Raw genomic sequence first — 118042 nt, 5'->3', positions numbered from 1 at the left:
ATGTGGTTAGGTTAAAAAAACCCACAGGTGTTCCTGTTCTCTGGAAGTACATTTAATGTTTGATCAAATGTATGTCTCTCTGCTAATACAGTGTTTGTACAATACTGTGCGAAAGTGAAAAAACTTCAAATACTTTTCAATTGCATTTTTTCCCCGGGTTTTTGTTTTGCTCAGAATTGTTTGTTTTTGTGGTAGCCACTTGACTTGTGACTCATTCAAGCATAAAAAGACTCCTGTCCTCAAAAAGATGATGTCAACATGTAACAGAAAACCAGTTTTAAACTGGATCTTTTTACCTTTTCTTTCCATTTCTCCCATTGAATCTTTGAAAAATATCATAACCTGGACTGAAAAGTAATATTTTGCAGCAAAAGTTTAATTCCCATGGATTTATTAGCTGAAAAATCTGCTCTTCAGCATTGTGAAACGTGTTTGCTTCTTTCTTCTATTGTTTGTTTAACGGATTCAGAAAAGAAGGTGCAGACATATGGCAGACGACATAAAGTAAGAGATCGGGTAAAGGACAGGAACTTATTACTTGATTAAAAAAATTCAAGAGCAGCTTTGAAACAAATTATTCACATCTATATATATGGAAGGGGATATAAACCTGTTGTTTAGACACTGGGTTCTAGTGATTCACAGTGAGAACCAATAACTAAAAATTGACAAATCATGAAACACTATTGAATCTTCCCAGGGGAGACTAGCCTAACAAAATCCCTTTGAGAGTTCAAAACAACATATAAAGCACTGCAGGCCCCGTTTAGCTCTCTTAAGATTAGTATTTGTTCTAGGCTTTGCAAAAATTGCATCTATGGGAATTTTCCAAGTTGAAAACTGCTGCTGAACAAGAAGAGCAGAAACACAAACACTCATTTCAAAACTGCCTAAAAACATCAGTATGACCCATGACTTTTCAGAGATTATTCTGCAGACTGATGAGAAAATGTAAACACATCTCCTGTTCGTGTAAAATTAACAAAGCATGATAGAGAAAAAAAAACATTAAAGTCAATCATGGTGTTATGGTGTGGAGATGCTTTGCTGTTTTACGACATGCTGAATTATTGAATTTTGATGTCTTTCACAATATACTGAAGGAGAATGTTGGGCCATCAGTTTATGTCCTCATACTAAAGCACACCTGAGTTTTGTAGCAGGTAACTAATGAGAAACACCAACTGGTCTAACCTGTGAGTGGCTCAAAAACGATGAACGAGAACAATATTTAAGTTTGGATGTTACACTATATCATTTTACTAGCATATTGTAGACTGTAAAAATTTAAGCAATCATAAATGAGGTGTTTGCTTGAAACATGTTGAAGCAAAAATGCAGTTAAGCCTGAAATGAATTACTCTTCTGGCAGATTTAGATTTTAAGTGATTTTCATTCAACCTAACATTTTGTTTCTGATGGAATATGAAACAGACTTTTCATCTGATAAAACAAAGGAGACTCAACTTTGATTAAAAAAAAAGTTTTTATTTGCAGCTTAGTTAAAAAATACATTTAAAAAACTGCTTTCTTTCTTACAGCAATTAATTCAACTTTTCCTTTAAATGTGGAAGACATGTGTCAATGTGAGCATTGGAAAGTTTTTTTTTTTTTTTGTTGTTGTTCAGAACCATTACTCTTAATGTTGTAATTGGAAGAATATTGTCTTAAAAACAAAAATAAAAGAAAACAAAACTCATCTGTCCCAGATGTGTGCTGTTTTTTTCTTTTATTTTGTCTTACTTTTTCCTCTGCATTGAAATAATCATGGAAACATTCCGCTGAGATTAACATCCCACTGTGCCAGATTTGTCATCACTCTAATGAAAGAACCTTTTATTATTTCTTTATTGGTAAGTGTTTGGTGCACAACATGGACTTTATGACACTTTCATAAAGTCCAGTTTACAAGTATGGCCGACAAGTGGGCATTTTCTAAGAAACAGAATAGCTGGTGTTTTGATACAGGCCTCAACCTGACATGTGATTCTGACATATTCCTGAACACTGAACATATCACCTGCTGACTCACAAGAAGAGATTTCACTGTGGGCTTGAAGGCAACATCTCCAATTTTAAATGTTAATTTTTGGCATGACTTCAAGTCAGAATTGCATTCAACAGCCCAAGTGTTTAGTCTGTTGACACAATTACAGATTAAAAGTGCTGCAGAGTGGCTCTAGATAGAGTCTACGGACTCCAGTTGAGCAAGTAGACAAAAGTAGAGCAGATAGACAGCTTCTGTGTGTAAGAAGTTAACAGAAAACACAATTTGGGACCTTTTAAAAACAAAAGTTTTTATTTGTGTGAAGATATATCTGTGTTTTTGTTAGACTTTTTACACCTCTGACAGAGTGATAGGTTTCAAGGCTAGCACATTAACTCCATAAAATGTCACAATCCTTTGACTTTTTAGTGGTGTTACTTGGTCTAGGGCTTCTCTCTGAGACCCTCTACTGTACAGAAGTCACATTTTTTGTTCACTGAAAATAAAATGTCACTCAAGCTCAAATCAGCATGTAGTTTAAAAAGAGCACTTAGGTCACGAAGGCAAAAGACTCACAAACCAATTCAAGACTCAGCATAGAGGAGGATTGCTATCCAAACAGACTTAAAGGGTCCACTCGTGAAAATATGTGCATGCCCTACAATAGCCTGTGTCCAAAGCCTGTGTCCAAAGCTACTGTGGACCCCTGGTAATTGCAGGGGTTTGGGGACCACAGCTGCTTGTGAAGAGCTAATTTCAACAAATACTTCAAAAACACTTCTGTCTTTTTTTAAGTATTCAAACTCCACATATATGCAATAAAACACACAGTGGAAACCATGGCACTATCAATGAAGCCAACTCTTCTTTATCTCAGCCAATTAGAGTCAAGGAGAATGAATGGCACTTATGTATTGTACTATTTCAAACTGAGGTTTCGTTGGACTCGGGGGGGAAACAGGAGGCAGGCACAGGCATAATGGAACTGAGATTTTTCACTGAAATAGCAAAACTTAGACACTTGCAAGTCACGAGGAGATCAACAGGGTCAAGATGGGACAAAACAGGAATCGCCGATGACCAGAGGAGTAATGATGACTGGAGGGAGTTGAAATGGCTGAGGGAAAATAACTTATAGACATATAAACACTAGATTAAGAGAAACCGAATAAACACAGGAAAAACATCAACAAAAACTGTAGACTATAAAAATTGATTACCCTAACCAGGCAAGAAACCAACATTTTCAAACTCTAAAACATTTAACTTTTTTTTGATAAAGAACCAGAAATGTAATCAAAGACTGAGGTTTCTGTCATAAATCTAGTCATGTTAATTTGGAGCTAATTTGAATTCATAAAACATTCAAAAAAAATTCTATTTTATTAAAATCCATAATTATTAATGGTGTACCACATGTCCCATTACGGTACAATACAGTGTATCATAGTTCTTTTCTTCATATGTGGAAAGCCAAATGTTGTACACCGGCAAAATGCTGGAAGGCACCTTCACCATAATATGATCATATTCATTGTATTTTTTATTGTTCATTAGACAAAACATATTTTTTATGTACATTTAAGATGTGCCAATATGTTCAATTTAGGTTTGCAGGATATTTCAGCACTTCTGAGGGCTGCCATACTCAAGGAGAAAATAGAAAACTGCTGTGTCCTTTCATTGCTTTTTTTTTTTTTATTTCGTCTGGCGTGTTATATTCAATTTTCCTATCAAGAGCAGATGGTCTCAAGAAACATGACACTTGGATGATAAAAAGGCAGAAAATTTGATTAAATTCACTGTTATTTATAGTGTATCTTTTGTTTCATCTCTGTTTCCATGTGATTTCATTTTATTCCTTTATAAAAAAATGTTTTTGTTTTTTTTTAACTCCTTTTAAATAACAAATTAAGACAGATACATCTCTGTCATTCCTCCTCATACAAAAAAAGGGCGATCATTGCTGGACCAGAGGGATGAATGTTGAGGTGATCTCCTGTGTGTTTGAGCCACAGTGAGTCACACCGGGCAGTGTGACCACTAAATCAAAGAGCTGTTTGAACAGCTGCATTCCTTCACACCTCTTCATCCTTTTCCCTGTCTGTTCTGTAAAGCTAACTCTAGCTATCGTTGCAATAAAACTCCTCTAGTCTCAGTAATTGTGGGTGAAGCTTAATAAAAAATAAATTAAAGAAAAGACATGAAAAAGTGAGTTCATTTGTTCTTTATCCTTGACCAAATGAGTGCAAAAATTGAACTCAGAAATTTGAAAGTCGCTTCATAGGAGCAACTACTGCTGATTAATGGGCCCATGACTGCTTGAATGAGTAATTATGTAGCATCTATTTCTTTTCATATTTCCCATTCAACCACCTGAGTCATACATTACTTAGCCGTCAGTCTTCCAGTGACGAGCATGGAAATTCCAGCTGTATGAACAAAGAAAACAGCAGTGAAAGACTGCCCATTAGTTTACTGAACATGCAGTGACGATAATATAAAATTGTAAATATTCCACAAAATGAATGATCTTTTTCTGTTTTTATAGAAATCTAACAAAAATCCATAGTATGTTGTCGGTATGCATGACGGGTTGCTGGTTTCTTTATAATACTTAGTCAGTTTACAATAAATATTTGCAGATTTTGAGCACAAGTGTGAATCTTCGTCAAAATCAATTATTTGAAAAACCCATTATGTTTAAAGTTTAGCAGAAATAAACTTGAAACTGCCATAAGCATTTAATCAGTATTTGTATGCCACCTATCTTCACGCTCCACTAGCTGGTTTTCTGTACAGGGATGTTTCTGCAGAACAACTTTTAGTTTCCATGCATATATTTGACTCCTCACAGTTTGTGAGGAGTCAAATAAACAATAAACTCATCTTGACCATTCTGATGTTTCTATGCAGAGCTATCTGATAAAGTGTTTGTTTAGGTTAACACAAGTATTGCTTACTCTGTGTTTCCTGACTCATTGATGATTTGGTTTAACAAATTTTAATACAATTTCAGTTAATAATATACATTCAAACTTCTGTGACTTTATACATTTTTGATAAAACTTTGGTTGAGCTGCTTTATACTTAGCTGTCCTAGGACGTCTGGTCTCATGTAAATAAGAGACCAAAGTAAATGAGCGTCTTTGTCATTTACTGTAAATGACAGTAAATGAGCGTCTTTGTTACTGATTTGTGAACAGAACCTGGTATTTTTAAATCTACAAAATTATGCATATGGTGTTTAATTCAGTTTTGAACTACCAAAAAAAGTACATATGTTTTTTTCTTAAACAGTACAAATTGTTCATTGGCATTGATTAAATTGCACTACATTGATGCATACACACAAGGAACGAGTCGGCCATTTTTCTGATGGCCATTTTTAGCTTCAGTGAACCTGAAGCTAAAAGTGTTACTTTTGGCAAGAACCTTAAGATTGATGGCTGGAAGAATTGAAGCTTGATAATCTCCCCATTAAAATGTTGTCTTGTAACTCATTTTTAAAGTGGGAATAATTATTCTTGTACAAGCGACATACAACAGAAAAAAAAGTGGCAGGGGAGTGCAATTTTCCTTACAAAGAAATATGAGTTTTAAATGATTCAGCACATTTCCATGGCTTTCAAACTGAGCCAAGAAAAGTTCTGCAAATCTCCGCGTTTGACATTCCTCTATTCTGACAGCGTCCTTTATGAATATCTGCTGCTGCAATCCCCTGAGAAGCTGTTGGAGTTCATATGTAGCTTTTCATCAAGTTGTTACTGAAGAAAGATCTTACACCTGAGGGAAAACACTCTGGCAGAAGTGTCCATTGCTGCACTAATGCTAAACAGATGAGGTCCATCAACTACCATCCTGGACTTTACTCCAGTTTCACATATGCAATTACATTATTATACTGGAGCTGTGCAGTGATCCAAAAATAATGGGACAAATAATAGTAATTTAGTCTTGGGAATACATGCAGCAGTAAATTTGGGAATCAAAATTATTGAAACAGTTGAAATAGTTTCCGACAGTTTGATTTGCTTTAACTTGGTCAAATGAAAACAAATGTTGGTTTTAAGAAGGTCCAATCATTAAGCAGCAGCAGGCAGCATTTTATGCATCTTCACTGAAGCGACTTATGTGAAGACAAGTATGCTAAGCATCTTGAACTCTGTTAGTAACTGAGGGTGGAGCTGGGATTATGATTTGTGGGGAAGTAATTATCTTTTTGTATTGTCAACTTTTGACCTCATTTACACATTTATATCTGTGTGAGTTGCATATTTTCCCCACTTTTATACAAAAAAATATATAAATAAATAAAAATAAAAAGACAAGTTAACATTTTTTGAAGTCTTTGAAGCAAAGGGTTGGAAATCAGAAGAAATTTGTAACTATGAAGACTTGATTGATGGCTGTCAACAGACATAGCTCCAGTGGTATGTCCCCACTCTGCAGTGGTCAAACCAAACATGGTCCTGCAGTACTCATGACCTACTAGTATTTCATTGCAGGCGCAATAAAAGGGAAGCTTGTTTTGACACACAGATGCTGGTGGAATGCAACCACTTTAATAGACTCTTCTTTTGCATCATCAAGTATTTTTCAACAAAACAAGAAGTTGTCTGAAAAAAAAACTAGTGCATTTTAAACTGTTAAAAATGTAATACTTTCATCGTTCTTTCTCAATAATATATGCAGGCCAGCAGGTTCATATTTTTGATATGTTGGTGAGTTGAAAATGGCTGCCTATTGTATGACATTACAAATGGGTACCCCGAGTCACTCTCACCCCCAAAACTTTAACATGCATCTATATTTGCATAAATGTTGCTCCAGTCACACCTTGAAATGTTTGGGACAAGCTTTCTATCAGGTTTGCACATCCAGTGATTGAAGGATTTACCATTACTTATTCCACAATAGCTTAGGCTTGATCATACTAGATGGAGAGTACTGTGAACAACTAATGCCATATTTTGCTACAGATTGTTAGTTGGATTCTGGTTTGGACTTTGATTTAGTCATTCTACACTTTGCTCTAAGTCATTACAGCTCCGGCTTTATGTTTAGGGTTGCTGTCCTGCAAGTATTCAAACTCAAAGATAAAGGTAAATATTTTCTTCCAGCATTGCACTATGATGAGCTCAATTCATCCTAACTTGATTCCTTGTCGTTCCTGAAGAAGAACATCCAAACAGTGTGATGCTACCACCATGTTTTACTGCAGTGATGAGGTTTCAGTGTGATGTGTTTGGTTTGAACTTACTGGAGCAGCTTCTTCCACATCTGCTATGTCCTTTACATTGTTTGTGGAAAAGTTTAGATGGGACTTCTAATGGATTTTTTTCCTGCTTCTCTTCCATAAAAGCAATATACAGAAAGTGCACAAAAGATTGTGACACCATATTCTTTCGTAGCCTAACCTCTTTATTCTTGTCTCCTTGGGTCTTTACAATGCTGTTTTGTTACTTATATTCTCTAATAAAAATCGGAGACCTTCACTGAAGAGCTATTCTTTTAGATACCTAGATTAAAGGATTTGTTAATGAACCTTTAAGTCAGATATCACAGCAACTCTCCAGCCAAGCCACTTCATCCAGTCCAGTCACCATTCTTTGTCAGGCAATAGAATTATTAGAATTTTAAGTTATAAGAAAAATTATAATTACCACATTTTCTTACTTCTTTATTGCAAATGGCTTTGAATTCAACTTATAAATTGTTCAAATATATTCCTGGAGTCAGACAAGAATGGGAGGAAGGTAGTGATGAACTGATTGAGGCCATAAACTCGGGATCAGAGCTTCAGATCATGGAATGCACGCTTGGCCACAGAGCCGCCAGGACACTCCGGATTCCAGTAAATGTTTTTCCCCTTGAACACCATTTCTGCTTTGATGCTGTGACTAATGCCTCTGTCACACAACCACTTCCATCATAACTATTCATACAGGCACGCATTTTTCTGCTCTGTGTGCCACTTCTTATTTATGTCATGTTTGGTTTGGAAATTCAAAACGGTGGATGTTTACAAAAACCAGATAATTCAATGTGTCGTGAATATCAGCAACAACAATCATGCGGTTTCTCTTCCTGCTAAAACTGGAAAGTCAGTACACAAATGATACTGGACCTGAGCCATATGGACAGTTTCTTGCTCTTGTTGGGTAGGCACAAATTACAAAAGGTGGCAGTTACAGTAAGCAACATAAAAACAATTAAGTTATCTTTTCACACAAGGAAAATATCTACGGTTGCCTCAAAATTATGAAATCACAGAACAACAATGAAGAGGCTTGTTTCCTGGATTAAAGTAAACCAGCCACACATTTCTAAATGTTCTAATCAGATCAACATTTTATAGCAATAAGGAGTCTTCACTCCCAATTTAATTTAAAAACATTTAGGGAAATCAGCATTTCCTGAAATTGCATAGATTGAGATTTGTACAGTGAATCCAATCAAGGAAGTTCTGTGGAGTTTCTGTGACCAGAATTACATCCGAATCGCTGTTTTGATGGTGAGAGCTTACTAAAGTTTCCTTCAGCAGGAAGCAACGTGATAAAAACTTCTGTATCCTGGAAGTAATGGAGGTAATTTAAAAAAAATAAAAATTATTTCTACTTGGCTTGAATCTGGAGTCAAACAAAAGTTTTTGAATGCTAATGATTATATTCAGTACTTTGGTAGTGTATACTAAAAAACATATTTTGACATGTAATTTTTTCTATTTTTAAGTACAAAACTTGTTTGGTATTTAAGTGTTCTGAACAAATAGTGATATTTTAAACCTGAAAACATCCAGAATATGTCGAAATAAAGTATGCAACTATATGACACAACAAAAAGCTCGTATAAATATAAATGCATCTTGAAATATTGTAGATGAGCGTATCTCCATCCATGAACACTATCTTCTACTGCTGGTCAGAGTTTGAGGAGAGGGTTTCTGACCAAACATGATCTGAAGAGACCCACTCAGAAGCCATCAGCAGGCATAAGAGCACGTGACACGCAGAGCACAGCGTATCACGTTTTGCCGCTTAAATATAAATTATTAGGGTAAGTTTGACATATTCTGCACAGCAAGAGAAATATCAACATGGGAAATAGCAGTACTTTGTGAGTTGACTGCCTGAATTAGATCAGACATTCCTTTATTTCTACCCACAGGCTGGATTTGTTTTGTCACCACAGAGTGTGGGCAGGATTGTAAGTGAGGTTAAAAAAATTAGTGGGACATTGGGCTCACTAAGTCTGTATGACAAACAGATACTATTTATATACCAACTGATGGTTGTGGTGGTGATGCTGGGAGCCTTTCTGTTCTACCATCAAAACTGTTCACTTTACAAAAACTTTAAGTAGAACTGTGCTGTGGTTAGATTGAGCTATTGGGCTAAACCCTCCCCCCCAAAAAAAACTAAAACAAAACAATGCTGGAGAGTTTTTCACAAAACAAAACAAAACAGAATTAACAATGAATAAATGGGAAAGTGTCTCATGCTCATTGTTGATGGTGGACGTTCTGTGATGCTGTGGGCCTGTTCCTGTTAAAGGACAAGGCAATAAATCAGAACTTGATTCTAAATAGAGGAGAGTTTGATTCTAAATAGAGGAGAGTTTGAGTGTGAGCCGATTTAGGCAAATAAACTAAATAGGCATTAGATGGGATAATTGCACCATTTATGTTGCACAAAGACCAGAAGTGATTTGAGATAAAAGACTTTTTTGCATTTTTACCCATCTTTCCTAGCGGTTTCATTAAGTATGGCCAACTCTGTATAACTAAGGCACATATGTAGCCAGCTGGAATTAGAGAGACCAATGTTCTCTTACTGAGCCAGTAAGGAGATGAAGAAGTATTCTATTACTATATGATTTCTGAAAATCAAATGCCTTTTAGAGAGCCTTTTAATGTTTATATCTTGGTGAAAACTGCTGGATCCATGTAATCATAATCAGACCTTTGTCTGAGCACCAAAACCACATTATGCTGTTCTGGTATTTAGCATGATATAAAACTGATCCGTTTGCTTTTGAAGCAGTTGTTTGTATGCTTCAAGCCTGAATGCAACCTTGTTACAGTTTTTTGTTCTGGTTTAGCTGTAATAAACCGGCTGTTCGAAAGCTGGACCTCTTGTATGATTTAAGCAAGGGGGAAACAAATCTTTTTGACAGTGAATTGATTAGTGAAACTTAGTCTATTAAAATACCTCTACATTTCTTGTCAATTTCAAGAAATTTTAAGCAGAATTGTTAAATTTTTACAACTTCTGGCTGTAGTTTCTAAAAACTACAGGTAATCTGACCAAAAAGGAGCAAGATGCCAATAGAGGAGTTATGTTGATTTTAAGGAAGTACTGTTCAACTGTCCTTTGATTTCTACTGTCCTCAGTCTGAAAGGTCAACTGTTTAGCGTGACAGAGGATATTGCTTGGTGTCAGGAGGAGCCAGACGATAACTCAGGAAGACTGAAAAGACGTAATAAGAAGCATATGGAGTATGCTCAGGAAAAAGTCTGAACTATTGGCAGCTCATAGATGCATGTCAAATATGGCTAAACGTACTCCAAGTGCTTCCAGTAGTTTTACTGTCTGAATGGCTACTTTGGCTGTGTGCCTTGATGGAAGTAGTGTCGTTATATCAGACACACAACATTGCAATGTTCAAAGCAGAATTTGATATTATTCCCCAAATTTGATATTATTTTTAATGTTCTTTTAAGAGATTATTTATCAAAGTGTAAACAAAAAAAGTTTTCAGTATGTTTCAACTGAGATAATCAAATTTCTATATATTATTTGTTTACTTTATTGAGCAGAAAACACAGCAAATTTACATTTTATGACAATATGTAAATGTGAATAAGCAGCCAGTATGGGACTGATTGGAGACTTTTCTCAATCAGTCCCATTTCACCAAGCAAAGTTTTCACCTCCTGCTTGGTGAAAACTTTGTTGTTTTAATCCTGAACAGCAAAGTCCAAACCAAAGATGGACTTTGGTTTGGTCCATCTTTCTTTCTTTTCTTTCCTTCCCCATCTTCAGTGTGAAAGTTAATGCTTCCAAATAACCCATTCCCGTTACTTAGAGCCACACGGCAGAACAATTTACACAGTAGGGAATCCAATTTCCCATAACCTAATTTATTCTTCAATAATGTCCCCACAAAAGATTTTTAAAGAATAAATGCTGGTTATACTTAAATTGATTTATTTTAAATGTATTATTTGGAATAACTGTTAGAAACATACACAACCATTCCCCTCTCACTCTGTAAACGGCTATACATATTCTTATCCATATTGCAGAATCCTTTTGAATATTTTTTCTACTGAGGCAGAATCAGATATTTACTAGAGAGCATTTGGAGAAACTTCCTCCTGCTTGGTGAAAACTGCTGGATCCATGTAATCACTCCAATGTGAAAATATATAGCTATATGGAAAGCAGTTTTGACATAGGAAACAGCTGCAAAGGCTTAATTTAAAATATTTTATTTTAAAGGTACTACAAGAATTAAATAAATAAATGCGATTTTGCTGCCTTTTTCTCAGAAATACAAAGTAGAATTTTGGTTTACTTGTCTTAAGTAAGCCTAAATTTGATCACTAACAAGCATAAGTATACAACCATCCCAGAAAAATATAAGATTATTGTTATTTTTTTTTATTCATTAGCCTTTCAATAATCTCAATTTAATTTAAGATATAAAGATAATCCAATGGGTTAAACCAATTTTTCTTCATAGATTTTTTTTTGTCAAGGAATTATGAGCCACAAACCAAACCCTGAGTGAAAAGTAAAGCATAAGGTTTTACTTCTCTGTAGTCCAGAATCATACATGATATTTGTGAATAAAACATCAATCAGCAGGTCTTCCATCAGACCGTACTGCCCATGATTCTTAACAGAGCATGAGGAGGATGACAGAGGAGATGAAGACCAGGTGCGTGTTTGTAGCAGCAGATGCACAGATGGCCATCTTTTAATCCTGAACAGCATAGGAAAAAAAAAAAAGACCATCATCAACACACTCATACATTTTTGTAGTTCTGTTTTTTTGTGTGAACTTCTAACAGCTGCTATGAATTAACTTGGCATGCAGTGTCTTCAAAAACTATAGACTCCAATTTTGTTTAATGTCTCTCCACTTCTAATGTTCCAACATATTGCAGATGTAGAAGTCAACAGGCATCTCGGCTGTGATAGCAGTCACTGTACACTTGTTGGAAATATTTGCAAAATGCCTTAAATAAATGTATCATATATTTCTGTAGCATTTGCTGCCACTCTCCCGCAAATCTTCATTACCTCTCCTACTATCCACCTTACTGTGTGTGTTGATGAGATAAACTTGGATTCTTGTCCAGCCTTGTTAGATTAGATGAAAAGTCTCTTTTGTGATGTCATTTCCTGACACACATCTGTTTTTCTAAACCCTCTTATTTTTTATTTTTTTCCATTTTGAAGAATAGTTGGCAGACAGGCCTCTAAAGTTGCTTCAGATAAATATATTCAGGTTATGGCTTATTTTATTTAGCACCAATTATTTCATAAAAAAATAAAAAATAAAGAAATAATAATAATCATTGTTGGACTTATTTTTATTTGCCTTGCTCACTCAATGACAGCAGTTAAAAGTTGCATTTTGAGCTTTTAAAAAAAAAAAAAAAAGAGAATATGTTGCTACACAATAAGTAGATAAACGATTGTCACATATCTTTACAAGGGCCGCCTATAAATCTGGAGAGGGTTGCAATGCTGAGAGTGAAAGACCAATTTCTTAATCAATAAAATAATTATATTTTCTATGTCTAAAAACCCTTTTATTTTTAAATTGTATTTTTTATCCATAAAGAAGTCAAGTGTCCAGAGACCTTCTCTGGACAAACTGTTTAGATTTTTAATCCACAAACTGATGTTCGATAACAATACTGCAGTAAAAGACTAACAAGTTTTAGGACTTTTTATTAAACAATTTATTAGAGGACCAACATTCATTTGAAAAGAATAGCAATGGATCTTAGTGACATTTTGTGTGATAAGGAAACACGTAATTGTGTTTCCCATTTTGAAGAGGTGCCACAAGAATAAGTAGTTATAATCCAAGGCGAAGAACTGCTAACACAAACACTTCACATGCTGCTTGGGGAGTGGACCATATAGCACAAAACAGTTAGTAAACACAACTTTCCTTTTTTTCCCCTCACCATATATATTTTATGTTTATTTTTTTCAGTCACATGTTGATTTAAATTTATGCTAGAAAAAACAGTTCACCCCAGAGCATTTGGACACTAGGTGGCACTTTACCTGGTGAGATTAGTGTTCAAACACGTTTATGTAATCAGGCATGCTCATTATGACTATTGTTTTTAATCTAATTATAGGGATAAATAAAAATAAATTAAAACATACAATATAAGGTAGTCATCCAGAGTATGCAAAAATTGAGAATAGACTAACATTGCTGGTAAGTTGATAGCATTTTAAAAGTCACATTTTTTCCATAATTGGTCAAATTAAACTGGGTGTCCTGAACAGTTTCACGTTAGCAAATCGCTGTGTGTTCATTCATACGTCTGACGTCACTGCCCCTCAATGATCTAAGGCCATTTTTTCAAATAAGAAACATACTGCTCATCTGGTTCTAATCCTATGCCATGAAATCCAAAATATTAATCAGTGCTATACTATTGCTTTTAATACACATTCTTAAATATATATATAAAAAAAATTCCCTTCTCACCCCCCGCGGGTGGTTCTTATCCTCTGAGCTCGGGTCCTCTACCAGAGGCCTGGGAGCTTGAGGGTTCTGCGCAGTATCTTGGCTGTGCCAAGGACTGCATTTCTGGACTGTTCAGGTATATATATATATATATATATATATATATATATATATATATATATATATATATATATATATATATATATATATATATCTATATTTTTTTTTTTTTTTTTTTTTTTTTTTTCTTTTATTGTTTAAACATCTCATTATTGTGTGCACTTGACTGGGTTTCAGCCATTGGAGATGTTGATAATAGTGATGATACATCTTTATTTTTAAGCAACAACAAAAAAAAGTCCAACATGATGAAGGAGCATCGTCTTGAAAAGGTGGATCTTTGTCCTCAGAAACCCAGAATAAAACATTGTCACTGCAGGTTTTCTCATGCTAATAATGCCTGTAGTTTGTAAGTAATCCCCGGGATTTTCTGTCGCCCATGATTGTCTTGGCCCTCCTGGGGTCACAACAAGAGATCAGTCTGACTTGGAATAATTTACCAACATTGATGTTGATTAAACCAAGGGTAAAAATATGTGGACAATGCGCTTGTGGTGTGTTGACATGATTTATATGAATGATGCGCACAAGGTGATGTTTAATCGGATTATTGCTTCTGAGAGTGTGCGTGTGTGTGAGACAGGGTGGAATGGGGGTCGTGATGGAGGGATTATGCGGGTAAACTAAGGGGGTAGTGGAGCTGCGTGCTCTCACACTGACACAGAGACGCCAAACGTAGAGTAGCGAGCCTGCAGCGCAAACTGCAAAGAAGTTTGGCTTAAGAACTTCCCTCGCTTACTTTGGGCTTGCGACCGAATAGTTGCGACACAGACTTTTACTTTGTGCATTTTTAACTTTGAATCGCGGACCTGTTGGATCAAACTCCCTTGCAACTTCTGCCTGTGATCAAATCATCTTTCAAAAGGAACATTGCAGAGCTTTTAAGAAGTGAAGGAGTCTGCTTACAGCGGCGCGGTGGAAGGATGATCTGACCCTGCGTAAAGCCCCGGAGGATATCTCTCTTCCCTCAACCCAGGACAACACGTGAAACGGGCAACAGGAGCAGCGGCGTCCAGGAGGCTTCAGTCAACATGACCATGTCCGGTGGTTTTGTCGGATACTTGTCAGCTCATTTTACGTGACCGCATGGTGCCGGGGCTGCGGAAATAAAGGACCGCTCTCCATGCATGCTGGAGAAATAAACAGAGTTGTTGCAAACACGTTGTTGGAGCTGTCTTGGGCAAGTTTGCAGAGAGCTGTACAATGCAGGGCACTTTGGGCGCATTCATCCAGTCCTGTCTCATCCTGCTGGTACGTGCAGACCAGTGGAGGTTGAAGGATTCCTCCAGCTGCGAGCTAAATAGGAAGGTAAGAGTTTTATAACGTGAATTGGTCTGTTTTGATTAAAATGTGTAATTTAATAAATCTGAAAGCGCCACCTGAATTCCTCTTTGACTATAATTATTTATTATTTTTTTATTCCGAATGTTGTTTTCATTGTATGGACTTTTAATATCTTGTTTACTCATCACATTAGACGTGCAACAAAATTGTAATAAAGACCACTAAAGTACAAATTCGGTGGCTTGCAAAAATTTAGCACATTTTGTCACTTTTTGCACTGTTTAAGTCACATAAATCAATGCAATTTTATGGGGATTTGATGTGATTGTCCAAGCAAAATAGTTCATCCAGTGCAAAGACTATTATAAAACAAAATAAAAATCGTGTGACATACGTATGTATGTGTTTAGCACCCATTACTCTCTATAGCAGCACAGCTAAACACTGTGTGGTTAAAAAGTTGCCCTGCACATCATCCTAAGCATGCTATCTCCATAGTGAAACATGGTGTTTTTGCACATTTTCCTTGACCTTTCAGGGATTTTTATTCAGTGGCAACAAGAAGGCATAACATTCTGGGCAACAGTCAGACAATTACCCACATGTGTATTGTTTCTTTGGCACCCAGCTTCTAAGTGGCCTGTTAAAAAGTCATTATCAGTCTGTTAGCAGTCTAACAGGCAGACAAAGAGGTTCTAGGTGTCAGACAAGTTCGGTGTTGGTAGTAAAGTAATTGCAAATTCAAACCTTGCCACTCTTATAGAATTTATGCGTTCCGAACTTGCATTTGAGCACCTCATAAATTAATTGGCCAATGCGAAATGCCATCAAGTTTAATGACCAGGAGCTATTGAATCCAGTTTACATATATTTGGGGGGTTTATTTCCACACTGAATATTCTGAGTTTATTCCTGTGAATAGTTTCACCTTAATTCGGTGGAAAGGCATAGCATAAATGGTTTGTCGGATTGTGTTCAAATTGAAAACATCAACATAGCGTTATTTATTTATTTATTTTTTTCATTTTTCCCTCAGCAAGCCGACCTGAATTCCTTTCTGTGGACTATCAAACGGGATCCCCCTTCCTATTTTTATGGTACAATCCATGTTCCCTACACCCGTGTTTGGGACTTCATCCCTGAAAATTCCAAGCAAGCCTTCCAGGAAAGCAACATTATTTACTTTGAGCTGGACCTGACTGACCCGTACACCATCTCAGCCCTGACCAGCTGTCAGCTGCTCCCCCATGGGGAAAACCTGCAGGATGTCCTACCAAGAGACATCTACAAGAGACTTAAAAGACACCTTGAGTACGTAAAACTGATGATGCCCTCTTGGATGACCCCTGATCAAAGAGGGAAGGGACTCTACGCTGACTACCTCTTTAATGCCATAGCTGGGAATTGGGAACGGAAGCGTCCTGTGTGGGTGATGCTGATGGTGAACTCGTTAACTGAGGCCGACATCAAGACGCGAGGGGTGCCTGTCCTGGATCTGTACTTGGCCCAGGAGGCAGAGAGGATGAGGAAAAGAACAGGCGCAGTGGAGAAGGTGGAGGAGCAATGCCATCCGCTCAACGGTCTCAATTTCTCTCAGGTGAGTTTGATACTTTCTGAGCATCGACTTTAAAGCAACTTCTCCTGAACATGCATGTCTTTAGCAGAGTGAATATTTAGGACTGTGTTGTTCAACTTACAAAGGGTTGATCTCTTTAAGACAAGCTTGCATTTATTTTTTATATAATGCACACAGACCTTTAAGAAATATATATTTATAAAAAACCCTTAAAAGTGTAACTGAGGTGAATGTGTTTTGCTAATAAAACCACCAGGATAGAGGGAGATCTCTTTAATTAGCTTCTTGAGCAGATGAGAAAAAAGGTGAAATTGACAGGGGAGAATAAAACCACAGTCAGAATTGAAAGCTCACAACAATTAAACTGTGTAACTTTGCTTTTGCCTTCCTATTATCTGCTGAGAGTTGATCTCTCAACCTAAATCAATCTGACACATAGTAAAAAATATATTTTTTTAAATTTGCGCTTTTCATCCACATGTTCCATCTAGGTTCATTTTTAAACAGTTCACTGATAAAGAAAGCAGATAAGCTTAAGATTTTCTCCCTCAGTAACAACTTTCTCTCAAGAGCATTTTTGTTATAGCCAATAAATAAATAAATGAACAAAATATATATTTTTTTCCTTTCTCTTGAGCTTCTTATCCAAAAAGCCATCAAGACAAATAATTGACTGATTCTGTTCACCAGACGATTTGCCAGTGCATCACTATTTATTCACTCAAATGTGTTGTCAAGCATGCTGAGATATAGTATTGACAATTAAGTATAAAGCACTGAACACATCAGCTTCATTAGTTTTACCTTAATTCAGTTGATGTATTTTTTATTCGTAATTAATAAGCGTACAGTGTGTTATATTCTTATTCATAAAAACACATATGTAATTACAAATTCTTTCTCATTTCATTTGATCGTAGAGATTACATATTGTGCCTGTTCAAATGTAACTATTAAATCAATCTATTGCCCATACTGAAAAAAAACAACAAAAAAAAACAATTAAGTCTGAAAAGATCAGATAAGAGTATAGACAGACAGATCCAACAGAGGCTGTTTTTCATATTATTAAAGTGGTAGAAGGTGTGCTGTTCATAATCAATTGTACAAACATTCAGCAACTTGCTCCCTTATGTTCTTTAGTATTAAGAAAAAATTGATCCTAACAACTCCAGTCAGAACCACAGAAAAGCAGCCTTGTTCCTCAGGTGGCTACGCTTAAGTACCCCGACTACCTGTCTGTCTGTTACTCTGTGGCCTTGTGACCTCCTCAGGCTTTACAAACATATTTTAGTGGTAGCCATCACTACGAAATCATGTTCCATATTACTGAGGAGTTTCTGCTGTGATGGTCATGGGTTACGGAGTTACTGCTGGCCTTTTAGCGCAACACCTAAAAGCTTCAAATAGCATTATTTTTTAGTGGCTCTTATTGGACCCTCTACAGGTAGCTCAACAGAGCAGAGTCAATAATTAGGAAATATCTGCAGTATAATCCTTCGGAGGTAAAATCAGAAATAGAGATCTTGTTGTAATTTTGCACAGCGTTTTGAATGGATATAATTTCTTCCACAGGGAAAAAGTTTATGATCCAAATAGTCTTCGATGAAACGTTAGAAACATCCTCACTGACCTTTATCTAACAAGCTTTTTTAGATTAGTAATGTACAAAAAATTCAAATGTCATTTATTGATTTGTTTTTTTACCTATTTTCTTCAAAGGGTTTTTGTGTTTTGTTGCGTTGACACATGAGCCTGGCTATTAGAAGTATAACTTGGGTTAATAGAAGTTGCCTGCAGAAAAAACAACAAAACATACCTTGCTTCATCATTGCTTTGCTCCAATAAGGCATACAGAACTCCCCAGCCGCAACAATAAATTTCACTACCACATAACGAGTCTCTGTCCTAAAGTTGCAAAAAAACACGGCACAGCTTGAAACTTCACAATATTCACACTCAGTTTCCATCTTATTACCAGCACCTTAGCAGACACCTTCACCCTGCTGTCTCTATGTTCCAGTCAAACCTCTATCTCCCAGTTTCATATTATAGTTGAAAGGGCCAGTTCCATTGAAAGCCTTTTGGTTGAACTCAACTGTAAAACGTTGATGCAGAGAGTGATGAGTGACAGACATGCTTGGTGAAAAGGTACTGCCCCATCGTCATTCTTGACTGAAAAAAAAATGTTTTATCAGGCTGCAGAGAAAGAGAGGGAACCCCATTTGTACAGTTTCATAGCATCTGATATGTTTTTACTGGCTAAGAATGAAAATATTTGACATTCTTAAAACACATGGGTGCGTTGAGAATATATCTAGAATTAAATCATGCTTGATTACATATCTGGGTTATTATGTGCAATTAAAAAAAATTGGGGCCACTACTGAACCATAAATTGTTATTTTTTGTAAAACATCAACAAAAATCTGCATAGTTGGTTAGAAAATCACTTCATTAGCCGAGTTAGATTTCCGCACTGGAAAGTTGTGGTAATTCCTTTCCATTTTCCTTTTGGGTACTGAAATAAAGTTCTGACAAAGTTTTAGACATGCTGGCCATGTAGTTATGTTTTATTTTTGTATTTTCATGCACAGTATCCACTAAAATTGAGCTTAAGATATGGAGAGTAAAAGGCATATATCACAATTTTTGCAGTGGTCTTCAGGCTTATTTGAAAAAGCATGACAGAAAGGCAGCTGTGAACACAGCTTTTGTACTCACATTACGTCTGGGACAAGGGTTTTCAAAGTGTGGGAGAGCTCTCCTTCCCTTCAGAAAGCAAATAAACAACTGAAAATCTTAACCATAAATAATTATGGTCATACTTCCTTCTTTTTTATTTTTCTTGGCCCAGACTCTGTCTCCTTAAGTACCATACCTTTAGGTAGTTAAAATCTATCCATTTTGTTTTTGGCAATGCTGTGGTGAAGTTGGCTAAATGTTCACATTTACTTTTGGTGCTTGATTTTTTTCCCTCATGTCGCGCTCCTCCTGAAGTGCTCTGGCACCCCTTAGGGGGTTAGGGGCTAACGCCCCACACTTTGAAAAACCTTAGTTTAGGACAATTTTGCACTATCATATAAAATTGCAGATTCACTACTAAAGACAAAGTAGTGAAAGCAATGTAAGCGACTAAGGCGACTATTTCTATGGCAGTGCATTTGTTGAAGAACAGAAAGTGAGGAGAAATGTTATGAGATCAGTAGCTTGGAGAAATCAGCACCTCATTAGGGATTTAAAATTTCTCAGTTGTGAGCCCAGTGTGCCTGTATTTCATCATTGTGATTAAAGGACTTCTGTGACAAAAACTCAGCTTTCAGATTAGATGTTGCAATTTCTGCTCCTGTTCTGACCATCGTTACTCTGATATGCCTATGTGTCAGCACTCCAATTACTCTAAACAATTACACCACAAAAAAAAAAAAAAAAAAAAAAAAAAAAAAGCTATTTTATTTTCTCAAACTACAGTGTTTGTCAGAGTGTCACTTTTCTACACCAAGCCCATTCCTTGTTTAGGTAAAGCTTCACTACAGTAGTCAAATGTTATTCTGAACAGACCATCTGTCACCACACTTGCACTCTGTAATTTTTTCTACAGTTATTCTCCCAATAGTAAAACGTCATTTGCATCTAATTCTGTCCAGAGATGGATGGAAGAGAAGGAAAAATACTAAGATAGTATGCTTACATCAAATGTAAAAGAATAAAAACATATTTTTGCTTAAGTTAATTGTTGTTAGGTAAACACACATGAGGATTTTTTGGAGTGAGAGGTAATTTATTTGTTCAATCATGCAATCTCCATACATCAACATACCTTTTGCAACAGCATAAAAATAAAAACCGTGGACAAAGCAATATTTTCTGGCATGAGAAACCTTTTCCACACAAACAATACTCATAGTAGCCTCCGTTGTCCGGCTGCTAATTCCCTGCTCCAGTTATCTTCGCCTGTTGCAGAATTAACTGTCAGGGTTTTGAGTTGGTCCTCTTCTTCCTTGTTCACGAGTTTGTTGTTTTATAATCTTGAATCCTAGAAGCTATTTTTTGTGGGCTTGTGACCTCCATGAAGCTCACCAATGTTTCCTATGTAAATAATCTTAGCTTCAAAACCACCCACTACATGTTGAGTAACGATTGAGTAACGATTGGGACTTTCCTTCAATATATTCAAGTATGAAAGTGCAGGTATGGCTCTATGAGCCCGAGTCAAAATGTTCAATTTCAACAACTGAGCTTTATAAATGACTTGCATTCATTTAAATCCTATGATTTCTTTCTGCTAATTTCAAGATTTTTCAGGCAGGTGTACATGGTGCAAAACAATTCTCTTCCTTCATCAGTTGGCAACATAATATTTTTTCAGGTTTTATTAGTTTTAATGTTTATGGTTTTGAGACAGTTAAAATATTGTATATTGCATTCTATTAAAGGGACATGCAGGACTGAGTTTAGAAACTACATTTATTTTTTCTGTCATAAATACTGACTTAACTCATCACGGGTCTTAGATAAACATTTCATTGTTTTGGATCATCACTGTCCTGACTTAGAGTAAAAATGGCGCAATATATTTTGATTTAGAGGTGAATTTTTAATCATGTCTTCAACTAAATAATTTCATTGGTTTAAAAGTGAGCGGTTTTGCCTTCCAAGTGATTTGTTAATTTAAGCGTTTGCTTGTCAATACAAATTAAGCCCATTTATCTCATCATTACCAAAGCACAAAGATTTTTACTTTCTTTAGTCAGTTCTCTAATCTGGCTAAGCATGACTGCTCTTATTATTGGTTGGTGCCCTCTGTCTTTTGAAGAGTGGGCTCAGCCTCACCCATTACACTAAGTGAGCTTTTCCAGGACAACAATGGCTGCATGAAGGCCTGCTTTCTCTGTCACTGTTGTTGGAAACCCACGGGACATTCCACACCTCAGTGACGCAGACCTGCTAATAAAAGTGTTGTTTCTTTCCTCCCATCACTGGGTGTAATGGTGCATGGAAATGTGATGAATGCAAGTCTCAGTGCACGTTTGTGAGAGCAGAGAAGGAATGTTTGAAGCCCATTTAGTTCATTCATTACTGGGAGAACAAGGAGAGCCGAGATACCGACTGAGATCAGTAGATGAGGCATTAAAGGAAGAAGGCTTTTCTCCCCCTCCATTAAAGATATGATGATGTTACCTCTGTTTGACAACCTTGAACCCCCTGTACTTTTTATTTTACTTCAAGTGACAGAGAACAGGGCTTTTAATCTGCTTGGTCAAACAATGCAAGGTCTGATGAAACTCAAACAAAGCCACATTTACACCATGCTGAATGGAAAGTATCTGATTTTGATTAAACAGCTACAGGAAATTAGAATATTATGGAAAAAGCTCAGTATTTTTTATTGCTCATTTCAGAAAGAGAGATGTTTCACATGGATTATGGGCATCCAACTGTCCTCAAGTTTTAGATTCATCTCTGCTCTAGTTACTCAAATGGCCCAGTTACCTCCTCAGCATGTCAACGTTTTGCAAAGATCTGCTAATGAAAAATATTTAGATACAGGTGTGTTGAACCAGTGACTACCGCCTTCATGGATACATTATAAAGAGTGAAATATTTCAAGCCTTTATTTCTTGAGATTTTGATAAATGTAGCTTGTATAATGCAAACCCAAACTTTAGTCTCTGTTCAAATGGTCAATTTCCATGATCTATCAACCATGTTCATCAAGATTACATGAAATAAACGTTTGAAATATTTCACTCCCTGTGTAACAAATTTATATACATGCTTCATTTTGTGAAATTAGTGACGAAAATGCTGAACTTCTACGATTATTATTTTTTTAGATGTGCCTGGTGTGTGCTGGTGAATGCAGCAGGCTGAAACATTGAGTTGATGTTAAAGTTTTAATAAGGAATGAAAAAACAAAAACTTAAAAAAAATAAAAAAAAAACATTAAAAAGGCAGGGAGACTGAGCAGAACAAGAAGAGGAACCAGGGACAACAGAGAAGAAACATGACTTGACATGATTAAACAGGAGGAAGCAGCAGTGAGAAACTGAACATGAGTTGTATATTTTCTGGGGAGGTTGATTACTGAACAAAGAACAGAAGGGTGATTAGAAATGAGTTGCAGGTGTGATTGGACAGAACAGATGGCGAGACAGAGAGGGAGATACCAAAGGAACATGTTAACATGGGCCATTTTGATAACTAGTGGCTTGTTTAAAAGATGAGAATAGTGACTTTCATATGCTACTTGTTACGTGGAATATTACTTCTATAGGACAGCTGCTGCAAAAAGTATTATTTCAAGAGTTAGATGCAAACCCTAAATTCAAATATTTAAATTTCCAAAACACTATCAATCATAACAGCCTTTCAAAAATAAAGATTGTGCTTCTGTTATTCAAGCTTTTGCTGCATATTAGTGCAAGCAGGCTGTTTGCTACTGCTACATATTTACACAATGTGATTTTTTCCATCCTGTTCTCCAGAAAATAGTGAACCATTCCTCAAAAATGCACTCCAACTTTGAACATTACTTTTGTTTGTGTACATGACTGAATGGGTAATTGAGTTTGTGCAGGAAAGAACAGTATTACACTGTAATAAACAGACTGACTCAGGAGAGAACTGTTGCCATCCAGACCTTTCATTCAGCAAGAATCAGAGCAAAATGCCTGCAGGGATGAAATATACAGCATACTTTAATGACCGTGTGACCAAAGAATTGACTAAGGTAGCTATACATTATGACCTGTGCTTGAATTTATTATTCTTCAGGCAAAACTAAATACACTGCCACGTAATTGCTTTGATATAAAAAATACACATTCCTTATTAGGACAAATTATGAATCATGTGGACATTTAAATAGGTAATGCCAAGAAAATGTCATCATGTAAGATATTACGAGAATATCTGTATTTTTCAATGCCCCAGAAACAGATGTTTAGTGGATTAGCAGTAATTTGAAAACAAAAATTGTACCATACACACCGAGGTTATGTTGATGACTCCTCGTACAGCTGTGTCGTCATTCTCACTGATGTGGTAGGGAATTGTTAATCTTAGGTCTAGATTTACTTCTCTTTTGTCTTAACTTTGGTTATGAGATAATTCATTTTGCATCACACTGCTTTTGATCAGCAGGAATAAACTTTCCATGTGTAATTACAGCATGGAGCATATTTGTCCAGTGTGTACTGGCTCATGTAATTGCTGTTTAATATTGTTTGCATGTGTGTATGAATGTTTCCATGCATATGTGCATTTCTGTGCTTCTTTCCAAGAGGTCATGCCTGGGTATGAATGGGTTCTTTTTTTTGGTTATGCGTATTTTAATGAGTATATACAGCTCTCTCATTGAATTTCCAACATGTTTTTACAACTGCCTTTCTTTGTTCTCATGTCACACCAAAGTGCTTTATTTCCTCTCCACTGTTGACCAAACAGTTGCGTATTCTATGTCTGGCATTTCCTTTGAGATTATCTGTCCATCTGTCTGGATATGTGACACCGGAGAAAAAGATATGGAGTTCCTCCTGGTTTCACTTTGTACTTTTCCAAAAGACTTCATATAAACAGAAATAAAATCATTCCACGTGTATTGAATTTCTCTTTTGTGAGCCAAATATGTACCTGCTACTTTTAAAATCAGTGATTGCTTTGTCAAAATATGATTGCCATCTATCCATTCATCCACTTTTATCTTCAGAACTTTAACTTTTATGGCATTTATTCATAGAAGTTAGAGATTTTGGTACGTGGTATCCCACTGGCAACAGCAGCTGCACACCCATTATGCAAATATTCTGTTCCCCACTGACAATGGACATCATTAACAATATTTATGTGGACTGTGGCATAATGGGGTTAAGGTATTATGTAGACTCACCCTTATATTGACTATCAACCAAGAAGATAGTCAATATAAATTGTAATAATTCAAGCTTTAAGGTTGACCGATAAACCAACCTCTGCAATCTCATGTGTGATACATTTATAAGTCTGTTAGTCTTCCATTTCTTTAAATATTTAGCTTCAGTTTTTGTTCAAAATGTTGGGTATATTTAACCACAATACTCTCTTCTTTCCCACTGTCAATCTCACAATGATATATTGATGTCACAAATTAGATTTTCCATTGCTATGCAGGGCGCAGTTTGCGTTCCTTTGTTTTTCCAAGATATTTGATTGAAGGTAGAATTTAATACTACTGGATGGTGCCAATTGTGCGCCAAGAAAAAGGTTTTAGATCCCCAAAAGTACACATAGTAAATGTCTCCCTTGGAGTAGAGAGTGCCTCAGGCTTTTCCTGGTTGTGTAATGCAAGCTCCTGCAGCTCGAAAGGGGATTGAATAGCTTGTTTCTCCGACTTAACACCAGGTCATGAAAATGTGTGCAAGCTTAGAGAAGCAACATTGTGCTCATACAAATGTTTCATAGTTTGAGAGACCTACCGAGCAATTAGGCTTTGTAAAACCTAGAAAGGCAAAAATAAAAACAAACCAAAATATTGATGATATACAATTGTCTTGTCACAAACAGGCTTTGACATTTAAGCAAGAGAAAAAAAGTCTATTGTTATATACTTCTCCTAATACAATGTTTCTAAGCACAATCCAAACTTGAATCAAGACTTGCATAAAAATATAATAATAATAATAATAATCTCAATGGACAATTCTATAAAAATGCAATTTTTCAAAAATATTCAAAATGTCACTTTTTCATTTGCATCACTTCTTAAAATGTAATATTCAGTCCAGAATTATGGATTCAGAAAGGTTGAAAGATTTTCATGTTTTAATGTAATCTGCAATTTTAGCATGACAGTCAGTGACTAAATTATTGTGTTTTCACTTTACATATGTCTTTGAAGTCTGCACTGTTGGCATGTCTGCTTAGTGTTAGTCTATAAAGAGATCAAAATTCAGTTGCATTCCAGTTCTTAGTTCTTATACTACAATGCAGTTAAATTATGTTTGCAATACTGACTGTAAAAAAAAAAAAAAAAAAACAAAACAAGCCCTGTCAATGGGATTGAATCATTTACTATGCATTAAATCCTTTTCAATACATTCTTGTGGCAGCAGTCACTGAATTTCAACTGGCAGCAGACAAATTTGATTAGCTATAAACTGATTAGAAAAATGAATACAAAGTGGTAAACAGCTATGGTGAGAATAAAGTACACCGCCTTTAAATTATGGGATTTTATGTATTTGATGACATACTTAAAATGTTTCCATTTTGACTTACAGGTAATCTTTGCTGTGAATTTTCTTTAGCACTATGGTAATATTATTCTGATCCTTATTTTCTGTCATGAAGCAGAAAAAGAAATGTTTAACTATCCATACATTTTACTTGCTCATGTCTTTTCAAATTACATTTAGCTCTCTTTGGATATTTGAATTAAAAGCCGAACATGCATATCATAAATAACAAATTTGCTTGAAAAGCGTAAACAGATTGAGATGCCTTCACTTCTTGAGGCTATATAGCACTGATTAGATGGATACTACACAATATGTTACATAGGTTGCAGACATATGAGTATAGAATATCTGTTTCACTAAGTCTAATTTTAAATAAATATTCATCTTCAGCTGTAAATATAAAACTTGGATTCTTAAACATGAACATTTTTGTTGCATGCACACTCTTTCCACGATTATTTCTAATCTTCCATTCATCACCAAAATTATTGAAAAGCAACGTTTGAACAGTTAAATAGCTTTCTAACGATAACCAACCGCTTTGATGTCTTTCAGTCTTGTTTCTGTGCTCACCACAATACTTAGACTGGCCTCGTCAAAGTGTTTAATGACATCCACATAAATACAGACTGTGGAAGAACCACATTGCTGGTTTTGTTGGACCTCAGTGCAGGATTTGACACTTTTGACCATGACATATTACTGAAATGACAGGGGAGTAGAGTAGGGATATCTGGTTCAACATTCAGTTGGTTAAAATTTTACCTAAAGAACAATAATTTCTTTGTTTTCATAGGTTATTTCGCATGAAAGCAGACAGCAGTCACATGTGGGGCTAAATCCTCTGATTTGCTATCTATATGATCCTACTTGCTCAGGTTATAGCAGAAAATAAGATTAGCTATTATAATGCAGATGATGCACAGCTCTGCATTACCATGTCACCAGGTGACTTAACCCATCCAAGCACTGAACAAATGCTTCAGATGTCTCAGCAAGAGCTTGGGAAAGTCATGCATGCATTTGTCATTTGTCGCATTGATTACTGCAACTGTGTCCTCAGAGGTCTCCTGAAAAACATCAACCTTACAGACCACTCAGGTTTTCTGGTTGTACACTGCTCTGCATCCCCAGAACCAGAACCGAAGATGGAGAAGCAGCATTCAGCTTCTATTCCTATTCTGCATTTTCTACCATTGTACCGAGGATGTAGAAGTATTTTAGAATTAGTACTTGGTCTTTATGACTCAATTTCTGGTTTATCAGTTTTTTTTTTTTTCTACAAGGAAGAAAACAACTCAAGTGAAACCAACCCTGAATGTACTTGCAGATGAAATAGCAGATATCTTTGCCACTGCTTATTTTAGCAGGCAGTTTCCATCCACTGATCCAGCATCTGATTAGGAAACCTTGCTACGGATAAACAGCTCATGGAAAATCACTGAAAACACATTCTGCTGTCTCTCTGTGTTCAACCATTGTAACTTAAGTAAAAAAGATCAGCATCTACAGCATACTAATTTATCTTGTCCTTTATAAAAATTTAAATCAGTTTTAAATTTAAGCACAGCTTTTTGCTCTATTAATCCATCCAATTTTTTATATTTTGCTTTTCAGGCTCTTGAACAAAGTGTTTGTCTTTAGGTTTTGCTTGCTTTAAATAAAAGATAATTAGCCACATTTTACTTAATATGAATGACTACAGCTTTGTGCATGTTTTTTTCAAGAATTTGGCTTTTCAGTCAGGGCAGTGGTTTGAACAAACTGCAGATTTTCAGAAGCACCACTGCAGATTTTAGTTTCCTGTTGCATCTTTCTGATTTCAGCAGAGTCAAAAGTTGGATACTTTTTTTGGAATTGGTTTCTGACAAAAACTTGCGGGATCCTTGGATTCTGGACTCCAAATAAAAAAATTACTTTTGTTACTCTAAGCCAAAATATATTTGTCTTTTGAATGTATTAAAAAAAATTAATGAATAAAAAATAAATATTTTCAGCAGTACTTCAACTCTTGATGTCACTGCATGCAGTCAATGAAGGTGCCTTTGGGATGCAATTTTTTCTGATTGCAACTCATCAAAACCACAACCTTGAAATTCCCTATTGCTGAGTGTCACTACAAATTAGATGATGGGAGCAATATGCCTAAGCACTATGCTCCCATCATCATGCATGCATCATGCATTCCTGCCCATATTAGCATCCTGCAATGGAGATGCATCCAACTTGGCTAGAACAGAAACAGACTAGCTAAAGTGACAATTGACAATGGAGAAAGGGCTCTTGTTACCAAAGGTCAGTCTAAGCCTTACACAGTAAGGCTTTTCTTATTTTCGTACAACAGGGGTGTCAAACTCAAGGGCCACTCTCCTGCAGTTTTTAGATGAGCCACAGGTACAAAATACTGGAATAAATTGGTTTAATTATCTCCTTCTTGTGTAGATCAGTTCTCCAGAGTCCTGCTAATGATCTAATTATATTATTCAGGTGTGCTGCAGCAGAGGCACATCTAAAAGTTACAGGACAGTGGCCCTCCAGGACTGGAGTTTGACACCTGTGGCCTCCAGTTTTGTCAAAGCTAAATGAATTAGAGAACACAACAGCGAACATTCGCCGTGATGGAATATTATTAAAATTAAATTGATTTTTTTTAATATATAAAAACATACACAGTAATTGCAAATTTGACTGTTATGTCAATGTGGGGCATTTAACTTTCCTTTCTCCAACACACCTGAATCAAATGAGTGGCTCATTTCCAGATTTTTACAGAGCTCAGTAACATACTGACGAGGGAATTCAGCCATTTTATTAAGGTATATTGGAGCAGTGATGCATCCAAAGGTCGCAGGATAGTAGCTCTCAAAGGTTGGACTTGGGGAACCCTGTGCTAATGCTTTCTTTTTACTGGTGCAAGTTGTGGCAGATATGAATTAAATCCAGCACTTCTAGCAACTTGCCAAACCTGATTGGACTTAGGCCGAGCAACCCAATGCCAAACCTGTCCACAAGCTCTAGCACAGAGCATTAATAGTTTCTGCCTCCTTGTAAAGTGTTGAAAGGCTTTGTGCTGCCGCCAAATATGAATCTGGAAGGAATTGTTATTGATTATTTGTCTCTTTCTTTTTTTTTTCACAATGGATTCTCTTTGTAGTTGATTTAAAATGTACAGCACATGGTTTAGATATCCTTCGTGGCTTATAAAACTTTTTCAAAAAATGTTGTGAATGTAGCTTTTAAGCTGAGAAGGTGAGGCTAAAGTAGATTTCACACTGATGTTAGTTGATGCTAATAAAATGTTTCAGTAAATTCATTTAATAACCCAATAAAAAACGCAAGTTATGGTTTTGAACCAACATGACCATAAATCCACTTGTGTCTCTCCGGTTCCAGTCCACATTTTTGTGGCTGGAATTTCACAGGTGGGCACCACACAGGAGGGTCTGTCAGACTCTGCAGATGTTTTGACCTGAGTCAGAGTCAGACAAGCAAATGTCATGATGCTCTTACTTTCAACAAAAATCTGATGAATGGGTGCCCTGTACATCAACAGGAAGTGTCATTCTACATTGCCAAGTAGTCATTGCTTACGTCTGAGAGAGGAGTTACTTTGGTGTTCAAGTCTTCAACTTGACTACATTTTGGCTTTAAATAAGGAGAAATTATGCATGTCCACAATTAGTTTTTTGTCTTGTACTTCATTTATCAATGCATCAATTCATGTGAGTATGAAGTTTTTCTTACTGTTTTTTTTGTTGTTTTTTTTACTGTTTTTTCTTACTGAAACCACTTTTACATCAGGCTACTGTTTATTATAATAATGACCTCTAAACACTGCAGGCCTCACTTGCTTTAATTAAAGACAGTCTTCTTAATGTAACAATAAAACATAAACTGGGTAAAAATGCCATCAACGGCACAGTTCCAAGGCAAAAATTGTGATGCCCTGGAGTTGTTTTCTTGCAATCAATGGAAACATGAAGGCAATCATGTAGGCACAATGTGTGTGTAATTGTGCAGCTCTAATATTCAATATGTACTTGATTTTGATCTCATTTGTAAGGAAATAGGCATTTTTTTTCCAATTAAAACTTTAACATAATCTCTTAAAATTGGGAATTAGATTTTCGGTTAATCCACACAGTTTTTCATCTTTATGTGGATAAAAAGACAATTCCTTTCTTGCCTTTTTCAGCAGTCAGAAGTTGTACATTTTTGATAAGATCTTGTTAGTGAAAGACCCTCTGTGATTAATACTTCTTGCCTTTTGGATGTATGACAGACATTGTTCTAAACACAATTGGAAATGTGATGGTCTGCTGCTCTGAGTTGTTTGGGATTCATACAGGGAAGAGATGTTGCATAATCCTGTTTTGTGATTGAATATGTTTGCATATGTGCATAGTATTTTTCTGTCTGTCACCAGATTATTGTTTGTGAGATTTGTATCTGTGAAATTGTACCATCATCTCAAGAAATCTGACCATAACTATGGAGAACATCAACAAATAACATGAGTAAAAATCAGGCAGAAACCAAACTGCATGTTGACTTTCCATGCGAAGTGTGTGGAATGGAAATTAACTGTCAACTTAGCAGAACTGTTTGAAACAAATGTAAGAAAAAAAAGAAAAAAAGCCCACATTGAACAACAGGTAGAAGTCACACTTCTAATGTTTCAATCTTTTGACTTGACTGTGCCACATAATTACCTTTTCTGTAACTACATACTTTGCTATTTTGAATTGGCCAGTTCTTGAATTTACCTAGAGATAAATATTTTGAAAATTAGACTTTCTTTTAGGTTGCATTTTATATTTGTCCATAACTTAGCTCTGACAAAGACGTTATAAATCAGGCTTGCTTAGGCCATTTGAAATGGTGAGTGTACGATAACGACATCCTGTAGTTCCCGAAAATGGTGGAAAAACCTGGTGGAGCAAGTACAAGATTGAAATGTAATTACACTGCCAACCCCAACTACTCCCACCTTACAATAGCAACCAACCCAATAAGAAAAAGTTAAAAAAGAGGCTATTACCTTAAATCCATATGTATGCAGATGTGTACTTGCTTTCAAGAATTGTGCTTTTAAAAATCTTGCATTTACCTCTTAACTATTAATGCAATCGGAATGCAGTTTTACCCCCAACTCCTTAAGTCTGTTTAAGAAGTTTCCAGCTTGGTTTAACCGAAAATATAATATCTACAATGTTGTTTTGAGGAGCCGTTGGGAGACTGTAACACACACAGATTCCATGAGACCTGCATGTGCCTGCTTGTCAGGGCTGAAGGTTGGTAATGTCTGCACCCTGAAACTGCCACTTCAATGGTGTGAAACCATGCACAGTTAGGAAGAAGTTTTTAGGAAGAATGCAACAATGTTAATATATTTTTTTTAATTTACCTTTCTTTTCTCCCAACCCGCTCCACGTCTGACTAAGAGATAGGTTAAGAGGAATACACCCACTGGAGGTAAAGTCAAATAAAATCTTCTCTAAATATGACTTTATTTATGGTGAAATTTAGCTATTTGTTTTCAGAGAAGCTGGAAATATCTAAAATGTCTTGTATTCTCTAAGTTTTTGTTTGTCGAACTGATGCTTTTCGTGTTGTGACTCTGTCAGCTGTTGTTTTGGTCTTCACTTCACATGATGCATTTCTGTTTATGCATGCAATGTCTTCATTGAATGTGAATTGTTGCACCTATAAAAGCCGAGCAGCATACACATTGACAACGTTTGTGTGTTTTTCATACTTTGTTGGCCTTTTACGCGTCTTTGGTCAGACAGCCGTCCGAACGAATGTCTTCACAGCCATAACCCCACCTTTCTCTTTTCTTCTTACTTCTCAGCTCATCAGCTGTTTTTTTCTTTCCATTTGCCTTCACGTCTATACCTATACCTTTTTCACTTTGTTTGTCTCTCAAAACTGTTTTTCACCCTCTGTTTATCTCTGTCTACCCTTTGTCTCTGTTGCCCATCAGTCTGTCATCAAAACAACCAAATCCATTTTGGAATACTTGATACTATTTTCCATTAGATGAAAAATAGGATCTTAATATGTTTTGCTGTGTGTGTTGGTACTGCTTTTTGTGCATGAAAGTATATTGTGTTTTAAGTGTTTTTCATTTCGAAATGGTGCAAGCCACCTCAAAGGGTTGACATGCAAATTAATATGAATGACTACAGCTTTGTGCGTGTTTGCTTCAAGAATTGGTCTTTTCAGTCAGAGCAGTGGTTTGAACAAATTGCAGATATTCAGAATCACCACTGCAGATTTTAGTTTCCTGTTGGACACATATTTTTGGAATTGGTTTCTGACAAAAACTTGCCTGAATGGAACTGCACTCATTTTCAGCTGTAGGAGACATGTCATCTTGGATTCTGGACTCCAAATGAAAAATGAGGGTTTAATTTCTGAAATAAAACTTGGTTCTTCAATTAAAATAAGAGATAAAAAACATGGTTTGGAGCATTGGATCAATTGGACTGTAAACCATCTGTTTATAATTTTTTCAGTCCACAAAATCTTTATCTTATTTAAAAAACAGGCAATGCCACCACAGATGTGTCATATTTCCTGTAAACACATTTGCATGTGCAGTTTAATTATTACAAGAGCAGTGCTTGTTTTTGGGCTGAAGAAACAGTTTTGTTTTTAACACTTATTCCATTATTTTATTATGGATGTCTCAACCATTATATCTTGAAATATCTTAAAAGTATCACAGACATGTACACATATCGTTGGTATATGTTTACTCAATGGTTTACTATATTTTTCTCTGTGTTTTTAGCCTAAATTTACATTTTCTTCAGTTAACAGCCAGCCATTAGGTGGTCAATTTCTTTTGACTTGCTGCATTTGTAAGATCAAGACTGTGAAGCTGGCCTGATCCTGCATATAAGAACAAGAATAAAAGGAGCATTTAGAAATAAAGAAAACTGTGCTGTGAATGTTTGTGGTTTCCAACTCCTCTTACAAACACATGTTTGGTCACAGTTACAGTATGTTATGAGGATCTGTGAAGTGTCATATACACCTTCACTCTGTCAATAGATAGTTTGAAGAGGATATTCCTAAAATATCACCATGTAGTTCATGATTTTCTCAAAGCTCTTGGTAACCACCTGTTTTATGGACTATTACACAGTACTTCACATTGGCAGATATCTACAAGTTGGTTGGGGTATGTTCCCAGCTTGCTTAGGGTGCAGTGAAGCAGGAAAGTGTGAAAGGTTCAGAAGTTGGCATTTCAATCACCACAATCCTCACTATGCACACACAAAAACACCGCCTCAAACCATTGGGCTATTTGGTTTGAGGCTGATTCCCTGTGACAGCCTAAATATTTGGCTGTGTCCAGGCACCAAGGTAAATGCACCCCACAAGAATGTTTTTATAGGGCACAAGGGAAAGACCAAAAAGAGGAGGGAGAGAGGTAGGCTTAGGATATACTCAAAGTGAGAGGAGTGGAAGAACACACAGTAAAAAAGAGATGAAAAGAGCTTTTTTAACTTGAAAATAAATGTGGTATGAGTGACAGTTCCTGCTATTAAAGAATGTGACTTAAAGGGCCTGAAATTCAATTTATTTGTTTTAAAGTTGTGATAGGACGAAACAACAGGATGCACTTTGACATGGATGTTTTAAAGGAAACAAAATATCAAACATCAAATATTTTACATGTTGTGACATAAAACTTATGAAGTGAATATCTAAGATTCCTTTTTAAGAAGTTATTCCCCAATCAGCAAACTGTTAACAAAGCAACTCTTACCATCTGTTCAGAGTCTAGAAGATTAAATGAAGAAAAATTGAAAAGTTTCACCTGAATAGATGAATAAGATGTGAGATTCGGAGGGGGATGAAGAGATCTGGGACACATCCAGGTGGACATTAGAGATTTGGAGGCTGGGTACACCTGCTCGGATCCAGTGGGCTTGCTGTGCTTGGTTGGCCTGGGTTCTAGTCTGCTCTCTGCCCCTCTGGCCCCCCGGTATCTTTGGGGATCTGTGTAGGGTCCATGGCTCTGGTCAGCAACATGTGTGGGTATGGAGGAGACAAGCGAGGGGCCAGTTATGGATCTGCCTCCCAATGTCCTCACCTATTACCCTCCTCTCTAAGCAACACCATACATCAGAAGGATCTTGAGTTGTGGGATGATGGACCTTGCAGGCATTGGGGGAGCATCACACAGTGCCCTCCCCTTTACTATGTTTGGAAACTAGAAACACATTAAAGGATTTTGGGTTTAGATGGAGAGTTTGCTGTCAGCAATCACTAGGGTGTTATGCACCCAGCCACAATATGAGATGTCTTGCATCTCAGCCACAACCCCGATATTCATCAATTTTAGACAGATATACATTTATTCATAGTGCATTACATATGGCCATTTGCACATCTCCAATGCCTGAATTGGTGGTGTGGCGATGACCTAGCACTTTGCGGCACACTTAAGTGGATAGAAATAGCTGGATGGATAACTCAGTTTGTCAATCTAGTGATTGGAAAGACCGAAAAATAACTGTCTACTGACACTGTCCAGACACTCTGACTTTACGTCAAAGATCTGTAGAAAGTCATGGTATAAAATGACCAAAAACAAGTGTGTCTAATTTGTAGAAACATACCCAGAAAGACTTTAAGTCAAAATGTTGAGCAAGCATGTTAATACTCATCATGATATGCACTTTTTCACCAATGTCAGTGTCGAGTTTGAAATTTTTTAACACTTATTTTATTGAATATCTAAAGTCACAGTATTAAACAATCACGGGTTGCTGCTGTTGTTCTACAGTAGAGTAGAAAATAAATTTCCTTTCTAGTCAATTTTTTTTTTTTTGTCTTTTTAAAATTTTTCTTAAAGAAAGAAACTGTGTGTGCACATAGACTTAGGAATTTTGCCTGCAAGAGAAAGTGGCTCCTGTCAACATTCATAGATTGAAATGTTGACGATCAAAAGGAATAGGATATATCAATTATGTCTAGGGATAGATTTTCCTCTCAAACTGAGGGGGAAACAATTTTTGGCCATCATTACTTTCAAAGCTTTGGGTCTGGGGAGTTTTCCCTATGTGGCTTGGCAGTTTCTCCGTTTCACTTTCCCTTTTTTCTCTCCTGTGGAGGAAATCATGGCCCCATATTTCCTTTCTTTTGCATTGTGTTGGAAAATATTAATAAACTTATCTTCAAAAGGCGAGTTTGAGCTCTGTGAAAGCTGCCATAATCTATGATGATGAAACATTTAAATATAACCTCACACATGAATGCATACACATACACACCAGCATGCAGACGCATACAGAAAAGACCTAATCTTGTACAGGTGTGTGCACACTTACATGCACGGAAACACAGAAATGCAGTGAGGAGGTCATTAGTGACCCGAGGAATGTAGAGGTCAAATCTTAAAAGACCTGGTTGATAGAGGGGATGTATAAGATCAAAGGAGAAGAAGAGGAGAGAGAGAGATGGATGGAAAAGAAGCATGGGATAAAAAGGATCATAAGAGAGAGGAAGAAGGAATAAGAGAAAGTTGAGTTTGTGAATGAAAGCGGAGGTGTTGAGGAAAGGTATAAAGACAGAAAGGGGGCTGAGGGTGGAGGTATGGAGTGTAGAAACAATACAGATAACTCAATTTGACAGGTGTGTGTATTTGTGTTTAAATGGTAGGTTTTGAGCCTGAAAATGAAAGCTTCTGCAGCGATGAGAGATTTATGCATGTGGTGCGTATGTGTCTGTGTGTCTGCGGATTCCTGCTAAATAAGACTGAGTGCATTTCAGAAGCCACAAAACCCACAAGTTATTGGAGTCATTTCTTTCAAAATGTGGAAAAAAGAAAATCATTTGGGTTTTCATATCTACAATAGGAAATCGTTTTTACCACATTTCACCACACCAAATCAATGAAAAATACTAAAGCTCAATGAAACGTCTCATCTTAGGATAGCAGAACATTTGTTGAAAAACTGCCTCATGAATAAAATACATTTTCTAATATCTCACTCACATTATTGTAGATATTATTTATGGCCACATCTGTGGAAGCGTCTTCACAACTCAGAGTTGACATCTTACATCCACCACTGCTACCAAGAGTCAGATCCAAAAATAATATTTCTTAATCCCATTCTACTTAGTACAGACAATTTCCACTTTAAAATTCTATTACCAAGACATGTGAATGTTATCTATGAAGCTAGAAAGGTATTTGCCAAAGGCGTAAAAACCAAAACAGTTTTTGCTCTGAAAAGTAAGGGATTATGGTTGTTTTTCCATGGGTCAGGATGTAAACTATTTTAGATTCTAAAATATTCCTCTGAGTTTAGAATTTACTCCTTAGTGTTCACCACACAAGGCTGTTAATAGACATAATTGGATGATGATCTAATACTCGTTGACTTAATGTTTGCCTGTGCAAACATTAAATGCAACGTGTAAATTGTTTGGATATGACATGTTTAACAAAGATTGATGCATTCACGGCTGGGTTCTCTGCTTTCTTTGTCTAGACATTTTTTGCATGAACCATTGCAAGTTTGAAAGTCCTTATTCTTTCAAAGATCAACTGCATCATTTTAGGTAGAGACAAACATGTACAGAAGATAAAAAATTCTGTGTACAGCAGCTTGTGCATGACATAAATTTGCAGAAGATTTAACATCCAGTCATGTTGTCCTGTGAAGCTTTGATAGTAACTTTAAAGGGGAGTCTTTCTCTTTCCTTTTTCTTAACCTTTCTATCTGTCTAATTGATGTGACTTTTTTTACACTGCCGGTTTCTGGCAGAAATCATTGGACTTCCCTTTGCCTGAAACATCTTCATAGATGTGCAAGATAGAAGTAAGTTACTGTGATAACATCACAAAGACAGAGGAAAACAGAACAATGTTGGGAAGACTTCATTTGTACTTGGGAGAAAGCCAAGGCTCATTGAATCAGCTGCAGTAGAATGTGTGTGCGTGCGTACGTCTGCGTGTGTGTATACTTTGATACACTTGTTACAACACATGGTTTTCTACTCATATGCAGACACACTATCAGTCATAAGACAAAGAAAAACACGCAGGCAGAAAGATGTGCTGCATGCAGGCACACACATGCTCCTCTTTAGAATCTCATTAAAACTGCATTGGAAATTAAGTTACTGGAGCTCTCTAAAGCGAATGCCGGCACTTGCAATTAGAAAATCCTGAGCTAGCCAAAGGCCTTACCATACAAGGAGCATATCATTATGTTTACATGTTGTTCACATTACAGTACACTCACTCATTGATAGGAACCCTCACTCACTTTTTATTTTCTGTACTTTTGGGTGCAGAGTAGATGTGTTGCTGACATTATTTAGCCTAAATATTGTTTATATACCTCGTCATCTAAGTTGCTATCGTCTTGTTTTTTTTTTTTTGTCATGCAATGTATTCTGATGTATTCGAAAACAACATTTTTTATGAGTTTAAGTGTGACAAAATGAACATTTCCTGAAACATCAAGTTCTGTCACCGAATGTTTGCAGGTGACCTAGGATGCATTTCAACTTTATACCGTCTATGTGTTTTGGGATGAAGGGTGTATGATTCAGAATTTGCAGCTCAGGTATTTTATTTGTGAAGTCATATTCTGATTCTACACTGAGGATGAAGGCTTAATGCTCTTTACACAGTCACAGAGAGTGAATCTTTATCATAGCAGACAGTGACTACATTGTATAGAAAGAGACAAAGTGCCTTATCAAGTATTTGCTGCAGTATTCATGTATATACATTGTTCAGAAGAAGTGAATATGTGGTGGGACTCATACCACAAACTTCTTCAGGTGTGAGCAATCTGTGTATTTGCTTAGCTAGATACCATATTATATTAATAGACTTGTAGAAAAACATTGTGGTTATATACACGTAGTGTATATTCACGTCACATTTCAAAGTTGCCATAATTTTTATGTTTTCCTCAGGAAAAACCATCGTCTGAAAGGTCCCCAAACCTAAACACTGTGCTGCCATCCAAAGTCTTCTGACAGAGGCTGACGCATACTGTGTTCATACTCTTCTGAGGGTCTTTATCTTATAAAATCAGTCACATGGTGATATTGTACTGTTTCACATGGACATGGACTTTCTGATTTATATGCAGCCTGTGCATGGATAAACAAAGGCAAGTTAGTTTAAGAAATGTTAGTTTTTGCTAACAAAAGAAAAATTGATACACAATGCAGAGTTTTTAAGAAGACGCAACCCTAAATATTTACTTACCGAAGTTTCAACTTTGTGCTCAGTTTCTGGAAAGTAGAGTCCAGTTTGTATTCAGGAATTACAACTTGAATGTAAATGATCAGACAAAACACACAGTTTTATTTCATGCAATAGTTGGTGGGTAACAGCTTACAGTGATAAATACAATGCAAAGTTTTACAAGATTTGGATAAACAAAAAGTCCTCTTGCAAACAGTTATGATAACTTTAATTTAAAACAAAAAAATCACCTTTTTTCACAACCTATGTGCTGCAAATATGCACACACAGTGTTGTTGTAAAGCTCATAAATTGCAAGTGCATAAACTCAGATTAAAGACATGGTAAAAAAAATGATCAAAGTATTTCCAGGGAGACAGAAGAGTGATGTAATGGACTGACAGCAATTGTTTTTTATTTCTGTGTCTTAGAATGAAGTACAGTTGGAAATCACATGATTGACATGTTGTTGCACATATGTTTCAACTTTCCTCTTGCCTTTCCATTATTTTCCTTTGATTACCTGTCATTTGAAATGATCTGAGCAGAAGGTCTGCGATTGTTTATTTTACTTGATGGAAAAATGTTCCATTGGCCAGTTGGTGTGTCAGCTTTTGTTACGCCAAAACAAGTTTCATCGTTGTCAGTGCATTGTGTTCGCTCCTCAGGCACTCAGCTGCATTCAGGGCTTTTGCTGCCAAATCTGTATGAGATTTCAGCAAAAAATTGTTACTATTTCTCTTCGTAATCGGTGATCCCAGTATAATATTTTTCTAACCGTAATTGATGCAGTGTCTCTTTAAAGTCACTCTACAAAGCTTTCTCCCCAGTCTTTTTGGCAAATCCAACACTAAGCTAACACACTCCAGAGCGAGAGCTTTCAACTGAGCCGCTGAACACTCCAAATCTCCACATGTGGGAATCTAACTGTGATGATGTTTGCTCTAGACACACACACCCACCCCACTCCATTTCAACAAGAGGGGACATTTCCATGACAAAGGACAATTATTGACTTTCATTGGCTCCGCTCGCTTTGATATCAGCTAGGGGTGTGTCTCTGTTTCTCTCTGTGTGTGCAAGAGGCCGGCGAGTGAGAGGACAGCAGCGGAGGAGAAGAAACGGGGGGACATGATGAAAGGAGCCGAGTGGGAAAATGCACCCACTGACCCTAAGTGCACTAACAGAACTGGAAGATAACAGAAAACACAAAACCAAATTGTTTTAAAGTTTGTTTTTCCTTCCTTTCCTGACATTTTTGCCGTAGGTTTCTTTTTTTTTTTTCCTTTTTGTTGGTTAGATTTCAAAATACAGAAATTTGACTGAGCCTCCTTCCCTAACCCCCCACATTGCCCTCCTCCTCCTCTCCTTGCTGCCATAATTTAAGGGGCTGAAAGGCATGGTGAGCAGAGAAAGAGAAGAGTAGAGAGCGGAGAAAAAGGGGAGACCTTGCAGATGAGGGCCTTCCTTCACGGACATGGCACAGATGTGAGGGTGTTTTTTGTGAAATGAGCTGGGGAGGGGCAGTGATAGGCTAATTTGAGTAGAATAAAGACAGGGTACTTTTCATATGCAGAGCACCACTTTGATGCGCGGCTGATGAAAGCTGGAAGGAGCGCAGAAGAGAGGGTGATGGAGGGTTTCTTTGTCCCGTAACAAGAAGGCATCTGCTCTCTGCTGCCCCGCTCTCTTTGGCAACATAGAGGGTCCCATAATGGGACAGCCCAATAAAAAAGTGTCTGCGGAGCACCTCAGAATACTGAACGCAGAAAAAAAAAGACTGTTGCTTTGGTCTGCCTTATTAGCATCCCCATTTTTGTATTAAGCCAACATTTATTTGACTGAAAATCTCTCACAATACTCTAATAATACATACTGAAACCAAAATATTTATTGTCAAAATGCCATTTAAGTTTCAAAATGCTTGGTGCAGTAAAACATTTGTGTGCTCCCGTGTGTTGAAATTGTATTTGTGTGTAAATTTGAATGAAAAAAAAAAAAAATCTCAATATTTGGTTGCTTTGCTCTAGGTGATCTTTGCCCTGAACCAGACATTATTGCAGCAGGAGTCACTGAGAGCAGGAAGCCTTCGGGTCCCGTACACAACCGATGACCTAATCAGACACTACAACTGTGGGGATCTCAATTCCATCATCTTCAATCATGACGCATCACAGGTCTGTCCAGTGAATCTATAACTTATGCTACCTTTCTACTAATCACACCCTCCTTAATACATTTAACATTTTCACCTATGGAAATTTAATTCATATTACTGACATGGCCATTAGCCTCGCTTTCTTCACAGTTCAGTTCAATGTTCAAAAATCTCTATTTTTTAATTATTATGAAATGAATGGTGTTTTTTATTCACTGTCAAAGGTGCCTAACTTCAACAATGTGACCCTGCGACCAAGCGAGCAGGTGACTGCACAAGAAATCGATGCCTACTTTCGACAGGAGCTCATTTACAAGAGGAATGAGAGGATGGGCAAGAGGGTGAAAGCCCTGCTGGAGGAACACCCAGACAAGAGCTTCTTCTTTGCCTTTGGTGCAGGTTGGTCTTTGATTATTATAAAAACTAAGATGAAGTCAAAATACGATCACCCGAGTGAATGGACTGCAGTGATTCCAGATTTGCAATGTTTGCTTTTGAGACATCACTCGATATAATTAGACCTGTCCAACATTACAGGAGAAATGTGGGATTTGCAGTATTTCACTTTTACTGCACTTTTAACATTCAGTGTCTCCAGGAAGTGCCAAGTCTGGATATTTAAAATCAAGTGGGTTAGATGATCTGTTCAGTGATAAATGTGAACACTATCTACGTAAGCATCTGATCGAAATTGTTAGGACTGGCAAAAAGTTTGTAGTTTTTACATCTTGTTCTAGAACTGACATTAATTTTTGTAAACCTTCCTTCAGACCCATCTCCTAATATACTTTAGTAAAGATTTCCCAGTAGAACCAAAGATGTTATAACTGCAAAGGGCGGGACCAGCATCATGTTGAGACCTACAGATTAGGAATAGAAAGCCATGTATGTGAAGGTAAGTCACCCAACGGTTTTAGCCATATAAATTATGTCAAACATGTCCCATCTCATCTATTTCGATATCCGTTTGAATATTTAAAAAATATTGGATATGTTTCTGAAAAAAAAGCAACAATCCAGAGTTTTTACCACTTCAGTATACAAATTTTGCACATAAATGATAGTTTCACTTAACATCCTCAAACAATGGATTTGTTTTAACTTCATGCCTCACTATAAAAAAGATGTAAAGCATGACTTGTTCCTATGTCAAATAAGTAAAAAACAGGCTAATTACTATATGCATAATTGACAAATAAAATGTGTTTTTACAAAACCTAATAATATCTAAGTATGATAGAGTGTTAACTTAGTTCTGACCAAAATTGACTGTTAAATTTAACCTTAATTTAAAGAGAGTTAAATTTAAATGTGTCATGACAAAAGTGGATTAAGGTTTGGATCCCAATCTTTTCAGTTCTTTATCCAAATACTTTAATCAGATAATTTTTCATAATTTTTAAAACCTACGTTGATCTAAGAAATTAGAGGATATTTAGGTTTTATCAATTATAAATACCAGCAGAATTCTTTAAATTCTTCTGTCAGTATGCCTGTAGCAGTCTCAGATATCGAAGTTAAGAGACTCAAATATGTGATATAGTTTTCCTCTAAATCACAGCTGTGTATCTGTCGTTGTGTTCCTTCAGTGGATTCTATTCATTCTCTCTGGTTAGAAACTTTATATCTTTGGCAAGCAGTCTTTTTTCCTAGTGCCTTTGTGTGAGACCTTTGACTGGCTAATTTAAGCATCCAACCCACCGAATACAGCAGTCAGGCATAGGTACTTGACAATGACTTACTATTACCTGTTGAAATTTTTATTTATTCTACAATAAATACATAATACGTAACAGTTATCAAAAGGTTCATATATAAAAACTAAGCGCTGAATTTGTTTCCCTGAATATTTGGTTCAAAAGTTGGATTATCGGGCATACCAACGGGGAAACGACTGTTTGCAAAGTACATCTTATGTGAACTGCATAGAATAACTAATGGTTTTTGCAGCATCTGCTACTTTAGAAGACGGTATCACATTTAAGTGGCAAAAAAACAAAATTAGAATTTTCCTGCAATGATATCATCACATTTATTATCTTTCCCTGCTCATTTCCAAGCAGAAAATCAATGGGATTTTTGCAGAAAGAGAGACCTTCACAGTCTGCTGCTCTCTGAACTGGCAGGAAACAGCTGAAGAAAAGCAGGCACACACACACAGACACACACACGCACACATAAGTCCTAACAAGGAGTATATTTCACAGTGTGTCCCTAAGGAGGTGCCTTTACAAGGGCTTGGTCTCTAAAGGTGTGTGGTTTGGTGTGTGTTTGCGTGCGTGCGTGAGTGTGTGTGTGAGCTGCTGAGTGAAACTGATACGGCCAATCAGCCCAGAAGCACTAGTCGTAGACATACAGGGGGCAGGTTAGGTCGACATGTACAAGCAATGGGATGGGGCACATTAGGGTACTCACACAAACGCAGCACGCAAACACACTGAGATCACACACATATACCTACACACAGAAACCCCAGCCACAAGTCGTTTCCAAAACCAACCTGGCTAAAATGTGTCCTTAATTATATCTAGAAGGGTCAAAGGACACACACATACATACACATTATACAATAGAGCCCATTATGTCAGCATACTTACTTTTCTGTTGCCATCAGCTGTGAAACGTATCAGTCATCATCTTTTGTTCAGTTGAATTAGTACAAATGGATGTCTGAACAGATTAAAGGTTTAGCCACTCTCTACAATGCATTTTCAAGCTTATGCTAATCCATAATTAGCTGAAATATACTCAACATTGAACTCTACATTTGATTCAGTGGAATTTGGAGTTGTGTTGCTTAAGGACCAGCAGCATATGGAGCATATTTCTCTTCCCAAGTAATGATCCAGTCAGTGTGCAGAAGCTGCCAAAGCATATTGACTGATGCTCCTTGGAAAATAACTGTGGGCTTTCATTTTTGCCTGCAGTAAGCTTTATTTCCACAACAACTCAACAAAACAGTTTGTAAATGATAATTTACTTCTCAACAAAGCACACAGTCTCATACTGACCAGACTTTGCCAAAGAAAACTAAATATATAAATAGGTCTGGATGTCCTGCTTATCTGTGTTTATGGAATTTGACCCCAATGCCTGCAGTGTTTATGCTGTAGTAATTTCTGTTTTCTTTTCATATATTTTCATTACATGCCAATACCAAAAAATAAAGAGTCCCACTGAATACATATAACAAATCATCTACTGTTAGCCAGCTGTGCTATGCTCTCTTTGGGTCAAAATTTCAGGCTTTGCTATTATACCACAAAAGTGTTGCAACATGTTTTGGAACAAAAAAAAAAAGACTTGCCTTTGATATTATTCTATTTGAGTATTTATGTTTATTGAGTCTGTATTTAATCATTGAGATCTAGATTTCTTTTACAAAGGTTTCCTGACCAAGAAGGGACACGGCACACATCATAATGGACAAGATAAATAGACAATAACAAACATGGACCCTATAATTATATAGAGTGCAAACAAGTTGACAAGAAAATGCAGTCCTTATTATTACAGTAACAATTTAAAATTTTAAATACAACACAGTTAAAAGTATTTCTGTCGTTGGTTTCTTGCAATGAAACCAATATTGGAAAAAAAAAACAACAAAAAAAGATTAGATTTTTCTAACCCTACATCAAAAATTGTGTTATGAAAAATTACAGGCGACTTGAATAGCACCTAAACTTACGCTGCACTCCTACCAAATTGCTGACCAAGATGATCACCACCAGTGATCTTACCTCTTTGTGTGACTGTTAGTATGTTTTGTACCTCTATTTGAAAGTTATAAGGGCAGCACAATAGTAGAAAATCATGCATTGGGAATAATACTGGTAAATATTGTTATGACAATATTAGTTGCCATATATGTATTTTTCTGTCCTCTTTCTCATCTTTGCTTCCATCACTCTGTCATCTTTAGTATTTTGGGCAACATAATTAGTTTCCATTGTCTGCAGCCATAGCGCTCTATCAGGCTGAATGTTACATTAACCATAAAAAATGCAAGTTCATAAGACCCAAAATGTTTCAGTCAACAATTATTGCACTCCAAACAGTCCTTTTACAATGTAAATATTGCAGACATTGACATTGCAATGGGATATATTCACAATATATTGTGCAGACCTTAAAAGCAAGTTCTGGCAGTTTTAGTTCAGATTGCAAGACATTCCAAGTGAAGGAGGAAATGACATCATGACCTTGATAAATATGTCATTTACCCTATTTTCTTTCATGCAAAATAGGATAAATAAACATGAACTAGTTCATATTGGAACTCAGATTTAAGATGAACTACTAACATAAATTATTTCATTTCAACCCAGGTGAACTTGATTTATGATGAAGTTCTTGTCAATGGTCCACTGATACAATGCAGCACATTCCAAAATACAGAAAACTGAACCATTATTACTAACCTGTACTGTGATTCAATCTATTATGTTACAATCATAATCTCTTCTATGCCATGTGACTGTGGAGTAGAGAATGAGTGTATTTACATATTGGTGAAGTTGTATTTTTTAATCCAGTTTAAAAGTGTGAATGCATTCATGTTTTGACTGAAAATGCTTAGCTCACCATGCTTCTCCTCAAATCTCTGCTCCAAAACCACAAATTTAAATGTTTGCGGCAGTGTAATTGCCAGTGTGGCTGACATGCTGTAAGAGTTACTATGCACTGAAATGTTTGAGTCATTTCACAGACAATTAGGGTTTGCCTTTGGATCTTCCACTATTTAGCGTAGTTGGAGCTCTCTAAAGTGAATACTTCTTGGTTGGTGAGCTGTTTAGTGCTTTGGGTAGACTGTAGCAGATGGATGTCTTGGACTTTGACCTGGCTCTAGGCAGAAAATGACATGAAATTTCCCAGAGCTCTCTGACTTCTGGTGTGTAACTTTGCACAGGAGAGTGGGAAAATAGTTACCTGAAATGTGAAACATCAAGTCACATGGGCATGACCATAATTAAAATAAAAACTATGGCACAAGTGAAAAAAATAAAAAATAACAACAAAAAAAAGTTGGAGGGGGTTTTGAACTAGTGTTTAGACCTAAAAACTAATGCTTGGCAGAAGAAAGAAAACATCAAATAATGTGTTTTGTAACAGTTGTATGCTTCAGAGGAGTTTCCTTGGAAGAGCACCATAAAGTGAAACATGGAAATTAAAAATGTTGTCCCTAGTCATGTACATTTTTCTGATACTATATTGGATAACTACTTTAAAATGCAAATACTATGCATTTTTTAGTTATTTTTAAGATATGATAAAATTCCTCTTTTTGTATTTGGTAATTTAAAATAAGTAATACATCCCACTTTAAATTATTCTTTTACCTTAAAACATACAAGCACACTGAAAATAGAGAACAGTGGCACATCAAAAAAGCAGTAGATTAGAATCCTTTTATTTTCTAAACATTTTTAATTATTGTAGTACTTACGTTTAGGTGAGTAGATATTTTCTTGTCAGTATTTAATAACAAGATAGCAAGATTTTATTTGTTTTTCTTTAAACAAGCTTGAAATAAAAGTGCATCTTCGGATTTATTTTTGAATGTTTAAATCTTGAAATATTCATTCATGACTGGAATTATTTAAAATCATTTAAGTGTTAAGCCTTTGAGAATATCAGGTAGCATTTTGAATATCTGTAAACAGCTGGTACTGTCAGTTTCTTAGACCGGTCAACATACATATTTTTTAAAAATAAACAAACTATGATGCATTAGCTTCTGCCTTCATTGTATGCGAGACAGTCATAATTCAACAAACAGACATTCTTCATTAATTTTCCAAGCATAATTTCCAGTCTGAATTTGCTTGATTCCTGGCCCGAATCCCTCCTGTCTGTAGCTCCGTCTCTCGTGTTTTTTCTTTCCCAGATGGTGTGAAACTCAAAAAAGTGCTGTTTTTCCACAGCACCTCACCCTCATAAACAGCCAGTTTACAACTGTTTGGGGTAGTCACTGACACGAGTACACACATGTCATCCAGCTCCAGTAAAATGCAGACCAGACCCACCACACACACATGCACACTGGGTGGGGAAACAGCGACAGGCAGGGACTGAAGCGTCTGCCAAACCTGGATTGCCTCCCAGATTTAAGTTTGAATGACACCTTTATGTTGGAATGTTTTATTTCACAAGATTTATTTAACTTTTTTTACTGTAGGAAAGGGAATTTCTGTTACAGGACTACAATCCATTTTGTTGTTATTCTACTTTTTTATCTGCCTAATGGCAAATTGTAAATTCAATTGGCCATTCAAGAACTGAGTTCATATCTCACAAAACAGAGCAATCAAGCTTTGCCACATCCAAACCAATCTGATAGAATCCTCTCTTTAATAGTGTCGTGCAAAATTATTCATACCCCTTATACTTAACGGGAACTCCACATGCACATCTGTAAGTTAGAAAACCATTAAAAAATTTAATGTGCATAATTATTACTAAGCCCCTTTTAATTTGACATACCAAATAAAATCCAATACAACTAACTGCCCTACAAAGTCAGCCATTAACTACCTGAGTCCAGTAGTGTGAAATTTAATGTGAGTATAAATAACAGCTGTTGTGTGAAGGTCTCTGACGTTGGTTAGACAACATTAGTGAACAAACAGCATCTTAAAGACCAATAATCAAATTAGACAGGTCAGGAATAAAATTGTGGGAAGGTTTAAAGGAACCAGACGTCATTTATCAAAAATCCCTGAGTTGTGAAGGTTTCTCAGTCACTATTCAATCAGATGTGTAAAGCTAGTGAAAACACAACCCACAAGTCTTGCACTGTTTGGACAATTATTAACCCAAGGTGGTATAGGAGGCATGAAGGCTTTTGCAAGGTATTATATGTGTTTATCATAACAACTCTTTGTATTTTTAGACAGCTAAATGTTAGAGGACGGCCTTTTCAAATACACACATGTATGCATGTGTGTGTGTGTGTGTGTGTGTATATGTATATAAACACAGGAATAATATACATAGTATAGTCAGTATATTATATAATATACATAATTCAGTGCAAGAAAAGAATTGTGAAACATCAAGCCACAATTTTTTTTTTTCCTCTGGAGTCTTCAATCTTAGTTTTAGTCATATTCACAATCCCACAAGCAGCTCAGATAAAGTTGAAAAACTTTGACCAGAAAGATAAGAAGTCAGGAGCATCTGTAATGTGTCATCAGCCTACTGCTTCCCCCTTAAAGAGGGATAAAAGGAAGATAAACCTGTCAGCCACTTTGGATAACTAACTGCCTGTAAAGCTCCTGAGTGAAAAGCTCCTAAGTATATACATTTCTCTGCTCTCATATGGTTTGAGGCCCCAGTGTCTGTTCCTGAAAGACATATTTCATACAGCCCACACTTCTTCTCTCAGTTGTCACAACATCTTGCTGTGATTTATTGAAAGAGTTGAACTCCTCACCCCTGACCCTATTCAAACCCAGCAGTATTTCCTCATCCACCTGGAACATGCTCTTTATGTGCCTTCCCAGAGGCCAAACTTTCATTCGGACCAGAAATACCAAACTACTATATGAAAGAGAAAAGGAGAAGGAAAATTATATATTAAGCAGGAGAGCAGCCGTCCATCTATTGATGATTTGAAATGGGGCTTGTTATGAAGAGGTTGTCCTCTTTCATTTTGAGGATGAAACGTAAAGTGGACTGATGTTCTGCCCAGAGGGGAAGGAGATACTAAGAAATATATTATCCCTTAGTTCTCTGATACTTAAGTATTTGTGCTTTTACGGAGGTTCGTTCACATATCAAATTTTATTGTTCCATAAAGTATGATGTATATTTTTATGAGTTGCATTTATTTTGTTTTTCATTGCCCAAATTAAGTGCATATATACATTCAGTCAACTATAAAAAAAATATTAAGTCCAGTTTTACTTTTGGTCTGTTCAGTCCATTCCAGTAAAATCAAATCAATAAGTCAGATTCAGTTATAATTATAAACAGTCAAATTCAATCCAAGGTATAATGTGATGCAATACAGTTCAGCTGATCATTTATTGTCTGTTTGTAAAAGCAGGAGGGGCTCAGCTGACTGAGATGTGGACTTAATACAATTCCTTTTTCTTAAACATGTATGTGATGTCAATACAGAGGAACAGCTTGTTTTTAACAGGAAGAAACTTATTTGGGAGTCAGGCTCCATATGAGCTACAACCTGCCACAACCAACTGAAGATTGGGAGAATAGAAAATACACAGATAAAATACAAGAGGACTGAGACAGGGCTACCTTCTATGAGAACTCAAAGAATTAGTCCGCAAACGAAATGCTAGCAAAAGTTTTCTTGATGGTTTTGTTCAGAAAAGACACAACTAAACTATGAAACATCGAGTCAGGAGTTATGTTCTTTAACAGAAACAGAAACAAACCCAAAGTCAGCTGTCGCTACAATCACGTCTTTATGTAAGAGTACATATGTAATGGTAGCAATAACTCTATGAATGAATCCTGCTAGGAAGGAGGCATCCAAACTCAAAAAATAGGACAAGTGTACCTTCTTCTGTATGGAAAGACTATTGTTGCACTGCAAATGGTATGTAAAACCTTCTGAAACTCAACATATTACTCTAACCATCCATGAAAAATGCGTTTAATTTTATTGAATTTTTGGACAGAGCACAAATGCTGTCTGGATTTAACTCCATTTCCAATCCATCTCAGATGCCTGATGTGAGATTTCAAACTCATTTGCAGTTATATTGTGCCTGCATAGTGTAGGAAATTAGACTTTTTATTACTCTGGCAAACATCTGGATTCAGAAGTCAAACTTTGGGAGTGTGCAGTCAAATCACTGAAATAACCCCTGAAGTTGGAAATCCGTGGTAATTGGTGTAAAGCAAAGTGATGGCTGCATCATGTCTCATTTGACATCTGATGATTTGGGAAGAACATGCTGCTGCAGTGTTTTTACTTGCTGGTAGGTAAAGAGATGATTGCAACACGTCATTAAAACAATGCAGCTTTCTCTTCTTTAAAGCTTTTTCAGATACTTAGGTTGTTTAGAAATTATCACTTTCCACCACGATACAAATATAACTTGGATGGATTTGTTTAGTTGGCAAATAAAGAGAACTGATGAGAAACGTAGTTGGGATAACACATGGTTAACTGACAAAGGTAGTTGTCTAGCAGCAAAATCGGCCTGGTGAATAAGAAAATCATTGACAGAACACCAAATAGGGGTAGATTGACCATCAAAAACAGAGCCTGTGGGAATTTACAAGACTCCTTTGTAAGGATCTGCTTTTACTTATGACCTAGACCTAAAACACAGATGATATCCAGGCCTTCTGGGACGACAACAAGATTGCTTGCAGATTAATCAAACTAAACAGGCACAAAATTGCTCTGTAAGCCACATGTTTTAGATGGAAGTGCTGTGTGGAATGCTTTTTAAAAAAGTGAGAGGGCATCCGACTCCCATTGCTATCCTTTTTTTCTGGATGGAGACAGTTGACAGGCAGAGGAGGAACTCGCAGCAGGATCTGAGGCCTGAAGAGATATGCGTGTTGTTTAAAAATGTTATTTTTGAAAGGAAGACATTTTTGCGGCTACAGTAAGAAACTGCAGAAATGCATACAAACACATCATATAAAGAAAAACAGAACAGTTATTATCGTCAAAAAATTTGCAACTGACAGCCTGATCCTAATTTAAATGATGCCAAAACTTGATTTTGGCAAAAAAATTAATGAAGCATTATTTAGTTGTCTCAGAATAACCCTTATTTGTATCCCTGCCCTGTCTGTGTTGTGTTTGCTACCCAGACCTATTTGACAAATTGATATCTTGGCTTGTGACCCTGTTAAACATTGCTGTGCCGGCTTGCAGACTACATTGTGTCTGTGTAGCGTTGCCAGCTCAAACAAATATTCAAGCTGTTTTATTTGGGTTTAAAAATGTGAGATTAGCCAGCAGACACAAGCAAAGATAAGAAACAGCATTTGAAAAGCCAAAAATAATGATGTGCACCAAAAATGTGTTATTTTACATTTCTCCCCCGTTAATCATCCTAGAGCCAACCACCATCACTTCTACTCATGTGTATAGATGGTTAATCACCTATTGACAGGGTAATCCTGATGTTATAACTGTGCATACTGAAGGTATAACAACATGGTCTTTGTTTGTAGAGCGTAACTTGCTCAGTATTACGTCTGCTGTATAGCAACAAAAGAGTCAAGATTTATTTTTCTTTGGCATGAACACATGGGATATCATGAACCTTATCAAACTTTAGTGCGAGTTACAAACCTTGTTGCCAATGAAATCCATGCCTACTGGCATAATTCATCCTTGCCTGTTTATTTTGCATTTTAAATCATTCTGAATGAAGAATGAATATCATACGATCGAGCTTGTTCTCCATTAGTGTTTTTACTTGTGTGTTTCACAGCACTCAGCAAAGACATGCAAGGCAATCCATCACATCCAACTGTGCATTGCCGTGGATTTTTTTTTTTTTTTTTTGGCCTCTCTATGTGTTTCTTCGGTAAAATTTTCTCAATAAAGATAGGTATATGATTTTATCCCAGTAAATACTCTTCTTTTAATACTGTACTTTGGTATCTAATGTTAGCTTTGTCTCTTTTTAGTTTGATTAAGACACTTAAGCTTTGCATAATTTCCATTGTCAGTTATTTAGGATGAAAGGTGGGATATAGATGCAGAGCTCTGATTTAAAGTAAAAGCAACTAGAGAAACCCATATCTTTAGAATGAAACAGCTTTATTTTTCATTTTTCTCAGTACAAATATCAGTGTAAAGGACCACAAAACATAGATTATCAGAGAAACCCCAGATTTGCTAAATTGACAAAGTAATGCATTTCCTACCATGTACTTTTGAATACTGTTAGTGCAATACTTTGCTGTGATTTTTAAAACATAATGTACCCCTACAGTTTTTAGCTAAAACTAGATGTACAGCAAACAGATAGAAAGGCAAATGTCACTCAGTTCGTCAATAAAAGATAAGCATGAAGTTAGGTGGCCGACTATGATTTATATATCATCTCAAAATGTTGGGGATCAGATTTGGATATCCCTAATTATAAATTATAAAGACTGCACTTCCACAGTAAGCTAGACATTTCTGGAAGCCCAGGTTTACACTTTTGAATGTCTAAAGGTAAAATACAAACATTAGTGTGCGAAGTCACAATAATTTCCTTGCAACAAACAGGAGAAAAAGCGAAGACCGCACTGACAGAGAGCACAGAGTCTACTTTAGGCTGGCAGATGTAATCCCTAACACGGCTGTGAGCCACCACAAATTTTCCGTGTGAACTTATTTAAAAACAACCTCATACCACAGACCTCTCATGCTCCTTGTTTCTCATTTATTCTAAACAATCATTTTAAAGCACTTTGTTCAGCACACTTTCTCTGCCATCTCATTAAAATGACAAATAGCTGAATGAGTCAGGATTACATTTATCAACTTAGGAAGTAACTCGTCAATCATTTTGGTGTGATTTACAGAAATATTTTGGACATATATATATGCCTTTGCCTGTAATGCATTGTGCTAGGCAGTATAGTTTAAAAAACAGTAATATACGCTCTCTGAATCCATAATATATTTCAAAAAGTTACATTTTAAAAATACATTAGTCTGGAATATTTGTTTACATTTTCAGTTTTATATAAATTGCTAATAAATAAAGGGTAACATGAAAGACTTTATAGTTGCAGATGTTCTGCCACAAAAATGCATTTGACAATGAGTTGCTCATGTTATGCTCCTTATTTTTGGGACTTATAATTCATGTAGCAAAGATTTAGACAAAGCAATATGTTAGTTGAAATTATTGTACAAAGTACAAATTAACAATACAACCTTCTTAAGTTGTGTTTTGGATGGCAAACGGAAACATACTAAATAATCTTCACTGTTCATTTTTAAAGTTGGAGCCAAGATGCTCCTATCCTGTTTTATCAAAGTTTGTCATCTGAGAACTCAGCGTTCCTTTGCTTGTTTTGGTATCTCGATTGTCTCTACTTCTGTTTTTTTCCTGTCTTGACTTTAGAAATCTGTGTTAATCTTATCCTGTCTGTGTTTATGGGTTTATCTTTATTCTGTCTGCTGCTTTTTTCACCCTGTTGCCTGCCTTCATAGTGCTTCTCAGATTTTCCATCTGCTTTCAAAATGGAGGAAATGGAGATCGGTATCGATACTACAAAAAAGCAATACCCTATTGAGGGTGGCCAGTTTCTGAGTCACGGTCTGCTTGAGAGAAATATACTGAAAGATAGTTTTGGTGTTGGTTGAAATATTATCATTCTTTAGAATAAAGAATTCTTATTTTGTGGAACTGAGGCATAGATTTTGTGTGCTTTTTATAATCAGCACAGCTTATCTTTTAAACTCTCACAGTCATGTCAAAGCCATATTTTATTGGGACTTATTCTTATCATTGGCATCTTACTTTCAGAACCATATCCTGTTTATGTTGGTGTTTCAAAAACAGTTTTACTGACACTCGCATTGTGGTTTGGTTGAACTTCTATATCCTTAAACATATATTAAGTGACATTAGATTGCTAAGGACTAATAAATAAATACCAAAACGACAACAAGTCGCATCATCATAAATGGGTTCCAGGCAAATCCTTTTACTTTCTACAAGATTTGTTCATATTCTGTTTAGTAGTAAAGATTTTTGGTTCCTGTAATAGCAAACATGTGCTACCCTTTTTGCAGTCTATAAACCACAAGTTGACATTTTTACACAAATGGAGGACAAATGCAAGATGAAACGACTCTACAGTGAACAGTGATGGAATTGTGGCTTTTGCGTCTTATTATGAAAAACTTGCTTTTTGGCTCCTACCTCAATCTGCCTTGATCCTTGGTTATGTGAAACATTAGGCTACATATACATTTGTGTGTTTTGGTCTAGTCTGAATTAGTTCAAAAACTATTTTATGTGGTATTCCAGTATTTCTAAAATACATTTGTATTCTATTGAGGATTAATCCAGGTGCCCTGCAGTCTCTCTGAGTTCAATCAAAAATGGTTATTCTCAGAAATCTAAAACCTGCAGGTTTTCCTCTGTTCACTGCAAGTCATTAAGCAGGTTTTTATGTCTGGCACTACAACTATTGTAAAACAATAAACTCTTCAAGTTTCCCTCCTGCTCCTCCTCATGGCTAAGTAAGAAGCCCAGGGCTTCTCGTTGTCAGCATGAGCAATACGCTATATATTTCAACCCCACTCTAAATACATTCACCACATACATACCTTTATTTGCAAGGGATGCCCATGGCAGTGTTTTTATTAGTTGCATTATTGTAGATTGTTTGTCGTAGTTGAAATACCAAGGGCATGCCAGTTTGATACATTTGTAATAAATAACTCTCCTGACATGTGGGCAGTCATACCAGTCTGATGACCGAACCATATCTGTGTGTTTAGTGTCACTCTATATGGATGAGCTTGAAAATTTTTCTGGCCAAATACGAACTATTTGTAAGAGATATGAAGTGAAGTCATACTTAGATATATCACCCCATAAGGGTAAGCCGCCCACTATCCCACAAGTCTTTAATCTTTCACACTGTTTCCTGCGGGTTTGTGTTCTTTTCAAACAATCTCCAAAATGATTATTGATGATTGTTATGTTTATTGTTTGAAGGAATTCTGTGCCCATCACGTACAAATAACATTATAAGTAAATCATGTATAATTGGAAAAAAAAGTCATATTATCAAAGCCTGTATTTCTAGACAGAGCTGGCCTTGTTTGATAAACACAAGACAAGCTGTGTTGTTTTTGTGCCAGTGAATAACCAGTAATTTTCCTCATATTTGTCTTTGTCATGACTGTCACTTTTATGGATGGTTGACGCTCTTTGACAGTTGAACACCCTGAGGTTTTACTTGGCTGTTACAAGCCAGTGTTGGGGTTTTCCAGAAAAACAAACAAAAAAAATGTGTCGTTACATAATTTCTGAAACATTGGATCACAAATGTCTCTTTTTTTTTTTTTTTTTTAGCTTTGACAATAGTTTACATAGGCTTAATTTGTCTTTTTATGCTCCACAGCATGGTGACACCTTATGGTTATCTACCTCAATAGAAGGTTTCTTTTTGTGGACAGAGGTGATGACTACAGGCTGCTGAAGTCTACTGACTAGCAGAACATAATGTGTACATAAACAGCAAGAAAAGTCTGCATGGGGTGGAAGGCCTCAGTACTTACTATAGCGTTTGTTTATCCAGCATGCTGTAATGTTATGAGAACTGCTGCTCTGGCCTTGGTTTCAAGCTGTAGAGTAAATATTGAAGACTATGGAAAAGGAACACTATTTAAGACTTTCCATATGTTCTAATAATCTGAGCCTCTGATTGCAGCAATTCCACGTCTTCCTGACAAGAAGAACCTTTGTGGTTCTCCTCTTACACAGCTCTAAGTGCAGGTGTGAGGAGTAGTAAAACATAGTTCACTCAATTTAAAGACAGACAAGAACTTGTACAATCTACAATCCAATCTCAGATAATTGGACACCAGTGTATGAACTGAGATCGGTTCTCGTCATATAAGTTTTTTTTAATATGTTATCCAACATCATCATGAGCCAGTATGTTTGTTTTTTGTTTAATGTCTTTTAGGTCTTAATGACATTCCTCTTTAGTGTTTGAGTTGAAACAATTATCTTGGCGGAGCATGTAATACCACACTGTCTAAAATAAATCATAACATTGGACCTTCAATATTTTCAGCTTTGATTTGTCTCGTTAATGTATTTTTTTAAGACTTGTTTGCAATTTCTTAAATTTTCTTGCACTTTTAAATGGCCTATTTATGACTAATCCACATTTATAGGTATTTTCTAAAACAACAGTTACTTCTAAAATATATTTGACTTAATCAGTGATTAGCTTCAATGTTAAAGGCAATGAGGATAAAGACTTTCTCAAATCATAGTGTGTTGGTGTAAAACTTATTTATAGTTTTTTTTTTCTTTTTTGGCCTGCTTTCAAAGCTGTCGCATTAGAGGAAATTGGACCAAACATTAAAATTAAGCATTTCCAAGCAACACATGACCTAATCTTTGCCTCTCTTACTAAGTGGTCCATTTCATGTTTCTGGATGAAGAGAGTACACGGTGAATGAAGGCTTTCAGGTTTGTCTCGTATCTTTATCTCCACCATCTCCCTTCTCTTGGTGCAACTTAAAAGGCATACAGTGAACATATTGTGCATTGGTGCGAATATCCCTGGCCAATTTCATCGATTTAAGATGTATGAAATAAGCCTAAGTAAATAATCAGTGGAAATACATGTCAGATGTTGCTCCAGATTACTCCAGATGTGGACGCCCAAAACTGTCCACGGCTGTAAATTGCAGGGCTGCAGGTCTGTTTCCAGTGAGAGGCTGTAAATAAATATCAAGTGCAAGTTATGCCATGAGCCCAAAGCAGGGCCAGAGAAACACGTTTTTTAGCTTAAGGTGGAACATTTCTGTAACTAATGCATAAAACTTCAGATAAAAAAAAATAGCTTTACGATTTCACATTAGATAATGTTGCATGTTGAAATTTTTATTTATTTATTTTTTTCCCATTTTTATCTGCTGTCTGCTTGATGCCGTGAATTAATGAGTCTAAAAATGGCTCTGTAATGAAGCCATATGTGAAACCAGCAGGGCACAATTTCAGTTAGTCATAAATTAGGAGCAAGGTACTGAAAACATTACATAACCTCTGTGAGAGTCATCTTGCATCAAAATAAATGCAGATGATCTGTTTGAGAAAGTATTGTTAAATTCTAAATTTAGTATACACAATGAATCAGATTTATACTTGGATTTTCAGTTTCTGTGAATCTAAAAAAGATATTTGAAGACTACAGCTATAGAACTCTTTCTGTCGCGTTTTTTAGTTTCAAATGACCATTGAGTGTCTTGCTAAGTTTGGCTTTGCTTGCTTTTGTGTCTTGGGCTCATAAAAGCCTCCCACTATTTTGAAATTATATTTCACATTCATTTATTTTTCTCAAAATATAAAAAAACCCAATGCTTTCTTTTTTTATATTTAAAAAAAACACTTATTTTTTCTGCTCTCCCACTGAAGATAGTTTGTCGTGGTACGTCCTGAAAATTTGCATATATCTGTATGCTTATGTAGGCATGTTATTGTGTGTATACTAATGTGTCTGAACTTTCCATTCCCCTACATTGTGTCAAGCAGCATAATTTAATCCCACCTCGGTCCTGTGATGTAGACTTGAATAAATCTTGAGGTTGAATAAAAGTTAAGCTGTTTCTAAATGAAAGCAAGCTGTAAAACTTTTATCCCTTTGATTCATTCTGATCTCTATTTTTATTTGGGAGTTTGGTCTGGATATTTACATCTTATAGACTAAATCCAACTGATGCATATTTAAACATTGCATATTCATCAATATGTGACACCATAGTCATGGTGGCATCAACATGGCACCTATAGTGCATCCAGGATAGCCTGTTTCTATCGGTGGCTCTGACCCAGATTAAAGTGCTGGGGTTCATTGTTTACACAGCTCCGTGGTGCCACGGCTGAGCAGGCCTAAACAATAGGCCACTGCTCCCTTTTGTCAGTATGAGAGGAAGAATGGAGACCTCTTGACATGGCAACCTGAAGCCTCAATGGTCCCACTTCACCTAGCTGAGAGGGTCACAGCGAGAGAGAGAGAGGACAGGCAAGTAGAGGGGATGGAAAAGATTAGTACGATTGTGAATGAAGAGATCAAAATGGTTGGCGATGAAAACAAGGAGTAGAGATGAGGAGTTTAAATAAAACCCTAACCTTTGAGTATTTTTGTGTTATTTTTCAAAATCGGAGGCAAATTGTAGCTAATTGGACACAATAAACCACTGAAACTTTTTCTTTTATCGTTTTCAAAATATCATTTTAAAGAATCATGCTCTTTAATTTGAATTTATTGTGTTTACATTTGATATTATTACTGTTGCATGACTGTAACATCTCCTCTACCTTGAGTCCTTCCTATTTCTTTTCATATTACATTCTTGCAGTCTTGAGTCTTCCAGTCCTAACTGCTTTATTCCTGCTCTACTCTACTGTATTCTGGAGCCCTTTATATCAAATGTCCTGCTTCTGTTAGCGTTAATGCATCACTCTTAGCTTTGGAAAAAGGGGAGTCATGAGTTTAATTTCTTGGTTGCAGGTCACTTTCTTGGCAACAACACAGTTATCGATGTGCTTCGCCGCCAGGGATATGAGGTGGAACACACGCCTGCTGGACAGCCCATAAAGAGGTAACAGCACTGGTAGTAAGCAAGTTAAACACAACCACACACTGCAAAGATTTTATATGAAAGACCGATTGAAGGTTTTCAGTTACATTCAGGTCAGTACTTGAACAAGGCCATTCTAATGAATGGAAAATGTTATGTAACAAGTTCAATATTCGTTTCCAGTCTGTTGCATTGTCTAATAGGTGTTCTATTAGACAATAAAGACCTATATTACCCTCTATTCTGGCCCAATAATTTTTCCATCAACCTTTATGAGTTTGACTCATCCTGTTTTTTTAGTATATACTATATAAAAACAATAACTAAGGGTATCATAACTAATAACATTTTTGTAATTGCGTGATTGACTTTTTAAAATCATAGTTGCTTCTAGTATCAAAGTAGACACAATGAAAGCTGGAATATGAACTGAATATATAACTAACTTGAATTGACTAGTAAAAAATGAATTTTGTGTTGTGTCTTATGCATAAAATCACAAATTGTTGAGGTGGGAGGAAAAAATAGTTAGTAGGATCTTTTTTTGCCACTATTTGTTCAAGACTAGAATGATCCATTAAATGTAGCAATCAGACCTTTTCTCCTGAGCTGTTTATTGCTTTGATGTTTAGTTTTGACTAAGAAAGTTACGTCTTTTCAGTTGTCTGCAGTCTGCAAAATACAACTAGATTTTGCCACAGTAACTAATATATATTGTGATGCACTTTCTTCACACCCTCCTGCCCCCAAAGTCAACAGAATAACACATATGGGTAAAGGTCGTCCCCTAATCAGACTGCATGATATCGTAGATGCAATGTTTACATTTCACTGTTTCAGCAGAAATAATTCTTATTGACAGCTCTCATTCTTTAACGGTTTTTGCATGTCGCTGACTTCTTCTGTGTTTTAGATTGCACAGCTGATAAGTCTGACAAATTCCCCAGTGGCCCACCAATGACGCATTGTTGAAAAGTCCAACCTACGTTTGGCTCATACCTCCTGCTGTGAGGCATGTAGTGCAGCCAGTCGAGCATGGAGCACTGCGGGTGGCTATCTTCACTTTTAATCTGCGTTCTTGTTCCTGTGTGTGTTCGAATGAATGAGTAAATCTACTTTCACACACAAGAGCCTGTGTTTGATATGGGATTATGAGCCTGAAATGAACCAGCACCTGATCCGTGTCACTGGGTTAATAATGCGAGTCTGAAAAATTTTGTGTTTGTATTTATGTGTAATAATGCAAATGAAATAAAACTGAGCGATTTATTATGTAGATTGAAGTAAAATAACATCATATCAGCTTTTGTAAAAGTTTGTAGGTGATGTGGATTGAGGAGAGTAGTTTAAGATAAATGCTGTCCATGGTTTGCTTCTTAAAGGGGACTTTAAAACTTTCTGTCTGTTGCAAAACGTTTACTCGTAACACATTAACTACTGTCTGTGGATGACACCCTTGGACCACTTTAAACCTAATTTACAGCAAGAAGATCATTTGCAATATGTGCAGAAAGTATTTCTGCTTAAGTACATGGGTCCCTCTTGAGAAAGACAACATCTGGATGGCAGAACACACTGCTCTACAGTATGTGGATATCATTCTTTGTTAAAGATGTGTCCACAGATGTGGTTGTTATCGTTGCTTATGTTCCAATGCTTCAACAGGTCAAACATTTAGAAAGCAATGAGACATGTTCACAACTTGGCAAATGTTTAACCTTACAAAGATCCATGTGGAACTGAAAAGCTGTCAATAAATGTTATGAAGATCAAGTGTGTAGGCTTCACTACACCCATACACACTGTTCAAAATGCTTTTAATTTGTATTTGCATACATGCACACACACATATGCACATGTATTTTCTATAAAACTTGATCTTGTTTACTGTATTATCTCCTTACCCTTTTTCAATACTTCCGAAATTCATCTTTCTCCTCTTCAGTCTTGCTTTTCTCCTTCATCTTCATTTTGCCATGGCTGACTAAAATCTAAGAAAAGAAAAACTTCCTCCTAGGATGGGTGTGTCAACTTTTCAAAGGTCCACATGTTCCTGGGAAGAAAAAAAGGATACATCTCTGATTTTTGTTTTCCAGTGTTTGCAGTCTTCAACTGCAAAGATGTGAAATGTAATTACATATTTGTGAACCTATTCAAAGCTTATGGGTCACAAAGAGAGTCAAAGAAAACAGAGTAGAATCAAAGTGTATTAGGAACTTCTTCATAAAAGGCTTAAAACACATTTCCCATGTCTGTTCTTCAACTTATTAATGTGTTTGTGTCATTTAGGAGATCATCATCAAAACCTGCTTCCCCAGCACTGGAGGATCACCAGGATGACTTTACTCTTCTGGAACCCTTCCTCCATGAGCTCCCACACAAGGACGAGGATCAGGGAGTTCTTCTGGAAGAGGACCCACTACCCCACATGCTCCTTCCTGCAGACAGCCTGGATCTTCTAGAGAAAGCAGAAAAAAAGATGTTGAAGAAAAAGAGGCGGAACAAGCAAAAGAAACAACAAAATCGACATTTCAATGACCTCTGGGTACGCATAGAAGAGAGGTAAGGGGAAAGACAACCGAAAGATGAGATGACAACTTTATTTTGGTCTTTTACAAACTGATTTAAAGGGTGAGAAAATGTGCAGCATATAGCTTCTGTGGTTTTTCAAAACAACAATAGGTGCATCGGTTTGAATTCATTTTGAAAAAGTTTTGTCGACAACAAAACAAGTTTTATGCGGCCATAGACTAACAAGACTCAGATCAAGTAAGGAACCTCTGGTTCCATCCATCCATCTTTTCTTTTTAAAAAACTTAAAAGGTGTTTAATAATCTAAAAATAGAGTATATATACTTATCAAATACTTATCAAAAGCCTTGTATTAACATGACATTTATGCATGATAATTGTATATCAGCGTCTGACCACAGCAGTATGGTAGTAGTTGGAAATAGTTGTTTAACGAATGAAGATAAACACGTTACTTCATTGGATATGTGAGAAGGCTGTGGGGAACTTCCTGATGTGATGCTGGGGGCTCAAATAGCTACTATATCACCAAACAAACAGCCAACATATCAAATCACATCCTCTTCTTTTAGTTACAGAACACAAACATTAGATCCACGCTTCATCTGGAGCTGGTATCAGTATCTTACAAGTAAAAATAGTAACTTGACAATTAAACCTGACTTGGTTCTCACCATAGCTGTAGGCAGGGGCTAACCGCAGAACAAAACAACCTCACCTTTTTGACAAAAAGGACTTGCCTGCCATGTGAAAAAACTTCTGTATGTTTTGTCACAGCAAGATTTTGCTTTCATTTTAGTTGTCAAAAAGGATAAGACTCTGTTCTTTCATTTCCTAGAGTTATTAATCAGAAAGAACCATTTGTTCAGTGTCTCCATTTCCAGTCATTTGTCATGGAGTCAACCAATACAGTCCACAATAAATAGCATTTATAGGCCAGTTGGAGTTTTCAGTTTCATCTGACATACACAAGGCTGGACTGTGTGAATTAAATATGACAACCCAAAGAGGAACACAAATACATGCAGAGGATGGAAATGTCATATAAAGTGCTTTACATTATGTCAGTAGAAATTATTTTTCTTTCTTTATGCAAGACTCTGAATTTTAAATGGGAAAAGAAACAGACTGTTTGCTTATGCTTGCTACAAAGTGCCCTCCTTATACATGTCTGTGTATTTTAATGTCAAAAAAAGGAGAAATGGTCAGAGTACACACAGGCAGGTTCACTGCAGAGCAGGGACTTTCTGATGCAGTTTTTGCATAGTTATATTGTAAAAATACCTGGTTGCTTTAGACTGCAGAGACTTGCTTTCTATAGCTAAGTTTTGCTGGAAACCTCCCAACATTTTTCAGAAGTGTGACATGACTTTTCATTTCAAACATATGAGATTATTCTTTAAAACTACAGTTTGTTGGTGTTTAGACCATAAAGCTAATTAGGACAAATCCATTTAACCAACTTTTGTAAGAAAATGAGCAGAAAAAAATAGTATTGTTACATTATGTATTCATCTTGTTATCTTATTTCCTTCTGCAGTTCCATGGTTCAGTCTCCGCCTCCTCCTTTGGTTCGTATCATCAATGGCTACATCACAGTGGAGCCACCAAACAAAGTCTACAGCCAGCACAATTCCCATCACTTACAGTCTTCATCACCCATCACCTCCTTTCCCTACGCTTTACTTATTTTGCTCTTCACACTTATAGCTTTGGTATTTCAGAAAGGGTCTGCAGTCCTCTAGCAGGACATCAATTATTGTACTAATAAAAGCATTAAAGAGTTTAAATTCAGTTCAGCATGAGGACTTATTAGGACCTGAGGCCCACCAGAAAATATTTTTCATGAAACTGTCAGGCTTGAGAAACCTGAGTTGGAACTGATGTCAATGGACTAATGAGCTGGTAAAAATAAATAAATAAATAAATAAATAATAAAACATTTTACATGTTTTCTTGGAGCAATACAGGTTTGTTTTTTTGTTACTTTGTGATGATAACACTTTGCACAAAGAATGCAAAAGAAAATGCAAGTGAAAGAAATAAAATCCAGAATATTTTCTCATGTCTCATTTGCCTTTTTGCCAGATGTTAGCTACCCATTAGTGCTTGCAACATGCATATTATTCAGAACATTCTTGAACTTTAAAAATTCTTCATAGACACAACTTGACCCATTTGTATTCAGTGTGCTTGTCTGAGTTAGCATGTTTATGCTGCGTTTGCTTGCGAGTGAGTTTGTCGGATCTTGAGGAAAACAAATACATGCAGAGGATGGAAATGTCCTCTGCATGTATTTGCAACCAGCCTTGTGTTTGCAACCAGAAGTGTTCTTCACAACTTAATTTATTCTTTCATTTACAATCTCTTTGATGTTGTCAGATGTATTGGTTGGGGAAATTGTACATAGTGTTTTTTTTTATGCTACAGTTATTTTTTAGGGCTATAAAAATGATGAGGAACATTGTTTTAATATGAATTGATAAATAAATGAGCACCGCATTTCTTAAAGGACATCAGGAACTAACCACCACAGCCCATGTCATGTTTCACACTGAAATTAAAGTTGTGATATGGACAGATGATTGTATTGAATCTAATCTATCAGTGTTATTTCTTGCTTTGATGTGTTTGTTGAAAGAACTCATTTTTGTTTATTATTAGGCTTAAATTATTTAACTACATTAGCTTTCCTATAAAGCATACAGAACATTGTCAGACATTTTATAAATATTTTTGTTATTACAGTATCCAAGTGTGTTTCAAGATAATGATAGTGATAATATCACAGTTATAATAAATCCTGTCCACACATGTAGAACATGTTCAGTGTAATATTTTAGGACAGTTACATGTCATCTATGGAATAAGATAATTGTAATAGTAGCAACAATAAAATATTTATTTAGACAGACTCTTTTGTTTATTGCCATTTTTGGACTGTAATTAAAATTAAAGAAAGTACTGTTATTATGTTTCATATGTAGAACAACAGAAGTCATAATTCTGAGAAAATCTAATCAGAAATTTTTTGTTTTCAGTGACTCTAATCCATAACAAACAAATGGAGGCAGTAAGAAAGGAAAGCAAAAAACAAGAGAAAACTAGATTTTCTAAAGATGACAGAGAAAACTTGAGGTGATGACTATTAGAAAACAACCGTGAGGGAACAAAACCAAGATATGTGAGGAAGGACGGTTGGAAACCAAACATTATTATTTGGCAGCAGCTAAACACAAGTAAAAACAACGATAACTGTGAAATCCAAGTCCAATAGTTCATATCAGTTTTTGTTCAGGTAACAGATATAATGTATGCTATTATAATGCATCGGACATGTTACTTTGTACGTCTTTAATTCATTTATGCAGCAAAGTTTGACATTTAAATTCTGTAATGTTTATTTCTGTCACTGTTAGAAATCCCTTGGGTTATCAAAATTAAAAGTGTTACATTTTGAATAGCAGAAATATGATGAAACTGCTTTTAAGTGTTATAGCATTTCCATTAAGCGTTCCTTTATAAACTCATTCAAACCTGTAAATGGAATTCTAAACATTGCTGCCATTATTCTACCATTGATAAGTCATGGCATGTTAACCAGTTGTTCACATATTCTCTAATGAACGGTGCTATTAGGAGTTTGTTAAGATCTGAGACAAGCTAAACAAACTAAAGAAGCTGTAGCAACAAGGGAAAAACTGGAGCAAACAGGAAACTGGAGCAGCAAGGGATCTTTTCGATGTACAGGAAATGAAAGTTAATAGATTCGTTCTGTCAACAGGAAAAGATAGCTAATTGACTATTTAGCTTGTGCTTTCATTTAAGGTGGAGCTGTGCTTTGGGTTATCTACGTGTGCAGGATAATAAGGAGATTTAAGAGATAGATCACTAAAGTGTGTTTATTTCTTGACTTACATCACTGAACATTTTGCTATTTTCATCTCAGAGATAAATGCTGATATTAGGCCCACAGAAAGTGTTTTATGTGAATTGAACTAACATAGCCTGGTTATATTTAACACTAACAATAATTTGATATTCAACATACAAATGACAGCTATAAATTTTCATACTTTTTGTATGAAAGAGACATTCACCACTGAAATTACAAGCACATTGAAATCAAATACTGGAACATTTCACTGCGTGATTGTGAAGGGTAAAACTGAACTTTAGTTGCATCGCTTAAGTCACTTCAGTAAGTCAGTCTTATGGCTCCATTAAACTTACATCATGTTAAAGACAGCATGCAATTCTAAATGACGGTTTCGATCTGTTCCATGTAACTCAAAACGTCTCAAAAACAACAAACCATGTATGTCACTCAGTCATTCCATAAAAGAGCAAACAAACAAAGTTGCAGGTCACTCCCCTAATTGCCTCCTGCTGAGTGCTCTTGCTGACAGATGTTATAGCTCATTTACTATTTGAAACACAGCTTGAAGAACAGCGGGAATGTCAGGAGTCAAGCCACAATAGTTACCTGCAGTCGAGAATGAAAAAATCCTTTTTTATATTTAGACCAAAGTCTTACCTTCAAACAGGAAGATTGATATCAGCTGACCTCTTGACTGATGGAGTCTTCTCTTCTTTGACATATTTTCATTTCGATGCTTTTGCAATTATTAACAAACAATGATGGTTAAAATATTCAACTCAATACCAGAGGAAACTAGTGCCTTTCTGACAGTCGAGAGCTCAGTGGACACTGATATGATGGAAGTAAACTAGCCGGAGGAAATTATGTTTATTGCATTCACTTTAAATACTATCTAATTTATAGGGTAATGCACCTCATAACCACATCAAGCAAACACAGACAACACGTGGAATCATTTTTTCACCAACAGAACTTCTTTAACTTGTCCAAATTAAATAAAATATTTAAATATATATATTTATTTTTCTTTTTGCGTAAATCTATTTTGGTAAGAAAATATAATCAGAAACTCGGTTTTTACAGAAGCGCACCACATTGGACTGGAGGTTGGGTGGCCAACTGAACCTGGAGAAATTAAAAGCAGATGTCTCTGCAGACTCCTGTTTCCTGTAAAACATGAAACTATAGACAAAAATAAAGACATGCCATCAGCCCAGGTCATAAAACCTACCAATCTTACTGTAGTTTTGTGCTGCACAAGGTCATTTTTTGCTCAAAGTTCTACAGTGTGGTTTTGTTTAACTTCTGTGTCTCTGGTCCTGTATACCTGCAGTGTTTAAGAAATGCCTGAATGATTATACTTTACTGCATTCACCTAAAGAAATTGTAATCTAAAAGTCAATCATTTGTGATAAAACAAATCACAATAATTACTGTTTGCTGAATTTTATTCAGTCAAGTTTTTATAACAGCTTAACAGCAAAGTTTAAAACCTTCACCAGAGTGGAGCTAATTTATAAACCTCAGAACAAACTGGCTTTTGTTGAATAGTCTCTTTGTTTCACAAAAATGAGTACTATAGAACAATATTCCTCTGACCCTACAAGTTACTTTCCTGGAACACATTGATGACTTTTCTGAACTTACGAAGGATTTTCTGATACTTATCAGATACTTTTATAAAACTTTAATGGAACATACTAGTCACTTCATAACTTAGCAGTTATTTTTTGAACTAATGATTACTTTGGTGAAACTTACTTTGTAAGTTCTCTGAGTCTTACTTAACCAGTACCGTATTTTTTGGACTATGAGCCGCTACTTTTTTTTTTTTTTGCTTTGAACTGTGCGGCTTGTAGCCCGGTGGGGCTTTTCTGTGGATTTTTCTTCAACTGCCTGGAGACTCTTCAACAGGAAGTGACCATTGGAATTCAGAATTGGAAATCAAAGAAGAAAGCACTAATTTTAATTTAGAACAAGCAGATGCTAGCACCCGGCACGACGGAGAAATTTCTTCAGATTTATATGATGCAGCCTTTAAATTGAGGGCTATTGATCTGTCAGTACAGGAGGAAAATAGAGCCGCTGCAATTTTCAGTCGAAACAGTCCTGATTGTGATTAGCCAATAGAAAAGTAGTAAAAAGCAAACATACAAATAAAATATGAGTATTGATTAAAAAGAATACATTTCATAGCCGTTTACTTAAAAAGAACAACAATTTGAAAATTAGTCTAATGAGTTTGTTTATTGTCAAAACTGAAAGATGCAAGCAGAGGAAGGATTCTGTTACCTAAAAAAGTCTTGTCTTTGCACAGTGGAAAGGCTTTTTTTCCTTAGAATAGGCTCAAAGAAAAACCTTAGAGAGAATAACTAAAATTAAGATTTCTCTCTGTAATCAAATATTACACTGGAAAAAAATAAACAGTACTTACCCAAAAGAAATGTCATTCATTCACAGTTAAAACATCAATTCTTTGGTTTTGTTGGGGTTTCAGAACAAACCCATGTTTTGTGTCTCTCAGTGCTTCTCAAGGTTGGCCTGCCTTTGATTGTCAGTTTATAAACAAATGAACCGTTTTTGTGCTGGCACGGCACCACAGGGTGTCACTCAGTTCCAGCTTGGGTCAATGGATCCCATTCACGAGAATGACTTTTTTTTTCTGAGAAGTGCTATGAAGAGAAGAAAACCCACACTTCAAGCTCAAACTCAAGAAATGTTCAATCATAGATGACTATAACTGTGCTGGTAGTCCAAAAAGTCAAGCACACACTCTCACGTCATACTAGAAGTGAGCCTCTGGGCTCTTAATGCTTGCAATCTAAAGCCACCAATTTTTCACGCATAGTTTGAAAATTTTATTTGCAGTTTTACTCTTTCTGTACCGTATAAAGACTAAAAACTGCTTCCCTTAAAGTTTCTTAAAGTTAACTTCATACTACAAGAAAGCACTTGCAGTTAAAAAGTTAGGATTTTTGAAGAATATGCAGATTGTCTCAGTTAAGTAGAGTGTGAGGGAACTGCTTTAGAAAGAAAAACAATTCTTTGCTCATAACTTTACATGTTCTCCACCGTTATTCATCCTAAAAGAAAATGTTGATCAAGATAAGACGTCTATAAAGAAGTTTGCCTGGCAGCAAGCGTCAGTCAAACTGTGTCAAATGCCTCCCTCTGGCTGCGAAGTCAGGAAGTGTCATTCAGCCAAATCAGTCACTGTGTCTGAAAAAGTTTTGGCTACCCAGGAGAATCCAACTTGTAAGATGATGCTGCCATACCTTTACTTTTGAAGTGCAGACAGTATTCACCGTCACAATTTGCATTTGAGTTGGAGGAGTTTGTAGGGGTGACTGCTTTTTAAAAAAAAATTGATTCTCTTCTTTTCCTGTTTAGCCAAGTTAAGCAGGTAAATTACTATGATTTGATTTGCTTGATTGAAGAGCATATCTGACTTTCTTTTGCTTGCTTTGGCAGAAGTCCTCTATGTTGGTGTATATCCATCTCCCTTTTACAAGTAAAATCAACAACAAAAAAATTGAATTAAAAAAAAAAAAACATTCAAAAAATTGCACACAAGTATTAGTCATTTTACTTTTTTTTCTCCATATGTACATTTAGATTGAGGTTCTTTAATTACATGTTATTTCCTTTTAGTTCTAGGTTCTCCCTCAGCTGTGAACTTTTCCATTATGCCTCCCTTTGCAGCTGTTCCTCATATCCTAATTGCTTCACAGTGCAATGCATTGTTCTCCTTGCACTGCTCCGGCATGCAAATATAAAGATGCATTACACCTTGAGGAATTTTACCTCTTTGTTTTCATGTCTAAGAAAAGACAGAATTTGTTGTCACTTGAACTCCAAGAAAAACAAAAAAAGATTTTTGAAAGAGGTACAGAAGTCATATCAACCCTCGTGTTAATCTTATATCTGCCTTCTGTGTTTTCTTTTATTAGCTCATTTTGTTCCTCCTATCATTAGAGGCAATTACTTGGCATTCCCCATAAACACTCATACAAAGGTACATGCACCTCATGATCCTAATACCTGCCTTCCCCCCTGCACGGACAGCACAGCGATGTTATAAACAGATAACTATTAAAATGCCATTAGAAGAAGTAAGGAATGATGTGCCTGCAAGGAATTTATCAGAAAGTAAATGTAAGCTCCCACATGTGGAACACCTCATTAACCCAGCAGTTATTTACACCTATGTGGCATTGAGGCAAGGACAACGATTGAGGCCTCCTTCATCTTAATAGCACCTGAGCTATTAAGAGTTCTTCACCATTTGATAGTTGTGCTTTTAATGTAATTTATTCCACCTCTAATGACCTGCTGATTTCTGCAAGAAGGTTGTTTTTACTTAAACTACAACTGAAAAACAAAGAGGCTGTGGTGGAATTCTGCAGAATCCAGCATAGTAGATTTCAGCATTTTGCTTACAGTAGCAAAACTGAAGAAAGTTATAAAAGGAGAATTAACCCCCCCAGAAAACAGATTATGTAGATACAAATTCTGTTAGTGTAGAATAATGTGGTCCAGAGTTTAAGTATTGTAGTTCCTAAGACCAGGTCTAAGGTGGTACAGATGCAAGACAAACACTAAATTTACCGTTTATTTGATTTGTGAAAAGTTCAACAAAGGTTCTCAAACTGGTTTGGAGTTACTCTAGTATTGGGGTAAAACAAACTAGTCCGGCTTTGACCAGAGTAAGGCTTTCAGATTGAGGATAGTTAAGGTAGTAAAAGATTAAATGAAATCAACCTTAAGCCATTTCCAGAGTTGAATGCTCCAGTCTGAAGATAGATATTACATTTCTTACTCTGATGAATTAATTATTTCAATATTAATGGATTTTCATGAATATTGACAATACTTCAGTTTTCGTCTGCAATTTAAAAATGGGATCAATGAAATTTACACCAATGTATGTCTGATTCTAGATCCATTTTTTTTTCTATGGCACTAAAATGGAAGTGATATAATACACTGCAAAGACAAGCAAGAGTGTTCCAAGTATTGTATTTTGTTGTCCATTACGTAATGACTGATAAGAAGAGGTCACTCATTTCATTTAAGTTGGTTTGTTTGATGGCAATATTTGCTTTTGTATCATATTTTAAACGTTTTGGCATGGTTGGGCCTTTTTGCAAATAAAATGTGTCCCTTTGATCATGAGAACTGCTGTTTAACTGTTTTGAAAATGCGTCATTTGAATTGACAAATGTATGAAAGCATTCCAGAAAAACTTAACAAACCAGTGCCTGCTTTCAAAATTGAATAAACAAGTAGAGAATAAGGAGTAGTCATAGCTTATTTTGGAAAACATTAATGTATAAATGAAGTGTTTAATAAGTTGCAGATTAAGGTTTAATGAAACTAGTATTGGTAACTTGAAAAATGACCTTTAAATCAACTTAATAATACTTTATTTAATTTTATTTTTGCTTATAAACATCAATATCTATGGCGATAACACCATACAATATAAGACATCAATATATCTGACATAATTTTGTTCATTATATTATAAATGACACACATTTAATTAGTATTTTACAAATATGTAAAAATCTTTCAGTCAAGTAAAATATTTCTGAACAGGGAGGAAAATGTGAATTCATTCTTTCCACAACACTCAGGATAAATTATCATAATGCTCACAACATTTAATTTGTGATGGAATAAATTAAATAAAGCAATTGTCTGGATGAAGCTTACCCTTCATAGTCCTTCTCCAGAATTTAACTCATCAAAGTGTCTTCATACGCTTGCAATCAAAAAAATCATCAAATTTTATATTTATAGCACATTTCAGCAGCAAGGCATTTCAAAGTGCTTTACATCATAAACACAAGAACACAAAGTCATGCAACATATAATAGACAATACATTGCTACATATTACATTTCAAAAACAATTCTAATGTCACTCAGATTCTGAAGTGGGAAGTACCAGTTGCAGAAAATAAAACTAACTATTCTAAAATATAATATTAAACCACTTTTCTTTTTCTTGGACTTAAAGCATGATCTTTTACAAAAAGAAAAAAGAAATTACCCTTCCACCCTTCAACTCCCCACATCTCCTTGTTCCTCATCTCTTCACCTCTGTGTCTTTATGAGCAAGTAGAGCTAACCCAATTGATTATGAAGAAAAAAATGGAAGTGAATCTTTAGCCAGCTAGGAGCAATTCTTAGTTAGAGGTTGTAAAAAAGAAATGCTCAAGGGTTGAACAGATAAAATTGCATAATGTCCCTTCCAATGTTAAAATAGTGGCTTTGCTTCTGCAAATTCTCAGAGTGAAATTTTGTTTAAAAAATTTAAAAGGAATCATGTGGTTAAATGTTCTCTAAACCATGGCGTTGCTAAATACGTGCCAAAATCCAACTTGCAAAGAAATGGTCTGTGTTAGCATGCCCATGAGACGCCACACCTTTGAGACAGTGATTCAGATGAAGCCTGTTCTGACTCTCTCCCACTTCTTGGCATTTGAAAGTAACACACTCTAAATGAATGAAAGCTTACAACAGCATTCATCTTATCATCTTGCTGCAAATGAGATAAACGCCAGCTCTGGTTTTTCAGTCTGAAGTGTTTTTCAGCTTCCAAATCGTGACCACAATACGGTGCAGTTTCTTAATATGTGCTGTGAGATGTAACCGATATCTTTGATGTGACACTGTCATATCTAAAGTATTGAAATTAATCTTATCTCTTTCAAGAGAAAGTGCCTCTTTTTAATTAAATGGTATCGGACCTCAATCAAGTCATAATAAAACTGAGCTACCGCCTTGGACATTCAGGCCAACAGAGGGAGTCCAAGAGCCCTCACGTTCTAAATCAGGTGCTTATTATCAAGCATCTTTGAAGGTTTATTAAATGGAATCATCTATCAGCTATGCATCAAGTGGGACCTGTGATACCCTCTTTGGCAACCATTTATTTGAAGTCATTTTCTGTATGGTATTTGCTTGTAAAGAAGAGATTCCACGTGATTCCAATTAACATCCACCACCAGAATGTTGCCTACGTTTAACTTTGGTTTGATCACAGGTCACAACTAGTCTAAATGGGATCAACAAATGAGTGCTTAAAAAAGAAAATTTGCAAAACTTATGATGAAATGAAGTTGAGAGATTTTAGCACTATTTAGACTATTTGTGTCAATTTTTCCTGAAATGCAAAATCTTCAAAAAAAAAAAAAAAAAAAAGGGGGCTGATTCCTGTAAGTGTCATTGTAACAATGCTGGTCATAATTGGAGCAGAAATTATAACATGTATTCTGAGTACAGCCAAAACGTTAGTGGTTTGAATTATAAACCTTATCTCAAGAGGTCATATTAGTGATGAGTTGCACACATAATTGACTCAGTACTGAGTGCTTTTAAACCCATAAGTAGGATGGCAGTTTCTTGAGTCTTGAATATACTGCTATATAGTATGAAGAGTAAGTGATTGACAATTGCTTTGATGTGTTTTAGCACAATCAAATACACTGTGCATATACTCTCTGTCTCTTACTCTGTATGAAAGTACTGTGCTGTGCATCACTGTAAGAATAAAGCGCAAAAATGGAGAAAAAACCCAATCTTCACACTTTATTTACAGCACAAGGGCCTCTATGTAAAATGTAATGTAAACTGACATACAGATAATGCAAATACATCAGTATTGGTTTACTATTTAACTCTAAGACATCTTGACTTGTGCAAACAATTAAGCAGGTTACCACTGTGGTGACTGATGGAAGATCTTATCTGCAAGTTGGTTCCCAAATCAAATTCTGCTCTGGGCCCCATTCAACCTTGAGCCAGCTATGAATGTTATCTGGAGAGATTTATCTTTTTTTAATATCTTTTATCAACTTTTACTGATTCAGAGAATTGTAGAAAAAAAGTCATTGCAGTACTTTTGTCCAAATGGAGTGAAAAGATTGAAAAATGATGTTGGGAGGAAGATTCCATTTTAATGCATTGTGATAATTTGTGAGTGAAGGACAGAGTGCACAATACTGCAGAGAAATGAAGAGAGATAACCTGTGGTGACCTAACCAGATTGGCATCCAGAGCAGCTGAAATGGAAAAAAAAGGCTTTCAGCACAATGGATGTTGTCATTCCTAAATAATGTGTTTCTGTCATCTCCACAGGAATGGCATTTTCCTTGCTCTGTTATAAGAACCAATAAGGTTCCTAGCTAAAATATGAGAACGCATTTTCATTTCCAAAATCCAGAAAACCTTTAAGACTTTGAGAATATGCAAACTATAATTTATCAAGTTGTCATCCCTGAAGATATGTTCAATTAATTTCACAAAGAGAGGATTGTGACCTGTTAACCTCAAAGTGATGGTCATGCTCATTTGAACAATGAAGTAGAGAAGAAAATATTTTCATTATACTTCTGGAGTGAAAGTATCATACAGGGTACATTATTCCAAAAGAAATCATTTAGGAAGAAAAAGAAAATGTCACTCTCCTAATAGTTTAATCATTTTCTTCTCATGCGCACTAAGATTAACTTTTAAACAAGATTGATTCTTTATTTAGAGCTTCCATGGCAATACGAATGATCAAGCTGCTTGCTCGAGGCTTTTATGGTATTCTAGACTGAGGTTCGGATAACTGACACTGACAAGGAAAAGCTGGAGCAGACGAAGCTCATTGACTCCCCAAAGATCAAAACCACTACAGAGCTGGAGAGAGAGGAGGAACACTGACAGAGGGCATTTGGAAATGCATGTCAGAACTGATAGAATGTGTGAATCAGGTAGGGCTACCTCTGTCCAGAATTTAGTATTACTGTGCAATCTGACTTGTATGATTTATGACAGCTTGATTTATGTCAACAAGGCAAAAGGGAGAAGAATGATCGCTTAATATAAAGAAATGCTTTGGTGGTTTTTACTTGTGGAGGGATTTGAATGCTAGAAGGGACTTTGACATTATGTTTCTGGTGGAAACTTCAGACCTGAAATTACTTTCCCAGCTGCCATGGTAATTGCTGTTGTTTGGTGATGCTGATTGGGATAATATTCCCGACTACATTATCACTGAGCCTTGATTGACGTAACCCACAATTGATTTTAGGTTCTCTCTCTGGGATATAAACATTGCCTCAGTTAGTGAATGTAAATGATGAAAGCACTGAGTAATAATGCAGATCTAAACTTTCAACTTAAAAACTGTTGAAAAAAGTGTGAGGTTAGTTTATTTCAATTAAATAAAAATACCCCAATATTTTCACCTTTTACTTTGCAGATTGTAAGACAAGGCAAGACAATTTAGTCATCAACAGAGCAATTCAAGGTGTTTACATGATTAAATATAAAATTGTCTAACAGCTACAAAGGCCTTTGTGATCCCCCTAAGAGTGTTCCTAAAAGTGTTGTTGAGAACTCAGACTTCTTAATGTTTATCTGTACATATCTAAGATTTCCTTGGGAAAAAGTTAATTTGTGACAAAACGCTGTTCTGGGCAAATCAATTTACTTGTGTCTCCAAATGTTGTAGTGTGACTGGGGAGAAATTTTAAGGGGTCACAGTTACTACAATGATGGATGCTGCAGTGGGACTGATCTATGAGGAGTTTCAAGAACTTCTGCTCAAGTTAATGTAAAGTATGAAATATCCTGACAAATGAAATATTTTTTTTTCTCTGCCTCCTCAATCGCAATTACTAATTTCTTTATTTTTGAATATGTGTACCGCTGTCTGACTGTATTCAATCACATTGGACTACTCCAGGGCAGCTCCTTATCATCCATCCCGTTTTTGGTGTTCACAAACCTGATTGTCAAACTTATGGAGAGAAGGGTGTCAGGTTTGGTAACCTTTTTGCATATCATGTGGTTCTCTTAGCTTCTTCAAATCCTGACCACCTGTACTGAGGGAGACATCATTTACATATCTCTTCTGGCTTAGGAATGATTTGGGATTTGTTTGAGTAAACTAGAGTTGTTGGGGTGAGGAATGTCTTGGTTTAATCTCTTAACCTCATGCTTCAATATTCCCATTGTTGTATAAACAGAAACAAAAAAAAAAGGTATTCACAAGGACTTCCATTTCTTTAGATGTACTTTCGATTTAGTGTAGCAGTAGTGCAGCCTTACTATCTCTGTAGATTTTACAAAAGGTTTTAATGCATTTAATGTGTGTTGCCACCACTTTATAGATTTTTTCTTTCTCTCTGTTTCCAGGCAACACAAGCTTTCACAATAACATGTCAAATATGTTATTTGATTTTATCATTGCGTAGCATCCTGTAAATCCAAGCATTAAAGCTGCGTTATCAGTTAAATCTAAGAGGACTCATGCATTTTTATTCAGCGCATATCTGGCTCTCGGAGTGCAAGTAAAGATTTATAGCCTTGATTTGTTATGCATTTTGGATTTAAAACAACAGATTGCAAGAGCTTCACTGAGGTTCTGCCTCAGTTTTACAACAGACCCTTAAGAGAAACACTCAAAAGCAACATAATCAGCTGAGCTGAACTGTGAAAATTAAAAACACTTTGAGAACAGGGCAACCTTTAATACACTTTCATAGTAAATTCAGAGGTTTGATAAAAGAAGCTGTAAAAGGGACATCAATATTGAAAAATTGAAGGGACGGCTGCGTAACCTAATTTTCTGTTAAGCACTCACGTGAACCATTTCATTTCAGTAAGAAATGGTTACATTTCCAGATATCACATATTTCATTGGCTGTCCCCTCATGTTTGCCACTCACTAAATAGCTCTTTATGTTTATCATCCAAACAGTTACATAATTTATCTAAGTCTGCTTAAAATCAATGGAGGGAGTGTAACAAAAAAAAAAAATCTGATATATTTTCAAAATTGCACTCATAAAATCCAGTATCCAATATTGATCTGACCTATTTTTGTTTCAAAGAGTCAAAAGAGTCAATTTGAAATGAGTAGTAAATCAAATAATGTGTACAGTGACATTTTTGGGCAAAATGCTACGTCATGGGGAAAAAAAAAATGTTTACCCTTTAGTCAATATTTTGCACTCAAGGTTGGAGTATTGAATGCAAGGGATATTTAACCATTACTTTTTGCACAATGTTTCTGATCTTCTAAAAACCTGAACTCCTGTCATGCTGTCTTTTCCTCAGCACACCCTACAGGTGTTCGCACACTTTTATGTCTAAGCAGTAAGATGACGAAAGGAGGTCATTTTGATTTTTGGTAAATCGTTGTAGTGTGAAAATATGTTTTCACACCCTGGTGAAAGATCTGCTAAATACCAATTTCAGTTGGCAGATGCTGCTGAATTTTAATTGAAAATGTGATGCTGAACTGTTTGATGTTTCAAACGGTTTATGATGCATTGTTCTCTAACAAGTTTCCCTGGATCTTTGGAAAAGACACAGAACATCATGACGCTTTTTCATATTTTCTACATATTGCTTCTTTTTTGTTTTGTTTTACACATGATCCAGATTGGTTGGTTGCTGATGAAAAGTTCATTTTCATCTCATTTGACACAGTCACATAGCTTAATGGAAAACTCCTGTAGTGTTCAGTAAATTATTTCCACAAATTGTGTTTTACTGGGACAGAAAATTACATTCTTTGTGTCATGATCTGTAGTTTACTTTGCTTTTTTTTTATTTTGTATTGTTTGATTACTTTTGGTTTTGGCATGTCTGAGCTCATTTCTTACATCTTTGATTCCAGGTGTTTTCTGGTGTTCTGTTCTTCAGTAGTTCACATTTTAAAATTCTGATTTGTATTGTAATCTTTAGTTTCTCTTTGACAAGCTCATTTAGTGCCCTGTTTAGTTTCCCTGTACTGATTGCCTTTGGCTCGAACAGTTTGTATCCCCACTCAGCAGCAATTCATTTAGTTAACTAGACTTTCCTCCTTCTTCCATTTGAACTCAGTCTTTTATTAGGTACTGACTTTTATTATGCTTTAAACACCATTTAACCTTTACATTGCCTCACTACTGTGAGTTCTGACAACAAATGCAATTGGTTAGCATGCTGGTACAGCCAGATGGTAGCTGTGGAGCAGAATCAACCTAAGGTTCAGAGAACAAATCCAGTTAAGTCCACCACTTCACAAACAAATTGTCAGCCAGTAAGTGAAACAATAAATTGTGCATTTATTAATCTTAACATTCTTTATTCAGCTTGTTCATTCAATGTTCAAATATCAACCACACTTGTCAGTAAGATCACATATGTGAATAATCTGAGATGCACTCAACAGTATTGATTAGCCTTCCTCCATTTATTCGTTGGGCTGTAAAAGTGGTACATTTAATGAGCTACTCTACAAAGTCAATATAAAGTGACCATGAGGAAAAAAAAAATCATGGACCTGTATTTGATTTACTCATTTGCTGTTATGTAATTAATGAAAGAGTTTGGATGAGGAGCCAAGTTGGCCACAAGAAAGTCTAACTAATCTGTTTACAAGCATTTGTTTTGTACTAATAAGCAACTCCATATTTTTCCAGCTTAGTGACTATCTTACAACAAATTTCAAACAATAATGTTTTGTCTGTGTACATATGGTATACATATATTATAACGAATGCATTTGACAATTCATATTGTGTGAAATGAATTTTTCTTGGGGGTGTCCAGGCCATCGAGGACCATTAGCCCGACAAAGAGTCTGCAAGTACCTCAGGCTGTCCCCTGACCCCCACACACCCTATGTGCTGCAGTTTCCCAACAGTGAGCTTTGAACATCTTTTTTTGGGTTCTTTACAATCCTTCACACTGTGTGTGTGGCAAGATAAATATGGGTTTTCATTCAGTCAAGTGACCAGTGGCTAAAGGAAATGTGACTTTGTGACACAAAATATCTACATTTGCAATGCTTAAAAATGCACTAAACTCCCAGGGCAGGATGCACACGCAACATGTCAGAGGTTGAAGAGTTTTAAAAAGAAGAATGGAGTAAAACTGTAGTGTGCAGACATACAAGCCTGATTAAGACCACTTTACTTTATGCTGAGTAAAGTGAATGTACAACACCCTGACTTAAAGTGGTGAATATTTATGCATTTATTTTTTTATCATAAATATTATTTAATTATTATTTTGTTAAAATCAGTTTCCACTTTGATATTTAAGTTTTTTTTGTCATTTTGTTTTGTCAAAGGTAAAGAGTAAAGCAACCAAGGGATTTAATATTTTTTATAGACTATATATGTCAAGCACCCAGAACATTGGGAATTGCTAAATGGAAGTACAAAAAGTATTAAGAGGCAAGCTTTCTAATAATATAAATTGAAAGTGCTTCACTTTTAAAATTAATTAAAAAGTGTGTCAATTTTACTATCGGTAATTGTAGAATCAATAGGACACCTAATTCCCACAAAATATCTTAAATACAAGATTACACAGTTGAAAATGTTTGCACTGAAGTAAATTTAAAATCATCAAACTGTACCCAAACTGTACCCAGTATAAACCCAAAAAATTCAGATTGAATAGAAATAGATGTGTAACAAGACGAAGAAGAAATGCTTCTCTGTTGTGACCTGTTGGTGGCAGTGTTGAAGCTTCCAGCTCCGGCGAGAAGCTGTGCTCTGTTGAACTTCTACCACACACGTGTCCACTCTGATAAATGATAAGGACAAAACAGTATTGCCCAAGGCTGAATGGGGGGCTTTAAGTTGAATTGATTCAGGGGTGCGGAAACCTTTTTATTTCATGGTGGTGAATCCAGAACTTGCGAGATCAATTTGTCACTCTAATGCACAACAAAGCAGGGAATAAAGAAGAACATCTAATGCAAGTAAATGCGTTGTTTACTTGATGTGCTGCTGATCAAATCTCCAAGTCACTGATTCAGTTTTCAGTATCAATCACTTGCTGTACTAGGCGTTATTAAGGAATCAAATCCACTTCTACAATATCCTTGCTCATCTGTGTTAGTGTGAGATGGGCCAGGGTCAATAACCTTGTGTGTCCCCCAGCAAGTTTATCAACACAAATACAAACAAACAAACAAAAAAAAAAAACAACATTAACTGTATAGAAAGGTTTTTGATACTGGTTGAATATTCCCATCAACAACTTCTTTACAATTTGTGTAATCTGTTAGCTTACTATGTAACAACAGCAATCTGATTTTCAATTTGCAAACAAAACATTCAGAACCAGCCTCTCATGTTGAAAGTACATTTTCACAAGTTTACATTCTTCAATGAAATCCCAATAATGTGGGTCATAATATTAAATTACTTTAATTCTTCTGCTTTCAACTTCTGTGAAGGCCGAGGGAATGATGCTCTTTCCAAAATTATTCGACTGAATCAATAATGTTTCAATACTGTTGACTTGCCCCTCAGTGTTCTGATATCACAGTGACACTCCAGCATGAGGAGAACCTGTGAGCAGTCTGAGGATGTAAGCTGTGTAAAAAACCCAGGCTGGGATCCTACAGTAGTAACATGTACACACAAACTCAAAACATGCCCAAGTAGTTAAAAAAAGTTAAAGACAAAATACGAAATCAAAAGGAAAGTTTTATAAATACTCTTTGGTAAAATGATTATATTAAAATATCTTTAAAATCAAAGTTGCCATAATGTGTCATGCAAAGGCCATTTTGCTAATATTTGTGTAGAAAACAGAGATTGTCATTATTATCATTTGGGAACCCAGGTAGAAAGTGGTATGCTGAAAATGAGCTTTGAGATTTATGGACACTGATTACCATAAAACTAAATGAGCTTCCACATATCTGAAATTTTCTTAAGCTTTAAAGTCACATATATAGGAACTAATGTTTATTCCTTCTCTGCCTTCACTCACTCAGGGTGAGATTGTCTATAGTCTTCCCTGTCGCAGCCTTCAAGCAGCCCATGAGTTCCTGATCATTTACCTGACCTGTTTTCTGCCTTCTGACCATTGCCCTTGCCCGATTCCTGACAGCTCTGAGAGTTACTCTCCTTTTGCCTCTAAACTTTTTGCTCCATGTACCTGAACTCTCATTACTGCCTTGCAGATTTTAGTTCTCTTCTGACTTCCCAATCCTGGTTTCCATCACATAGAGTGTTAAACTCTATGCAGTCCTGTGGGTGAAACAATCCCTGATAAAATTTAATTTTCAGTATTCAACAGCTACATCTGTGAGGATTCGAGTTTCTCTTTCAATAAGGAACAATTCTTACTGTTTACCATTCACTCGCCTTCCTCTCATTTGTCTGACCTAAAAGGCAATTCTGAAGAAGCTGCCATCCATCAGTACATTTCGCACATTGTAATTTTAGTCAATGAAACTTGCTTAACACTTTTCAGGCTTTTGGCTCTGTTTCATACACCACCCTTAACAAGACAGACGTACTTTATTTGCATAAAGTTAAGTATTTCATCAAGCAAAATGAAAAAAAAAACAAGTACTGCTGTTATTTGTAAATCAAATTCAATTTGGCATTGAATTTGTAAGTAAACACAAATTCAATGCTAAATCGTTGGCTAGTGACCGCCTCCAAATCTACAATGCTTTTGTTGTTGAACACAGATGAAAAGGCCAAACTATACATTTACAATCGCTCAGTTTTATTGTGTTTTTCTTTTTCCTCTCAAGCTGTGTTTGTGCTTCAAGAGGAGCCGAAAGGCAAGGCTTAAACATCAGCACAGCAAGAAATCAGACTTCAAAGCAGACAAGCTCTGGCTTTTACTATTCAATTGCATGTCTGGATCCAAGTGCTCAACATTATAAAAAAAACATCAGCCCAATATACAAGATTAGGACTGTATATTGAGGGTAAACACAGAAACACACATCACTGATATTCCTCTTATTTTCTGTGATGCTTCTAAGAACTAATGTTATTATTAAACAATTGCTGTTATTGACAAGCTCTACCTCACCAAACTATATATTATATACATTTGCAAATTAATTCAAGTCATCAGGTAATTATTGTCAGGGAGTCATCACTCCCACTTCACACCATATTATTTATAGTTAACATTAAATGTTAACATTAAAAGCAGAACCATTTTTATGATAATTTTCTGACATTAAAAAAAGGAGTAAATGTTTCATGTTTTAGGGGAGTTAGTGAGATCTATTTATTCTGAGATCTATTTATTCTTGCAAGAAGTATCGAGAATTTTTTTTGAGAATTTTTGGTCAGTGCATTCAAAGTCAGAAATTGATATAGATTTGTGTTGCTATTTCTTCAAAAAACCTTGTGTAAACCCAACTAATGTCATTAAATAGATTTCTTCCCCACTTTGTATTTTTGGTCATTTCACAAAAACTAAATTGGAGGTACAATTGTAGGTACATTTTAAAGTAACATTGTAAGAATAGTTTGAGAGCCATTCCCAATAAAGTACTGGAGTACTTCTAAATGAAAGAATGAGTCTCAAAAAAGTGTATTCCTGTATAAATAAAATACCATATTAATTCAAAATGAATTATAACTGTTTAAATGCTGAACCTAGATTAATTTAACCTTTTAGATTTATACATATCACTCATTTTTCTTCCATAATGTTATGTTACGAAAAGAAATTAGCTATCCATCCATCCATCCATGCAAGCTTTAAACAACAGTTTTTCCCCCTTTTAGCACAAAAAATACTAAATCCTGGAGATTTAATTCTCCAGGAGTTAAATCCAAGGAGACTCCTGCAATCACCAAGTGAAGTATTGGGTCATATCCATCAAATCAAGGTAAGCTTATGGTTTGTTTAGTCATTGGGGTCCTGTTCTGTGAAACACTCTGCCACACAAGCTAATTTGTTGCAACAGTGTCTACGTTTTTCCACATCCTTTTTGCTAGATTTATAAATTTCATTTCTTTGTAAGTTTTGTCTATTTCAATGAACTACATTTGTTGTTTTTAACCATCTGTTATTTTTATTTTTTAAAATACATTTTCATAACACATTGAGCATATAACTGGCACATCAAATGTACAGACTTGATTTGACAAAAAAAAAAAATGCAATCAAGTCTTTTTCTTTAACCATAAACTTCACAAATGAAAAGCGATATTCATCATCAAACTTTCCCATGCAGCAGCTGGCAGATTAGCTTTGCAGTATGAAGTCTTGTCACAACATTACTTTTCTCCCTCTTTCAGTCATGAATCTTTAATCAGATTCAGAGCAGAAGTGTTTTCTGGCCATGCAATTAAACTAATATTTCTTCCTTGAAGAAAAGTTTTCACACTCAGTGATCTGTCGCACAATGCGTTACCGTCCCAAAATGCCATTTCATCATCCACCAATGTATTTTTGATTGATGAAGTGACAACAGTGTCAAAATATTCAATTAACAGCTGCAAATTTATTGTAAAAATAATGAGCTCTATCTTCTCTGATCCTAGACATACAACTGCACATCATCAATCAATCACTGTAAATTCAAGTCATCAAGTCAATGTAAAAATGTGCTTGCTTTCTTAAGGATGTCAGCTTTATGCATTATTTTAGACTTTCTCAAAATAACTCTCATCTCTTTGCTAAATGGATATTTATCTTTCACTGTATAAGACTTCCATCCAGTCATCCAAAATCTACGACTATTGATTTTGAGTAGATTTTTATCACGTGAATATGCTTAACACAGACTGGAATCACACTGTCACTGCTCACTTGTGTTCATAGAATTAACAGTAGAAAAGCAACCTTTTTCTTTTTACTGTAAATAAAGAAAACACTTTTTTTCCTCACCTTTTGTATTTTACTGTTAATTCTTAAGACTATTCTGAACTGTGTCTGACTTGTCTTAATAATATTTTCCCTTTATTGTGGGACCAAACAGATTCAGTTATATTTGATAATATGTCTTCATATAAAACAATTGTGCTCTTTAATTTTGCTCTTAAATGAAACATTTGCATACACTTCCTCTACTAGATGCAAATGGCAAACAGCTCATTTAACTATCTTTACCCAAGCCTTAAATCAAAATTATTTTATTGTTTAATGCAACATTTTTTTTTTATTGTTTAATGCAAAATTATTGCATTGTTTAATTTTTTATCCTTAGTATAGTCTGGAAATTGTTGTATGTACCATCGCAATGTGAATGTTATACTTTAACAATGATATTTTACTCCTGATCACATTAAGAAATGTTTTCTCTTCCTCCTTGATAGAAATTAGTTTACCATCTTTTCTTATCCACCATTCCTTCTCAAAATACATATTCAGTTTTAAATTGTATTCACTTCTTTCTACATCTGTGATACATAGTTTCTTATGTGTAGATTGTATTCATTTCTTTCCACAAGTTGCACTTTAAATTAGGTGACTACTTTTAAGACTTAGAAAAAATACCAAAAGCTTTACAACATGGAAGTCAAGAGAACCAAAAAAATATGTGTCTTTCTTCGAGGGAAGTGTTTGTTTAGAAGGGCTTTTCTTTTTACTGTAAATGTCACCAAATAAAAACTAAAAGCAATGCTAAATCCAAGCATTTTTCAATATGTTGTCACTGACCATTTTTCTGAAAAATCTTATATTTCCATTTGTAAATTACACCACAGGGCTGCATCAAGTTGATAAATTATTACAGCAGTTGTAAAGCTGCCTCACTTGTCTCTTCAGAAGCCCTGAATCTCTTTCAAGTTCCCCGAGCATGTAAGTTTCAGCTCAGTGTATTTCTGCCTCCATCTGGGTCTCTGTAAAAATAAAACCTTGGTAATATGCAGAGATTTCTCAGCAGCCCTCAAAAGTAAAGTAGAAGAAACTTTGTTTCTCTGGTGTCTTACCTTCATTATGACAGGAATTATTTTTATATTTAATACTCTGGATAGAAATGTATATGTGGCACTGTGTATTGCTCATGAAAAACTCTGACCTTTAACTATCTCCAGATCCTTTTAAATAGGAAAAGTAAACCTCTTTTCTAAAACAGGGATTATCATAGAAGCTTCAAAATATTAATACTTTTGTAACCCTGAGAGTCATTTTCAAATGCTCTTTCAATATATGTCAACATTTCTTCAGGATCTGTCTCTCCTAAATGTTATAACTACCCAAAATGTTAATATGAAAAAGAGACTTTTTGCTCCATGGGTAGAGAAATAATTGTTTCAGTTTTTAATATATCTTTATGGCTGACAGTTTATTCATTCAACATATCATCATGGAGAAAATATATTTTTTGTTGACAGTGTACAGTAAGTTAACTGCTAAAAGCTTTTCTGACATTGAACTACACCACTTCGAGTGCCCTTCGAGTGCAACTGACTATGTTGCAGTCAACATATTCTAAAATTACACCTCACATTCAGTCACAAATAAGATGGTTTTAGACCTGTTAACATACTTGACAGGAAAATGACAATTCTGCATGTTTTCTTGGTCAGCTGTCTGGATGACACTGACTACTAACCTTTTAGTCCTCTGCAGAAAACAATGAGCCACAAGTGCAGCAGATGGCAATTCAATTCACACCATGAGAGGAGCATAATCACACTATTTTGTCTCAAATTCACACTTATTTTTCTTCTTGTGTCTCTTTTTGTAACAAAAATATATACACAGCCACAGTGAATGTATTTGTTCCTATCAGTAGCTGAGTTTGTGCCAATGCAACTGTAAACAGGAGAATTGACAAGTTGAGAGAATCGCTGAGCACCTTATGGGATGAAAAGGAAAATGTGGAAGACTACATGTTACAGTATAAAAGGGAAACTAAATAAAAAAATAATCTCAGAAAAGATTATTGCTGACAGTGAACAAGAGCAGACAAATGACCCTGGAATTCAGCCAGACTCAGACTGCTAATGGATTAATGGTTTGTCATTAGCCCTGTGTCTTTACCAAGTGTGCTTTAATTACTTTACAGGGTGAGTAAAAACAATGTACTAAAGAGCCACTTTATGTTTACTGTAACAAACTGCCAAATTAAAATCATTACGATCCTCTCTTTTCTCTTTGGTCTTATTTTATGAAAACAGTTTTAGCCTTAAGTCTAGCTCGTGACCTCATTGACAATATTACATTTTACTTCTGTTATTCAACCATTAATGTTTATATTTTCAAACAATGTAAAAGCTATTTCACAATATATTTGCCTTATAATTGGGATTCAAAAATAGTTGAAAAGACCAAGAGTACTCAACTTTTGGACCTGTTGTACAAAGGACACCAGCAGTCTTTCAGTCTAATTTAAATCTGACCTTTGAGGTGCTGCTGAATAGTGAGTTGGATCTTGATATTATAAAAAAAAAATGTTTCTTTTTAAGTAGAGTTCAGGAGAATATTCTCACAATAATACCATGTGTGCTTTATTAGCTGTGTTGAAGTTTCCTGATTCTAAACTGATCTAGCGCATAACTGATTAGAGTTTTGGTCACATTATTTAATAATCATTCTCAAGTAATTCTATACTAAAAAATAAAGTATAAACTCTGTTTCACACCCATTTTTTACTCTAAGGCCATATTTGGTTTATCGACAAACTTAATTAGCTTTAACTATGTTTAACCTAAATTACCTGTTGAATCTGTATTGATTCTCTGGGTTAGAAAAGCTATTTTTTAGAAGTTCTGTTTTTTCAACTGCATTAGAACTATTTTGCATCTCTGAATCTAAAAATAACATCCTTTTTTCTGAATCAGGTCGGGTGTTTATTATAATTTGACAAAGAGAAATCCGATCTTCAGACTAAATTGATTAAATTTTTGTTCTTCTGAACTGAAAAAATTGTTTTCCAACAGAGTGTATTCACTGAATGTTACAAACTCAGATTGCTGCAAAATGAGTAATAAACCTTGATTAGGTTAAGTACATGTAAATTGAACATTACGTCTTTATTGTGAAAAATTCTTCATCTCTTTTGTGTCCTAATGGAATCGCTTTTCCTCTGTTCATCACTCATTGATCCCAGATTCTCTGGAAACCGATCCATACGTGAGAACAAGTAAGGCATTCTGATGCTCATTTTGCATCCATAATTCAGAAAATTGACCTGATTGAGCAAAGCCAAAGTGGTTTTTGGATTCAGTACATCAAAATTACCCTAAAACGGTTGGAACAACTGCGATTTATTTGGCTGTTGACCAGTGAACAGATATTTGTTTTGATTTGTGCTCTTCTGAAGTTGACGCTTGATAGTAACAAACACCTGTATGCATTTGACCAGTAATATGCCAGCCAGTTACTGTAATTTTTATGGTAAAGAAATTACATTAACTTTACAGTAACCTTACTGTAATTTTTTAACAGTACACTTATTGTAATCCTATTACACTTTTACAGTAAATTGTATTAATATATTATTGTAATTTATAGCTTTAGCAAACAAGTGAGAGTATCTGAATATGGCCACATAAAATATATTTTTGTACACAAAACTGCAATATAATGTTTTTTAAAAAGTACTTACCCGGTGAAAATCATTGTTTCATCCGCCCTTTAGGCTGTGAACTTTCGCCTCCAGCTGGTAAAAAATCCCTCAATGCAACTGTATATTAAAAATTTACAGTACACCTATAAATTTCTGCACCTGATCCAGTGGGCCAATCCCGTCCCATATACTTTCGAAATGCATTTCAGATCACAGTAAAGACCTGTACTGCCACCTTATTGTATTTTCATGCTGTATTTTTTACAGTCATTTGTTACAGTGTAGACAAGTGTGTGCTGGTGGAAATCTGTTCAGGCTCCAGAGAACCTCAGGCCACTCCCGCCAGCAAAAGAAAAAGAAATGAAAAAGACATCTCCAAACTCTGTCCTAGTCAAATAACAGATTACTCCTCATTCACACAGTGACAGAAAACATATTTAAGCTTCATCTGTTAAAAGTATATTGTTGTAAAGAAGAATATGCCATTTGTGTTATCTAATTGAAAACACAAATGTTTTGGGTCATGAGGAGAAATTTACTTTGTCCTCAACTTCCTAACTTCCAACAAAACATTCACAAAATACCTTAGTGTCATTTCCTTACCATAATACTTATGTATTGCATGCCTACCCTGCATCTTTGTGGTGTGTGAGGATACACAGCTACGTAGAAAAACAACGTTGCAACTCATGTAATGTGTGTTACACTCAACATTCGGAGTGTGATCCCTAGAAATAGCATGGATCTTTCTGAATATGTTGAAACATTTCATGGGAAGAGCAAAGCGGTAGGCCATGTCACATTTTTTGGATAAAAAATATAACTTTACATAAATGTAATATTTCTATGGTTGCATTTATCACAGTCCACAGTCTTATTTTCTGCCGTGGAATCATTTTATTTGCATTGATTTGAATTCATTCAGATCCAAATATTGACTGTTTGTAGTGCCTGACATGTCAAAGGACTTGCCCCTACTTCAGATTGATCCAGTAAATAATTGTTTGACCACTTGGTGGATGTGGGATGCTTTAGTCATGTATTTTCTCTACTATCAGCCTGCTTATTCAAAGCAACTTGCAGCTGGAATTGATACAAAGAATAGTTCTTCAAAGTACTGAATTCAGAATTTAGGGGAGTGAATAGTTGTTCACACCTTCTGCCATTTCTTTCTGTCTGTTCTTTGTTGCACAATACTGAAAAAGTACTCAAATTGGCAGCGCGATCACATACTTTGGGTTTATTTGTACTTTTTTAGAAAGCCGACATATCAAATTGATACTTATGTGGGGCTTTTGATCAAATTGAATCATCTGTAAAGTTAATTACTGTGTCTTGATACCTCAACTAATCTAAAATGACAGCATCGTCTCTCAATTTGTCACACGTCTGTGCTCATCTGCGCACACCTATTAACAACCCCCAGTAAATTGTGAATACCATAGGTTTTTTTTTTTTTTGTTTGTTTTGCTACAATGTGTTTAATAATTAACAAACAAGAATGTATAAACTCAAAACGTTATTTGTTTGCTCATTTCAGATAAGGTGTGGCTTATTTAAAGCTTAAAACTTCTTTATCTTTCCAACCTATCTAAATCTGTGAATTGTTTGTTTTAATGTTTAAAGTTGACTGACAACAGAAGATAATCTATTTTTTTGTTACACTTTCTTTTCTGACCTTTCCAGGGTGTACCTTGGCTCTTGCCCAAAACGTTCCCTAAAGATAGGCATCTGCACTGATACACCATTAGGGACAGGGGTGTATAGAAAATGGCTGGATGGACTTTCTTTTCTGAGCTCATCCATAACACATTTGGGAGCTTTATTAGTGTCTCCGTCACTTCTTTTGGCAAAGTTATTCTATCCCCACAGGTTTAGCTTGAATGGGCATAGTTAGGTTTTAATGGAATTTTATTTTTCATTTTTTTAATTTATTTTTCTTTGGAAGCCTTTGACCAATTAAAGATTTGATAAAGTCATTCCTCGTAGTTGTTGGTTAGTTCTATAATTTCGTGGCTCCCTCAAACTTATACAATAACCAAGAGTGTTTCTTAACAAATTACAAGTTAACCTCATTAACTTGTAAATTAAGGCTTCAAGTAGAGGTGCAGGAACAATTCAAAGTTAAAAAGTAGTCACCAAGTCTAATTCCAAATGGCATGAGAAAATGACAACAATCACAGAAGCTTCATGTTTCAGTGTTAGTTCAAATCAAGTTTTCAGTATTTTGCTACTGTGAGATGTTGCTGACTCATGGCAGCTCAAATGCACAGTTAAGGCCAAGAAGAAAAACAAAGTCTGTTCAGCTGTGAAATAGATTTCAAATTGCACATAATTACTGCATGATGAGCCAGATACATCCAACATGAGGCCCCTTCACTTGCATTGGATTAATTAAAAATGTAATCACTAAATCACCATGGGGTATTAGACTATTAAACAGGCTTAATAGGGTTTATTCATTTCTGTTTCAGAACTTATTTAGCTTTAGCTATCATTTAACTCATTTTCTATCAATTTTGATATTTTGTAAAAATCTGCTTGTGAGTCCAATAGAAAGCAAATAAGGAAAAAAAAAAATCCAAAATTGAGAATTACTAAGAAATAATGTTTTGATTTGAGTGTCTTTTGGCAGGAATAAAAAAAAACCCCACTTGTGACGAGATTAAACAGTATCATAACAATTGCACTGAATTTAACAGAGGTCACAGTGAAGGTTCACATGATGCTGGGTGTTGAACAATTGCCCAGCATATTAGTCATTTGGAAAAAGAAAGTGTTTGGCACTGTGACACTCTTCCTAACAGTGGTAAAATAAAAAATAAAAAATAAAAAATAAAAAATATGACAACTAAACAGCTAAATCTGCAATGAAAAGGTAGTTTCAGCTGTTCAGTTTTAGTTGGGGAAAATCATGTTTAGCATTGGCACCATTGTGTTGTTGAAACACAAAATAATAAAACTAAAACTTGAACATAAAACAAGATAGTGTGCACAGAACACTGGTGTCTATCTTCATATTAAAGCATTTAGACATACAAAGTTGGCAAAATTTGAATGGAGACAAAACCTGACACAATACCACAAGTATTTTCACTTCTTGATGTCTCACAGTTTTTTATGCTTGTTGGGGGCGACAACAGGGGCACTGTGATATACGCTAAAGAGACATTTCAGGGCATGCTCAACTTGTATGATCCTCTGAGACAGACTCCAAGACTGCAAAAGAGATTATTTATTTTACTTGGTTCAGAAAAACTGAAGGATTTTCCTGCTGGAGTTGGAGAAAAACAGTTTCAAAGAAAAGCATTCTTTTTACCACAACCCAGTTCTGAATTTTCGACAGAAAACGGATTGGCTAATGGATGTGAAATAACAAGCTTAAGATCAAGGGAATGGATGATTAGAGGAAACAAACAAGCCTGGCCACATGTGAGCAGCAGAATGAAATCTGTAATGTTGCTGGCTAAGAAAGGATCTTTGAGTCACAAGAGGGCTTGAACCTGTTTACTGATAATAGAAACCCGATCAACATTCATGATGTGATGCAACACAACATGACACTCCGGGAGTAGAGCTATATTGAGGTTGTAGCACATTATAGCAAGTCACCTGCTCACAGCTGAAAAAAACAGAATTTAGTCTAAAATGTGTGTGTGGAGATATTTGGTTTCTTGGAACAGGACCTGCTGGAAACTCCAGGGTGTTGCCTCCCATTGGAGGACGGATCTGCTTCACGATGACGACGCAGTCTTTATGGAGCGTCCGCTCCAGCAGCTCGATGACTCCTACTCCGTCTGCCTCCGTGTTGCTCCTCCCAGTCGTACGCTTCACCCTCTCCCAGGTTCTTGAGAGTTGCAAACACAGATGAGAGGAAACACCATGAGTCTTCTTAAAGGGGCAGTAATATTTATTTTCCAGTCACATAGTGCCATTTCATAGCACAGTCAAGTAACCATGTTACCTTCAGTCACATATCAGATATAACTTAAATGAAATTTGACTTTGTAGTTTAACGTCTTGAATTCAGTCTCTGTCTCTTTAAGAAACTCTGCCTACAAGCAGCCATCAGTCATCACAACTCCGCTGCTCTATGAACCCTTTAACAGTGTTTTTACCAGCATTTCACTTTGAAGTAGCTCCTATAATGAGCTAAGCTGATGCGCAGTTCCACCAGGTGTTTGCTAATTGCTTCTGGCTAGTCTGAAGGAGCCAAGTGGAGGAGTCACTGGGAGGGCTGCACTGTGAGGCAGAAGCTCAGAAACCTGGAAACTGCAACTTTCAGGAGGAGCTCTGTCTTGAAGGCGGCGCTAGGTCCACCCAGGCATTTTACACAGCTGAGTGGTTGCCATGGAGATGAAATAATTTCTCAAATTTGCCTGAAAAAATTAAGGCAATCATATTACAACCACTAGTTCCTGTTTTTTATTTTTATTTTTTTTGTCAGATTTCAAGAGATAAAAATCCAGTATTGCATATGAAACCCACATAGAGTGAGGATGCCCCTTCAAGAAACAGGTTAAGGAAGCTAGGTAGTTTATATAGCCAATAGGAAGTTTAGTTTCCAGAGTGTATGTAAAATGTTGTGTTTTATTATTGTGCTTGAAAAAAAGATTTTACAATTAGAAAAAGTGAATTGATGATGTGGTGAAATACTGCATTCAGGTAAAGAGAATTGTTTATTTCAAATTTGAGTAATAACAAATTGATGTCAAATATGATGTTTACAGAAATGTGATTTCAGGATTAAAGCTTGAACATTTCAATTAAAATCCAATATTTCTGCTGGTCCTGTCTGTTAACAGGTCGGGTTTTTTTTTTTTATGCTGGATTGTCCCTGAGGTGGATTCCTCTTGTGACTTTGATGGCGAGCTTTCCCACCTGGACTTAGAGAAGGAACCGGATTTCTTCTTTTCCATTTGGTTCCTGCTGCACCCAGCGGTGTGGTAGGCGGTATCACTGACATCCTCACACACAGTTGGTATTACGTGAGACTGACATTTTTCATTCTTACTGTTTTATCCTGGAATTTTATAATATCCATGCTCTTCGTAATTACACTCTTCCTCCTGCAAGTCCTACTGTTCGCCCTCAAACGCTCACTGCTACCACCTGCTAGATTCTCCTTTAACTCACCATATTCCCATGTCACCTGTCTCCAGTTCTCCAGTTTGCCTATGTCAGGATCAACCACCAAATGAGCTAAAAACTATACATTCAATTAACCCCAAACTCAGAGTCTTCCTCTCTTTCATACTGAACTACACCATGTCATGACAGTCATAAAGCATCAGTCTTCAGTCAGAAGCTTCTTCCTTGGTGAGATTGCTAGAGGAGATATTTATTGCCTACAGCATCTGTCCACAAGACTTTTTAGATACTTGAATAAGTTACATTTAATTTTCCATTGGATAAGGAAATTATTTTCCAATACAATTTAGAGATCACGATTATATAGACTTCACAGCCCTCACAGATATGAAGATGTTCTCTATTTTAGTGAGGGAAGTAATTCTGGAAAAAATAGAGTTCATACTGAAGAAGTTTAACTTAAGCTGTCGTAGTTGTTAATATTTTATTACGAAAGGTAAAAAGTAAAATAATTTAAATAGGCGTATCATAGGCTCAATCACATGAAAGAATGAATTTGTAATGAGAGTGAAAAAAATGGCTTTTTAAGTATGCGTCCTCTCTCAATAATGAGAAACCTGTTGAATAAGGTATTGATGTAAGAAAACAAACTATCCTTCCTCATAACATGAGCACTATGTCAAAACATATCCTAAAATCGATTAAAACATTTCCAAAAGAGTGGGTCAAGCGGCAGTTAGTTTTTCATATTCAGTAGAAACATTCCCTTGTCTTCCACATATTAATGAGCATGTCACTGAAATAATGAACAGAATTTTTTTTGATGATAGTTGTTCTCTTGGGACACTTGCATATTATGTACAACATATTTTTATAAGAAGCATACAATTTGACATTGGTATTAAGACATGCCAGTTTTGCATCTGAAAATTAACGAATTAAAAATAAGAAAGCTCTACAGGAAGCCACTTCTGAGGCAGAGCACAATGTGTATCAGTCAAAGGCTGACGCAGTGGTAACGTGATGGAAATGAAGTGCTTAGTTTTTACATTCTCTGATATGCTGTGTGGTCTGAAGGCACAATAAATCCCCTTTGCTTAAAATTCTATCGCAGCTTTGCAGAAGCATTAGAAAAATCAAAGACATGCTGTGATGTATTGTCTCCCTGTGTGTACTTACAAGACCCCTTGTGAACATTAAAGATGAAGTTTTAGTCTGAACATCCATAAGAAAGAGTTATGCATCCACTACAAAAAATCAATAACTCATGCTCTGGATAAAATTGAATGTATCACACTGGGAGGTGTTGTAAGTCTTTAAGGCTGTACTCTGCAGTGATTAACTGAGGCAGCTGAGCTGCTGCAGGCTGACTGGTGAGAAGTGGTCTTAACAATTCCACACATGAACCTGTTTTTAGTTAGCATATATGTGTATGTGTGCATTAATCTGTAGGAACAGTATTTTGTTGTAGGTAAAGTTATTACTCAGAAACAGACAGTGAGTGTCTTGAAGGATCATATGGGAGCCGCAGAGACATTATTATACTGTTTCTTTATGTAAACCAGATTGCAGTACTTAACTGGTTATTTCACTTTGGCTTTTTTATGTCATAATCACCAATTTTTTAGTAGTTTACTGGGATTTCATATAATAAACCACTACATAGAAGAAATACAATTTTTACAAAAAAATTATTCAATCAAAACTGGGGGTGCATTTGTATAAAGCACAGTATTCAACTGATCCTAATAATCAAACATCACAATCAGCTCAATTAATTATTCAAAACAACTTTAAAAGTTAATATTGACAAGACAGCTATTTATTTTACATTTCATCATTCTAACCTTTATGGAAGAGCAAATAGGTATTGGTAATTGCTAAAAGAAAGCGCAAATAACTTTAACATTTAACACAAATGTTAAATGTTAACAAAATAGATACTCTTCAGAGAGAGAACTGAAGAGTATCTATGCCCTGCCCCTAACCTTCCCATTGCACCCTTTTCATATACAAATAAAAGATATAATTGATATTTCTAATCAGAAAAAACTTCAAGAAAACTGCAAAACAGTCAAAACACTGTTTCTTAATAGTACTTAACTTTACAAAATAAATAATAAAAGTCAATCAACTCAAGTCATGTAAGCAACGATTTATTCATTTTGTAATTGGTTCAACTCTGTTCTATCTGGACACCCAGCAGACAGCAATGAGTGATTGACTTGCAGAACTGACACCTCCTGGATGAACTAATTGTTCTTAGTTCCTCACTAAGAACGATTGTAAAACTGTATCAAGAAACGCCATTAGCTGACACATAAGTTAGCTGAGGTTATGCTTGCAAACTTCCAAATATATAAAGACAGAATATTACATATGTGAAATAAAAGTACTGTTCTTGCTGAAGTTTTAAGAACACTCATAAAAGCTGACTTTGTCACATCCTGACAACTATAAAAACAGCTTTGCCCTCCAGTGGGTGAAAGATATCCACTGCTTTGCCGGAAATTAGATTGCGCTGCTGCCAACTGCCGACTTCTTTATTTGTGCTCAGTGTAGCCTTCAGTGCTTCAGGTTAGTGCCAGCAACTGTAAACAGAGGAGTTGTTGGGAAGCATTTCTGTTAATGATGTGGCTATTTACCTAAAAGCCTTTTTGACATCAGCTCTTTGGTTATGCTCGACAAAAAAAAAAAAAAAAAAGAGTTTATGTGTTAGCTCGGATTCTGACAATGAATCTGAAGAAGTGCTCAGAAAAAAAAAACAGTTGGTTGTGTGTGTTTGTTTTTCATTGCACATTTTTGCACATCTATTACTGTCTGCCACATAACCTGGGGCTGAATATATCACTGTTTTTATCCAAGGACAAATTCAACTTCAAGTAGTTCAGACTAAGACACAAAAGCTCCCTTGCACAGTACTGTTTTGAAGTTAATAAAAGCCAAAGTGCCTTATTTCAAGGCAACAAATTAAGGACATATTGGTTTTTGATACAGCTTCACTGAGGCTGGAAGAAGTGGACCTAAACTGTTCTGACACAGAAATGTACCAATTGGAATCATCTGGAGCCTATCACAGATATGAACTCATTGCTTTTTTTAACCAATCAGCATGAAAATTTAACTCTGGATCCCTGTAGAGGTTCCTCCATCTTTTCCCCAGTGTTACTATTTATTTAAATGTTTTCACATTTATAATTTCACTTTTTCTTTGATGGTGGTTTTTGCATGAGGTTGTTTACTAATTTGAGAGCACACATTTAGTAAACTCCTTTTCTTTATTTAGATCATTAACTATTTGTTTTGTTGAGTTTGAAGGACTGGCTGGGGGAAGATGATTGGTTTAAGGCAAACCAGAAAATGGAACAAACCATCAGGCTGCTGGAAGCAGGGGACTTGATGAAGATTCTTCCTCTCTCTACTAATAGCATAACTGCTAAAACATTTATGGTGTTAGGTTGTTTTGCTTTTATAGTTGTGTTAAAGTTTTAAAATGTTTTGATTTGAATTAGTTATTTATGTTTATGTATTGTTTGTCTTCTCTCTCACCCCTCTTTGTTTGTGTAGGCTAGTATTTGTGTATAAATTCCCCTGTGTTCATTGTGTGAAGTCAGTTTTTGGTTTGTTACGTTGAGTTGGGTATGCCTTTTCTTTTTTTTTTTCTTTTCATTTTTCCTATATTTTTTAGACTTGTTATTAAAAGCTTTTTGTTAAGATGTTTTTGGAAAAATAAATAGAAGCAACTTTTTAATATTTGCCTTTGTCTTTGTTCCTTGCTGGTCGGACCATAACAATCCCTGTAATTAATTTTCTTTAAATCACACTCTACTTTCTTGTGCAAGACCTGCAAAACTGTATGGCATTTGATTGTTGAGCAGCAACTCATTTCTCTGAGCTATAGCTTCCCTTACATGTTCTATTCAGAACAAATGACTAAGTAGTGGAATATTTACTGCTTTTGCTCGATATGGACCCAGCCTCATTTTGATAGACCATAAAACCACGGCTGCTCATTGTTTAGAGATAAATGAATCCTCAGTCAGGCATAAAGATGGACAGAACTTCATAATTCACAAATCTAAGCACTAGAGCACAATCTAAATATTATTCATCATAACCAAGGCTTTACAAGTGTTAAATGATGCAGGAAGAATGTTTAGCATCTGAATATATGTAAGAAATACTTTTGATTCAAATCAAACACAGATTTTGTAATGTAAATGTTCTGTTTGGCTCTGCTTTGAAGTTTGAATGGTTAAGAAGATGTACATATTTTATGTTTTTTTCTTAAAAATTCATTCTATCTGCGCTGAACTCAGTTGAGCATAATCCAACCGAATTTACATGACTTGAGAGGATTTCCTCCTCAACTTTGCTCCTTTAATGGTCAAAGATCCCAGGCTCATTTAATACGCTTTGGAATAAAGCAGCAAACATCAGCAGGATACCATCTAAGCTTTTGTTAATAACGATGCACACTGCAATGTCAAGATGGAGCACTCTGCAGGAGGCAGGATGGCTCAGTGGTTACCTCACAGCAAGATGCTCTTATGCCTCAACCCAATGATTATTTGAAATTTCCATGTTCCTCTTCTCTTTGTGACATTTTGCCACCAAAGATTATCCAATGCTGGATGTTAGGAAAATATTTGTAGTAACCTTATGCGTACGTGCTAATAAGAATGTTTTCTTTTTATTCATATTAACATTAACAATTTAAAGAAAGCACAACTTAATTATGCAACTGTTTTAGAGTGTGTAGCTTGGCAATCCTCAGGACAATAGTATTGCAAAAATATTTAGTTTTAATAATATAATGTAAGATATATTCCATGACAAATCTACAAATGGGGTTTGCAAATAATTTGCAGTCCAATTTCACAAAAAAATCTGCATATAGATTAACCTATAAGGATTCCACTGTATTCATTATTTAGTGATTGATTGATTCCAGTAGCAGAAAACTTTAGGAGGTACAACAGCAAAAAAAAAAAAAAAAAAAAGACATACATGAACAAAATTGCATTGATAGTCAATCTAAGATATAAAGAGACTAAAAGCTAATAAAGTATTTTTATTGAATAGTGTTACATATTAAATATTGTGTTTGCATTAGCAGCCCCAAAGTAGTAGTATGCTACCCTGTTCATGGAAATATCTAGGTTTAATTTTGGCTGCTTTAATTAAGTGATTGAAAAAACTCTACTGGTATCTTAAAATAAGAGCAATCTACATCATGAAATAACTTAAGTTCTGAAATGGCGCTATTAATGTCAATAACTTATGATATGAATTGCATAGCCAGTGGTACATGGGAAGATATATAGATATAGACACAGTACAATAGATATATCTTAAAAAGACAAATGTTTATATGCTTATCCTAATTATGTTTTTTCCTAATTATCAGTGGTGAAGGACTTTTGCAGTTTTTACTTTTCTAGCTATTACCAATCCCGACAAGTAACTTTCGGGTGCAGTACACCCAACAGTTACATCAGTTTATCTTCTACATATTTCATAAACTGAGCTTTGTATGTGCCACCATTACAATAGTGATGCAATAAGACCAGCTTATTGTACCAGATTTTGATTTGCATATATGAGCATTTATTTAAAATAAAACAAAGTTTGGAGGGAAAGCACAGTTAATTTATTTCAGTTTGGTTTGTTTTTACCTAAAAAATTAATTGGTTCAAAAGTTTTCATGAGAATGGGTTCATCAACTGGGGGTAATTAAGAGTATAAATAGTAATATAATAGGAAATAGAAATATCCAAAGAGCAATAAAGAGTTGTATTTAACAAAAAGACAAACAGTGAAGAAATAAATAAAGCTTACTACTGAGCTTTTATGTGACAGTGATTGTGAGCCAGTGGGATATCTGATGTGTTGTGACATACGCCTATCATGTCAGCACTGACATGACTGCTGTGAATGAACACTGTGATGCCAATCATTCTGAAATGATGTCTGACAGCATAACAATCCAAAGACTATTTCTGACTGAAAAAAAGGTCAGGAAACGCCAGTAGAACGATCAAATCTTTCACCCTAAAAAAGCACAAAACATTATCATCTGGTGGCTCAGTGGGCTGCAAAAAGCTGCAAATGCATTTCTAAGGCAAGTTTCAGCTGAACTGTGGTGTTATGCTTGCATCAGAGGTAACTAATAAGTTTGAATTAGTTCTTTACTCAAATGACAAAACCAGAGGGAAGCTGAAGAAAAACACAATCTGCTGTTTGTGGAAATAAAGACTCGTTACGGGGAGCATTTCCATGTGGAAAATTACTTTTCTGTGGGTCTGTCTGTTCCTGTAAAAATAGGAAATTGAAAACAGACACAGAAACCTGTGTCTGACAAGATCCCACCATTACTAATGAAGAAGGAATTAAATTGTACGTTTCTTCAAAGGTTTGTGTTCATGCAAATGATACATGCAATTTCTCATGCACTATTTAAATTGTAAAATATTTTTTACACACAAAACAAAATTTAAAAAGCAAAAATTATAAAAACCAATCCTATTTTGTGCTACCAATGCTTTTAAAACATTTATCCAACACAAAAAGAGCATCTGGAGTCATCTTTCTGCCAAAAACATACTTATATGATGAAGTGTCTTCTGAAACTGAGGGAAACAAAGAAAAGATAAAAAGAGGTCAAAAGAGCTTTAAAACAGGATAATCTTGAGTGGATGGGTGACCACTACTATAGGACAACTATAGGACGAATGAAATGGTCAAAATGAGAATTTGCTTTCTCAAAAGACTCTGCTCTAAAGGAAAATAAAGAATGAGTTTCAAGAAATAATTATGTAAATCCTACTACATCAATTATGTATGGAGTTTTTTTGTTTTCCTTTTGTATGCATAGGTTCTCTCTGGGTACACCAATGTCCTCCATGTATCTCAAGTATTAATTTAAATACTTGGAGGATACTCTTAGTATTTGTGTGCATTCTTTATTGCTATTTGCCTGCATATGGCTGTGCAATGGAGTGACATAATATCCAGTGTGCATTCTGCCTCTTGCTCAACATCAGACTCCTACAACCTTGCACAAATCAGAGAGCAATAGATGATGGATGTTGACACTGTTGACAATCACAGGTAAACTGAACTTGTCGGAGACAGAACATTTTTTCTGTCACACACTTTTCAATTATAGACATGGAAATAATATAACTACAATACACTAAAAGCTTGAAAACAACTGAAAATGAAAGGTTATAAAAATGATGAAAAATGCCTTTTACAGTGCAACTTTAGCATAGCTAAAAATACATTTAGGTGATGAATGACCTTATGAACAAGTTAAGCAGAGCATGGTGATTTATAAATTTTATCCACTTTGACCTTTCCATTTCGCTTTGTATTACATTAGATAACCCTCCTGCTGTGGCATGGACTATTGTCTCACCAGCCTTGACAAATATACAACGTGATTTCATATAAATTAAAGCCACTCTTATCAAAAATATTTATCTCTTAGTGCAAGGCTGTGCATTATTGATATCATCTGATTGACTGATTCACAGGATCTACTTCCACCTGACTGAGTTTCTTATAGCTGCGCATACTCAGATCACATTTCAAATTCTCTTTATTTTCATCTCAAATCAGGTTCACTAGCACAACTCCCTTCTGGATCAAGGCATTTAATTACACTCAATTACTGAGCTCTGAGGCATAAAATATGTTTTTGGCTCACTATGATAAACTGTTGACTTTTGACTGACCCTTCAGCTTCTGTTACATTCTTAACTTAGCTTATTTATACATTTACAGATTCTGCCATTGTAACTGTACTTTAAATCAATTGTTCTGGTGGAAACCTGGTGACCCCAAGATGCCACTCTTTACTGTAGTTCCCTGATAGTGAGCTTCCCTACCATAATCCTCTTTGTGAGTGCTGACAAGATGAACAAGTTCTTGTTCAGCCTGGGTTGTCACAGTCTGATATGTTCAATTATTACCAAAAGAATAAATTAATGCATTACTAATCAAAAGCTCCTCCACATTATGGCTATGGACTTGCATATCATATTTTGTAGCACTCATTGTGATAATAACAAACTTGTGAATGAAAAGTATTTTAAACAACTCTAAATGAAACTTTCCTGTTATGAAAAGAGTGCCAGATTTAAAGAGTTGCATTCATTTAATTGAGTTAATAAACTGTAAACATCAAATGTGTTCAATGATATTTTGAAACCCAATCAGTTTGTCAGGATGCCACGGATGTTGTACTTGATTATTTTTCCAGAATGCCATCATCAGAGGGAGAAGTGGAGCAGTATTCTCTACTCCACCTGAGGGCAGGAGTCTGCTGGCGTTCTGCTGCACACCTGTAATCTATCTACCTCGTTATCTGGAAGATAAGAGGAGCTAGTTGCCAGTGTTTTGATGCCTGAGAGTTTAGCACTGAACCTTCCAGTGTTTGTTCCTTGCTTTGAGTGCTGACCTTGATCTAACTGCTACCTGTGTTCTTCTTTAAAAGCAACACTTTTATTGTGCCCTGGTGTTGCTCCTTGGCTCTGTTTTCTAGTCTTTGATTCCGAAATCAAATATTCAGTATATTCGAATAACTGCTGGTTCACTCACCCTCTGCTGGTAACCCTCTTCATCTCCTCATCACTGCTTACCTGTGTTCATGTAACATTGTTTCAAAAACAATTATCACCTAAGAAACATGAGGAAGTTATGCAGGAAAAAAGAAAGTTTAGGGTACCCTTGAATGTGTTTTATAATGTGCTGATCTGAGATCTTTACACACAACCATCTCTTGAATTTACTGTTAAACTGTCCAGTGAATACCAGTTTCAAGGAAGAAAATGCTGATTTTGATGGTAAAGGAATAGTTGCTCAAATAATCACTCATTACAATCAATGTATGCATAAAATCTTTTGTGAAACTTTGAAGTTAATGGGCAATAGCAGCAGAAGGCAACATTGGGTGATGATCTTGTCAGCTAGAACAATACCCGAGGCTAGGCTACAGTTTGCACAGCCTCTCAAAAACGATCTGGAAAACATTGTCTGGTCTGATGAACATCTACTGTGGCATTCAGAAAATAGGGATCTATCCTGCATTGTAACAACTGTTCAAGATGCTGCTGGTGGTGTAACAGTATGTGTAGCATTTTTCTTCATACATCTTTAGGCCTTTTAGTCCTTAGTCTACCTGAGTGTCATTGCTTAGCATGTATATCTGGGTTATGACTTCTTCTAGCAGAATAATACACCATATTTCAAAGCTGAAAGTCACTCAAAAAGGCTGTCTTAAACAAGAAAGCAAGTTCACTTTACCATGATTACTTCCACAGTCACCAAATTATCAATCACTTGTTTTGATTGATTCACTGATTGCTTTATTTTGAGCTATTTAAAAGAAAAGAAAAGTATTTTACATACTGTGCACATTAAACTTCACACTTTTCCTGCTTAGAGATGTAGTGAAACAGGATGTTCACTTTATGGATGTGCAGAGAAATCTGGAGCAAGCATATGATGCTATCATGTCAACATGGACCAAAAGCCCATGGACTTTATTTTTAAATACAAAAGGTAGTTTAGCACAGTATCAGCAAAGTGTCCCAATGAAGTGGCTAAAGGGTAGCTACATACATCTAGACAGAAAGAAATTACATACAACCACAGCTTTGAAAATACCAAAGAATGGACCACATGACCTAAAAAAAATGGTTTAAATTTTTGTTTGACAATACTTATAAAGGTGCTTTGACATATATAAATATCAGTTTCACTTTCCATGACAATGATGACATGTATCACTCCAAAGCTCATCTTTGTGAGCAGTCTTGAATAAAATACCAGTGTTTTTCAGGTCACTCTCCAAAATAACTGTGACAGCTGCATCAGAGTCTGTTGTTTGATGCATATAGTTTGAGGTACTACTACTGTTTGTTTGATTATTTCAGACTTGACAGATACATTTCGGGCTACTGCAGTCTAGTCTGAAATCCTCCAAACAAAGATGGTTTCATTTTAAAGGTATTTTTAATCTAGTTTGGTTGATTAGTAGGACTACAAAAAACTTGGTCATATGTTTCTCTATGTTAGACATGTAAACATTGTACATGTTTTGTGGTGTTTTCAACACAGTAATACAGCACAGTAATACTTACTGCAAATAGAAGACTAAGAGAAATAAAAAAATTTGACCAATTTTGTTCTTTGTCTCTGAATCGTATCTTTTTTCACAATGTCACTGAACAATTTTACTTAAAAAATAACAAATAACTGCAAAGTAAAATAAATACAGCTTGAGTATCTCTCAAGTTTGGGTGATCAAAGGAAGGGGTTAGGGTTTTAAACATGGCGATCACAAAATCCTGATTGGTTGCTCACTCTCCATCTTCTGACAAAAGTAGTTCCTTCCTCTAGTCTAACCAAGCAAGGACAAGTTCACCATTGCAATAAAGACAGTGGGAAAAAAAAGTATTTTCTTTTATACTGTATTATACTCTTCCCCTCACCAATTTTTTTCATTGTGCATCCTAAAAAGAAACCTTCTCTAAGGCCTTGCCTTTTGCCCAAATGTACCACAAACTAAATTATTCACAGATACTATAAATGCACAGTTGGCAGACTTTACTTGTATTGTTTGAAGTCTTGCTCCAAAAACAGAAATACCACAGGGAAACAGGAACAAGGAGTTCATTGTTGCTAGAGCCGACCTGCTCTAAAGTATCTCGGCTTCCAGTTCTTCCATGCTCCTCCTTCTGACATCAATATTTCAAGTTTAACGTAAAAATGACAACAGGAACTGTTTCACCCACTGAGCACTATTTGGTCCTGTGTACAAAGAAACCGAACAAAGGTGCGTTTACATAAAGGCACCCGGATAAAGCTGAACAACATTTCTATAAAATTTGTTAAATATTTCTCTTTTCTGCCTTTTGTAGAATTTAATGTGAGGTTTAAACACCCTTTTGTATGAACCCAGAAAAACAAAATTCTGTAAAATGGAAAACCAACAATGATAGGATCGGAAAGAAAAGCTGAAAAGGAAAGAGTCCAAACACAGTGACAGGCTGACGAGGCAAACTTGTTAAATGATGTGGGAGAATAAACAACAAAGACAAATTTTCTCTCGTGTCCATGATAGATGAGAATGAAATGTAGAAAGGGCGGCTGGAATCCTGCTGAGTGTTTAAGAAGTGAAAGAAGGAGGACGCAGAGTGAGGATAAATATTCTATCCCTTGTATCGCTCTGTCTTGCTGTGCCATCTTTTCTCTGCTGTGTGGGTGTGAGCAGAGGCGGATGAAGAGGTCGCCTGTGGTGTTCAGTAGAGGGATGGTTTGGGGATATTTGTGTGACTGTGTGCCCAAACCAAAATGCGCCTAGAGACAAGCTGTGCCAACATACAATGACAAGAGGTATTTGGATCTTGATACATGTTTATTTGTATGCTTCTAAAATGTTTTTTTTTTTGGATGCCTGTCTATTCTTGTGACCCATGGTGTAAAATAAATAAATATATAAAAACAGAAAAACAAAACAAAAACCCTCTATGAGGTAGAAGAGGGAGCAGGAAGCTCCTGTACAGCTTGGGTCACCTTGACAGCTAGTTAGAGCATGGGTCTTCAGAGCATCTTACAGATCCATATAGTTCCCTGCAAAGTGAATCTGAAGTGGAAGCTGGCCGATTGAGATACTTATAATACTCTTCAAGGAAGTCATTGTCATTGAAGTTCTCAAGACACAACAGAAAACGATTAAACTGTAGTATTTTTTGTTTAAATTGCAATCTAACATTGAAGGTTTAGGGCAGGGGTGCCCGAAGTCAGTCCTCGAGGTACAGGGCCGGCATCCTGCACCTTTTATTTCTCTCCCTGGTAGTACCAACAACCTTTTCAGCATGTCAGTGTTCTTCTTAGGCCTACTATTGAGCCATCATTTGTTCCAGGTGCGATAAACCAGGGGGAGAAGTAAAACGTGCAGGATGTCGACACTCGAGGACTGACTTTGGGCACCCCTGACTTAGGGTCATAAACAAATGCCTTACTCTAGCTTTTTGTGCACAAATTATTGGGGCAAAACCAGAAGTGTATGATGCTTCTATACACTGTAGATAAATAAGACACAAAAGATAAATACGCAGTAGACTTACTGTGGTGGTTATGTCCTCTTGGGTTGGAAGTGGGGGCCTGAAGGCTGTGGGTACTTGCCAATCCCCGTTGGTGTCTGGGTTCCTGACTGATTCCTTGATTTTGGGCTGTCTTGTTGCCAGGTACTTGTGTGGCCCCTGGTCATAACAAAACTTTAACTATATTTAATCTTAATTAACTGCAAAAATTTCAAAATTTATTTGAAAGTCTGAAAAAAAACATATGGTGTTATCTTTGCCAACCACTCACTGGGATATTGTCAAAAGAAGCACACACATGCGCATAATTATTCATACATACAGCTTGCTGTGACTCCCACCCACAAAGAAATACAAATGTTAACTCACCACACTTAAAATGTGAAAATCTAGCAAGAAAAATGAGCTTGTGCTGATAGTTACAAATTTTGTTGCAACAAAACCATGTTGACTAAAACTAATGGGAGTTTTGGAAAAACATGAACATGATGGGTTACATGTAATGATCTCGGATGCATAAAATTCAGCATAATTCTTTTTGCTGTTTGATTTATGAGACAAGCCTAAATTATAATATGTTATGCAAACGATTTAACATCCAACTTTAGGACATACAGCTTTGAGAAAATACAAGCAAACATTGTAATTTCCACAAACATGGTAAGGACAACATGCCCACAGAAGTAGTTAAATTGACTAAATGCACTAAACATAAAATGCTTCATAAAACTTTCTATATGGTGCTATAGGACATATGTTGGCATGACATTGTTTTTTTAGTTTTAATGAAAAAAATTGATTTGGAAAAACTTAAAACTAAGTTTGTCTATAAATATTTGTTTTTATTTGTATAACGGTACTTGTAATGTTGATCGCATATTTGTTCCACATAAAAAGTTTATATTATATTTTGGGAAATAGCTTTATTTTAATTGTGTCTTGTGAGATATTTTGTTTAATGGTAGATTGAAATCAAATCATTTGCAGCATTTTGATGATCATTGTAAGAAAAATTAAATTTACTGACAGATGCTAAGTAACTAATTGCTTTTATCAAGTTCTTTTTAGTAAATACCTGATGTGAGAAATTTAGAAAAAGATATCAGAGGCTGCATGAATCAGTTCACATCAGCTAATTTAATCAAGGATGTTGGAAAGGTGTTTAGGATGGACATTCCTGAGACTGAGGAGTTTCATCCTGATCTAAGCACTGTGGATTAGATCTTATTCCTACAGTTGAAGAAGTCATCCAGTTCACATTTTCATTATTATTCTTTCCTATTTTTGATTTTACCTTGCAGGACGACAGATGAAAACTCGCCTTTATGACTAACTCTGGCATACTATGAAATTTGCATTGTCCCCTTTGAAATAAATACACAACAACATATTGTAGAAGGTGTTTGACAGCTCTGCGCAAGTCAAACGTTTTCCCAGTGAGGGTTGGACAATGTCTGGGTCCTTGGTCATATTTATAGAGTTCTTATTCCAGACCATGTAGATTTTGAAAGGAGGGTGTCTGATTTGGAAACCTCAAGAGTTCATCTTTTCTTTTTACAAATGAATTATCTTGGTTAGTTTTTTTTATGGATAGGCAGAAACTCAAAATCGTACTGCAAAAGTGTCAATATGTTTGTATGATGATGTTTAATGGCTGTGTGGGTGGATTCCCTATCTAGAGAAGGAAGTGATTGTTCACAACTGTTGGTTTATTGTCCTGGCAAAGCTTAATAGTCTCTGAGATGGTTATTCTCCCTTTCTGTGTGGGTGGGGGTGTGTTTGTGCCCGTAATTATTACAGGAGACGAGACAGGGGCACATATGTGTGTGTATTTAGGTGCAAGCCCATCTTAGTGTGAACTTCTTCTCAGCATCACCTGGGTTTGTCTCTTGGGATTAATGAGTTGTGTTTATCTGTGTGCTTTTGCAACATTCAGAAGCTCTGGCCTTACTTAATCAAACTCCAGGTTTGTTTTCTTTGCAGGGAAGTTGAATGCTGAGCAGGTCTGATCGCATCGCCACAGAAATGCAAAGTTTGCAGAGCTCAGGCACATCATCTGTTTAGCTAAAAAAAGCCCTTATATTATCAGCAGGTGCAAATTGCATGTTTACTCAAAGCTTAAAATAGCTTAACTTGACAAAAATGTTAGTGCAGGAAATAATTATCATATGTGGGACCCATGCCTCTGTTGTTAACTATGCCATCACTGAATCATTAGCAATCTTCATGGTGGAACCTATCTTAAATAGAGCAGTATTTTCAGTATCACATTAACATGAATATTATTATGAATATGAGGTTCTAGCCCTGTTAAGAGATTTAAGCTAAGAAATGCTTGTATTGAATGAGGCCTTTTATTTATATATATATATATATATATATATATATATATATATATATATATATATATATATATATGTGTGTGTGTGTGTGTGTGTGTGTGTGTGTAACGGGTATCAGATACATCAAATTCTTGCTAAAATATGTTTCAAAATTGTCCTGTGACGTGTGGTGTTTGGCGCCCCCTACTTGTTGCCTATAAATACGAGGGGAAATTCCACTCAGTCTGTTCAGCGCTCTGCTATGGTAAGCCATCAAATCCGGTTCTCTTCTGAGTGGTATTGGTGGTTATGTTCAAAGGCTAACTTGGGAGTTTTGTTACAGTAAACAGCCTGACTAGTGGACCAGTAGGTCACTGCGCTATTTGTGTTTTGTTGACCACTTATTTCAATAAATGGCATAAAATCCAACCAACTGGCTTCTGCGTGTGCATGACGGGACGGATATAGGAAGCTGTCACATATACAATGAAAAAATCTTCTTTACGTTGGAATCACTTTTTGGTTTCGGGGTGTCTTGTTACAGTTGACTGCTTTGCAACTTTAAACTGCTCTGAGTTTGAATGTGTATGTGTGATTTTTCTATCCAGACAATTGGGATGTTGATTGCGGTGTCAGCCCAGGGATGGGTTGCTTTGAAGTTTAAAGAAAAATAAATGGAATACTCTGCTTTTTAAGTGTTTTAAGTGGTGTCCTCATAGTTGAGTCATTGCTGAAAAATTTGGGTTGCAGAATAATTATCTGTGCTGCATGTGTGCAGTGCACATGATATGTGGGAGCTGTTTTGCTTATATAATGAAAATTTTCAACAAATCAAAAAAAAAAAGAAAATCCACTTCAGTAGTTTTTCTTGTGATCGGAGTGTGTATGTTAAAGTGATAAATGTGTGGGATGAAAATACAGGAAACGTATGAATCTTACTTACACACACTATACCACTGAAAAGAAAGGTTGATGTACAAAAGCATGACATGGGTTTAATATTTGACCATGACCCTAAAATGAGGAATGAACCAAACCATAATTAATGCATACTACCTTCTTAGTATAAATATTATATTGTTAATATGAACTGACAATACAATAGTCATTACAATGAAACATATCTTTGCCCAGTGGTGAAATCTGCTAGCATACTGTTTTCTCTGTCATCTGAAATAAATGATGGTCTTCCTTGGAAACCGAGAAGCAAACATAATAAATCAATCAAATTTTCATGTCCAGTTAAGCATGAAGAAAAATGTGTCATGTTTCTTTGAATTGTGTTATAAAACCTTATTAGACAGTAAAAAAACAAACTGAACAAAAGCCCTGTGTAATTCAGAAGTTCACTAGAATTTTGACAACCAGAAATGAAGATTTTTATAACTAATTTTAAACTTTTAATTATAAACTATGTTTGAAGAGAGACAGCAGTAAGCATAAACAAAGCACACAGACTTCATGATGCAAATATGTATAGAGTTATTTATTTATTTGTAATCTAACATTTCTTCTGAAGTGTAATGTCATTTAAATTACTAGTTTGTGGAAAAATCCAATTAAGTGTAATGGCACTTTGTATAAACAAAATATATAGATTCATACTTTTCCATATTTAACTCACTATTCTATACATCTACTCTCTTATGTGGAGATCACAGTGGTGAGAAAACTGATGGTCAGTAATACTATGGAGGCCTTTTGTGAAATGCTATCTAAAAGAAGCAAAGTGATTGTAATTGATAAGTTAAGTCAACCATGAGCGACAAATGCAAGTGAATGTTTGCGTGAATGGATGAATAACTGAATATAGTGTGAAGCATTTTGGGATCCTCTGGACTTAAACCTTGGGATCCTCTGGACATAAGTACAGGCCACTTACCATTTACCAATGCAAATGTTGAAAACAGCAACCAGGAAGAGGCCTTGAGGGAGTTATCTACTGCCACAAAGAGTAAGACAGATGTTTGTGAACGATGTTGATGCTATCAACATACACTTATGTCAGGTATCAGGTTCTCTGCTGGCAAAAAAGAGACTAAAGTCACTGATATCACCACAAGCAAGTCACTCACAATGTATGAAGAAGTTCACTCCAAATCGAGTGCCTGATAAGGGAGTGCTGATGGCTTCAGCATTGTTCACAAGGGTCTGTCACAGGGTGCAGCTGTGAGGGGAAAGCAGATGGCTGATTGAGGAAGAGAGAAAGAGAGAGAGGGGTGGTAAAGAAGAGCAAGGAGGAGAAAACAAACTAGGGAACAGATGGATAATAATAAAAAAAACACATTTTGTGGTGGAAGAGTTACTTAAATCCTTGCTTTTAGTTTTTAATTGAATAGAAAAACACCAACATTTTTGCACAGAAGTTTCACATAAACTCACTGATGATCCATCAAATGTTTCAAGGCCTGACAACATTTCAAAGCTGTATATTGTGTAGTAAGTGGATTATAAATATTATTGTCTTTTCCTCCTTTGACTGAAATATCCTTTCACATGGATAGTTTGGCCAAAAAGGGAAACAGTGAGAAGTGAAAAAAAAATCAAACTGTTTAGGTTGATGTCAGAGAGGAAGCTACAGGCAGTCTACTTTTGTACATCTTAATTATTCAGAAAGACAAGTTTTTTTTGTCATCATTAATCTCCAGCTTTGTTAAAGTTTAATTGTATGACTGAATCTTGGTTTAGGGCTATTCCTGCAGCAATGGTCCAATTAAGATAGAACTTTAAGGATTTGTGTGATCAGTTTTTGAAAATAACTTTGGTATAAATTACCAACACTGCAGAATTGAGCTCCATTAAATGTTTTTTTTTTTAACCATGTTTTTCACATGTGCAGAAATGTGTTAGTTACAAATATTTCCTGAACTTTGCTATGTTTTGTTGAGAGCTTACTTGTGATCCCATACTGTAAAACGTGGTCCTTTCTGTAGTGTCCCACATCAACTGGCCTATTTGATTTGTGCACAAATAAGAGGAAAATAAGAAAAAAGCAGAAAATCGCAGGAGGATTCTAAACTGATTTGACAGAGAATTGGTGTGAACTGAAGGACAGTCTCTCATGCATGCTGATAAGAGTGAAGCAGACAAAAAAAAAAAATCTAACCAAAAATATTTGTTTTAAAAAATAGCCTGTCAGCTGCACCATCTGTCCTATTTTCTTTGTAATTAGTTTTTGTACACACACTACAACATGATTAAAAAAAAAAAAAAATCAGAAAATAATTATTAAAACATAACAAAACATAATGTTTGTTACTGGTTTATCAATTGGTAACTATATGTTGCTTTTAAGACTTTATTTTTGTGTATTTATTATATAAAGCACTTTACCTTATTGCTGAAATGTGCTATACAAACAAAATTGATTAGTCTTCAGCCTGCGTGCCTCTAAGTGCTGCTCTAATTGGTTAATCTAAACTCAAATCACGCCCAAAAGGTGGTGGTGGAAAAATCTTTTTGTAAATCTGTTTCTCTTGTCACACTTGCATAGAAAAATAAGATTTCTCAACTAATAATTTGACACTTCCTATAAAGATACAATGGGGCTTCTGAATGCTTCTCTAAATAATGTACTTCTCTGTCTGCATAGTTGCTGCAGTCTCTGAAGACTATGTTTAATTTTTTTTTTCCACTTTATAATTAAACACTACTTTGAGTTGGTCCATCACAAAAAAAAATCATGACATAAACTGAGGTTCGTGTGTAAGAGGTGACAAAAAATATAAAGTTTAAGGCATAATAATTTTTTGCCAAAGCACTGTAGCATAAAAGATTATACCTTTTAAAGCTGTTTGTAATCATTAACTCAATAGATTTTATAGCTAAAAATGATATCTGCAGTTGTAGTGGTCAGTATCAAACTGTTGACAGCGCAATGAAAGTTTATGATGTCATCCGTTTTCAGCGAAATGAAAGATTACTGGAGACCGATCACAGAGTGGTAGAAATTTTGACAACCTGGTATTACAAGGTACAGTTATGTAGTGAATAAAAAAACATTAGTTGTCACAAGACAGTTACATGCAATAAAAGCCAAAATCACTACGAAATGACTTTCAGCCCCATGTGAGCTACACTCTCCTGCAGTGAGAAGACCAATGTTCAGCTGGGTTTCCAATTTGTAAAGCATTCAGGGGCCTGTCAAATATAAATGAGCTTCTGTACACAAGGCAGGATGAAACAAAAAACTTTCAACAATGGTAGAATTTGATAGTATGGGGAAATACCTATTTGCTTTCTATACTGTTATTTTCATAAAGCAAGTCCAAGAACTCAAACAAGAATGACAATGTGTGTTTTTGCTTAGACAACTTAAAAACACATATATTAACAGGAAAGAAAGGCCAAGGTAGTATGGAAAAATATTCACTGAAACAGTCAAAATGTTCTTACAGAAGGAGTGAGCTTTTCCCACGGTGCTGTCTGGCAAGGTTGGTAAAACCACGGTCTTACATCTTGAAAAGTTGAAAGAAAGATATTCATTTGACAAGAGCTTATATGTCTGTACGTTGGCTTATTTATTTCTATTTTCACATTACTCTTCCTTGCAGTACATAACTTTTCTAAAAGAGAAATCATCTTGCCAAATATCAGCAGAGCTAATCATTCCAGACAGCCTTGCAGGAAGATTTGCTCACTTTAAAATTATTTCCTCTGTCTCCCATCCATCAGCACCTTTCAGCTGTGGGTTTCCTGTTCATTATCCTGATCTTTCATCTCTGTGACTGCAGGGAAAACAGCAATTTTTTGAGGGTAATCTCCACAAACAGTGGCACTTGTGAAATCCAAATTGCATGTGCCCACATGACAAAACACAAAATGCTCACAATAAGCCTTGATATTAAATGAGCTCTAGCCTCTATGATATCAAGTGGGTGGGTCTGATACCATATTTCATAACATGGTGGACAGATTCCTCTAGTTCTGTTCTAAGGTATCCATTCTGCTACCTTTGCTTACCTTGGTTTCAGTTAATTGAGCAAACCACTGACGCCTCAAGACTCAGGCTGTATCCAAGGGAATTACATCATGAATTAGTCAGGGAGCTTGGAAGAAAAACAAGAACATAATTAGGGAAGACCACCATCTATGCTATGTATCCTGTAAGGGATTAGTTTCTGCTGTATATCCCCAAAAATAAGCACAGGCAGAAAAGCTCCTCATATATGTCCAACATCACAACACTTGTGTTCAAATCAACAGAGTAATTGAGCTAGCAGAAGAAAATGAAAGGTGAAAAGGGTTTAGGTGTTCTCATTGTAAATTATCTTACATCACAAAGAACATGGTGTTTCAAAAAGGGCTGTAGAAATGATGGCATAGAGAAGCAGTTCTACCTCTAGAACTATCCGCTCCATTCCTCTATCTTCTCAAAGAGATCAACATTTTATTCCAATCAGTTTTCAGGCATTGTCAATTAGCTGTGCTGATAAGGAACATCCTCTTCTTCTCTGTTTGATTAACTGTCTTGTGATAGTGTCTGTCCCCATAGATTTAGTGGCAGGTTGGACTTATCCACTACCACCTCCATCTGTGTAGTTTCCACCACTACTAAGCTCTAGCTATCATTCATGATTGGAGCACTCAGATGTGATACTAAGGTCTGGCCTACAGCATTAAGACATGCTCAGTAATCCTTCATGTCAGTCTCTAATGCACTGAGAGCACCTGGAGTGATGGATGGTCATTGCTGCCCACACTCCTTCATTTGGTTTCAAGATCTTCTTCCTGTTGTTACACTCCTTCTTTCAGTTGAGTCCTTTCTCATTTATTCCACATTGCTCCATTTGTCTCCAGGTTTCTTCTTATGTTTACTTCTGCCTCTTCCCTGAGGCGTGATTTTATTCCCATGGTGGTAACGATTGGGCCAGTCTCACTGCAGGAAGCACAAAGAGAACAAAAAGCTATGATTACACAAACAGTGTGTCAAAAGCGACCGTCTGTTCATAAACACAAGTAAAACAGTGTGGTAAAAAAAAGATTTTTCTTAAGACAGAACTATTGCTTACATGGTGTTTGCTTGTTTTAAGTTTCTTTTTCAACACCTGGCATACATTATATAGATTTTAAGAAATTCACAAAGAAACTTTCTATATTCAAAGATACCTTCTTCTGAATATTTTTGTTTAGTTCTCTTTGGTCTGTGATTTTGTCTTCACTATGTGTGTAGAGGCTCCAGAAAAGGCCTCTAATTATGCACTCATTTAGACAGTTTTTTTTTGTACTTGTTGCTTTTTATTTTCTTTGCCAGGGGAAAAAAAAAAAATAAAAGCTGCAACATACACATTGCAGATTTTTAAAGAGTATGTAGTCTGACAGGTCAGTCTGACTGAATGTCTGGAGAAAAAAAAAATGCATTTGTACTATAGAAATGCCTATGTATGTTCTGACCAAGACTACCAAATCAAGTTATTTTCTACATTATTCAACAAGATTACAACCTAGTTTTGGGAGGGGGAAAAGCTTTCATTATCCATTCTCCGAAATGATTTTCAGAATTGTAAAGATGTTCTAAAATTATAAAATAAAATAAACTTTCTCAATAATGAGGATGGTAAGTAAAAAGATCTCCAGAGGTGATTGTAGTTAGGTGTAAAAAACCCAACTACAGTGTAAAGAGAACTGACACAGTCACTAAGTGTCCATAACAACCAATTCACTCTATTGATATGCCAATTTCCTGGCAGCTGCTATCAACACTCAAATGACCTGGGCTAACAGATTACTGATTCCTGTTTTAAGGACGTGAATCATCAAATAGATTGATTTAGCTCTACAAAATATGTGTTTTTACTTAAGTTCTAGTAAAAGTTAAGATGTATTTTTCTCACAGAATTATGCTGTGTATTAGGATACTTCTTAGTTTGATACTTTGCCAAGATGTTTTTATTTATTTATTTTTTGTCAGGAAAAAAAAATCCCTTTTAATTAAATCCTTACAGTGTGAGGGATAAAGACACACTGATATGAGTAAAGAGAATGTAAGTGGAGTTTCAAGTCTGACAAAGAAGCATATATTTTCTTCACTGGAATGTCAAGACTGGAAACCTAACAAAAGACCAAAGGAATTTCTTAAAGATTTTTATATCTTATTTTATGATCTATTTATAGTGCAATCCCACGGGGAAAACACTTTATGTTTAGATGTACATTTCTGTCTGCTCCTTCCAGGGCAGTGCAGCTCTGTTTCCAGTGTGGGACTTAAAGAGCTACTTAAACAGATTACATTTGGAATATTATTTCTCCTGCAAGCTGCACTGATCAGATTGGTCATGGATCAGAGGGCAGATGGGTTTAAGCAGAAATAGATATTGCAAAGCTCCTGTCTTCCGGATGTTATTGCAAACCATTAAAACATTTTGCACTCTTCCCTCTTTAATACCATTTCCTTCCTCCTGAGAGAAATCTAGTTTTGCTTAATGGAATTCCAATAACAGACTTGATGGTGCCTTAATGAAAAGCAAATTGAAGGGAAACAAATCAAGGAGTAGTCTGACTCTCTTTATATTTGAATGTACTTATTTTAAGTGTTATGCTTTACTGTGATGTAAAGCTAAAGGTATTAAATGTAGCAGTCTGGTTTTGGTTATTTTTTTATCTCTATAAAATGAGTATAAATTGAATCTCTGACATTTTTTTATTGTTATTGTCATATATTATGATAAGAAAAATGTTCCACAAAATCCTATCTAAAATCATCCTATAACAGAGGCAGGATAACTCAAAATTGTAACTTGCATCATGTGGGGATTTCTTTTAATGTTAGCATGAACTGATTGAATGTCTTACTACAGTTAACCTGCCCTAAGAGTCAGTTGTGGTAAATTTATCAAAAAAAAAAAAAAAATCATTATTTTCTTGTAGCATGGGTTCCTAAGGGAAAACATCTACTCAATATTGTAACTACTAAAAACTATTTGAAAACAGTAAAATACCTCACATAGGATATTGACTTTTTGATCCCTCTTGCTGCACTGGCTCCTGAGACTGATGGATGTACCGACTGGCCTTGATTTAAACATCCGAATTGATAATGTGGGCTGAATTAAGACTGTTTGCAATCTAACGGGTGGGTGAAATGGTCCAAGAGAGAAATGCTATGAGCAAGTAGAAACTAGTGAATGCACTTGAAGAAATTAAAAAAAGGAGTGGAGGCTTTGGCAATTATAGAAATGATTTCTGTAAAGTCAGGAGAGCTGGGACAGCTGGTGCACTTTGAGAGCTGACATGTTGTACATCATGAAAAACTTGGAGCTGTTTATTTCTTAGTCATACTTAATTAGTTAAAAGCAGAGAAACATCTAGTGGTGCCCATACATTGTTTTTTATCAGTCATTTTTATCTGCAATATAATCTTGCTTATTTCTCTGTTATGATTAATCACTGACTCATTTGTTGCTGTTGATTCAATTCCCAGAGTGGATTTTTCTTTGGATGGCTTTTAGTTACTTAAACCTTTAAATCTTTTGTTAAAAGATTGAAGGGAACAGATGCTGATAGAAAGAAGGCCTGAAGTTTATCGGTGATGTTAAGCTAACAGAGATATCAAGCAAATTTGGGATTCTTATCCTACAAGTCTTGTATTTTTACCATTTCTGTCTTCTACTCATGACCAGGTGACAGTGAAACCGACAATACACAATGTATCACCAGCACTTCTTATGTTATTGTTTTTTTATCTACTGGGATGAAAGATTTATGGAGTTGTTCATTTTTAAGCTTTGACTCTGACTGTGTTTGACTATTAATGAAAGAGCTTAACGTCCTGTGGTGCAAAGGACAGGAATATCCTCCAAAAAGATGCCTTCAAATATTCACGGTAAGTAAATGAAAATGTTCATTTCATTTTAAAGTTGTTGTTTTATTATATTTTGTTTGTGGACACTGAACGATAGGTATGGCATTTATGTTTTCTTTAAATGATTTGAAAATAAATTGACCGTGATCACACTATTAAAGGTCATTTTATCAACACGCAAAGGACAGCTTCTTGAATTTCAATGCAAATAAAGGTTGATGATTTATCTCTTGTTTTTCCGAAATGTAAACAAACTTAGATGATACAAGCATTAAGATGAGTAATTTTCATAGAATACACCTTCTACGAATCTACGCAGACCTTTCAAAAATGCAATGTTTTCCTTGAAGCCACCACTATGAGATGGAAAAGCTATATTTCTAAATCACTTTCAATCACTCTGTAGGAGGGCTGTTGCTGCACACATGCATTCTGATTATCGCATCAGCTGAAAGGTCAATCTACAGGTTGACTTTCATTCCATCATATGCGGCCATTAATGAGCTTAAAAGCTTTCCTACACCAACACTATCAGCATTTTATGTTTTTGAGTGTTCTTCATCTAAATGCACTGCACATTTTTTCAAGCACTTAGTCCTTTCTTCTTAATTGCATGTGCTTTTTTCACTGTATATAAAATTTACACTGAAAGTACAACAGCCAAGCATAGAATTGAAGCATAAATTAACCACCAACTTATGTAAATTTGTAGTTTGATGTTACTAATATGGTCAACAGGTAAAACATAAATAGATAGATAAAATTTTGAACAATGTGATCTGAAAATGCAAATAATTTTCCTCCCTCATGGAGAACTAAACATCTCTTAAATGTAATAATTTCCAAGACCTTTCCAAGGTTGAAGTAAATAAAATATTCTTAACTGAGTTAAACCTTAATTTTCACAGTAAATTTGTCATATATTGTGGATGTTAAGGTGGAAAGTTTTAGTAATAAAACAAATGAGTTTTCACATAGGGAAGAGGACAATGAACCAGCATAGGTGTCACAGAGATTCCAGCAAGGAGCAAATTAAAACCAGATGCTTAAAAACTGAGGCAGGAGTGGAGAATGAAAATGATCTAGATGAACTAATCACAGATGTGGTACAGCTGTGGCAGAAGGAAGCAGGAAAACTGAATGAGGGAGACCAATAACACAAAGGGAGCTGAACTAAAGACCCAGAAGGAACTACAATCAAAGGGGAAAAACTAACACTGATATAAGATGCATAATGAACAGAACTGAGAAAATGAACACAAAGGAATTAAGTAAGATGGGAACACTTTATAATGATGATGGACACATAGAAGTAAACAGAAAATGTGAGGAGATCTAGAGCATAAATGAGGAATGAGAAAATCACCAGGACACAAAAAACCAAAACACACAAGGATCATAAAAAAACTAGTTTCACTTTAGATAAATAACGCTAATTTCTTAATATACTTAATAGCTGCATGGTAGTTTTGTACTTTCCTTCCTTTTACCTCTTCAGTGTTTTTATCTACCTTGCAGAGAAATGAATCCCATCAGACATTACAGAAGTGTACCACAGAGGCTGAACACAGCAAACTTTAAATCTTAATTTCCTGTGCTCAGAAAGCGATACCGTGCTCTTTCCAAAAATCAATTTCAAACCAACAAACAATACATTAGCATGCTGAAGCCGCAGGAGAGCTTGATACTGCGAGTCACCGGTGAAACACGGGTGGAATGTGTGGAACTTCAAGTCATCCTCAAAGTTCATAGTATTTAGATTTTTGCCTCCGTCAAAGCACAGCCTGTTTCACACATATTCCATAAAATCAGTGCAATCAGCTGGAGAAAATGGTACTGTTCCAAATCCTCAATCTCTTTGCAGCAGCTTTTACTTCAGGAAAAACAACTGCAGCTGATTACAAGTAATCTGATCATTTAAGTTTGAAGCATTTCACTAAAAACAGAATATAAGACCATTCAAGAATCTTCATCAGCTGTACCTGTTTCCTTGGTTTATCCATAAAGGAACTGAAAAAGTTTACCTTTTTCGTGTTATTTATTCTTTTATAATGTTTTTTTTTTTGTTTTTGTTTTTGTGTTTCATACATATTCAGAGTAATTCAGTCACTGAGTTTTCCAGTGCCAAAAGACATCCATTAAACATTAAACCTGCTCCTAATGTTGGTTTTAGTGCTGGGCTGACCTCACTTGTTATTGAGTTCATTGTGCAGAGGCCATTTACAATTGTTTGCAATCTGAATTGGCAACCATGCTGTGCTCTGCCGATGGTGAACACCGTGGGGGGATGCTTTCTGGTGCAGAATTTGGCAAAATAAAAACACACCTGCTGGTCTAAAGTCTAATTTTCCAAAATGTTTGATGTGTTAAATGCGGTAGCTTGGCATCATAACTGTGAAAATAAATCCATGGGACATAGTTTGTTGCATTAACAGCCAGGGCATTTTGTTGGATAGAGCCTGGCAGGTGTCTTTATTCTCTGATTCCTGCAGAGGAGAAATGACTGAAGTAAGTTGACTGGCTTCACTTAACTACATGAAACCAGTGGATGATTTTCAGTTGCTTCAATCTCTTTCAACTCCACCTTATGACTAACAGAATCACAATGTTTTTTTTGTTTTTTTTAAGTTAGCAGGCAAAAAAATTGTTACAAATATCTGAACTATTTAAAGTCTTGTAAGGAGTTCGAATGTTTATTCACATATTCCCACTTTTTGTTACAGAACACAAACACATGCCCAAGTGATGCTCTTCAGCTCCTCCTTTATGGGAAATCAAACCGTTCCTTCAGGCAGAAGGGATTAATCTTTCCAGTGATTTCTTGATTTGATTGCTTTCTTCCAGTTGGGAGGATCGAGAAAATCTCCAGAGGTGAGCAGGATCCTGATCAGATGCCCAATCTGTCTCACTAGGTATTTTTAGCTATTTTTGAAGTAGGAGAGGAAGAGCTTTACTCTGAGCTTTTGCTAAACATTGAGCATTATGACACTGACACAACTCCTTGATTTGATCCATCATCTGTTGGTTTCTTCCATTGACATTCTTGTGTCTTCTCAGCTTCATGCTCAAAGTTTGACCACTTCCATTTTCGTCTGATATCATTTGTTGGCATGATCTTGTTTACCTTTTTTTTTATTAAATATCTTTCTTTTCCCTCCGAAATAATTTACTACGCCATCTATCTCCTTTGAACTGTCCCATAAAAATGTGTGACAGAATCAATCATCGTTGATTTTTCAGGTGTTCATGGTGTTGTCTGTCAAGTTGTATGCAGCTGTCCAACTGCAACAGGTTGTTAGTCTTCCTGTTACAGGTGATTATAGGGCATGTCTGAAGGCTTTTTCTATCTCCCAGATATGAATTAAGAAGTAGAAGCCTTGATGGCAACCACTCACATTGCTTTGAAAATGTATTCATACTTGTTGAATGTTTTTCACATTCGTCATCTTCCCATTGCAATTTTCAACATGCTTTTTCAAATAAAAGTCTAAGTTCTAAAGACAACCGTCTTAAGTAAATAAAATCTATTGCAACTGCCTTTGGAAATCACCTAATTTAAATAGTTATTATGTAATGGCCTCAGAGGTTTAGTGGAAAACATTGGCAAACAAACATTATCTTCAAGACCAAATAAAGAAAATGTTGTGGACTAGTATTTCTAATTGAAATCTTGACCTACTTGCAAAATGTCATGTTTGAAACTAACACTGAGTGTCAGATCCGGGTTGGTGGCAGCATCATGATGGGGGAAGCATGTTGTTTAGAAGAGTTTAGTTTGTGATTAAAACCTAACAAAATGAGGAAAGGATCAAAGTTTTGCATTAATCATTTTGCTTGGAAATAGCAAAGAGGACCTCCATTAATGAGGTTCACAAAAGGAAACAAAAAAAACCCAGTAAAAACAAACTAATTGATGGTGTTCGGTTGTGTATTGACAGATTAATTCTTTATCAGGTAGATTTTAGGGGCATATGTGTCATGTTTGTTATTTACATTAAACTATTATATAATTTTACATCCTAAAATAAGTTTTGATTACCTATCATAATTGACTTTTTTTCTAATCCTTTAGACTGTAAAAGCTCATGGCTGTTTTTGATTGTAGTTGTAAATGTACAAGGAGGATGTCTTTTTCCATGTTGATGTCTGCCAAGCTTGCAGATCATTCTTTTATGTTATACTGGTGCATTGGCATTATGTTCAATCATAAACTCCCATCTGTCCGTTTCACTCTTCACAAGGCCCTTGGTGGTCTTTTGCATCAGTTTCGGCTGTGATCTACAACTACAAACATTTTAGTCCATTCTTCAACTTAACATGTGAGCTATATAGCTGAAATCAGGGATTCAAAGCATTTTATTTTACTAACTCTTTCACAGCTCATTAAGAACAAACAAAAACAAAGTTAAACTG

The 118042-nt window shown here is 35.7% G+C and overlaps 1 protein-coding gene across 1 annotated transcript; it reads left to right on the top strand.

Annotated features, from left to right (window-relative positions):
• The first annotated feature begins 14517 nt into the window (after positions 1-14517).
• trabd2a (TraB domain containing 2A) lies at positions 14518-63104 on the top strand. The gene is made up of 7 exons (XM_055040049.1): positions 14518-15145; positions 16158-16718; positions 40184-40330; positions 40536-40710; positions 57523-57613; positions 59882-60154; positions 61665-63104. Exons 1-7 carry the CDS (start codon positions 15041-15043, stop codon positions 61867-61869), a joined length of 1557 nt encoding a protein of 518 aa, XP_054896024.1. The 5' UTR covers positions 14518-15040; the 3' UTR covers positions 61870-63104.
• Positions 63105-118042: the final 54938 nt, after the last annotated feature.

Source organism: Poeciliopsis prolifica, unplaced genomic scaffold (assembly GCF_027474105.1).
Source record: "Poeciliopsis prolifica strain line A6 unplaced genomic scaffold, Auburn_PproV2 SCAFFOLD015, whole genome shotgun sequence".
Lineage (NCBI taxonomy): Eukaryota > Metazoa > Chordata > Actinopteri > Cyprinodontiformes > Poeciliidae > Poeciliopsis > Poeciliopsis prolifica.
This window is presented reverse-complemented; position numbering and strand designations above follow the sequence as displayed.

Bases quoted from the DNA above. Each gene is read 5' to 3' on its own strand.
- trabd2a (XM_055040049.1), top strand. From the start codon at position 15,041: ATGCAGGGCACTTTGGGCGCATTCATCCAGTCCTGTCTCATCCTGCTG. The intron at 57,614-59,881 runs GTAACAGCACTG...TGTGTCATTTAG, and splicing joins GCTGGACAGCCCATAAAGAG to GAGATCATCATCAAAACCTG. The intron at 60,155-61,664 runs GTAAGGGGAAAG...TTCCTTCTGCAG, and splicing joins TGGGTACGCATAGAAGAGAG to TTCCATGGTTCAGTCTCCGC.